Source organism: Budorcas taxicolor, chromosome 14 (assembly GCF_023091745.1).
Source record: "Budorcas taxicolor isolate Tak-1 chromosome 14, Takin1.1, whole genome shotgun sequence".
NCBI classification, from domain to species: domain Eukaryota; kingdom Metazoa; phylum Chordata; class Mammalia; order Artiodactyla; family Bovidae; genus Budorcas; species Budorcas taxicolor.
In genome coordinates, this window is record NC_068923.1 from 55,285,766 (window position 1) to 55,429,944 (window position 144,179).

At 38.0% G+C, this 144,179-nt stretch overlaps 1 protein-coding gene across 1 annotated transcript; it reads right to left on the reverse strand.

Moving 5' to 3' along the window:
* Positions 1-9,342: 9,342 nt before the first annotated feature.
* On the reverse strand, positions 9,343-68,503 carry IL7 (interleukin 7). Its single transcript, XM_052651928.1, has 6 exons — positions 68,494-68,503; positions 61,139-61,272; positions 17,185-17,265; positions 16,017-16,148; positions 12,878-12,931; positions 9,343-9,462 (listed from the first exon to the last, which is right to left on the reverse strand). Exons 1-6 carry the CDS (start codon positions 68,501-68,503, stop codon positions 9,343-9,345), a joined length of 531 nt encoding a protein of 176 aa, XP_052507888.1.
* Between the last annotated feature and the right edge of the window lie 75,676 nt (positions 68,504-144,179).

Genomic DNA, 144,179 nt, shown 5'->3' on the forward strand with positions numbered 1-144,179 from the left:
GAAACAAATATTGTGAGGAAGCAGACACTGTAGTATGCATCTGTTTTGAGGATGGTGGTGATACACTGGGCTTTGAAGGGAACTGTGACAGCGTCAAGAAGTGACACCCATTTTGCAAGATACGACCTGTTACTCTTCAACTCTGAACCAGTGACTATGCCAAGGGAAGAAGCAGGAAGAACACACTGATTCATGTGAAGAAGTCAAATGACATCAAATGGATTAAAGGTAATGGGTTACTAAAATATGAGTGTTGAATGATGCTTTTTCAAAGGTAAATGGGATTCCTTCTTACTTTTTATGTTTGTATACACAGTATCTGTGACAGCAGCCCTAGAGCCCAGAGCTTCCGATCTAAGTCCAAATGCTAAATGATTTAAAGTTGTTTTAATTTTAATTTTAAAGTCACATGTCCCCATGGTGGCTCTTTAGCTGACTGTCCTCCACTGAAGTAGTTTTTCATTATGATTTGGGCATTATTTCTGGCTGAACAACTGCCTAACTTGATTAGGTGGCTCTTGCAGAAATTTCTGTGAATTATCCAGTAACTTTTAATAAATTCCTTTTTCTTTAAACTAAGTAGGCTGGGATCTGTTATTTGAACTCAAACCGTTTTCAATGGTAAAATTTAATATGACTTTATGCTTCCCCTTTACAACGCCAATACTAATGAGAAAAGTGCTTAAAACCATGTTCTACAGCAGTAAATCTTCAATACATTGAGTTAAGACATCTTTCCTCATCCCAGTATGGTGTGAGATAATCACAAACTGAATTTTAAGAAATATACTTTAATATAATTATATTCATCAGCCAGGCCCAATTTGAGGATTACCAGTAATGTATGTAAAATCTTTGCCACAAATGTCTGACACTGAACTTTTTATATAATTTTAGATATATGTACATGTTATGTATTTCTCAAATATTTGGCTTCTATTTATGTACCAGGCATTGATCTAGGGGCAGTGAACCAACCAGTCAAAAGCCCCTGCCCTTTTGAAGTTCACAGTCTAGTGGATGAAGATTGACAATAAAGAAGATAAATCAATATATTTTACATTAGAATGTGATGAGTGTTATGGAGAAAAAGTGGGGAAGAAGTGGTTAGAATGAGATTTGTTGGAGAATGGAAGTGGGTCGCAGTTTTAAGTAGGGTTTGAGGGATAATGACATGAGAAAGTGACATTTGCGCCTACAGCATACAGAGGGCTGAGCCCTTATTGGTTATTCTTTTTGTTTACTTTGTTGAAATTGTTTACTGGGTTTAAGTGCTCTGTGTTATGAGTATTTACTGAATCATGTAGGTGGACAGCAGAGAAAAGAGATTTCATGCAGAAGATAACAAAGGACAAAGGCTGTAAGGTAGGACCCCTGTAACTGTGGAATGGTGTGAGCAAAGAACAGAAGATTAGAAACCTAAAGCTCCAGATTGTTCATGCTGTGGAGGCCACTAAAATGGTTTTGGCTTACTTACAGGAATAGGGAGTGATGTGATCTGGCTTAAACGTATAATCTGAATGTGTTCTTTGGCTCTGAGTATGTGTTCTGTGGGTTTTCCCGGTGGCTTAGTGGGTAAAGAATCCACCTGCAGTGCAGGAGACACAGGCAGATGTGAGTTCGATCCCTGGGTCGGGAACATCCCCTGAAGAAGGGCATGGCAGTCCACTCCAGTAGTCTTGCCTGGAGAATCCCAAGGACGTAAGAGCCTGGTGGGCTACAGTCCATAGAGTTGCAAAGAGTCAGACTCGACTGAAGCAACAGCATGCACACACAGCCCTTAATTAGAAATAAAAGGTAAAGTTGTTACACATTCTACCCTAAAATGTCACATAAACTTTTTTAAATTCCCTTAACATTTGACTTTCAGGAAAAGAATTACCTGATACAAGTTTCAGTTGAAACAAACAGAAACTTTCCAACCCCACCTGAGTATAACACAGAAGGAATAGTTTCCTCATTTTGCAAGACTTCCTTATAAAGTTGAAGCCTGATTTCCTTATTGACTCAACTATTTTCTCCTACTTGGGGAGGCAAAGTTTAATCATTAAGTTTCAGTGCAGTTCAGTCACTCAGCCGTGTTAGACTCTTTGTGACCCCATGGACTGCAGCACGCCAGGCTTCCTTGTCCATCACCAACTCGCCGAGCTCACTCAAACTCATGTCCATTGAGTCGGTGATGCCATCCAACCATCTTATCCTTTGTCGTCCTCATCTTGCTCCACCTTCAATCTTTCCCAGCATCAGGGTCTTTTCTAGTGAGTCAGTTCTTTGCATCAGGTGGCCAAAGTCTTGGAGTTTCAGCTTCAGCATCAGTCCCTCCAATGAATATTTAGGACTGATTTCCTTTAGGATAAACTGGTTGGATCTCCTTGCAGTCCAAGGGACTCTCAAGATTCTTCTCCAACACCACAGTTCAAAAGTATCAATTCTTTGGTGCTCAGCTTTCTTTATAGTCCGACTATCATATCCATACATGACTACTGGAAAAACCGTAGCTTTGACTAGATGAATCTTTGTTGTCAAAGTAGTATTTCTGCTTTTTCATATGCTGTCTAGATTGATCATAGCTTTTCTTCCAAGGAATAACTGTCTTTTAATTTCATGTCTGCAGTCACCATCTGCAGTGATTTTGGAGCCCAAAAAAATAGTCTGTCACTGTGTCCATTTTTTCCTCATTTATTTGCCATGAAGTGATGGGACTGGATGCTATGATCTTAGTTTTCTGAATGTTGAGTTTTAAACCAACTTTTTCACTCTCCTCTTTCACTTTCATCAAGAGGCTCTTTAGTTCTTCTTTACTTACTGCCATAAGGGTGGTGTCATCTGCATATGTCTCCCGGCAGTCTTGATTCCAGCTTGTACTTCATCTGGCCTGGCATTTCTCATGATGTACTCTGCATATAAGTTAAATAAGCAGGGTGACAATATGCAGCCTTGATGTACTCCTTTCCTGATTTGGAACCAGTCTGTTGTTCCATGTCCAGTTCTAACTGTTGCTTCTTGACCTACAGATTTCTCAGGAGGCAGGTCAGGTGCTCTGGGATTCCCATCCCCTTAAGAATTTTCCACAGTTTCTTGTGATCCACACAGTCAAAGGCTTTTGTGTAGTCAATAGAGCAGAAGTAGATGGTTTTCTGGAACTCTCTTGCTTTTTTAATGATCCAACAGATGTTGGCAATTTGATCTCTGGCTCCTCTGCTTTTTCTAAATCCAGCTTGAAATCTGGAAGTTCACGGTTCACGTACTGTTGAAGCCTGGCTTGGAGAATTTTGAGCATTACTTTGCTAGTTGTGAGATGAGTGCAATTGTGCAGCAGTTTGAGCATTCTTTGGCATTGCCTTTCTTTGGGATTGAAATGAAAACTGACCTTTTCCAGTCCTGCGGCCACTGCTGAGTTTTCCAAATTTGCTGGCATATTGAGTACAGCACTTTCACAGCATCATCTTCCAGGATTTGAAATAGCTCAACTGGAATTCCATCACCTCCACTAGCTCTATTCATAGTGATGCTTCCTAAGGCCCACTTGACTTCACATTCCAGGATATCTGGCTCTAGGTGAGTGATCACACCATCCTGATTATCTGGGTCATGAAGATCTTTTTTGTATAGTTCTTCTGTGTATTCTTGTCCCCTCTTCTTAATATCTTCTGCTTCTGTTAAGTCCATACCATTTCTGTCCATAATTGTGCCCATCTTTGCATGAAATGTTCCCTTGGTATCTCTGATTTTCTTGAAGAAATCTCTAGTCTTTCCCATTCTATTGTTTTCCTCTATATTTTTGCACTAATCACTGAGGAAAGCTTTCTTATCTCTCCTTGCTATTCTTTGGAACTCTGCATTCAGATGGGTATATCTTTCCTTTTCTCCTTTGCCTTTCGCTTCTGTTCTTTTCTCAGCTATTTGTGCGGCCTCCTCTGACGACCATTTTGCCTTTTTGCATTTCTTTTCCTTGGGGCTGGTCTTGATCACTGCCTCCTGTACAGTGTCACGACCCTCTGTCCATAGATCTCCAGGCACTCTGTCAGATCTAATCCCTTGTATCTGTTTGTTACTTCCACTGTATAATCATAAGGGATTTGATTTAGGTCCTACCTGGATGGTCTAGTCATTAAGTTTCCCTTCCTAATATAGTACCTGATATTCATAAACTTACCTTTCATTCTTATTTTCTCATTCATCCATGTAAAATCATCTCAATATAAGCTTCAAGTATAATGGACCAGATATCCTTCTAAGACACCATGAAAAGAAGGATGGACGATTAATAAAAGAAGCATGTGGATTAGAACTGGAATGTCTTTAGGTCCTGAGGAAGCTGTAAGGGTTGGTCCCTCTGCCAGGCTCTATGCTTCTCTTACTCATCTGTCCATTCTCTAATTGTGTATCTCCTTCACTCACTACTATGTACTTCTTTGTTCCCCCATTCCTTCAATTTGCCAGTTCTCAACTTAATAAAACCTTAAAACATTCTATTTCAGTCTTACTTTGGGTAAATTTATTTGAGATTGTGGCACACACTTCTGGAACATTTTCATTTTCTCAAGCTGTGTGACATTTATCACAGATCGTTAGTCTCTCAGTTAACTGTACTTCGGGCAGATGCCCTAAAGGGCCCTGTTGGTCAGGTTGAGAAGCATGACTTCACACGGCTAAGAACACTTAGCAGAAGTCATGGCTGGTACAGACTCCCTTACAGCAGGTGTGCATATGTCAGGGAATGGCTGACATATTTAGAGAACGAATTTGGTTATATTTGTAATAGCCTTCATTTAAAACATTTTTTTAAATTGGAGGATAATTGCTTTGTGTAGGTTTCTGCTGTACAACAATGTGAATCAGCCGTAAGTATACATATATCCCCTCCTTTTAAGCCTCCCTCCCAACCCACCCCCAGCACATCCTCTCTAAATCCTCACAGAGCACCAGGCTGGGCTCCCTGGGTTACACAGTAACTTACCACTAGCTAGCTATTTTACATACGAAGGTGAAAGTGAAAGTTGCCCAGTCGATTCCAATCTTTGTGACCCCATAAACTATACAGTCCATGGAATTCTCCAGGCCAGAATACTGGAGTGGGTAGCCTTTCCCTTTTCCAGGGGATCGTCCCTACCTAGGGACTGAACCCAGGTCTCCCGCATTGCGGGCAGATTCTTTACCAGCTGAGCCACAAGGGGAGCCCAGCCACAAGGAAAGCCCTCTTTACATATGGTAATGTATAAATTGCAATGTTGTTTTCTCAGTCCTTCCCACCCTCTCCTTTCCCCTCTGTTTCCTCAAGTCTTACCTCTATGTCTGTGACACTATTCCTTCCCTGCAAATGGGTTCATCAGCATTTTTCTAGATTCCATATGTATGCATTAATACACAATACTTATTTTTCTCTTTTGGACTTACTTCACTCTGTGTAACAGGGTCTAGGTTTGTCCACCTCAGTTCAACTGACTCAAATTTGTTCTATTTTATGACTGAGAAATATTCCATTGTATAGCCTTCAAAGTAGCAAATTTGAAAACTGAAGTGAAATGTTCTATGTAGAAATTTGTTGATAACTATTAGTATTAATCTAGTGCAAAGATTTTAAGTGACAGTAGAGTGACAAACCTCTTGGAAATACGTGCCCAAATTTTGTGATGATGGAAGTGGAGCAATAGATAGTTTACAAAAGCAAATACATTATACTTGTTTTTTCATAATACCTCAAAAAGTAAAGCCTGGTGGAATTTTAGCTACTGGGACTGTGCTGAAGATAAATGAAGAATTTTAAAAAGTGAGATTTTAGAAATTTTTACCTTCATGGAAAACATGATTTTTATTTACAGCTGATAGAATTTGGAAGAACTTCCTAAGGAGTAAGACCATAATGACTAAAAGCATGAAGATTTCATGGATAGAGTACCATAAAGACCATCTGAATTAGAATAGAGGATGTGTGTTTCCACAGAAAAATTTACATTAGATTTGATGAAATGTCCTTCTTAAACTGACTAAATGAAAGGATGGCCTAAAGAGAACACGTCCAGTTGTGATCAATTCAGTTCAGTTCAGTCGCTCAGTCGTGTCCGACTCTTTGCGACCCCATGAATCGAAGCATGCCAGGCCTTCCTGTCCGTCACTAACTCCTGGAGTTCACTCAGACTCACATCCATCGAGTCCGTGATGCCATCCAGCCATCTCATCCTCTGTCGTCCCCTTCTCCTCCTGCCCCCAATCCCTCCCAGCATCTTTCTTTTCATGGGGTTCTCAAGGCAAGAATAGTGAAATGGTTTGCCATTCCCTTCTCCAGTGGACCATGTTCTGTCAGACCTCTCCACCATGACCCGCCCATCTTGGGTTGCCCCGCGCGCATGGCTTAGTTTCATTGAGTTAGACAAGGCTGTGGTCCTAGTGTGATTAGATTGACTAGTTTTCTGTGAGTATGGTTTCAGTGTGTCTGCCCTCTGATGCCCTCTGGCAACACCTACCATCTTACTTGGGTTTCTCTTACCTTGGGTGTGGGGTATCTCTTCACGGCTGCTCCAGCAAAACACAGCTGTTGCTCCTTACCTTGGATGAGGGCTATCTCCTCACCGCCGCCCTTCCTGACCTTCAACGTGGGATAGCTCCTCTAGGCCCTCCTGCGCCTGTGCAGCCACCGCTCCTTGGACACTGGGTTGCTCCTCCCAGTCGCTGCCCCTGGCCTCAGGCACGGGGTGGCTCCTCCTTAATCCTGAAAGGAAAATCTCTTACTTCAGCAAATTCCTTTAGAGCTTGTTTTAAAAGACTCTTAACTGAGTCTCTTTGTATAAAGCAATATTCCTCCAAGTGTGCTAGGTTAGTGGTTTTTACATAAAAGTGTTCTGTAATCAATTTTGGAAATGCTATCTTGATGTTAAACTTTTAAAAAAACTTTGTGAGTTTACAGAGCTTTTAATATGTGAATTGTGAATCTCCAAGAGAAAATTATCTGATTTCAGAACTCAGGTTTTGTTTTTTTTTTTTTTTTAAATCTATAGAGGGTTTCTTGTGATAGTCTTTAAAAAGTGCTGATTTAAGGCATCCACATACATATCTGAAAGACAGTGTCCATTGAAATAAAACAAATCTATTTAGGTGATAGAAATAATAAAAAATGTAGTATCCAAGATCATTACTAACCAATCTGCCATGTCTTTACTTACCTTGCTAGTAGCTAGGAAACAAGAGAAATACAGTCATAAAAGCCTGGTGGTTTTTTCCATGAATTTCACACTATGCTGAATAAGAATTTTGGGATGTGAGTTTTCTCTACAATTCAATTCTATCATAAACAAATGATAAAAATGAAAGTCAGTAGTTAAAAAGGAAAATTTTAATAATTTTTAATGAAGTATTTTTAAATAATCGCTCCTTATTTTGTCACAATCTCAACCCTGTTAGGAGCATTATAGACAGCCTTCATGGAAACACTTTCAAGAACACTTTTTAAGAGTTTCCCTTTAGAAACTTAAAATGTCCTCTCTTCATAGCTGATGGTTTACCAACAGCACCAGTTCGTCAGGGTGGAGGTGTGGCACATAGTTGACCTATTTTGTGGTGGGAGGAAACATAGCCTTCTTTGAAAAGTTTGTCTGAAGGAAAAGCTTGGTGAAGAATCAGTTGCTCCCAAAAAGTGTTAGTAAACTCCCTTTTCTGGAATTAATAAAAAACGAAAGAGAAAACCTAGTTGGCTCACCGCCTCATTACTGAGATAATCAGTGAGTCTGTACAACTCTGTGTACAACTTGATACAACCGTCTGCACCAGTGAGGAGGAAACTCTGTGTGAATTGGGGACACAACAGAAAGAGAAGAGAAAGAGAAGCTGAGAGACAGACGTGAACTGAGAGGAAGGTCTTACCTCCACACATTGAGGATGGCACCTGAGCACTGTCTGTAGGTTAAATAAGTCAGTCAGCTCTGACGCAGGTGATGATGAGACCACAGTGGCTATTTTAGAAGACTTGATCCGCCTAGAATAGTGTTTTCAATTCCCTTTGTAAGTGAAGACTATTGGCAAATCTAAGCTTAGAAGGATTTGCCAATAGTCTTCACTTTTAAGAATGGAAGATGCCTGCCTCATAAGCTAGTTTTCAGGCTGTGACAAAAACAGGGAGTAAAGTAGTGTTCCTATTCTTACTTAGTTTTGGGGTCCTAGTCTCATGTACATTCTTGATAGTTAAGAGATTAAAGATTATATTTCAGTGGAAGTGAAAAATTAAATAATGGTGCAGTATTAAAAATCTTGGGCTTGAAAAATTCTTTTGAAGGACTTCCCTGGTGACCCAGTGGTTTGGACTCTGCACTTCCACTGCAGGGAGCCCAGGTTCAGTCCCTCATGGGGGAACTAAGATCCCATAAGCCACATGGGTTGACCAAAAAAAAAAATCTTGTTGGGATTAATTAAATGAATCTGACAGTGTTAATACATAGGTCATTTATTATCAAAGGAGAAATGTTATCCAAAGTAAGCAATTGTAATACTGTATGAAAATATTTTTATATACAGATATTGTGTCAAAATTAAATATACACATTCCATTAATTAAAAGGCCAACATATATTATTCTCTTAAAAATATACTTCCCAAATTGCAAACTCATGTAGACAAATTTTATTACACATAAATGACAAAAGTAACCCAGTGCTATGGTTTAGCATCCTTAGAGCAGGTGACTTTCTGCTTTGTGAAACTGTTCTTTAATTTTAAAACATCTATAATATCATTTATCAAAGGCACTGTATTATACATTCATGTCTAACTACATCTCTTAATATCTTTCAATCACCTTGGACTCCTTTATGCTATGGCTTCTTTACATGACTCATTCTCATGGGCCTTATCCATATCTCACCATTAACTCTGAAACATTTCCAGCACAGACGACAGCAATTTCCACTCTCATTGCAGTATACTGATGCATAATGGGCATAAAGCTATATATTTTGGTAATAATGAAATGTTAATTTTTAACCCTCATAACCTTTATATACTTCACAGAATTTATATATCTTTTATATATCTTCTTAAGATTTTAAACACATTTAAAAAATATTATTGCAACTAATACCTTACATGGATTGTCTTAAACTGTTCAGAATTGATACCGATTAATATATGTCCTCATACGTGTGAAATAGTTTTGTTGATTGCAGCATTTGGTTTCCATTGTTTAGGTCCATCATCTGGTACTACAGTAAGGATTTCTCAGTTGCTGTAATCTGTTTTAACCAGGATGCATTCAGTAACTTCCAGGAGGCATTCTGCCCTCAAAAATTGCATGAGCAGATAGATTCTTGGAGGATACAAATAAAGCTCAAGGTTTTATATTGCTACTCCATATTTTCAATGTTCTGTAATGCCCCTCAAAATTTTATTCCAACAAGTTTTTATCTTTTGTAGTAGTATCTTTAGGAAACACAGGTCATTCTGTTTTCTCTGTTCCTTTAAAGATTTATTCTCTTCCTAGAGAAATATATAAAAAAAAAGGTTTTAAGTTCACATTTTAGTAAAAATACACATTGCAAAACATTCAATCTGTTTCCACTATACTAGGTTATACTAACAATTTCGTAATTAAAAAGAAGAATCTTGGGACTTCCCTGGTAGTCCCAGTGGTTAAGACTTTGCCTTCTAGTATAGGGTGTACTGGTTCGATCCCTGGTTAGGGAGCTAAGATCCTATGAGCCTTGTAGGATCCTTAGCTTGTGGCCAAAAAACCAAAACATAAAAGCATTATTGTAGAAAATTTAAAAAATGGTCCACATCAAAAGAATCTTTAAAAAAGGAGAACATTGAATGACATTTTTTAAAATTATGGTTCCTAGCTGCAGTCATTGATGTGTAGGATATACAAGGTTGTTATGATTTAAAATTTAGGATTAAAGAGCTATGTCAGGTGGCCACCATTTTTACCAGTGCAACATAAGTGGACATAAGAGCACTGTTTAAACTTTTGTGAGACAAATCTGTACATTATTCAACTGAGTGTTTTTTTTTTCCAATGGAAAAATATTTTTATGGAAGAAATAATACTGAAAATATTCAGTTTATTTTGGCAAAGATGATTAGTAAGGATATATCCTTATTAATATATATATATCCCAATTAAGTTTGTTCCCTAGTCTTCACTAGAGAATGGAAGATGCCTGCCTCATAAGCTAGCTTTCCTACTCTGTCAGAAATCTTCAAATGGGCTACCTGTACAACCTACAGAAAGTGGAGAAAAAGACACCTGATGTAACAGACGTAGAAGAGAGTAGCTGTGTGTACCCTCAGTTATATTTTCATGAGTCCCAGAGATGTGAACTCTGGATGCCTGAGAAGTGAATTACTACAGGGTAATTTCTTCATTTCAATAACAACCAATTATTAGGTGTTTTCTAGGTCAGGTACTGAGCTCAGTGCTATACATATATTATTTCATCTACTTAGTAACTATAAAATTGATGATTTCACTTTTCACATTTGAGGAAACTGAGATGCAAACAGGGTAAGTAATCTGCCATGGTCACATAGTCAAGTAAATGTAATAGATTGGGTCTTGAGCTTGTTTGTCCTATTTTTAGTTTGGTCACATTCAGATTTCTTTCAATTATATATTTAGTAACACTAACACATACTCTTAATTCATTTAAAAAATTAGAGGACAGATGTCAAAGGTAAATATGAAGGAGGATTTCTAATATTCTTTGTATTGAGGATCCCAGAACTTTTTTTTTTTTTGAGGCAGGGAATATGACTTTATTTTGAAAGTCAGAAGACCAAGAAGATGGCTATGTCAAAAATCTTCAAAAGGGCTACCTGTACAACCTACAGGAAGTGGAGAAAAGACACCTCAGATGTAACAGACATAAAAGAGAGCAGCTCTGCGTATCCTCAGTTATATTTTTGTTAGTCCCTGAGATGTGGACTCTGGATGTCTGAGAAGTGAGTTAATGTCTCAGAATTAACTAATGTCTCAGGGTTTGGATGCAAGATTCCTGAACAGAACAGAGAGCGAGGGGTGGTGAGGAAGTAAAATAAAAAAGTCATATACCAAAATATCTTTAAAAAGTATAAACTGAAGTTTATGTGACTAGCAGACTTGAAATACATAGACATGAACATTTCATGACTTTTCTACGTAGACCAAGACTAAACATTCATTAAAAAGACAAATAAACATGATTTTATGTCTGTAATTTCAGGCACACAGGTGTTATCTCCTTTTTCTAAACTTTCTTTCCAAATCCCCTTAGCCAGAAGCACTCCGTATATTGATACTACTCATTTCAACTATTCCCCTTTAAGTTGGAATACCTAGGGCTTCCTGAGTGTCAGGGTGTGCAGACTCACTCTGCTTCTCTAAGAGGAGTAAGGGATTTCTATACTCCTATCCTGGGCTGAGAAGATCTCCTGGAGAAGGGAATGGCAACCCACTCCAGTATCCTTGCCTTGTAAAATTCCATGTACATAGGAGCCTAGTGGGGCTACAGTCCATCGAGACACAGAGTCAGACACGACTGATGACTAACACACACAGAGTGGTCAAATAACGTAATAATGGAAATGTGAAAAAAGAATCTGTCGCTGTCATGAACCAGGTGTGTGTATTTTTCCATGCCTCATTCTAGTTAATATATCATTGTCGCATTTAGTGAAATATTCTTTTTCATTCATAAATATTTTGCATATTGCTATAATTTTGGGTAACAATCTAATAGAATGTGTGTACATATAATATAGAGTATTCATGTCCTATTACACGTATACAGTATATAGTGTATGGGCTTCCCTGGTGGCTCAGTAGTAAAGAATCTGCCTGCCAATGAAGGAGACATGAATTCAGTTCCTGGGTCAAGAAGATCCCCTGCAGAAAGAAATGGCAACCCACTCCAGTATTCTTGCCTGGGAGATCCCATGGACAGAGGAGACTGGCAGATGACTTAGCAACAAAACAACAACACTAATATATTGTATAATCTGTACGATTAAAATAGATTTAAAAAGGGTCCTCATTTTTAATATGCATTTCTTTACTAAGGTCACCTTTTTAATTTGTATCTTGTTTTCTAGTTTATTTTTTTCTATATAGTTTGGTCATGTCCTTTGCCTATTACCTATTGAGGTTTTAATTTTCTTTTTAAAAAAATCAATGCTCTGACATTTTCCCTAGCTTCTTTAATTTTAAAATAGTGGTTTTTAAAAATGCAGTTTAAAGAGGTCCAATTTCTAAGTGGTATCTCACTTCTCCTTTACCAATATTATAATGACTATTTTCAAAACCAACCATTTATAAAAGGAAACAATTCAAAGAGAAACATTCAGAAATTGTTGAGCAAAAAGCTGATAGGAAAGATGTTTGCCTTCACATTGGCCTCTGCCAGTTTGCATGGTCTCCAGCCCACGTGTGCTCACAAGCTGTTAGTCGTGTCCAACTCTTGCGACCTCAGGGACTGTGGCCTGCCAGGCTCCGCTGTCCGTGGGATTCTTCAGGCAAGAACCTAAAGTGGGCTGCCATGCCCTCTTCCAGGGGGTCTTCCTGACCCAGGGATCGAACCCACGTCTCGTCTCCTGCGTTGGCAGGCAGGTTCTTTACCACTAACGTCACCTAAGAAGCCCCCTCATGCCTGTAGACAGTACCAAACTACTAAAATGACAACATAGAACATGGAGTTGGGAAGAGAGGTGCACACTGGCTCCAGCCCACCACCCAAAGGTTACAGAGCGCTGCTCTGAGGCCTGGCCTTACGGCCCTCCTGATTCATTTATTTTGAAGGCTTGTCATGTATGAGGACTTCTGCTTTGTTGTTTCCTTAACAGGGCTGAGCTGTATCAGGATGCTGGAGTTATTTCAAGCTGTTGAAGGCAAACATCTGGAGGGTGTGGTAACTCTTACCAAATTCTTAGTGGGTTGAGCTTCACCCAGGGAAGGTGGTTTTCTTCCTTTACCCTTAAAAACAAAGTCATATTTATAATATTGATTATTAGTCCTTAATTACTCCTTCCATTATTATAACTGCTAAATTTCATATTACCTTCAGCTCATGTAATCTACTTGAGAATCTAAATTGTTAGTATGGCAGAATACTAATTTCATTTAGAAATATTATGAAATATCAGAGAAAAGGGAGAAACAAGAAAGGTTAGTCCTCCAAATAACCTAGACTCATAATTTTGCACATGTGTCCAGCACTGTGTTAATTGCTGTGAGATCTGAAAAACAAACATGGAATGGTATACTAACAGAGACAAAACTAGAATTTCAGTCAACATGAAAATGATATTGCACTAAGTTGTTAAATCCTAACCATAAATTTTATTAAACTTTACCCATCAGAAGCAAGATGAAATATACAACAATAAAAAGCTTGTAGCATGCCTGACTCATGAAGAAAATTCAATGTAGTTAACCATCTTTAATATCTTGTCTTCTCATTACAAGAAAAAAGTAGATTGTATCAGTTAATTTTGTAACCATTTTAATATCAAGATTTAAATTTTCGTGTTATTTCTCTCTCTAAAATTAGTTGATTTTGGAACATGGTCATCCATGCAAAGTTCCTCACACAAGAGAAAGAATTGCAAACATACAGCATACCTATGACCTTTAACCCTTCCTATTCCAAGAGGTGAGATTGCTAGTTTGCTCTGCATTCTTTTCAGTTAAGCCCTGACTTGAAACTTATACTCAACATAAGGCATTACTAAGCAATTGCATTTGTAAGCAACATGAAATGAACTTCTCATTCCTGCATAAGATAGTACAGTAACTCTCCTGTATTTGTAGGGGGATTGGTTCTGGGACCGTGGTGGATACCAAAATCCAAGGACAGATGCTCAAGTTCCGTATATAAAATAGCATTGAATTTGCTTATCACCAGGCACATCCTCCTGTAGACTTTAAATCATCTCTAGATTACTTATAATACCTAATACAATGTAAATGCTGTGTAAGTAGTTGTAAACACAATGTAGGTGTTGCATAAATAGTTGTAAATGTGGCTTGACAAATTTTAAGTTTTGCTTTTTGGAAGTTTCTGGAATTTTTTTTTTTTAATATTTTTGATCCACAGTTGGTTGAATAAGAGAATGCAGAACCAATGGATATGACAGGCTGACTACTTTTTTAAATGTCATCCTCCTTATTTTTTTGTTTTTTAAGTGTAGAATAATTGCTTTACAGTGTTGTATCAGTTTCTGCCAAACAACGTGAATCAGTCATAATTTTATATATCCCCTCTCTCAGAAGCCTCCCTACCCCTTCCCATCCCACCCTTCTAGGTCATCACAGAGTGCCAGACTTGGGCTCCCTGTGTTGTATCGAAGCTTTCCACTAATTACCAGTTTTACACATGATAGTGTATATATATGTCAATATTACTTTCTCAATTAGTCCTTCCCTCTCCTTCTCCTGCTGACTGTACTTTAAATCATTTGTTATAAGTAAGGATTAAGAGCTGAAATATAAGCTCTTCATGAATCTTAAACTTTGCCTTGAAGAATGTATAGATAGAACAGGAGAGATCAAGTATATAGAAAACAGAACAGAAGAAATTCTATATAAGAAATTAACATGAGTAAGTGGACAAGATTGGAAATAAGCTTGGCAAAAACACCACCAGGAGGAGGCTGGCTTGCATGAAGTAAATAACCATGATGATAAATGACATAGTCCAACTTATTAAGGTCCAACATGTATTTTCATCACTGTCTGTAGGGCTCAAGGACAATCATGACATTTTACCTTCTGTGGGCAATTACTAGTATTAAATTTTTTTTTAAAAACGATCCTTTTTCTATCATAAAACTGTTAAATATAAGATTAATTTTTTTAATATGTATTTTGGCTTTATATGGCAGCTGGTAAAATTCCTAAAGAAAGAGTAAAGTAATAATAGTAATAATAAAAATTTATTGAAGCTTTTTAGTACAAAGCAGGCATTCCAGATGGCTCAGTGGTAAAGAATCCACCTGCAATGCAAGGGATACAGATTTGATCCCTGGGTCAGGAAGACCCCTTAGAGGAGGAAATGGCAACCCACTCCAGTGTTCTTGATGGGATAATCCCATGGATAGAGGAGCCTGGCAAGCAACAGTGCATGGGGTTGCAAAGAGTTGGACATGACTGAGCTCTCATGCATGCATGCTATATGCATTATATCGTTTAACACTTAACCTTTTCAGCATCCTATAATGCAGATACTATATTTTTCTCCACTTTGCAGGTGAAGAAATTGTTGTCTAGTCCCAAGATAATGTCTTCCAAATTTTGTTTTATTGGTTATATTTCATAACTGCTAATAGATAAGTAGAAAAAATTAGCCCTGTACTTATCAAAATTATTGAGGCAAAAAAACTGAAAATTGTTGGACATAAATACACTCAAATTTTATATAAAAAGATATTTGTTAAATGATGAATTTTTATAGGTTCTGAGTTCTTACAAATGTGTACATAAATGGATTAAAATTAAGATATTCTAGAAATAAAAATTTACCATCCTCGTCACTAGCCTCCTTGAAAGTTACTATGGCAATGTGAAGTGAAAGCTGCTCAGTTGTGTCCAATCTTTGTGACCCCATGAATTAGGCAGTCCATGGAATTCTCCAGGCCAGAATACTGGAGTGGGTAGCCTATCCCTTCTCCAGTGGATCTTCCCAGCCCAGGAATCAAACCAGGGTCTCCTGAATTGAAGGCAGATTCTTTACCAACTGAACTATGAGGGACGCCCATGGCAATACTATTTATTATTTTCTTTCATTGATTTGTTTTCCTTTTTTAATTGTAGTTGATTTACAGTGTTACCCTTCTTTATTTTTAGTCCCCTTTTATAAATGACTTCTTTGCCCTAGTCAAAAGAGGAATAGGTACTTTACAAGTTGAAATTTTCCTCTTCTAGAATTGAGTAAATGCATTTTAGTTTTCTTATAAGCACTTGGATTTCTCTGCTAATGCTTATGATCATCAGAGAATAATAGTATCCTATCACGGGAGGAGTTTATATTTTGGCTCAAAGTAAATAGTCCTCAGCTTACCTTGCTGGTGCAGTTCAGCAGTGTCAGTGTGCCCTGTGAAACTGTTGATAGGTGAAGCTTGAAATCGTCACTGATATTCATTTTAAGGAATTGCTTCAACTTTCGAGCAGCACGATTTAAAAATGAAGCTTCCTATTATAGAAAAAACATCAGAAGGGCTGTGGTTCAAATAAAATATTAAGAAATAATAAGCTTTTCTAAAGAGCCTAAAGCCAGAACTGTATTGCCAAATAATGCCCCACCTCCACCCCACTTTTCTTCTATTCCAGTTAATCACATGACTGATGAGCAATTAAACTGAACCTGTTTAGCTCCCAGGTGACAGCCTAAAGTGCCTAGAACTCAGTTTAATGATTATGTGACTTTTTAAACTCTCTTTTCTTTGTTATGTATGATCTTATCGCTTATGAGTGAGCACATAAGTTTATTCAGTTTTAAACAAGATAACTAAAGGAGAGCGCTTCTGAAAGCAGCAGTAATAAAAGGTATGTGTGATTTTTATTATTATTGTATTTGCCCCTTTGGAGATATGGATGAATAACTGGCAATAATAAAGGGCCTATTTTCCTAAAACAAGTGTTTCAAATACTTTAAGGAATTTTTTTTTAGGAATTTATGGATACACTCAAATGCCATGAGGTTAACTCAGTTATTGTGAGTTTCGAAAAGACTTGAATAGCACACTAGTTTCTGAAGAAAGAGATGACACAAACTTTTATTCAAAATTCTGTAAATTGTAACATTATACCAAATAGAGGAGGTAATGATTTGAAGATAAGAAAATATTGAAAGAAAAAATTTTAAAATGCATACAACTAAATTATGCCCATCAATTATGTGTGTATATGCAAGCAATCATTCTGACAAGCATTTTCCTGAATAAATGTTTCAGGACTGAGATGTGTATCTTTGAATTCAGCAGTTCTACTGTTTTCAAGGTGAAAAACACAATGCTAAAATTGAAAGGAATATTTATCAAATAAGTATAGGGCAATTTGTAAAATAAAAGTATGAAAGACCACAATATAACAATATATCAATGGGAATTGTCAGGTTAGAACCAAAAGACTATGTCATTAATAATCAGTATAATAAACAGATACAGGAAATATAAACTTCTATGATATCAAGCTCAAATGACATATAAACTCCAAATAATTATCATTACCTTATTATCATCACATGAATGTTTTTTAAAAAAGTTAGGTTCGTTATTCAGGCAATTGCTATCAAAGTTTATCATGTTGTCCTGTAATAAATAATATAAAATAATATGGTTAAACTGGGGACCTTTCTAGTATGTTGTAATTATAAAAATAACAATGTTATGATATTTGGTATTTATATGTGCATTTTTAGGAAAACAACCTGGCTCAGCTGACTAGGCAGGAAGAATAATTTTCTATATTTGAAGAATAAACGAGTATATACACAAACCCTTAAAAAGAGCTTCCCTAGACTCCATAGCTTAATTCAAAAAGTGAGAGAAACTGGTTCTTGGGAGGGGGTAATGAAAGTATCTATTATAGTAGTTCTACTATATAGGAGTTGCACTATATGGGAGAAGGGAATGGCAACCCACTCCAGTATTCTTGCCTGGAGGATTCCATGGACAAGGGAGCCTGGCAGACTGCAGTCCATGGGGTCAAAAGGAGTCTTTCACTATATTGGAAACACTATAAATTTTGAAATCATGAAGTTGAGATTAATTTAAGCAGTTATTTGGTCCAGTTTCCTGACACAATCAAACAGCGACAAAGGGAATTAAGAATAATTTACTTGACAGAGTGAAGTTGAAATTCATTCTACAACATTTTAATCCGGTTGGCGATGTTTGAGGTAGAATTTTGCTGTGAAAAAGTGAGATTGAATGTGTGTATTGTCATGTAGGAGTGGGAAGGCAGACTGGCACATTCTCATTTTTCTTATCTAAGGAATTTCTTATCTTTCGAAGGTGGGGATTACCTGAATCCAGAATACAGTTGACATATTAGAATTTCCTAAGGATTCAGATTCTTTTTGCACAGGATTGGACTAGCTCTGTCCAGCAAACTAGCAATTCCATCATAATCAAAGCTGCTATCAAGCAATCTTAAGCTATGTGTTGTCATCAAAGAAACAGACAAAACTTGGAGTAATGGCAGGATTTAATCATGGGCTTCTAATCTTCATCTGCCTCTCAGAAAAATATGCATTAGTCTTCTCACCTGTGAAAAGCATAAATAGTCTCTGCGTTTATCCTGACTTTAAATGTATATATTATCTATTTTGCCTGTAAGAATTATACAGCCTGAACATGTAATCATTCATTTAACCATTCAGCACTTCCTACAGGTCAGTATACAAGGTTCTCTGCCAAGCTTAATGGGAAAACAAAGATTTTTAAAAAAAAGTTGCATTTTTTTGTGCCATTTGATATAAAGGGCAGATGCTGTATTGCTTGACACTTGTACATCATTTCTTATGTTTGTAAAAGTGTGCTTATATAAACAAGATTTATTAGCACCAACCATCCTAGTCATTCTGAAAATAGCTCAAGTGCAAACAGATATATTTTTCTATAACTATCCTCATGTTGCCATTATATTAATACACATTCCTGAAAAGATAGTGGAGAATTAATGTTCTCCAACGTTCTCTCGTTTTCCTATTGACTTATATTTAACCTCAAGAAGGACAATAAATCATTCATACCTTTCTCTCTGATAAGACATGCACTTTGTTTTTGCCATGTTATTGTTTAGTTGCTAAGTCATGTCGAACTCTTTCACGACCCCATGGACTGTAGTCTGCCAGGGCCTTTTATCCATAGGATTTCCCAGGCAAGAATACTGGAGTGGGTTGCCGTCTCCTTCTCCAGGGGATCTTCTGACCTAGGGATTGAACCTATGTCTCCTGCATTGGCAGGTGGATTCTTTACCACTGAGCCACCTGGGAAAACCTTGTTTTTGCCATGCAATGCCTCCAAAAAAAAAAAAAAGGTTAAAAAATATGCAGCCAATCTGTATGACATTTTTCAATTTACCAAATATTATAATATAAAATAGTACCTATTTCTTTGAGCATTTTAATAAATTGTGAGACATGAATATTTGAAAAGCCATATTGGTTAAGCCACTGCTCCATGTATTAAACAAGACTCATTTTTGGCAGATACAGAAAGGTAATGTTGTACCAGGTGATTTGTTTGTCAAATGTTTGCAGCAGTAGATAAAACTGTTACTTAAAAGGTTGACATAAAAGGCTGACTTCTATAGAAGTCACAATTATAACTGAATGGTTAACTTTAGTTTGCATTTTATGAATAAATTTAACATAAACATAAATGAGTAACAACTACAGTTGCATTCTGCAGTTGTTTTCATTTAAGCCCTATGAAAAAGATGGTTCAGACTAAGATTTATAGAATCATAGAGTTGGAAAGAAGCTTACACATCCATCTTTCGATCTAGAAAATAGCAGAATTACTTTATCAGTAATAGTTTATTAAAGGGATCTTGACGTACTTGAATATTCATATTTATTATGAAAATGAAAAATAAGAGACAATCCAAGATCACCTTGACTATGAACTCAATATTCTTCAGTAAAAACATTATCTATGTTGTTCCTGAAACACCTTATGTCCTTTCCATTTGTAGAATTACATCTTTCATTGCAGCACAGTTTTCTTCTATCTTGGAAAGTTTTCTGTTGCATTCATATCAGTCCCTTCCTCAAAAACAATAACTACTTACAAAATTGATTTCTATTTCACTTTTTCTTTGTATATTTTCTTTGATGTTTTTTTCCCCAAGGTTCACTTTTGTGCGGTTTTTGCCAACATGCCTTCGATATGCCTATTCTAATTGGACACTCATGGTCACATGTGCTCTAAGTGAACTACTGTCTATTTACAGCCCACTGGAGAAGGGAATGGCAAGCCAATTCAGTATTCTTGCCTTGAGAACCCCATGAACAGTATGAAAAGGCAATATGACAGGATACCAAAACAGGCACTCCCCAGGTCATTAGGTGCCCAATATGCTACTGGAGATCAGAGGAGAAATAACTACAGAAAGAATGAAGGGATGGAGCCAAAGCAAAAACAATACCCAGTTGTGGATGTGACTGGTGATAGAAGCAAGATCCGATGCTGTAAAGAGCAATATTGCATAGGAACCTGGAATGTCAGGTCCATGAATCAAGGCAAATTGGAAGTGGTCAAACAGGAGATGGCAAGGGTGAATGTCGACATTCTAGGAATCAGCGAACTAAAATGGACTGGAATGGGTGAATTTAACTCAGATGACCATTACATCTACTACTGCGGGCAGGAATCCCTCAGAAGAAATGGAGTAGCCATCATGGTCAACAAGAGAGTCCAAAATACAGTACTTGGATGCAATCTCAGAAATGACAGAATGATCTCTGTTCGTCTCCAAGGCAAACCATTCAATATCACAGTTGTCCAAGTCTATGCCCCAACCAGTAATGCTGAAGAAGTTGAAGTTGAACAGTTCAATGAAGACCTACAAGACCTTGTAGAACTAACACCCAAAAAAGATGTCCTTTTCATTATAGGGGACTGGAATGCAAAAGGAGGAAGTCAAGAAACACCTGGAGTAACAGGCAAATTTGGCCTTGGAATGCGGAATGAAGCAGGGCAAAGACTAATAGAGTTTTGCCAAGAAAATGCACTGGTCATAGCAAACACCCTCTTCCAACAACACAAGAGAAGACTCTACACATGGACATCACCAGATGGTCAACACCGAAATCAGGTTGATTATATTCTATGCAGCCAAAGATGGAGAAGCTCTATACAGTCAACAAAAACAAGCCCAGCAGCTGACTGTGGCTCAGATCATGAACTCCTTATTGCCAAATTCAGACTTAAATTGAAGAAAGTAGGGAAAACTGCTAGACCATTCAGGTATGACCTAAATCAAATCCCTTATGATTATACAGTGGAAGTGAGAAATAGATTTAAGGGTCTAGATCTGGTAGATAGAGTGCCTGATGAACTATAGAATGAGGTTCGTGACATTGTGCAGGAGACAGGGATCAAGACAATCCCCATGGAAAAGAAATGCAAAAAAGTAAAATGGCTGTCTGGGGAGGCCTTACAAATAGCTGTGAAGAGAAGAGAGGCGAAAAGCAAAGGAGAAAAGGAAAGATATAAGCATCTGAATGCAGAGTTCCAAAGAATAGCAGGAAGAGATAAGAAAGCCTTCTTCAGTGATCAATGCAAAGAAATAGAGGAAAAGAACAGAATGGGAAAGACTAGAGATCTCTTCAAGAAAATTAGAGATACCAAGGGAACATTTCATCCAAAGATGGGCTCGATAAAGGACAGAAATGGTATGGACCTAACAGAAGCAGAAGATATTAAGAAGAGGTGGCAAGAATACATGGAAGAACTGTACAAAAAAGATCTTCACGACCCAGATAATCATGATGATGTGATCACTAATCTAGAACCAGACATCTTGTGATATGAAGTCAAGTGGGCCTTAGAAAGCATCACTACGAACAAAGCTAGTGGAGGTGATGGAATTCCAATTGAGCTGTTTCAAATCCTGAAAGATGATGCTGTGAAAGTGCTGCACTCAATATGCCAGCAAATTGGAAAACTCAGCAGTGGCCACAGGACTGGAAAAGGTCAGTTTTCATTCCAATTCCAAAGCAAGGCAATGCCAAAGAATGCTCAAAGTACCGCACAATTGCACTCATCTCACATGCTAGTAAAGTAATGCTCAAAATTCTCCAAGCCAGCCTTCAGCAATACATGAACCGTGAACTCTGACGTTCAAGCTGGTTTTAGAAAAGGCAGAGGAACCAGAGATCAAATTGCCAACATCCGCTGGATCATGGAAAAAGCAAGAGAGTTCCAGAAACACATCTATTTCTGCTTTATTGACTATGCCAAAGCCTTTGACTGTGTGGATCACAATAAACTGTGGAAAATTCTGAAAGAGATGGGAATACCAGATCACCTGACCTGCCTCTTGAGAAATCTGTATGCAGGTCAGGAAGCAACAGTTAGAACTGGACATGGAACAACAGACTGGTTCCAAATAGGAAAAGGAGTACGTCAACGCTGTATATTGTCACCCTGCTTATTTAACTTCTATGCAGAGTACATCATGAGAAACGCTGGACTGGAAGACACACAAGCTGGAATCAAGATTGCCAGGAGAAATATCAATCACCTCAGATATGCAGATGACACCACCCTTATGGCAGAAAGTGAAGAGGAACTAAAAAGCCTCTTGATGAAAGTGAAAGAGGAGAGTCAAAAAGTTGGCCTACAGCTCAACATCCAGAAAATGAAGATCATGGCATCCGGTCCCATGACTTCATGGGAAATAGATGGGGAAACAGTGGAAATGGTGTCAGACTTTATTTTCTGGGGGCTCCAGAATCACTGCAGATGGTGACTGCAGCCATGAAATTAAGACGCTTACTCCTTGGAAGAAAGTTATGACCAACCTAGATAGCATATTCCAAAGCAGAGACATTACTTTGCCGACTAAGGTCCGTCTAGTCAAGGCTATGGTTTTACTTGTGGTCATGTATGGATGTGAGAGTTGGACTGTGAAGAAGGCTGAGCGCCGAAGAAGTGATACTTTTGAACTGTGGTGTTGGAGAAAACTCTTGAGAGTCCCTTGGACTGCAAGGAGATCCAACCAGTCCATTCTGAAGGAGATCAGCCCCTGGGATTTCTTCGGAAGGAATGATGCTAAAGCTGAAACTCCAGTACTTTGGCCACCTCATGCAAAGAGTTGACTCATTGGAAAAGACTGATGCTGGGAGGGATTGGGGGCAGGAGGAGAAGTGGTTGACTGGGGATGAGATGGCTGGATGGCATCAAGGACTCGATGGACGTGAGTCTGAGTGAACTCCAGGAGATGGTGATGGACAGGGAGGTCTGGTGTGTTGCGATTCATGGTGTCGCAAAGAGTCGGACACGACTGAGCGACTGATCTGAACTGAAATGATTCTCATTGGCAGCTACATAACTGATGGCTCCCTCCTTTCTATTCTTCTTCTATTTTGTTGATATGGGATTAAGGATTGGGGTTTTGACATAGAAAAGCAAGAATTAGTCTCATGGCTTACTACTCTGCTCATGAACTTGGTCCCTACAGAATATTCTTCCATTTCTGATTATCACTATTACAACCCACTCATGCCCCCAAATCTTATGACATAAAAAGATTCATTTGGAGGACCCTTTGAAAAGTGAAACTTCTTTTTAATGAAATTTGTAATCTGTATGAAATTTGTAAAGGTCTGTATTGTTCTTGTAATCCTATATCAAATGTTACCAATTTTACCATTAGTCAGGTAGCTTGTCAAATTATAGTAAGAATTGGTAGTTAATTCCTAGCTTAAATGAAACATCATCCATTTATTCTTCAATCAACACTTGTTGAACATCTACCATGTGCCTTATAGTAACTGGGAATAGAACTGTGATCAAGATTACGGATGGTTCCTTCCTTTAAGAAATTTACCTTCTGGTATTAAAGACAGACATCAATCCAATAAATGCAATAAAATCTCGAGTTGATAATTGTCATAAAAAGTATATGCTACCATGAAAGCCTATAGAGAATTTTATTTAGGAACTTCAGTGAAGACTTCCCTCAGAAAGGAACACATCACCTGAGATCTGAAGCATGAGTAAACTAGAGAAAAAGAAAATAGAGGAGGTGAAAAGATATAGAAAACAGCATTTATGGCTTCAGGTAAGTGAGACGGAACAATGGCAAATATGCTGCTGAATGAAAGAGTAAGAAAGCTAGTATATAGCTGAGAAAGCAAGAGAAATCACTGGTTCCATATGAAACAGTAAATCTAGAGGATACCAGATTATGCAGGGTCTTAAGAACATGTTAAGGAGCCTTGCCTTGATCCTCAAATTAATAACTAATGGATAAATACTTTTTTGAAGGATCATGTTAATACCCGCATGATAAATGGTTTGGGAGGATTCAAGAAAGTAAAGGGAGGCTATTATAGTCAGTGCTTGAAATAATAGTTTATTGGACTCAGTGGTAGGAAAGAATGTAGCGATAGTTAAGTTGACTTGAGAAATACATATAAAGCAAATTAAAACATGATTTGAGAATTAAAGTTAATGAATACTGACAGACCAGGGATGATTCCTTGGTCTCTGGTGTGTGCAACAGAATATACTGTGTTGCCGTTCACTGAGATAAGGCATAGTAGGAGAGATGGTGTGAATAAAATGTTTGCTTTTAAATAAGTTGACATTCAGAGATCCAAGAGCATACACAGAGAAGCCAAAAAGTTGGGAAAATAGGGGAATAGATAGTTTTAAGAAGGTGGTGATCCATAATGTACAATGCCAACCAAGACGTCAAGTAAGTTGTCTTGTACAAAATCTATGCCCATAAAAAAAGCAAAATGAAATTAGAAAAACAAAACCTAAACTGCTGTGATTTTTATCAGTCTAACCTATCTGGGGTAAGAGAAATACTCAATATCAGTCCTTGCTGATCAGTCCATCCTTTCTCACATAAGTTGGTAGGCACTAAGAAGCACTAGTAAAGTTTACAGTCCAGGAGCACAGACACATCAAAAGACTGAGACTTAATTGACGGACTAAAAAATGCTTCCCTCCCCATCTCCCCACTTTAAAGCTGGCTTGAAACTAAACATTAAAAAAATGAAGATCCTGGCATCTGGTCCCATCCTTCAGGGCAATTAGATGGGAAAAATTTGGAAACTCACTATTTTCTTGGGCTCCAAAATCACTAGAGATGGTGACTGCAGCCATGAAATTAAAAGATACTTGCTTCTTGAAGAAAAGCTATTGACAAACCTAGACAATGTATTAAAAAACAGATATCACCTTGCTGACAAAGGTCCATATATGGTTTTTCCAGTAGTCCTGTATGGATGTGAGAATTGGACCATAAAGAAGGCTGAGCACTGAAGAATTGATGTTTTTGAACTGTGGTTCTAGAGAAGACTTGAGAGTCCCTTGAACTGGAAGGAGATCAAATCCTAAAGGAAATCAACCCTGAATATTAATTGGAAAGACTGATGCTGAGGCTGAAACTCCAAATCTTGGGCCACCTGATACAAAGAGCCGACTCATTGGAAAAGACCCTGATGTTGGGAAAGATTGAGGGCAATAGGAGAAGGGGCGAGCAGAGGATGAGGTGGTTGGATGGCATAGTTGACTGAATGGACATGAGTTTGAGCAAACTCTGGGAGAAAGTGAAGAACAAGGGAGCCTGGTGTGCTGCAGTCCATGGGGTCACAAAGAGGTGGACACAGCTGAGTGACAGAACAGCAATAACAAAGCAGTTCAACCATCAATAACCTTACAAAACTAAAGCACCAGGCCCAGATGGGTTTGCTGATTATTTCTATCAAACATTTAAGGAGGAAATCAGCTATTCTCTATAATGTCTTCCAGAAGACAGAAGCAGAGTGAATACTTCTTATTTTGTTCTATGAGACCAGGCTTGCCCTAATACCAAACTGAAATGAAGATAAGACAAGAATAGTAAATCACATATCAATATATCTTATGAAAATAGATGCAAAAATCCTCAACAAAATATAGGAAATTAAATCTGACAATGTATAAAATAATTATACACCATAACCAAGTGATATTTACCCATACATGCACGACTGGTTCAACAGTCAAAAAAAATCAATGTAATCCATCCCTTTAACAGGGTAAAAAAAAAAAAAATGATCAAATTATAAATAGCAGGAAAAAATAATTGAAAAACTCAACACCCATTCATTTATAAAAACCTCAGTAAGGACTATGGGGAAGCTTCCTTAACTTGATATAAAAGCATCTACAAAATCCTATTGCTAATATATACTTAATGGTGAGAAACTCCGAACTTTCCTGTAATTAGGAACAAGGAAAAGATGTCCCTCTCATCATTGCTTATCAACACTATATCAAAAATCTTAGATGATTTGATAAGAAACAAAAAGGAAATAAAAGATTTACAAAGTAGGAAGGATGAAATATAACTGTCCTTTTTACTATATGACATCATAATTTACTTAGACAATCCTAAGGAATCAACAGAAAAAAGAAACAACAACCCTCCTGGAACTAATAAATGATTATGTGAGGTTGCAGTATACAAAGTAAGACAAAAGTTAATAGTTTTCCTCCATACCAGCAATGAACAAATGTAATTTGAAGTTAAAAACACAACAGTGTTTACAGTACTTAGGTATAAATCTAACAAAATATATACAAGATCTTTATGAAGAAAACCACAACTCTGGTGAAAGATCAAAGGAGACTTAAACGGAAAGATCATCCGTGTTCGTGGATTGGAAGACAACCTTATCAAGATGTTTGTTATTCCAACTTGTCCTATGGATTTATCATAAACTCAATCTCAGCAAGTTATTATGTGAATATCAACAAACTGATTCTAAAACTTATATGGAGGCAAAAGATCTAGAATAGCCAACTCAATTTGGAAAGAGATGATTAAGTCTTAGAACTGACTCAAAAACTATAGCAATCAAGATTGTGTGACAGTGGCAAAAGAATAGACAGATCTATTTGCAACACAACAGAAAGCCCAAAATAAACCCACAAACTCAGTCAGCTGATCTTTGATAAAGGAGTAGAGAAAATACAATGGAACAAAGTCCCTTCAACAGTGCTGGAACTGGATATCCACATGCAAAACAATTTAAACAGACCTTATACTCTTCACAGAATAACTCAAAGTGGATCACAGTCCTAAATCCAAAATACGTAACAATAAAGCCTAGAAGATAACATAGGGGAAAATCTAGGTTATCTTGGGTAAAGCTTTGACTTTTTATATAAAATTCCAAATGCATGATTCTTGAAGGATATAACTGATAATCTACTTCACTAAAATTAAAACTTCAAAACACATACACATATTATATATATATACATATGTATACTTCCCCTGATTATAATAATTATAGTAGCACTATTCATATCCACATATATGGGTAGGTGTCTGATAAAGTATATATTATATATATGGAGTATATAAAATAGTACATATATAAAATATATACATGATAGCAGCACTATCCATATCCATACCATAATATATTTTTTATATAGTACAAACACATGCACACACAAACACTTCTCTTTGAAAACAAAATTGGCAAAATAAACTTTTTATAGGGACTTGTTTACATAGACAAGTGGGGCACCAACAAAGTTAACATGCTGTCATTTAATAGCTGCATCTGTGATTAGTCTTGCATGCACAGTATCTGATTTCTTAAGAATTTAAATGTTTTAAAGTGTCATTTAATATCAGCATTCCAGCCAGAGGTTATTTTAGCCAGACAAGGTGAATACCAAGACAGGAGTGTAACATTCTCTTGCCACCTAGGATCCCATTAAGTGGCCCAGTATACACTGAAACCATAGATTCTTGCCTTAGCTCTATTAAACCACAGACATTTAAAAAACTGAGTCATAACTGACATATAACGTTAGGTTTAAGCATTCAATAATTAGATATTTGTGTATACTGCAAAACGATCACCACTATAAGTCTAGTTCAGTAAGCTTAACATCTATCACTGCTGCTGCTGCTGCTGCTAAGTCGCTTCAGTCGTGTCGGACTCTGTGCGACCCCATAGACGGCCGCCCACCAGGCTCCCCTGTCCCTGGGATTCTCCAGGCAAGAACACTGGAATGGGTTGCCATTTCCTTCTCCAATGCATGAAAGTGAAAAGTGAAGGTGAAGTCGCTTGGTCATGTCCGACTCTTCGCGACCCCATGGACTGCAGCCTATCAGGCTCCTCCATCCATGGGATTTTCCAGGCAAGAGTACTGGAGTGGGTTGCCATTGCCTTCTCTGAACATCCATCACTACATATAATTAAAATGTTTTCTCCTATGATGAGAACTCTTGAGATTTACTCTGTTAGCAATTTTCAAAATATATATACAGTATTAATAACTATAGTCACTATGCTGTAGACTACATTCCCAAGATTGAATTCCAGTTTTATGGGTCATTCCGCTTTATACCAGAATGACAGCTTGTTTGGTTAGCTCTCCCTTGCATTCTTAAAAGTCTTCCAGTTTGGGCAATAAAGTATTTTCTCACCCTACTTGTATTATGGTATTTTGATTTTGGTTGGCATGATGTAGCTTTTCCATCTGTTGACTTTTTAAATTGTTTTGAACATAAAAATATTTTTGTGTCATCTATATTGCTTACATGTCATTATTCAAACAATACTAAAGTGTATAATGAAAAACTTTCCAATTTTTCTCCACTGCCCCCACTAGAATCACCTCCTCAAGATGATTCAAATTAGCAGTTTGATAAGAATATTTTTTAATTACTTTTAATTGGAAGATAACTGTTTTATAATATTATGCTATTTTCTGCCATATATCGACATGAATAGGCAACATGAATAGGTTTATGTATGTCCCCTCACTCCTGAACCTCTCTCCCACCTCCTACCCCCTCCCACTCATCTAAGTTATCACAGGGCACTGGATTTGAGCCCCCTGTATCATACGGCCAGTTTCCACTGGCTATCTATTTTTACATACGATAATATATATGTTTCAATGCTTCTTGCTTAAAAAAAATAAAAACTATGCATGTGTGTAATGTGCATTCAAAATTCACACATATAAATGATACATAGGGTTTATGAAAGCATGTTCCTCTACCAGTTAAAATATAGGATCATAAAATGTATATTACTCTTCAATCTGTTACGTATTATTTTCACTTTATATTATGATCTTTATGATTATCATTCTAAGTTAAATATATCTTTTTTGAATAACTGCATAATCTACATTAAGTGTATTCTGAGGTTTATTCAACACTTCTCTCATTGATGAAAAAAGTCAATATTTGTTCCAACAAACAGTGCTACAACTGACATCTTTGTATGTGTATTTGTATGTGTATATTGTTGTTATTTAGTTGCTAAGTTGTGTCCAACTCTTTTGCCACCCCATGCACTGCAGCCTGCCAGGCTCCTCTGTCCATGGGATTTTCCAGACAAGAATACTGGAGTGGGTTGCCATTTCCTTCTCCAGGGGATCTTCCCAACCCAGGGATTGAACCTGCATCTCCTGCGTTGGCAGGAAGATTCTTTACTGCTAAGCCACTAGGGAAGCCCATATATATATATTATCTCCTTTTATATTAATTTTTGCATTTTTATAGAATTAGTTTCCATAATTGAGACTTGGTGAAGGGAATAGTATATCCATTTAAAAATCATTATGTTCAGTACAAATGATTCACACTTCCACCAGCAAATGTGTCCATTTTGCCACATCTTTGCCAGCACCAGATGTCATAAGCCTTTAACAGTTTTACCAATCCTGATATGTGAAAATTTGTGCCTCATTATAGCTAAAATTTGCATCTCTATGACTACTAGAGGATAAGCATCATTTTATGTTAATTGGCAATTTGCATCTCCTTTTCTATGAACAGCCTCTTCTTAGCCATTTTCTTAAGTTGTTTTTCTTTTAATGATCAGTTCCTACATTTTATATTAGGAATTTTTAAAAAACTTTCTGTTTTGTTTCTGGTGTGTCTTTTATATAACATACTTTTTATATAATTAGTTTAAAGTTCAGAGATTAGAATAATACAGATATTTATTACTATTTTGTGCTCCTTTTCATCTGTTTTGTAATTTTGGTATGTTGTTGGCTTTAGTGTTTATTCTTTTTTATAACTAATTAAGCTCTGATATTCAAGAAAAGGAAGATACTTAATACAGTAATTTAACAGATAAAGTGTTTTCTACTAAATTTTATGCTAAAATTCTAAGGTGAATATATAGTACTACTAATTAACAACCAAAAGTTAATTAATCAAAGCTCTAAGGTTACCAAAATATAATTATGTTCATTCCAGTCCTTCCTAAGACCAAGAGTAGCCAAAGCAAAGCAATTCTAAGGAATTTTTTGTCACTTTGCTTCTTATTTAACTTACATTCATGAAATAATGTTTCATATTGTATGTCTCTAGGAGCTTCCCTGGTGGCTCAGACAGTAGAGAATGTGCCTGCAATGCAGGACACTCAGGTTCAGTCCCTGGGTCTGGAAGATCTCCTGAAAAAGGAAGTGGCAACCCACTCCAGTATTCTTTCCTGGGAAACCCCATAGACAGAGGAGCCTCGTGGGCTATAGGCCACGGGGTTGCAAATATTTGGACATGACTGAGTGACTAGCATAGTACATAAAGGCAGAATACAGAGTTAAATGCTTTAACAATATTAACAGTCATTCTGTAGAGAACAGTCCAGGAATAAAAGCAAAAATCACCAGTCCAAAAACAATATTGAAAATGACTATATTATCAAATATGGAGTGTCAAAATAATATCATAAAACTACCCTCAATATACTTTTCATGCAGAAAAGTTAGAAAAGAGTCAAACATGACTGAGCACACACACACGCATGCATGTACACACACACATATATATATAACAAAATCACTTTGCTATACATCAGAAACTAATGCAACACTGTAAATCAACTGTACCTCAATAAAAAAACATTAAAAGTCAATCAGCCAGCAGAATTCATTAGAAACACTTATATTGTTATGTATACAGAACAAAGGAGGATACCACAAAAGGGTAATGAATAAATCTTAGTTTCAAACCCATTCTTGTGTAAAATTGTCTATGCATTGTATGCCTTTTCTAGAAGTGAATATATATGTTCTATTTATGGATGCCTTTCCAGTATTAAAACACACCTTAGATACATAACTTGATGTTTTATTCAGTTATGTTATCAAGTTATGGCTTTGTAAGCTTGGAGATAAGAAACAGTGTTCCAGGAATGGTATGATTCAGCAGTTGGCAGATTTCAGTAAATATCAATGTTCATGTCAAACAGAAATACATAACAGTTACTGAAACCTGGTGACATATTCGTCTATAGTTGGTGCAGTGCCATGAATCCAGAAGTTGTGCATATCCACTCTGGATATGTAGGAACTCTTGTTATGAGAGATATATAAAAGTTTCATACAGGGCATCCATTCTCTGTGTCTTCTAAAGAGAATGCAGTCCTACTTCAGTACCATGGAAAGAACACTGAAACTGAGACGTGGATAACTACATCTTAGTATTTCCACTATTGGCCTTAAATAATTTTCCAGCAGTAATAAACTTACAGAGATTATGTAAGCCAAATTTCTAATCTTATGAATTATAGTAGAAAAGTGAGGCAAAACAGTAGTCAACTGACTTGTCCAAGTCTCAAAGTCAAAGTGGCAGAGCTGGGACTCCAACCCTAACATTTTCATTTCAGACCAGTGGGCCTATTAATACAGCACTGTGCTGACATAAAGTAGCTTCTCCTTGAATTTCCTCATCTGTAATATGAGTTTGTTGAACTTGAGCAGTGGTTTTCACACACCATATTCTATGTGATCCTAGGGTTTCACAGGATGACTTGAGGACCACTTGGAAATAAGCATGAGATGATGCATAATAGTCAAGGCTCAGGGCCTCATTGGAGTTTTATGTAGGATTCATTTGAAAAAAAAAATTCATAGATAAATAAAAATTAATGCAGAGTCATCATGTATATGTTTAAATTTTAGTAGAATTTCTACCTTCATAAATCAAGCAATTTATAGTCTCCTCTTTTTCTCTCCAGCTGCTGGGAGTCATTTCAGTCCCACTACTCCTTTTGGAAATTTTCACCGAAGAACTCCATCCACTTAGTATTTACTACTTTTTGTTGACTTGTTTCCAGTGCAAGAGCTACAGTTAACTAGTCTTTAAGTTTTCCATTGTATCTTCATGTAATCAAAATTTACTGATTGATAATTGTATTTATCACATATTACCAAAATTTCAGAGAACATCAGTCATATGTAAATTCTGAATTCAGAAATAACTCATCTTTCTGAATGCTTATTTTATGAGCCATATGAGTTACCTTTCTAAATCCCAAACCAAATTCTACTGTTGTGCATGCTAAGTCTCCTCAGCCATCTCCAACTATTTGCAACCCAAGGACTGTAGCCCGCCAGGCTCCTCTGTCTATGGGGATTCTCCAGGAAATAATACTGGAGTGGATTGCCATGCCCTCCTCCAAGGGTTCTTCTAGACCAAGGTATTGAACCTGCATCTCTTATGTCTCCTACATTGGCAGGCAGGTTCTTTACCACTAGCGCCAGCTGGGAAGCCCAATTCTACTGTTATGGAGTTTAAAAAGTCATCAATGGCTCCTTATTACCTAGACCTAGAAAGTCAGGTTCACATTCCTCAGGTTGCCATGCAAGACCTTCCAAGATCTGATCACAGCCTAACTTCCAAACTTTATACACACATCTCAACCAATGCTCAAGCCACATAGGCCGTTGGCTGCTAAATGTGACTTCCTAGCCCCATATTTAATAAGTTACTCTCTATGTTTTTTATCTTCAATTATCAGGACTATCCTGTTGTGTTGTAACTCTTTATTTAAGAGTTTGTCTTTCAAAACTGTTAACTTATAGGACTGAAAATTAGTCTCATGGACTTTTTTTTAATGTTCAATATAAGCACAGGCGGCTGCGAGAGCCGGCACACTAGGCGCGGCTGAGAGGAGCTACCTCACGTCGGAGGTCAGGGGCAGCGGCCTAGAGTGCCAGGCTGCGACGGTGCAGGAACGGCCGAGAGGAGCTACACTGTGTCCGAGGTCAGGGGCGGCAGCCGAGAGGAGCTATCCCACGTCCGAGGTCAGGGGTGGTGGCCGGGAGGAGACAGCCCGCGTCCGAGGTCAGGGGCGGCGGCCGGGAGGAGCTATCCTACGTCCGAGGTCAGGGGCAGCCGGGAGGAGACAACCCGTGGCCGAGGTCAGGGGCGAAAGGGAGAAGCCACCTCGCGCCGGAGGCCAAGGGCTTCAGCTGGGAAGAGACACCTCAGGGCCGAGGCCAGGGGCGGTGACCCTGAGGAGCCACCCACGCCTGAGGCCAGGGCTGGAGGCCAGGAGGAGCATCCCGAGGAGCAGTGGCTACGCAGGCACAGGAGGGCCTAGAGGAGCTATCCCACGTTGAAGGTCAGGAACTGCAGCGGTAAGCAGATACCCCTCGTCGAAGGTAAGGAGCAGCAGCTGTGCTTTGCTGGAGCAGCCACGAAGAGATACCCCATGCCCAAGGTAAGAGAAACCCAAGTAAGATGGTAGGTGTTGCAAGAGGGCGTCAGAGGGCAGACACACTGAAACCATACTCACAGAAAACTAGTCAATCAAATCACACTAGGACCACAGCCTTGTATAATTCAATGAAACCAAGCCATGCCTGCGGAGCAACCCTAGACGGGCAGGTCATGGTGGAGAGGTCTGACAGAGCATGGTCCACTGGAGAAGAGAATGGCAAGCCACTTCAGTATTCTTGCCTTGAGAACCCCATGCACAGTATGAAAAGGCAAAATGATAGGATACCAAAAGAGGCACTCCCCAGGTCATTAGGTGCCCAATATGCTACTGGAGATCAGAGGAGAAATAACTACAGAAAGAATGAAGAGCTGGAGCCAAAGCAAAAATAATACCCAGTTGTGGATGTGACTGGTGATAGAAGCAAGATCCGATGCTGTAAAGAGCAATATTGCTTAGGAACCTGGAATGTCAGGTCCATGAATCAAGGCAAATTGGAAGTGGTCAAACAGGAGATGGCAAGGGTGAATGTCGACATTCTAGGAATCAGCGAACTAAAATGGACTGGAATGGGTGAATTTAACTCAGATGACCATTATATCTACTACTGTGGGCAGGAATCCCTCAGAAGAAATGGAGTAGCCAGCATAGTCAACAAAAGAGTCCAAAATGCAGTACTTGGATGCAATCTCAAAAACGACAGAATGATCTCTGTTCGTCTCCAAGGCAAACCATTCAATATCACAGTTATCCAAGTCTATGCCCGAACCAGTAATGCTGAAGAAGCTGAAGTTGAACGGTTTTATGAAGAACTACAAGACCTTGTAGAACTAACACCCAAAAAATATGTCCTTTTCATTATAGGGGACTGGAATGCAGAAGTAGGAAGTCAAGAAACACCTGGAGTAACAGGCAAATTTGGCCTTGGAATGCGGAATGAAGCAGGGCAAAGACTAATAGAGTTTTGCCAAGAAAATGCACTGGTCATAGCAAACACCCTCTTCCAACAACACAAGAGAAGACTCTACACATGGACGTCACCAGATGGTCAACATTGAAATCAGATTGATTCTATTCTATGCAGCCAAAGATGGAGAAGCTCTATACAGTCAACAAAAACAAGCCCAGGAGCTGACTGTGGCTCAGATCATGAACTCCTTATTGCCAAATTCAGGCTGAAATTGAAGAAAGTAGGGAAAACTGCTAGACCATTCAGGTATGACCTAAATCAAATCCCTTATGATTATACAGTGGAAGTGAGAAATAGATTTAAGGTCCTAGATCTGATAGAGTGCCTGATGAACTATGGAATGAGTTTTGTGACATTGTACAGGAGAGAGGGATCAAGATCATCCCGATGGAAAAGAAATGCAAAAAAGCAAAATGGCTGTCTGGGGAGGCCTTACAAATAGCTGTGAAGAGAAGAGAGGTGAAAAGCAAAGGAGAAAAGGAAAGATATAAGCATCTGAATGCAGAGTTCCAAAGAATAGCAAGGAGAGATAAGAAAGCCTTCTTCAGTGATCAATGCAAAGAAATAGAGAAAAACAACAGAATGGGAAAGACTAGAGATCTCTTCAAGAAAATGAGAGATACCAAAGGAACATTTCATGCAAAGATGGGCTCGATAAAGGACAGAAATAGTATGGACCTAACAGAAGCAGAAGATATTAAGAAGAGGTGGCAAGAATACATGGAAGAACTGTACAAAAAGGATCTTCACGACCCAGATAATCATGATGATGTGATCACTAATCTAGAGCCAGACATCTTGGAATGTGAAGTCAAGTGGGCCTTAGAAAGCATCACTAAGAACAAAGCTAGTGGAGGTGATGGAATTCCAGTTGAGCTGTTTCAAATCCTGAAAGATGATGCTGTGAAAGTGCTGCACTCAATATGCCAGCAAATTGGAAAACTCAGCAGTGGCCACAGGACTGGAAAAGGTCAGTTTTCATTCCAATTCCAAAGCAAGGCAATGCCAAAGAATGCTCAAACTACTGCACAATTGCACTCATCTCACACGCTAGTAAAGTAATGCTCAAAATTCTCCAAGCCAGGCTTCAACAATGTGTGAACTGTGAACTTCCAGATGTTCAAGCTGGTTTTAGAGAAGGCAGAGGAACCAGAGATCAAATTGCCAACATCTGCTGGATCATGGAAAAGCAAGAGAGTTCCAGAAAAACATCTATTTCTGCTTTATTGACTATGCCAAAGTCTTTGACTGTGTGGATCACAATAAACTGTGGAAAATTCTGAAAGAGATGGGAATACCAGATCACCTGACCTGTCTCTTGAGAAATCTGTATGCAGGTCAGGAAGCAACAGTTAGAACTGAACATGGAACAACAGACTGGTTCCAAATAGGAAAAGGAGTACATCAACGCTGTATATTGTCACCCTGCTTATTTAACTTCTATGCAGAGTACATCATGAGAAACGCTGGACTGGAAGAAACACAAGCTGGAATCAAGATTGCCAGGAGAAATATCAATCACCTCAGATATGCAGATGACACCACCCTTATGTAGAAAGTGAAGAGGAGCTAAAAAGCCTCTTGATGAAAGTGAAAGAGGAGAGCGAAAAAGTTGGTTTAAAGCTCAACATTCAGAGAACGAAGATCATGGCATCCGGTCCCATGACTTCATGGGAAATAGATGGGGAAACAGTGGAAACAGTATCAGACGTTATTTTTGGGGGCTCCAAAATCACTGCAGATGGTAATTGCAGCCATGAAATTAAAGGACGCTTACTCCTTGGAAGAAAAGTTATGACCAACCTAGATAGTATATTCAAAAGCAGAGACATTACTTTGCCGACTAAGGTCCGTCTAGTGAAGGCTATGGTTTTTCCTGTGGTCATGTATGGATGTGAGAGTTGGACTGTGAAGAAGTCTGAGCACCGAAGAAGTGATGCTTTTGAACTGTGGTGTTGGAGAAGACTCTTGAGAGTCCCTTGGACTGCAAGGAGATCCAACCAGTCCATTCTGAAGGAGATCAACCCTGGGATTTCTTTGGAAGGAATGATGCTAAAGATGAAACTCCAATATTTTGGCCACCTCATGAGAAGAGTTGACTCATTGGAAAAGACTCTGATGCTGGGAGGAATTGGGGGCAGGAGGAGAAGTGGACGACAGAGGATGAGATGGCTGGATGGCATCACGGACTCGATGGATGTGAGTCTGAGTGAACTCCGGGAGATGGTGATGAACAGGGAGGCCTGGCATGCTTCAATTCATGGTGTCACAAAGAGTCCGACATGACTGAGCGACTAAACTGAACTGATCTAATAGATTAACAAGAGATTAATTTCCAAAATATACAAGCAGCTTATACAGCTTAATATAAAAAAACAATAAGAAATGAGTTGCAGACCGAAATAAACATTTTCTCTAAAGAAGGCATACAAATGGCCAACAGGCACATGAAAAATGGTCAATTTCACTAATTAACATGCAAATCAAAACCTTAAGGAGGCATCACCGCGCACCAGTCAGAATGGCCATCTTTAAAAAGTCTAAAAATAATAAATGCTGAAGAGAGTGTGGAGAAAAAGGAACACTTTTACACTGTGTTGGAGAGGTAAACTGGTATAGTCACTATGCACGGCAGCATGAAAGCTTCTAGAGTTGCAGCAGGATCCAGCAATCCCACTCCTGGGCATGTATCTGGAGAAAACTCTTAATTCAAAAAGATATATGCAGCCTAGTGTTCATAGCAACATTATTCCAGGACACGGAAGCAACCCAAATGTCCATCAACAGATGAGTGGATTAAAAAGATGTGGTGCATATATACAATGAAATATCACTGAGTCATAAAAAATGAATGAAATAATGTCACTTGCAGGAACATGGATGGACCTAGAGATCATCTTAAGAAGTGAAATAAGTCAAAGACAAATAATTGATATTACTTATATGTAGAATCTAAAAAATGATACAAATCAACATTTAAAAATATGAATATATTCACAGACATAGAAAACAAACTTACAGTTACCAAAGGGTAAGGAGGGAGATGAGGAGTGATAAATTAGGAGTTTGGGATTAATATATACACACTACTATAGACAAAATAGATAACCAACAAGGACTGACTGTATAGCACAGCGACCTATACTCAGTATCTTGTACTAACCTGTAATGGAAAAGACTCTGAAAAAGAATGTATATATATATATATATATAACTGAAAAAAATAACAGGTTGCATCTAATCACCAGCAGACATTTTATAGATCATATCAAATTGTATTAAAACCCTGGACTCCAATCTTACTTCCTTAAGACCTATCCATTTTTCAAAGTACTATTAAAACTGTAATTCTCCCTTTACTAGTCACTAGAATTCTCAGAGTGTATATTATACATATTTGAATTGGCAGAATATAATAAGCAGATGCTTAATAAATATTTAACTGAACTATTAAGAAAGAGAAGTTAAGATTTTTCCAGAGATCTAGAAAACCTCATTGCAAATCTGCCAGTGTATACACAATGATCATCTTAGAAGATTTTAATTATCAGTCTTAAGGTTAATATGCAGTAACGGTTACACAGGATCTCCTAAGCATGGCAATCAGCAATTAACAAATGTGCCAAATATAAAATTCTAATTACCAGTGCTTATATACTCCATTCTCTAACTGCCTTACCACGTGCCTGAACTTTATAGTTGTCCAACTATAGGGCCGATTGGGTTTTATGAATAAGAGAATATGAGTCAAGTATTAGACTGAATATATTTAAAGATTCTGGTGAGCTGAAATGAGATGGTCACAGATAGAACAAGATAGAGATTTACTGAAGAAAAGTGTCCAGCAAAGCAATACAACCAAGCATGGTGGACCAAATTATTATGCAAAATCACAAGGGGAGTACTTTATTCTGAGAGTATCACTGTAAACACTGTCTAGTCAAGCAACAATAAGCAAGACATTATGTAAGTTAGGCGTGCTTGTATTCATAGCACATGAACCAAAAATGGTAGTCATGAGTATAGCTAATATGGTAAAAAACTATAAGTCATATAATAAATTTTGCAATATCACTCATATATATTTATATCTTTATACTAAAGTTTAAAAATGACATTTCAGGTTTTTTATATAAATATAGTAAAGTATGTAAATTCATTTATTCAGTGATTTTGAGGGACCTACTCTATGCTAGGTAATATTCTATAGATGCTGAGAATACAGTCATTAATAAAAGTGGCATGAAGATAATGAAAGTATATAATGCATTGCAGGAATAGGAGTGAATTTTATGCTCATCAATTCACCTTTCTGTTGTTTTTGGTTGGGTGGATTTTGTGGCTAGTAATTATTTTCTTCTTTTTTAAGAAAAGGCTCATGAGTGCTCTGCCCTGTTCATTTTGACAAGGATGCATAATTTTCTACCTGTGCACTTTACACTTAAAGAATATCTTTGTTGTCATTGTTGTTCAATCACTAAGTCATGTCTGACTCTTTGCAACCCCATGCACTACAGCACTCCAGGCTTTCTTGTCCTTCACTATCTCCCAGAATTTGCTCAAATTCATGTCCGTTGAGTCAGTGATGCTATCTATAGCTCAGATGGTAAAGAATCCATTTGCAATGCAGAAGACATGGGTTTGATTCCTGGGTTGAGAAAATCCCCTGGAGAAGGAAATGGTGACCCACTCCAGTATTCTTGCCTGGGAAATCACATGGACAGAGGCACCTGGCTGGCTAAAGTCCATAGATTGCAGAGTTGGATGTGACCGAGTGACTAAGCACATATGTGGGTGTATCAAATTGAGTAAAAAAATATCTTGGCTAGGTATAAGATTCTTCAAGTCACATTTTATTTCCTTCAGAATTTTGTAGCTATTATTCCAGTAGCTTTTGCCTTTAGATGAGTAAAATTTGAAGCCACTCTGATTCCCATCCTTCCCTTGGATGAGGTACCATTTATACCTGAACTCTTTATTTATTTTTTAATTTAGGATAATTGCTTTACAGAATTTTGTTGGTTTCTGCCAAATATCAACATGAATCAGCCATAGTGTACCTGAACTCTTGAATTCTTCTTTTGTCTTAAAGTTCAATCCCATTACCACGATATAATGTACTGAAAATCATTTTAAATCAGTTTCTTGTAGTATATGAAATTCTATTTTTTTCAGTCACTTGGAGGAAAACTTTCCCCTATCATAGGTTAATTTACTTTTCCATTTGCAGTTTATTTTTTATAGGAACATTTATCCATACATTGCTTTATTACTGTCTATGGTATTTCTATATGGTTGCCATGTTGTTTTTATCTGAAATTTACAGTAGCCAACTCTGTGCTGATATTTATTCAACTCCATATCTCATGATGCCCTTCTCACCTACCAGAGAATACTGTCTTTTCTTAGCACTTCTAATTGGGAGAAGACATGACATTGTCCATTTTATCTGTTCTCATGAAGCCTGAGAACCCAGGGTGGATTTATAAGGGTGTGTGGAGATGGTAGTGTGGCAGGGAAATGGAAGACAGCAAAATTATGGTCACTTGTATTGGTGAGCAAGGACTATGCTCCCTATTAACTATTTTTTGAGTCCACTGTGGGGTTTGATGATTTGCTTTTTTTAGTGAGAGAGTGGTCACTTGGTCTTCAAGATTTCTTTCCAAGTAAAAGTGAAGTGTTTTGCTTTTGACGGAGACCATAATATTCGGGGGTTATTTGCCTCTCTGCAATGTGGAGTACTGAGATCTTTTTCAAAATTCTGTCCATTTTTGTGACCATCTGTAGAAGTTTTCTATGGCTGCCATAACAAATGACCACAAACTGGATGGCTTAAGATGAGAAATGTATTCTTTCACAGTTCTGGAAGCCAAAGTTTGAAATCAAATTGTTGACAGAGTTCCATGCCTCTCCCCAAGCTTTTGGAGGCTGCTGGTGTTCCTTAGCTTGTAACTGTCTAACTTTGATTTCTGCCTCTTTGTTACATGGCATTTTCCTGTTTGTGTCTTACCCTCTTTCTTCCCTTCCAAGGATGCTTTGGATTTAGGACCCGCCTATTACATGGCTATCTCATTTAGAGAGTCTTAAATTAATTACATACATCTACACAGGCCTTTTTTCTACATCAGGTCACATTCACAGGTCCTAGCTGTGCATATCACTTGTGGTGCCACCATTCAATTCACAATACCACCAATATTATTATTTGGGGGAGGGGCTGTTGTTTTAGATGTTATTCATCATGTAGGTCCTTGAACGTTTTTTCTCATTTGCAGGCTGCCAGCTTTTAATGACTTTTTTGCATAAAGAAATGCCTTTTACTTAGTTTGATTCTCTATTTTATACTTTTGTAAGGTTTTAGGCACCCAGTTTTAGCTCATTTTAATGTGCTTCCACCTGTCATCTTACCCCACTAGTATGTTATAATTTATGGATAACAGCAATACAGATACCTTTAAACTGTATTGTGGGGCTTCCCATGTGGCGCTAGTGGTAAAGAACTCACCCACCAATGCAGGAGATGTAAGAGACATGGGTTCAATCCCTAAGTCAGGAAGATCCCCTGAAGGAAGGCACAGCAATCCACTCCAGTATTCTTGCCTGGGAAATCGCATGGACAGAGGAGCCTGGCGGGCTGCAGTCCATAGAGTCACACACAACTGAAGCGACTTAGCATGTGTAATTATTAAAATTATGGTAAAGTCCATTATGAAATTCAGTATCTATGTTATATCATTTCTTTGCTGTCATGAGATCATTGTTCAGTCACTTGGTTGTGTACTACTCTTTGTATAATGAGATCACAGTAGTTTTTAAGAGTATGATATGCCATCAAAATAGGTATGACATACTTCAGCAGATAGAGAGCACTCCTGATCTCCTATCTTTTCAGTTTTTCCAGTTAATGTAGTTTTATATCTACCTGCTAAATTTCTAGAAATCTCTTTTCAGTCTACTGAATTGTCTGAAGAGGAGAGTGAAAAAGTTGGCGTAAAGCTCAACATTCAGAAAACAAAGATCATGGCATCTGGTCCCATCACTTCATGGCAAATAGATGGGGAAACAGTGGAAACAGTGTCAGACTATTTTTTTGGGCTCCAAAATCACTGCGGATGGTAATTGCAGCCATGAAATTAAAAGACGCTTACTCCTTGGAAGAAAAGTTATGACCAACCTAGATAGTATATTCAAAAGCAGAGACATTACTTTGTCGACTAAGGTCCGTCTAGTGAAGGCTATGGTTTTTCCTGTGGTCATGTATGGATGTGAGAGTTGGACTGTGAAGAAGGCTGAGCGCCAAAGAATTGATGCGTTTGAACTGTGGTGTTGGAGAAGACTCTTGAGAGTCCCTTGGACTGCAAGGAGATCCAACCAGTCCATTCTGAAGGAGATCAACCCTGGGATTTCTTTGGAAGGAATGATGCTAAAGCTGAAACTCCAATATTTTGGCCACCTCATGAGAAGAGTTGACTCATTGGAAAAGACTCTGATGCTGGGAGGGATTGGGGGCAGAAGGAAAAGTGGACGACCGAGGATGAGATGGCTGGATGGCATCATGGACTCAATGGACGTGAGTCTGAGTGAACTCCAGGAGATGGTGATGGACAGGGAGGCCTGGCGTGCTGCTGTTCATGGGGTCGCAAAGAGTCGGACACGACTGAGCGACTGAACTGAACTGAACTGAACTGAACTGAATTGTCTGAGAATACAGTTTATTCAGGCTTCCTTGGTGGTTCAGCCAGTAAAGAATCTGCCTGCAATGTAGTAAACCCAGGTTTGATCCCTGGATTGGAAAGATCCCCTAGAGAAGGGAATGGCTACGCACTCCAGTTTTCTTGCCTGGAGAATTCCATAGAGGACCTTGGTGGGCTACAGTCCTTGGGATTGCAAAGAGTCAGATATGACTGAGTGAGTAACACACAGACACACACACAGACACACACACACACACATGAGTTTATTCAGTGTGAACAAACTAGGTTTCTTTTCAAATGCCATATAGAGAAAACAGGGTTATCTGAACCATCCACAGATTTTGGTTTGTGCATTTTTTTCTGTTTGTTTTTATTTCTGTTGCAGCTCAAAGGTATCAACAGAGAAAACCAGTGCAGCATAGTCTGATGTTCTTGCTGGTCTGGATATTTGTATAAGCTCTAGTTGCCAAGCCTGGGTCCCAAGTTTATAAATATCTAATGCAAATTTATATGCCCAGCATTATCTCCAAAGAGATCTGCAATGTCAGGGTACTTGCATCTGCAAGTGATGCCAATCCATACACTCTTTTCCAAAGTAAACTTTCCCCAACAAACATCTTGAACCTGATGTTGAGCCCAGGTGACCAGTCAGTATTCCTGACCAGTCAGTATTCCTTTTTCTCATGATGAATTCACCCTATCAGTGGATATCAGTCAAGAGAAACCTCACTCTTTGATAAAGAATATCATGAAACTTTAAAAAAAAAAGAGGTTGGGTTTAATCTCATTCTTCCCAGGAAACTATCTATGGAAATGTAATTGTTTCCTCTTTAGCAACCAGTCATGTATAAAAATACACATTGGATTTCTAGAATTTATGTCACCATAAAATAAGTGTTACTAGTCTTATTTTTAGTTATTTTATTTTGCATCTTTTGTAAAAATAAACTTCACTGTTTTAAAAAATTGTTGTTGACTTATAATGTTGTGTCAGTTTCTGGTATACAGCAAAGTGACTCATATATACATGTTTTTCATATTCTTTTCCATTATGGTTTATTACAGGATATTCAATATAGTTCTGTGTGCTATAGGACCTTGTTGTTTATCTAAAAATAAACTTTCCTTTTAAAAACAGTTTCAGGTTTTCAAGAAAACTAGAAAAAAGGACAAAGTTCACATATATCCCTCCCTCTTGATCCAGTTTCCTAATGATGTCTTGCATTCGTGGCAGCTTTGTTACAACACATGAATTGATATTGTTACATTATTATTGACTTAAGTTCATCATTTCCATTTGGGTTCACTCTTGTATGGTAAAGTTTTACGGGCCAAAACACAAAACACAAAAATGTATGTGATATATCTACCACTGAAATATCATATTGAATTTTCTCTGTTCTAAAACTATCTTGCTGCTGCTGCTAGCTGTTGCTGCTAAGTCGCTTCAGTCGTGTCCGACTCTGTGCGACCCCATAGACGGCAGCCCACTAGGCTCCCCCGTCCCTGGGATTCTCCAGGCAAGAACACTGGAGTGGGTTGCCATTTCCTTCTCCAATGCATGAAAGTGAAAGTGAAAGTGAAGTCGCTCAGTCGTGGCCAACTCTTAGCGACCCCATAGACTGCAGCGTGCACCGTCTATTCCTTCTTCTCTCCCTCCCTCCCCGATCCCTGTCTTTTTATTATCTCTATAGTTTTGTCATTTCTAGAATGTCATATATTAGTCCTTTATCACTGGATATATATATATATTTTTTGCACAATATTTATTTGAAATTCCTCCCTATCCTTTTGTGGCTTCATAGTTCATTTCTTTTTATCACTGATTATATTCCACTGAATGAATATACCACATTTGTTTGTCCATTTACCTGCTGAAGGACACTTTGGTCGGTTCATTTTTGGCACTACGAATAAACAAAACCGCTTGAACTTTAGCATGGCAGTTGGGAAGGATTAATATCTTAACAATAGTAAGTCTTCCTATTGATAAATATGGAATATCTCTCTATCTAATTCTTTTTTATTTCTTTCATCAGAGTTTTATTGTTTTTCTTATATATATATATACAGAAGAATATATATATATGTGTGTATATATATATATATATATATACACACAGTACCTATTTCATTATTGTACTTATTTTTACCTGATTACTTCATTTTCATGCTAATGTAGGTGGTGTTGTGTTTTTAATTTCAAATGCCAGTTGTTCGTTACTGGTATATAAAAAACAATAGACTTCTGTAATTAACCTTGTACCTTGTAATCTTACCTTTCATATAATTGCTTAATAGTTTCATGAATTCTTTTGTTGATTCCATTGAATTTTTTATTAATACAGTCATGTCATCTAGAAACAAAACTCCTTTTTCCTTCTGTATCTGTGTTACTTTTTTTCTTTTTATTGGATTAGGTAGATTTCTCAAATGATGTTGAATAAGAGAGGTAAACATTAACTGGTTCTTAGACTTAAAAGAAAGCATCTAGTTTCTTACAAATAAGTGTGGTGTTAGCTGTAGGATTTTTGTAAATAAACTTTATTGGTTGTATAAATTCCTCTTTATTCCTAGTTTGCTGAAAGTGTTTATAATGAATCCCTGTTAGATTTTGTGAAATCCTTTTTCTGCATTTATTGATTTGATTGTTTTTAGCCTGTTGATGTTATTGATGAAAATTAATTGATTTTCAAATATTAAACCAATCTTACATACATAGTTGAAATGAATTCCAATTAATCATGTTGCATAATTAATGCATTGTTGAAATTAATTTACTAAAATTTTGTTGAGGTTTTTTCCCCACCTATGTTCATAGAAATATTCATCTGGAGCTTTCCTATCATGTTAGGCCATCATCAGGTTTTGGTTTTAGGGTGATGATGGCCATGTAAAATAAGTTAGTAAACAGTCTCTCTATTTCTACTTTTGCAAGACTTTGTATAGAACTCGTATACTTTCTTTCTTAAGTATGTGCTAGAATTCACCAGTGAAACCATCTGGGCCTGGAATTTTGTTTTGGAAAGTTGTTAACTGTTGATTCAATTACTTTCATAGAGAAAATAGACCTATCCGTATCATCTATTTCTTCATGTGTGAGTTTTGGTTACTTATGTCTTTTAAGGTTCATTCATTTAAATTATCAAATTTATAGACATAAAATTGTTCATATTTGTATTAGGCAAGATTCTCCAGAAAAAGAGAACCAATAGGGGATGTATATATATATACACATGTATGTCTATACACATATATGTTATTATATGTATTATACATATATCACACATATATTTATACATATATTACACATATATTTATACATATATGTATATATACTTATATGTGATATTTAAATATATATTTATATATTCATATATGTGTGTATGTATATATACATTTATATGTGTGTATGTGTATATATATATTTTTTTTAAGTAATGGGCTCATGTGATTTTGGGAACTGGGAAATTCAAAATCTGCAGGATAGGTCAGTAGGCTGGTGGTCCAAGGAAACTAATGTTTCAGTCTTGAATCTGATGGCGTCTGAAAGCAGAATTCCTTCTTACATGGAGAACACGGTTTTTACCCTTACAGCTTTCAAGAGACTGACTGATGTCTTACTCTGCTCAGGTTGCTATATTAAAATACCACAGAATAGGTGGCTTAAACAACAGATATTTATTTCTCACAGTTCTGGAGGCTTTTGGTTCCCAGTGAGAACTTTTCTGGCTTTCAGAGGATAATCTCACTGTGTCCTCACATGTTGGAGAGAGAAAGCTCTGGTGTTTCTTTCCTTGTGTGTGTGTGCTCAATAGCTCAGTCTTGCCTGACTCTTTTGCAACCCCACGGACAGTAGCCCCCCAGGCTCCTTTGTCCATGGGAGTCTCCCAGGAAAGAATACTGCAGTGGGTTGCCATTTCCTTCTCCGGGGGGATCTTCCTGACTCATGGACTGAACCCACGTCTCTTGCATCTCCTGCATTGGCAGGCGGATTCTTACCACTGCGCCACCTGAGAAGCCCTCTTCTTCTTCTTCTAAGGGAACTAATCCCATCATGAGTAGTCTACTCTCATAATCTCATGTAAAATTACCTCCTGATGTCCCCACCTAGTACCATCACAGTTTAGTTTAGGGCTTCACTGTATTAATTTTGGGAATAATATAGGCATTAGGTCCATAACAAATGAGATCATCTGCACCATGAAGGTAACTTAACCTGTTTTCTTCACAGTCTTGATTTAAATGTTAATATCATCTAAACTATACCTTTACAGCAACATCTGGACTGCTGCTTGACCAAGCAGATGGGTGCCAGAGACTAGCCAATTTGACCCATAAAATTAATCAGCACAGTAATGTTCCTTTATTATTCTTTTAATAGCTATGGAATTAGTAGTAATGATCCCTCTTATTACTAACATTAGTAATTTGCATCTTCTTTCTTATTTTTTTAGTTAGCCTGACTAGAGAGTGGTTTACTAATTTTATTCATTTCAAACAGCCAGATATCAGTTTCATTGTTTTTTTCTCTATTAATTTTTTGTTTTCAATTTTTTCTCTAAATTTTAATTCTTTTCTTCTGATTATTTTTTTAATAAAAATAAATTTTTGGAGTATAGTTGATTTACAATGTTGTGTTTCAGGTATACAGCAAAGTGAATCAATTATACATATATATATATATATATATATATATATATATATATATATATATATATCTCGCTCTTTTTTAAATATTCTTTTCTCATATAGGCCATTACAGAGTATTGAGTAGAGTTCCCTGGGCTGTACCGGAGAAGGCACTGGCAACCCACTCCAGTACTCTTGCCTGGAAAATCCCATGGGTGGAGGAGCCTGGTAGGCTGCAGTCCATGGGGTCGCTAAGAGTCAGACACGACTGAGCAACTTCACTTTCATGCATTGGAGAAGGAAATGGCAACCCACTCCAGTTGTTCTTGCTTGGAGAATCCCAGGGATGGGGGAGCCTGGTGGGCTGCCGTCTGTGGGGTTGCACAGAGTCGGACACGACTGAAGTGACTTAGCAGCAGCAGCAGCCCAGTGCTATACAGCAGGTTCTTATTAGCTCTTTATTTTATATGTAGAAGTGAGCATATTTCAGTCCCAGTCTCTCAATTTACCCCCCCACCCCATCTCCTGATAGCCAGAGTTTGTTTTCTGCATCCATGATTCTATTTCTGTTTTGTAAATAAGTTCATTTGTACCCTTTTTTAAAATTCCATGTATGTGATATCATATGCTATTTGTGTTTGTTCTCTCTTTTCTATTTTCCTAATATGAAAGCTTAGAGGATTATCTTGTATCTTTCTTCTTTCTATATTAGCATTCAGTGCTCTAGGCATTGTTTTTACTGTGCCCCACACATTTCATTAATCTGTATTTTCTTTTCATTAAGATTAAAATATTTTAAAATTTCTCTTGTGATCTCTTCTTTGATTCATGTGCTATCTAAAAGTATATTTCTTAATCTCTGAATACTTGGGTACTTGCCATCTCTGTTTCTGTTATTTATTTTCAGTTTAATTACATTTTGGTTTGACGGCATAGTTTTCATCATTTTTATTTTTAAAAAACTTGTTAAGGTGTATTTTTTGACTCAAAATGTCTTCAACCCTATTGAAAATCCCATGTTAGCTTCCATTTAATGTGTATTGTGTTGTTGTTGAATGAATTATTAATATTTTACAAATATCAATTAGGTTTGGTTAGTTTTCTATGCTTTTAGTTCAATTATATTCTTACTGATTTTCTGCTTGCTGAATCTGTCAGTTAGTGCTACAGAGGTTTTGAAATCTCCAGTTATAATGGTGGATATATCTATTTCTTCTTGCATTTTATCAGTTTTTGCTCCCAAGGTTTCAATGCAGCTGTTAGGCACAATCACATTAAGAATCAATATGTTATCTTGGAGAACTGACCCCTTTATTATTATGTAATGCCGTGTTTATTCCTGAGAATATTCCTTGCTCTGAAATCTGCTTTGTCTGAAATGAATATAGCTGCTTCAGCTTTCTTTTGATTAGTGTTGACATATCATTCTCCATCTTTTCACTTTTAATCTGTGTCTTTACCCATTTAAAGTGGGTTTCTTGTAGACAATATATAGTTGGGTTTCATTTTTTTTTTCTATCTACTCAAAGAGTCTTGTAATTGATGTATTTTATTTTACTTGTATTTCATATTGGAGTATAGTTGATTAACAATAACAATGTGTTAGTTTCTGATGTACAGCAAAGTGATTCAGTTATACATATACATGTATCTATACTTCCCCTATTGCTCAGCTGGTAAAGAATCTACCTGCAATGCAGGAAACCTGGGTTCGATTCCTGGGTCAGAAAGATCTCCCGGAGAAGGAAATGGCAACCCATTCTGGTACTCTTGCCTGGAGAATTCCATGGACAGAGGAGCCTGGTGGGCTACAGTCCATGGGTTCACAGAGTTAGACACAACTAAGTGACTAACACACACATACACACACACACACACATATCTATGGTTTTCAAATTCTCTTCCCATTTAGGTTGTTACATAATATTGAGCAGAGTTCTCTGTGCTATGCTGTAGGTTCTTGCTGGTTTTGCATTTTAAATAGAGCAGTATATATATGTCAACCCCAAACTTCTAACTGTTCCTCTCTAATTGGTATATTTTTATATCATCTTTACAACTTTAAAAAGTCATTAATAAAACAAAAAATAACTTACTTCTTAAAAGTTTACTTTTCCTGTTAAATTGTAACAGATTCAGTCCTGCTGCTAAATTATATACACAGGAATTTTTTTTTATCTTCTAGAATAACTCAATTAATAAAGACCTACTTTAATTTTTACTTTAGTCAATTTAAATAGCTTCTCTGTTAATTATAGTTATTTAAACATAATGTGGGCTTCCCAGGTGGTGTTAGTGGTAAAGAACCCAACTGACAATGCAGGAGACACCAGAGATGCAAGTTGGACCCCTGGGTTGGAAGATCCCCTGGAGAAGGGAATGCCAACCCACTCCAGTATTCTTGCCAGGGGAATCCCATGAACAGAGGAGCCTGGTGGGCTACAGTCCGTGGGGCTGCAGAGAGTCACACACAACTGAAACCACTTAGCATGCAAGCAAACATAATCTATTTGGACTATTTCTAAAGTAATATTTGACTAGAATTTGATCATTTATTTTCTTAGCTACTTCTGTTAGCAAACCAATCAATTGTAGGATTGGTATTAGGGGAGTGAGACTTTAAAAAATTAAGGTTTCTGAAAAGGAGAGAGATTTGAATTTTGGAAAGATAACTCAGATGGCAGTGAAGAAGATGGAGGCACGCAAAGGGTGGTGAGATGAGCCAGGGGCCCACCTGAATGCTGCAGAAGTAGTGCAAGAACTGTGCTGTGCTTAGTCATTCAGTCCTGTCTGACTCTTTGCGACCCCATGGACTGTAGCTCCTGTCTCCTTGGGGATTCTCGAGGCCAGAATACTAGAGTGGGTTGCCATGCCCTCCTCCAGAGGATCTTCCCAACCCAGGGATTGAACCCAGGTCTCCTGTATTACAGGTGGATTCTTTCCTATCTGAGCCACCAGGGAAGCCCTGAACTAAGACTAAGATAGTGGAAATCATAGAGTGACTGACTTGACTTTTACAGGTGTTAAGGAGATATACTACTCTCTAGGAGTTAATGATGGATGAGATGAAGGAGCAAAGGTCTTAAAAGTGATTCCAGGCTTTGATGACTAAATAATTGAGCAAATGCTGTTCCCTAAGACAGAGAATGTAGAAGGGGGAGCAAGCTAAAAGTAATGATAATTAGTCTTCCACTGTGTCACAGTATATCCCGGTGGAGATTTCTATGGTGTTTGAATTGAATGATTTTAAAGTTCATGAGATAGGTGCAGACTTGAGGGTAGATTTGAGAGTTATCTATGAAATTTAAATCTGTGAGGGCCTCTGGAATAGAGACAGAGACAGTGTTAATGATATTAGAAATGATAAAAGCTTAGTCATTAGATTATATAATTTAATAATTTAAAGGACAGTCCTTTATATGGCTGCAGTTAGACTGAATCATTCCTAGAAAGTATTTGGCCATATTTAGCAGCCTTTATATTTTTAAACAGATGCTGTTCTGGTGACTAAGAGTCACATCATTCAATCATATGAGTCATGTTTAGGCAAAACAATTTTTTAATGGATAAACTAATGCTGTATAATGTAAAAAACTAGCTTATACTGGATATCAGAAAAATACTTGACATTTGATTCATAAGAAATTTTTAAACAAACAGGTGGTCAAGAAAAAAGACTTCTTAGCATATTTGAAGCAAGTTCTGAGCTTCCATTAACTTATGGTGTTGATTTACAGTTCATAAGTTATGTATTATATAAGGTTGGCCAAAAAGTTCATTTGGGTTTTTCTGTAACATCTTATGAAAAATCTGAACTTTTTGGTCAACCCAATATATTATTACAATTCATGTTATTATTTATAAGAAAAACTACAATATGAAAGATACTTTTTCTGGGCATTCTGTGCAATGCAAAGATGAATCAAACTGTCCTTAAAATATCAATACTTATAGTGTTATATGAGGAACTAAGACAAAAACTTAGTTATAAGAAGCACAGTTAAGACTCACAGACAATTTTTAAATAAAATTAAGAGAACAATCTCATTTACAATAGCATCAAAGATACATAAAGTACTGAGAAATAATTTTTAACAAAATAGGTTTAAAACTTACAGCCTCAAAACTACAAAACATTGTTAAAAGAAATTAAAGATCTAAATAAATGGGAAACATCCCATATTCATGGGTCAGAGGCATCATTATGTATTAAATTGATTTATAGGTGCAGCAAAGTCCCTAGCAGAATCCCAACTGACTACTTCTCAGAAATTAATGAGCTGATTCTAAAATTCATATGAAATTGCAAGGGACTGAACAGTCAAAACTGTCTAAAAGAAAGACAAACCAGGAGTCACACTTTCTGCTTTCAAAACTTACTCCAAAGCAACGGTAATAAAAGTCTGGTACTGGCCCAGCATAAATACGTATCTGTGAATGAAATGTAAGCCACACATGTGATCAACTGATTGGCTTTTTACAAGAGTACTAGGACTAGTCAATGGGGAAAGGATCATCTTTTCTTCTCCAATATGGTTTATTTATTGCTTTATAAATTGCTGAATACATTTCACTCCAGTCCTTGATTATATGTAGATTAGAGACAGATAGCTTATTAATTATTACTAATATTATTAATTTAGAGGTATAATGTTTGACAGAACATTCCATATAGTAGAAGATTGATACATGTTTATAAAAGGAGGAAAACAATCAATTGTTCAGGCCAGTAATAAAGGAAGGGAAGAAAAGAAAGAAGAAACTAAAATGTGGTTTTTGTTCCCTGTTTCAAAAAGTTGGGGCACTATGATGGACCCCAGAGATAATTCAGTGTTCATAGTTTGTGGGGGATTGAAAAGTACCCAAGTGGTTAAATGAGGTGTCCAAGATTGAAGTGGGGTCTCCTGAATTGCAGGCGGATTCGGTACATACTGAGCTATCAGGGAAGCCCTCCAAGATCACAATGCTTGCTAATAATAAAGCCAGTAACACATTTAGGTCTTCTGATCCTTCACTCAGTGTCCCTTGAACTGCACTGCAATGCAAATTCACTGAAAAGCAATCTACTCAAGGCTATCAATGAAAGGATATTTTTTCTTGCTGCAGAAGATTGCTTGATTTATCCATAAAATAGATGCTTAATCATGGATGCTAAAATAAAATGAGGAAGGAAGTGTTAGTTACTTAGTCATGTCTGATTCTTTGCGACCCCATGGACTGTCGCCCAAAAGGCTCCTCTGTCCATGGGATTCTCCAGGCAAGAATACTTAGAGTGGGTTGCCATTTCCTTCTGACCCCAGGAATCAAATGTATTTCTCCTGTATTGCAGGCAGATTCTTTACCATCTGAGCCACCAGGGAAGCTTAAAATAATAGCTAATTGAATTTATGATGTGGTGTTGTTTATTTACTTATTTTTGTTACTGTGGTTGAATTAAACACTGAAAAAGAAACAAACTTCATAGGAGCTGATGCCCACAGAGCGAAATATGTCTTTCAAGACCTGAGGCAATAGAATTTAAGTACCAGACTAATATCAGGGTACTATTCTAATTTTTCCTTTAAGTTTATAAATTTTTCCATACAAGGCAAGGACATAATGAAGTTATCCAGTGGAATTCGCAGATCAAAATTCCTTAAAAAGTCTCTGGGAGTAAGTCCAGCACTCTATGTTTTAACAATCCTTTCAGTTCATCTCAAGTACCTTAAAGTTATAAATCACTGTGTTGCTCCACAATCATCAACAATTTTATCTAAAGTTCTCTGAAGTTGTTCCACACTCTTTCCTTGCTTTCCATGCTAACCTGAAAATTATCTACATTGCCAGAAAAAAATTATAAGATATAAATCTGGTGATGTTATTTCATTCTCCATTCATTCATCAAGTATTTACTGAGAGTTTTAGGCCTTCAGGGAATAGCCATGAGTACAGAAGACAAAGATCTCTATTCTTGTGGTGCTTATATTCAGTGTCTTTTATTCCCCTCCAAATTCCCCAAGGACTTCAGGATGCTTAGAAAAGAGGTCCAAACTCCTTTGTATAATGAACCCAGCACTCAGTGGTCCAGGCTTTCTCTGAGGATTTGGTTCTTGTCTTACATCCTACAATCCAACAACACCATGCAATTGATTTCTTAATTATATTCATTTGCAAGGTAATCCATCCCCTCCATAGAGGAGCCCCCCAAGCATGTTCTATTCCTTTTGGTAAAACCTACACGTGTTTTAACATTCAAGAATTATTTGTGACCCTGATATTTTTAAAATGGATAACCAAAAAGGACCTATTGCATAGCACATGAAACTCTGCTCAATGTTATGTGCCAGCCGGGATGGGAGAGGAGGGGTTTGGGGATACATATATATGTGTGGCTGAGTCCCTTCGCTCTTCACCTGAAACTATCACAACATGATTGATTGGCTATACCCCAGTTCAAAATAAGAAGTTCTAAAAAATAATATAAAACAGAAAAAGAATTATGTATGACCAAAACTCACAAGAAGAAATAGATGATCTGAATATGCCTATGTCTATTGAAGAAACTGAATCAGTAATTAATAACATTCCAAGCCAGGAAACACCAAGTCCAGATGGGTTTACTGATAAATTCTAGCAAACACTTAAGAAAGAAATTAGACCAATTCTCTACAATCTCTTTTAGAGGACAGAGGAGAGGGAACACATCCTAAGTCAGTCTATGAGAATACCATTACTTTAACACCAAAACCAGAAAAAGACAAGAAAAAGGGGAAAAAAAAGAAAAGAAAACTACAGGCCAGATTCTTCCATCAACACAGATGCAAAAATCCTCTACAAAATATTAGTATATCAAATCTAGTAAAATACAAAAAGAATTATATACCACAACTAAGAGGGGTCAATTCCAAGCAGACAAGGCTGATTCAACAGTGGAAAATCAATTAATTTAATCTACCACATCAGTACAGTTTCTTCTTTTTGTTTATCACATGATCATATCGCTTGATGCAAAAAAAGCATTTGACAAAATCTAATACCCATTCATGGGAAAAAAAAACCTCTCAATATACTAGGAAAAGAGGGAACTTCCTCACCTTGATAAAGACTACACAAAAATACTACAGCTGATGGCGTGCTTGCTTCCCTGGTGGCTCAGCAGATTAAAGAATCCACCTGCAATGCAGGATATGCAGGTTTGGTCCCTTGGTGGTGAAGATCCCCTGGAAAAGGAAATGGCAACCAGCTCCAGTATCCTTGCCTGGAAAACCCCATGGCCAGAGGAATCTGGTTAGCTACAGTCCATGGGGTTGCGAGAGTCAGACACGACTTAGCGACTAAACAACAACAATGATAATGTCTTACTTAGCAGTGAGGCATTCGAAGTTTTCCCACCAAGATCAGGTAAAAAGCAAGGATGGCCCGTCTACCACTTCTTTTCAAAATTGTATTGAAAGTCCTTGCTTATTCAATAAGTCCTTGTTAATGCAATAAGGCAAGGAAATAAAAGGTATACAGATTGGGAAAGATGGCATAAAGCTCAAAATGGCAAAGCAAAGGAAACAATATAAAGATGAGTGGTTGAAAGAGGTTGGTGGGGGAGGAAGAATAAATAGGCAGTGCATAAAGGACTTTTAGAAAAGTGAAAATATTCTGTATGATATTACAGTGATGGATATATGCCATTATGCTTCCTCCACATCCATAGAATGTACCACACAAGTGTGAACCCTGGGGGAAATTGTGGACTTTGGGCAATTATGATGAGTCAGTGTAGGTGCATCCTTCATAAAAGTTGTATTTCATAAAAAGTGAATGGTGTTGATAATAAGGGAGGCTATATATATAGGTGGGAGGATTGGGTACATAAGAAAAAGGTACCTCCTTCTCAGTTTTGTTGTAAACCTAAAGCTGCTCTAAAAAGTTGTCTTTTAAAAAAAAATCAGGAGAAAAAAAGTCAAGTGTTCCATGAAGACTTGATTGTCTTCTCTCCTTAAAATGTGAGATGGCAGCTTCCACTTCGGTGCCCATATTATATCCTAATTTACAGGTAATCCTATTTTTATAGATGTGGCTACATAAAATAAAATCTGTATATCAAAAAAAAAAGATAAAAAGTAAATGTAAACTGGGAAATGTTTTCAACAAATAATGCTAGTCATAAAGTTGTCATACTTATATAATGATCTCTTACTGAATGATAGCCAGTAGGAGAATGGCAAAGGATCTTGAGGGCTATAAGGAAGAAGATATTTTTAAACCAGTCTCCATCCTGTCCATTGTCATCTCCTCTGTCCATACCACTGACATGGCCATGATTACAGGTGTGTGGAGTTATGCTGTATAATTATTGCACAGAGGGATGGCATCACCAGAGTTTTGTACTACATTTAAATTCTAAAGCTTTTAAACAACAGAATCCCTAGAAAAGTAGAATAAATATCAACGACAGACTTAAATAAGTGATGAGGATCCATAAGAGCCAAAACAGTCTCAAAAAAGAACATAGTTGGAGACTCACACTTCCAATTTTAAAACTAACTACTGTGCTACAGTCATCAAGACTGTGTGGTATTGACAGAAAGATGGGCATATAAGCAATGGGATGGAATTAGAAATTTAAAGTATACCTATACATTTTAATACAACTGATTTTCAATGAAGGTGCTAAGACAATTCAATGGGAGAAAATAGTCTTTTCAACAAAAGGTGCAGAACAACTGGAAAAAAATAAAATTGGACTCCCTAGCTCATATCATATACAAAAATTAACTAAAAACAGATCAAAGACCTAAATATGAACTAAAACTATAAAATTCTTAGAAAAAACATAAATGTGAATCTTTGTGATCTTGGATTAGGTAATAGTTTAACTATGCTACCAAAGGCATTACCAAAACAGAAAGAATAAATAAGTTGAACTTCATCAAGGTAAACTTTTGTGCTATAAAAGATACCATAAAGAAAGGAAAATAAATGCAAAGAATGGGGGAAAATATTTGCAAATTGCACATCTGATAACATCTAGTATCCAGAGTATATTTTAAAAACTCTCACAGCCAAACAAAACACAACATAATTAAAAGTGAGCAAAACATTTGAAAAAAATTTCTTCAAAGAAGATACACAAATAGCCAAGAAGCATGGTCAATACTGAAAAGATGCTTGACCTCATTAGTCATCAGTGAAATATAGATCAAAGGAACAACGAAATACCACTTCACAACCACTAGGATGACTATAATAAAAAAGTCAGACAGCAAGGAGAATTGGAATCCTCAAATACTGCCGATGTGAGTGTAAAATGGTGCAGTCACTTGAGAAATAGTTTGGCATTTCTTCAAAAAGTTAAGCACAGAGTTACCATATGACCCAGAAATTCCATTTGTAGGTGTATATCAAAGAGTATTCCACAAAAACTTGTATAACCAAGATGTGAAGAAACATTACTCACAATAACCAAACAGTGGAAAAAATTATCCATTCAACTGATGAATGGATAAACAGAAATACAGTATATCCATTTAACAGTTTATTAATCTATAAGAAGAAATGAAGTACTGATTCATGCTATACTATGGGTTAAGCTTGAAAACATTATGGTAAGTGAAGTCCAATACAAAAGGCTCCAAATTGTATGTTTCCATTTGTATGACTCATGGAGAAAATGCAGATCCATAGAAACAGAAGGTAAATTAGTAGCTACCAGAGTCTAGTGATGAGTAATGGAAAGCTATTGCTAATGGTTTTATCATTCTTTGAGGTGATGAAATGTTCTGGAAGTAGATAATGGTGAGGACTGCACAACGTGTGACTATACTTAAACTGTACACTTTAACAGTACTTTGTATTTTATCTCAATGCAAAATAAAAACATAAAGGATGAATACAGGTTAAAAAAAAACAGTCAATGTCACAAGCAATCAAAGAAATGTAAATCAAAACAAATTGTTTCTCTATTTCCCTGCTAGATATTATCAAAAATAAAAATACTCAATGCTGACAAAAATGATGACCTCATATATTGCTGTAAGAACTGTAACTTTGTGGGCCCTTTTTGGAAAAGAATTAGGTAATATGTATTAAGGAGCTTAAAGTGCTGATTCTATTTAACTTAGACATCCTAGTTTTAGGAATCTAAATTCCTTACTTAGTAGACCATATAGAAAAAGGACCTTTATTATTTATTATGAACTTTCCATTCCTTCTGAGCCAAGTAGAAAAATGAGTCTCTCACCCTTACCCTGAACCTTATATGGATTCTATGTCATGGCTTCCATCATTTCTATTTACATCCAGATGTATTCAAAATGTCTGTCCAGCTCCCCTTCACCTTTCCCTACAATACAACCAGATCAGTTATCATCTTAGTGTTCCTGACACCCTTCTTTCATTATGTTATTACCATAACTCTCTATCATGTGTTCCCCACCCCCACCAAAACAACAACAACAACAACAACAACAACAGGCCATTGCCTGCTTTGCCTCATCAAAATGAGAACTTTTTCTGGAACTAGACTGTTTGGATTTGAATTCCAGCTTTGCCACTTGCCAGCTATGTGGTTCAGGTCTCACTTTCCTCATTACATGGAATTGTCTAATTATTATATTAGAATTATATAATTATTACATGGAAAGTGGTCAGAGCAGTGCTGGCACATAGTAAACCCTGAATTTGTGTTATTCTTATTATTATAACTAACAGAGGATAAGACAATTGGGTGGCATCACCAACTCGATGGACCTGAGTTTGAGCAGGGTCCGGGAGTTGGTGATGGACAGGGAAGCCTGGCATGCTGCAGTCCATGGAGTCACAAAGAGTTGGACATGACTGAGCAACTGAACTGAACTGATTATTATTATTATCATCTCATAGAGATATTATGAAGCTCAAATAATGTGTATGAAACCACTTTGTAATGCACTACTCATTACTTTCTGTTGCAGTAACATGTGTTTACCTTATCCTCATAAATTATAGAAGAACAAGGACTATCTTATTTTCTAATGACTTATGTTGTACACAGTAAATTCTCAAAATTTGCATTGAAATTAAATGTTATTTTATGACCAAATCACTGTTGACTTTTGTTTATGTCTAAATAACATCACATCAAGATAACTCACAATCTTGTTATAGACACACTTGTGTCTTCCACTATGTTAGAGGTCTTTTCAAAGTAGAGTCTACAATGGAGAATCCACTGCAAGCATGGAAGGAAAAGTTTTAGGAATTCTATCTACATTTTTTCTTCATCTTTTGTAAATTTTTATTGTTTGGAATATATCATTACTAACATGTATACAATTACTATGTAAATACTATAACATGTAAGTAAATGTATACTGGGAGTGCAGGCTTAAGACAGTTTTACTAAATGGTGTACTGTTTAAAAGGTCTGGAGATCAGCATATTAACCCACAGTATGGTTTCTTTCCTGCTGTCAAGCTGATCTATTGAGGTCCTCCTAGCACACAGTTTGTATTTCTTTGTTTCCAAATCTGACTCACAACCAGTTTGTTTAAAATGAGAGTATGGCAGCCACTCCTTTTCAAGCTGCAACTTGCATTCTTCACACCAAGACTTAACCATCACCAAATGTAAACTCCTTAAAAGACAGGTCTGTATCTGGTCTATTTTTGCATCTACCCCCACACCCCCATCTCCCCACCACACAACAGGGTTTTCTATAGTAACTGGCATATAACAGGCTCCACATAAGTGTTGGCTGAATGCATATAATGACACAGTGATTGCTCCTGGAAGGCAGGAGAATGTGCTGGTGAACAGCAGATGCTCAGATCCTGGCTCTGCCACAAAACGGTGACCCTGAGCCTCAGAATTTTCCTTTGGGAAATGAAAGTGATTAAGTAAAGGGACTCTTCTCCACCAATGCAGGGGACATGGGTTCGATCTCTCTGATCCAGGAAGATTCCACTAAGTGCCTGCACCACAGTTATTGAAACCCCCATGCCCTAGAACCTGTGCTCAGCAACGAGAGAAGCCACTGTAATGAGAAGCCCTTGCTCATTGCAACTAGAGAAAGCCTACAGGCAGTAATGAAGACCCAGTATGACCAAAAATTAAAATGAATAAATAAATAATCTTTTTGAAAGTTAGTAAAGAGTAAAATCCATTTCTTGACTCAAAATATTAATTTAGTAGCATAATTTAATGCAGAAAATGCCCTCCATTCATGAAATGAAAAACTGGGCAATTACTATTTAGTGTGCATTTTTCGTCAGCCGTTCTATATATTGAAGTGGTACAGCATACAGTTATATAGCATCTTGAGTTTCCTGTATCCCCCCAAGAGGTGAGACACTGATTTCCCAAGGAGTTGTGCCCCTTCAGTATGAGTATGCAGAGAAAGATTGAGTCGAAGGAAGGGAAATATTAGACAATTATTTCCATCTTATGAACATGAAAGAGAGTTTGCTTTGTCATTTGGGGTTTCAAGTACTGATTACTGTTAAATCAACACATCCTATTACATTATTATAGCTCTTAAACTGTAAAAAATATAATTTTGGTCAATGAATTATTTGTCTCTGTTGAAAATCCCAAAGAATAGCAACAATACCAATACCACCTCCTGGAACTAAAAGCAGTTCTAGCAAGATTTGAGGATACAAGGTTATATACAAAAGTCAATTGCTCTCCTATATACCTGCAGTGAATAATTGGAACTTGAAATTCAAAACACAACACCATTTACAAAACTACCCAAAATACAATATCCTGTGCTTAAGTATAGTTCTAACAAAATATGAACAAGACTGGTATGAGGAAAAGCACAAAACTCTGATAAAAGAAATAATAAATAGAAGGATATTCCATCATCATGGATAGTAAGATTCAATATAGTTAGGATGTCAGGTAGGATGTGAGTTCTGATACCTCACCAATGAAGATATGCAGATGGCAATAGTATGTGAAGGATATTCGACATCATATGACATTAGGGAACTGCTAATTAAAAATACAGTGAGGTACAATGAAACATCTATTAGAATGGCTATAACTTAAAACACTGACAACAGCAAATGCTGGCAAGGATGTAAGGCAACAGGAGCTCTCATTCATTGCTGTTAAGAATGCAAAATGGTACAGTCACTTTGGAAGACAGCATGGCAGTTTAAAACAAAGCTAAACATAGTCTTACCATATGATCCAGCAATCATTCTCCTAGGAATTTATCCAAATGAGCTGAAAATGAATGTCCACACAAAACCCTGCACACGAATGTTTGTAGAAGCTTTATTCATAATTGTCAAATATTAGAAGCAACCAAGACATATCCTTCAATCAGCGAATGGAGAAACAAACTGTAGTACATCCATTCGATGGAATTTTATTCAACAATAAAATGAAATGAGCTATCAAGCCACAAAAAGGCGGGGAAGAACCTTAAATACACATTGCTAAATCAAAGAATCCAGTCTAAAAAAGCGACAAACTGCATGATTCTAACTATATGACATTTTTAAGAGGCTAACCACAGAGACCGTAAACAGAGCTGTGGTTGCCATGGGTTAAGAGGAGGGAGGGAAGTATGAATCAGTGGAGCACAGGGAATTTTTAAGGATAGTGAAACTATTTGCATGATACTGTCAGGATGGATACAGGATATTATCCATTTGTCAGAACCCATAAAACTGTGCAACACAAGAAGCAAACACTAATGTCAACTATGGGATTTAGTTAATAACAATGTATCAATATTGGTTCATCAATTGTAACTAATGTACCACAGAAATGCAAGATGTTAATTACAGGGGAAATTGTACAGAGGGAGAGTGGGTATGTGGGAATTCTCTACATTCTCCTCAACTTTTCTGTAAACCTAAAACTACCCTAAAGAATAATAGCTGTTATTCAAAAATGTCCAAAGTAAGTAAAAAATACCACAGCAAATTTTATATATATATGTATAAAATGCTTAAGTATATGCCAATACACACATTCAGATAAAATAAAATAACTATCCATCTCTTTCTCTTCATGATAATTTTTCAATTTTAGTTCCCTGACCAGGGATCAAACACATTCCCTTGTAGTGGAAGCATGGAGTCTTACCACTGGACTGCCAGGGAAATCCCTTCATGATACATTTTAAACATTATATTCTGTTATTTTCCTTCTTCTAATATAATGCTTTTATATGTACTGTCAATCGTGTCCGACTCTTGGCAACCCCATGGACTGTAGCCTACCAGGTTCCTCTGTCCATGGGATTTTCCAGGCAAGAGTACTGGAGTGGGTTACCATTTCCTTCTCCAGGGGATCTTCCCGACCCAGGGATCGAACCTGGGTCTCCAGCATTGCAGACAGATGTTTTACCATCTGAACCACCAGGGAAGCCCCCACAATATAATGCTTTTATATGGACTGTCAATGGAAGGTGAAGAGATGCAGAGAGTTATGCTAAATTATGTTCAGGAAAATTTTGGTAGTGAAGGGAACTTGGACTGACGAGTCTGGGATCTTGGAAAGAAATCTTTTCAAAGGATATAATGATGCCAACTCTAAAAAAAATACTGTTAGCCCCCATTCGTTTTATTCTTTAGTTATTTCACTGTCTTTCAAAGAATAGAAGTAAATACTAAAGTATAAAACTGCATACCAACAGTACATATAAAATTTTGCCAATGAGTTAAAATGTGAGGAAAACAAACACATACCAAGTCATCGATGCTGACCATTAGAACATTCTGATATGCTCCACCGTCTTTACCGCTAATATCACAATCAGATGATGCTACTGGCAACAGAACAAGGATCAGGGGAGGAATTCCAAAGATATACCTAAAAGAAACTGAATTCAACAGTAAGTAAGAATCAGCCAAATGTTTTAAGTCATATTATATCATATGATGGCAGTGTTTCAATTGGCCTGACCACTAATTTCTAAGAAATTTTAAAATGTATCTTGCTTCTGCAGAGTGTAGGAAAAAACTGCAAAGTTCAGTATTATGTAATAGCCAAAGTAAGACAATATTTCAGAGTCTAGGTCTCTTTCATTTTAATTCAGATATAACTCTTTGGGATAGTGCAGAACAGGTGTGATGACAGCAAAGTCTCTTTGCTCCATTGACAGAAAAACAGGTAAACTATAGGTTAAAAATTAGAAATTCTTGAAAGTTTATGATCGATGGCACGTGACTGTATGTTTATGTAAAACTTGGTGGCTGATCAAGTGTCCAGCTGTTTCCTGGAGGCAACATTGCAGGAAGTTTATCTCCATGGTACAGCACTATGATTATATTCTTTCTTTTTAATAATGGACCTTAGAAGACTTACCTTTCCTAGAACTGGCACAAAGTTGACATTTATATTATAATACTCTTTATCTTTTCAGTATCTTCTATTTCTAAATGCCCAGAGACCCACATTCTCTTCAAACACAGCCCTGTTTAGCTTCTTGACATGTTAGGAAAACAATAAATAAATTCATACCCTGTTAACTAATTATCTATATCTGTTTTTAAATGTCTTCTTAATTAGGGGCATTTTTTAATCAAAAGGGATAAAATTATAAATGACATCACTTTTGGGAATAGTAATACACTGATAGAAAGCCAGGGATTCCTTGAGGCATTAAAATCTGGTTTTATGGGGACTTATTTTATTTCTTCACAAGCTTGCCAGAGTGTCTTGTTTGAATCTTTCTGTAAACTATTGAGTGTTGATGACAATATATTTCCTGTGACTTTCACCAGTGAACTTTAACTATTCTTGTTGCGTGCAAGACATTTCACATGTATGCCTACTCCTGATTAAGATTACAAATAATGCTGCTTGGAACCCAAGGAACTAAAGACTGTCAAATATATCATAAACTTCCTGATAACGTTATAATCTATTACATATTATCTGTCATACAAAAGTGGGTAGCTCTCCTCATTAAATTATGTGCTGTTAGTGAACCATATAATGGAGAATGTCGACTGGATAGCAGATAGAGGAACAAACATGAATCTCACATCGAATCTTCATATGTCACTGACATTTAACAAGGTAAGAAAAACAAAATGAGAAGCAGGATCTACTCAAAGCTCTGACACTAAGTTTCTGTAGGTATGATGAGCAAGAATTCACTTAGGAGATTAATGATGCAGCTGCTGCTGCTGCTGCTGCTGCTGCTGCTGCTGCTGCTAAGTCGCTTCAGTCATGTCCGACTCTGTGCGACCCCATAGATGGCAGCCCATCAGGCTCCCCTGTCCCTGGGATTTTCCAGGTAAGAACACTGGAGTGGGTTGCCATTGCCTTCTCCGGATGATGATGCTAGTTACCTTTAACTGAGTACCTGTCATGTACCAAGCACTGTTCAGTGCCTTATACTTACTGTCTCTAAAGATCCAAAGGGTCCTACCAGGTAGTTTTTTTGTTAAAAAAAAGACATTGTAGACATGTCTTTTTGTTAAACATAAATAGTAGGTGCCAGGTCTGGATTCTAATCCTGATGAGCTGATTGCTTCATCAGGATTTGATCATAAACACCCATAATCTCTCTAGAAAATAATCTATTTATTTTTGGTTGTGTTGGGTTTTCCTTGGTGCATGGGCTTTTCTGTAGTTGCGGAGCATGGGTTTCTCATTGCCATGACTTCTCTTGTTGAAGAGCACCAAATCTAGGGCATACAGGTGTTAGTAGTTGTGGTCCCCAGGCTCTGGGGCACAGGTTCAATAGCTGTGGTGTACAGGCTTAGTTGCTCTGAGACATGTAGGATCTTCCCAGATCAGGGATTGAACTCATGTCTCCTGCATCAGTAGGCAGATTCTTTACCACTGAGCCACCAGGAAACCCTACCCATAATCTTTTGATAACATGTCATCATTTTGGTCTAAATGAAAACTACCTCCAGGTTCTATTATCTATCTCTACCTCTCTTTCTTCTACTATTGTCTCTCCCACCTGAAGATTCTCAAACAATGATCAATTGCTAATTATTTAGCATCCTAACTTTGTAATTAGGTTTGTATAGATAGTGCAGAGCCAAACTTTTTCTTTTCTCTGTTATCTTAAAGGTGTCTGGCAGGGATACTTCAGGATGAATAGAGGATAAGGAAAGTTTATACACCATATAACTTGAAATGAGCTTTAAAGGAATAATAACAAAATAATTAAATATTAGAATGAAAAGGAGACATTTTTACTATTGTACATAAATGTTATTTTAAAGGTCCACATTTTACACTTCAATTTAGGAGGCAGTTTTATTTTTTCTGAGCACTACTTATTGTGCCCTCTTCATTCCAAATTTCAGTAATGAGTGCTCTCAAAATTCACATTGATCCATTTGGTCATTGGATGGTATTTTATCAGTGCTTTCAAATGATGACTTAGTAGGAAATTAAGTCTTTTGTGCAATTCTAAAACAATATTTGCCTTATCTGTAGGGTGTCTTTGGTTGCCACTATTGTTGTTAAATCGGCTTCCCTGGTGGCTCAGAGGTTAAAGCGTCTGCTCGCGATGCGGGAGACCTGGGTTCGATCCCGGGGTTGGGAAGATCCCCTGGAGAAGGAAATGGCAACCCACTCCAATATTCTTGCCTGGAGAATCCCATGGATGGAGGAGCCTGGTGGGCTACACCCCATGGGGTCACAGAGAGTCAGACATGACTGAGTGACTTAAACTGTTAAATAGGTCAGCCCTGGGTTTCCCTGGTGGCTTGGCAGTAAAGAATCTGCAATGCAAGAGACATGGGTTCAATCCCTGGGTTGGGAAGATCCCCTGGAGAAGAAAATGTCAACTCATTCCGTTATGCTTGCCTGGGAAATCCCATGGACAGAGGAGCCTGGCAGACTACAGTTCACAGGGCCACAAAAGAATCAGACACAACTTCTCAGGAATTTAATCACTACCAGCAGCTCAGCTCTAGATAGCCTCGGGCAGCACAAAGTACAGAGGGAGACTTGGAGGCTTTGTCTTGGTGTGGAAATGGCTTAAAGGTAAGGGTGAAGTTGTGTCTGACTCTGCGACCCCATGGGCTGTAGCCTACCAGGCTCCTCTGTCCATGGGATTTTCCAAGCAATAGTACTGGAGTGGATTGCCATTTCCTTCTCCAGGGGATCTTCCCAACCCAGGGACTGAACCCGGGTCTCCCACATTGTAGACAGACGCTTTAACCTCTGAGCCACCAGGGAAGTCCCTGGAAATGGGTTAAGAGACCACTTAAAGGACAGAGCATCTCAAAATCTTCACTTCCCTAATTTGTAAAATGAAAACCTCAGATTAACTGATCGCTTGATGTCCCTTTCAACTTGTGAAGGTGAAGGTGAAGTCGTTCAGTCGTGTCCGACTCTTTGCGACCCCATGGACTGTAGCCTACTAGGCTCCTCCATCCAGGGGATTCTCCAGGCAAGAATACTGGAGTGGGTTGCTATTTCCTTCTCCAGGGGATCTTCCCAACCCAGGGATTGAACCCAGGTCTCCCGCATTGGAGGCAGACGCTTTAACCTCTGAGCCACCAGCCTGAATTCTAAGAATCTACTTAGCCATCCAAATGCATTAACTCTTTAAACTTGAAATCCCCTGATGGACAATGTTGCAAATACATTCCAGTGCTTCAAACCCAGGTCTCAGAGGTTCCTAGATTTCTCATTAATGACTTGCCTTCAACTGAAGTCTTTTCTCCATACCACATAGAGAGTAAAGGTAAAGGTAAAGTCGCTCAGTTGTGTCCGACTCTTTGCGACCCCATGCGCTGTAGCCTACCAGGCTCCTCTGTCCATGGGATTTTCCAAGCAATAGTACTGGAGTGGATTGCCATTTCCTTCTCCAGGGGATCTTCCCAACCCAGGGACTGAACCCGGGTCTCCCACATTGTAGACAGACGCTTAACCGTCTGAGCCACCAGGGAAGATTAACATATTAATATTGCCTAGTTTGAGCCTGCTTTTGACATTGTTGTCACAATAGGAAAGGACTCTGCTTTTATTTTTAGATTATGCATAGAATACCAACCTTATCCCCCCCACCCCCACCTCACCTTGACCTTTCCCTTAGGTTACAAAAAAAGATAAACCATAAAGAATAATGCAAAGCAAGCTTGGGCTTGTGGAATTTTCTTTAGATTTCCTGAAGGGATTGAAACTGGAGAATTTGTTTTCAGTAGGGAATTTGGTTAAACCAGAATGATAGCTGTCTAAAAAAGTCTTGTTGGTTTTTATATTAAGCCAAATAATACATTGAATCCTCAGATGCTTAAGTTATGGGGTCAAAGTGAACGTAAACAAATTAGTTTCTACAATCCTTCAAATCTAATCTTCATTACTGTTAAAGACCAATCAGTGTGCATTGACTGTCTACTGTACACATTACATAGACCTATTTTCACTGGGATTTTTAAGACACGGTCAACAGATATTCAGGATGGAATGAAAGACATTATCTGAATATATAAGATTTGTCTTTAGTATGAGCAATTGGCATAAACAAGTAAGTGAATAAATAAAAAGTTAATAAACAGTAGGAAATAACTATATATGAAAACCAGCTTTTTAAGGTTCTAAAATGAATTTTATGTTCACACAAACAATTCTAATATTTGCCACAAACATATTGATTGGATCATAAATTCTATCCATAAGTCCTATGATAAACAGCAGATAAAGACATTTCTGAAGCCATCCTATAATACTATATACAGTATTTCATTTAATCCCGTAACCATTTCTTGAGGTAAGTACTATCAATTACTAAACATTTTGGCAGATGGAGAATCTGGGGCCCAAATTTTTCACCAGATAAAACGAGTTTTGTAAGAGGCAGGATTCAAATCCAAGATTGTCAGGTTGAAAAGTCTAGAAACCAAGCTTTTAGTCACTGAGCTACATTGCTTCCTATAAAAATAACTGCATGTGTGTCCTCAAGGGAAATGTGCAAAACCCCCATCTTTCTCCACATGAAACTCACTGGTGCTTCCTTGGCCAAGCTCGGAAACATTGCACCATGTACTCCTATTTCAGGGGAAAAAAGACATTGACTGTTTGGTTTTATTACATTAGATTATGTGTCACAGGTCCAGGAAGAAAAAAAAAAAATCTCACATCACAGAGAAATCAACATGTAAGGTGGTCCTACAAAGTAACCTCTTCCATTTTTGTCTAAGGTATTTCAGCATTGTTTTGATGCCCTGTGTAATTCTCTTTAAACCTCTTCAGGCTTTCTAATCTTCCTCAGTTCTCCATTTGTACCACTATTCCATTTTTGGGTCCTCAAATAATTAAATTATCAAAACTAGAGAGCAAAATCATCAAGGACCACATAGGAGGTCCTCAACTACTTCACCTTCCAAAAGAAGTGTCAAATGAAAGGATAAAAAGTAATGAAACCTCTAATGAAATCTATTGGAACAAACTGCAGATAGCCACTCAGAGTAATTATTATTAGGAGTTTAGAATTCTAATATTTTGGTTGCTGATAACTTACGCTACATGATTAGTGTAGATATTCAGGAAACAGAGGTTCCTTGTCAGTAATGGACACCTTAGCTTCCTCCTCTTGCTTTACCTCTCTGCTCTAGATCACAGGTGATGGGAGGATCAGAACTGGGAGCCATCCAGAAAGAAGCAATTGCAGGAGCTCTCTGGGCATTGTAAGGAAAACAGGAATATACCTAATTTCTAATTATATATTAAACTTCTAGAGGAGGCCCATGAAGAATTCTCTACACCCTAAACCCTACTCCTTCATTTTGTTACTGATCAGGTACTTCTGGGCTATGTCAATTTTTGATGCTTGAATACCTGTGAGTGGGCAAAAGGCTCTTCTAATCTAAAGGTGCGGCTTCCCTGGTGGCTCAGAGGTTAAAGCGTCTGCCTCCAATGAGGGAGACCCGGGTTCGATCCCTGGGTTGGGAATTTCCCCTGGAGAAGGAAATGGCAATCCACTCCAGTATTCTTGCCTGGAGAATCCCATGGACGGAGAAGCCTAGTAGGTTACAGTCCACGGGGTCGCAAAGAGTCGGACACGACTGAGCGACTTCACCTCACCTTCACCTCACCTCAATCTAAAGGTGCAGCCAAGAAAGGCATCAAACAGGAAAACAACCTCCTGTCTATTCTGGCCCCCTCCCCATTCATCTCCTTTTGACAGAGGAAGTATTTACTGTAAAACTGCAGAATTTTCCTCAGGCGATCCCTCCCTAAGCACATTTCCCTTCCCCCCAAGCCCCCCAACACACCTCCCCCGCCCCCAGTCAACTTTCGGACTCTATACTAGCCATGTGGCTGCTAACGCCATCGCTTCAACTCTGTCCTTGCCCATTTTAAATTCGTATTCCACACAAGTAAATTCTACTCGGTCTCAGCAAGGGTCTAAAATGTAGAATTATGCCTGTTAATTCCGCCTCCGTCAAGGAGCACCCATTTAGAAAAGACAAAACAAAACAAAACCCAAAGTGGCCCTTCTCAGTGCCAGCCCGGAGCACTTGGTTTCCCAGCAAAAGACACCGGTACAGCCCCAGTCGGAAACTCCCGGCCTCAGTAAGTGGGTGAAAACGGGGTTTTCCGGAGACCTGTCCCTTTGGGGTTTAAAAGCGTGTCCCGTGGGAGCTTCGCTTTCACTTCTCTAAGGACTTGGAGCTGCAAGAGCCCACATCCTCGCAGATCCCGGGGCGCCGGTGAGTATCTCGGCGCGGCCAGGAGCCCGGGGTTGGGTGGGTTGGGCATTCGGTTGACAGCCGGCGGCGTTGGCTCGGGGAGAAGGACGGAGCTCATTGCTACCCCAGGACCTGGGCGCGGGCTGCCACCTCTGAACCGCGCGGAGGCTGCAGCGCCGGGTCTCGGGGACAGAGGGCCGGCGTCGGGGACCGAGGCTCCCACGCAGCCTGCCAGGTGCAAGTGGCAATGGGCCAGGGTACTCGGGCGCGGTCGCTGGCTGCCCCGGGGCAGAGCCCGGGCTCTCCGCAGGTCCAAAGTGCAAGGCCAGGCTGTTCCCGGACGCGCCTGGGCGCGGGGCGCCGCAGCGCGTCCCAGAGTCCCCGGGAGTGCCCGGCGCGCGAATTTCTGCGCCCGAGAGAGGAGCGCTTACCATGGAACATGGTCTGCGGGAGGCGGGCGTGGTAATGATGACCGCAACTGCAGCAGGAGCACGCTCTCACCGCCCATAGTCACTCCCAGGACCCTGGTCTTCCGCGGAGTTACCGGGAGTCCGTGCCGGGTAGGGCCGTCTCTGTCACTGGTTCCTCCTACCCACGCCGAGCCTGCTGTTTCATCCATCCCAAGGGGGGCGGCACACACCAGGGCCCGGCTCTGCGCTTTGCCTTTCCCATAACTTCCGTAGGATCAGCCGGCAGTGTACTTTCAGTTTCTACTTTGCGCTTGGTCTGCAGGTTCGATCTCCAAGTTAATCACTGGGGCGCCTTCACAGCACCCCGCCTCCCTTCTCCTAGTCACCCGCGTCCTCCCCGAGCGCTTCCTGTGCGCCTGGACCAAGACCAGAGGAGCGCGCGGATTCCCAAAGCACCGCAGGAGGAATGAGTTGGTCTTCTGATTCCGGGCGATTTGAGGCAAAAGACTTCCCAGATGACCTCTAGCCGCCTTGGCAGAATTAGGCGACTAGAATCTAAAAGCATCGGTTGCTAATGAATCCACAGAAGCCGCAAATGTGTGCGGCGGGAGCTGGGCTATTGCAAGCGGGAGCCAGGGAGGAGGCGTAGCAGCTGTTGCCGCGGATGTGGTGGTGGACGATGCCAAGTCCTCTTTTTTTTTTTTTTTTGAAAAAGGAAGTAAAGAATGATGAATGATTAAGAGGGCCATGGGCCACTCCCTCGGCCTCTCTAACCTCTCTTGGTCTCTTTCCTCTGTCTTTTGTACATGCACCTGCCCAGGTGAGATCTCAAAGGAAAATAAAACGGTGGGTCAGTCTCCTCTGGTAAGAGCTATCTTTGGACCTAGAAATTAAAGCCAAATTAGGTGGAGAAAGTGGAGACCGATAATAGCTCCTAACAATGTCTCCCACTTGTGCGTTTTTCTTTATTGGCTAATAAATCAAATTATCCATCGTGACTGTGTGTTTACAGAAGAGATCTTTTTTTTTCTAGACCTGAATTATTTAGATATTTTCTGTCTCGGTTCAGTTTCTGATATTCTGCAGAAACCCTGCTTAAATGAAGGTGGGTGATGTAAAGAAATAAGTGATAATAATATTATGGCTGTCATTTACCTAGCATTTGTTCTGTACTAGTATTGTGCTAATCCTTTTATATATGTCATCTCAGGCAAAATTTTCTCTGCGGTAGATAATTTTGTGGGAACTAAGACTTCCCTTAGTATCTGCCCAAATTCACTCCCCTGGTTAGAAACAAATGTGGAACATAAACCTACTGTAAATCAGCTCTAGAGTCTGCACTTGGAATCCTTGGGTTAGAAATCCTGTGAACAATGTAGAAATTGATGCCAGGACAGAAACAGAGTCACATGTAGTGTGAGTATGGCTTTGCCCCAGTTTGGGGACCTCAGGACAAGTTTCTGGAATTTGTGAGTTCTCAGTTGAGACTCCAGCAGGTCAATTAACTTGAGGATGTGAGCATTTCAGATTCTTTGATAGCATGAACAAAGAAAAGAGGAAAAGAAAGCACAGAGAAAAAGGAAAAAAAAAAATGAAATACAGGGTGAAGCAGTGTTGCTTAAGGCTGAAACTTGGATTTCTATTCCTCTTTTAGCCTCACTTCTCACATCCAGTCCATATGGAAGTCCTGTCAGCAATACCTCTAAAATAAATCCCGAATCTATTCTGCGAATTGCCTAAGGTTAAAGCATTAAAACCCTGCTATCTAGGGAACCTTTCAGGTTCCACTCTTGCCCACAGCCTCTTCATTCTCTTCAGAGCAGCAGGATATTGATTTACATTTGCCGTTTTCTGTGACCACCCCCTGACCACTTCCCGCTGTACACGGGGCTTTCACGGCCCTGAGTGATCTGGGCTCCTGCTGCCCTCCCTCGCTCTCTGGAACCCATGACTTTTTTCCTCCCTGTGTCCAGCCAAGCCGACTTCCACGTAGAGGAGCATCTGGGACTTCCCTGGTGGTCCACTGGTTAAGACTCCTCCCTTCCAATACAGGGGTCATGGGTTCGATCCCTGGTCCGGGAACTGAGATTCCATATGCCATGTGAAAAGAAAAAAAGGTATCTAGCACACAGCCATGCAGAAAGTAAGAGAATGAGAGAGGACAATTGAGTGAGATGCGGGAAGGAGAACACGTGTGGAAGAGACAGTATGTGAAGGCAGGAGGAAAATAGGAGGAAAGGAGAAGAGAACAAGGGAAAAGAATAGGAACAGGAGGCAGAATGTGGCAGGGGTGGGGCGGGCATGTCAAGTATTTCCATCTGACTGGAACTTAGGGTGGAGGTGGGGAGTGGAAAAACAGGAGGCTGGAGTGACAGGTAAAAATGAATTTTGAAATTAAACACGACTATGTTGGTTATTGATTTATTTAAAATCCCTGACAGCAGAATTGAGGTATGTAACTGCATATAGCCTGCAGTTTTTATTTTTTTAACTTTTCTGCTGCTGCTGCTAAGTCGCTTCAGTCGTGTCCGACTCTGTGCGACCCCATAGACGGCAGCCCACCAGGCTCCCCTGTCCCTGGGGTTCTCCAGGCAAGAACACTGGAGTGGGTTGCCATTTGCTTCTCCAATGCATGAAAGGGAAAGTGAAGTCTCTCATCATGTCCGACCCTCAGCGACCCCATGGACTGTAGCCTTCCAGGCTCCTCTGTCCATGGGATTTAACTTTTCAGGGACAGATAAAAGAGCATCCATCTGCAACTTGCTCAGCAGGAAATCTATCTTCCTTTTTCATGCAATCACTGTAAAACCTGGTTGAACAAGAGCTTGTGCATAAGTGAACTTTTGGGAAGCATGAAGGAAAATTATTCAGAGCTCCAGGAGAGGAGATGTAAATTCCTCACCAGACTCTGACCCTAAATGTGAAGAATCTCTGAAGAAAATATTCATAAAGCATTGGGCATTTTTATCATTATATGCAAATGGGCACTTTCTAACTTCATGTTATTATTTTTCTGTCTATGGCAGAATTAATACCATTTGGAAAAAAAATTCCAAAATGTAGTCTTAAATTTGTAGTTGATATTTTGATAAAATGAACATTATTTTTCATCAGACAGATAAGGATAAAAGAAATATCATGAATTTTTATATGCTAATGTTTTGTGATTAGAAAAGCTGGGTGGTTACCATCAAGTTCACTTATAGATCCAACTGGTGCAGAAAAGCCAATATGGAAACAAAATAGTATATAAAGTTTATGAATTAAAACCAATAAATATTAAGAAAGAAGACATTCTCAGAATGATTAATACAATGTACTTGAAAAAATGGAAATAAAACAATTTGAATGTCAGCTTAAAGAGAGAATCATTTGAGGTTAATGAATGTCTTTTTAAATGTTCCACAATCTGCAATCTAAATAGTTCATTATTGGTAATCTGAAAATCTTTTCTTGATAATTATCTGAACTATTTTTATGCAACATAATATGACCATTTTTTGTAGTCTGAGATCTGAATGCTAGCTATCATTCTATCAGTATTTTCTGAAGTTCCTGTAGCTTAAATTTCCAGGCATAATATTCAACATATTTCAAACACACACACACACACACACACACACACACACAAAACAGATTTATGGGCATGTGTTCGTGTGTGTTCGTGTAGAACACATGGGACCTGTGCTTAGAAGGGCTATAGATTTGGTTTAATGGTCTGCAGTCACTGTCTTGAAATTCTTAATTATTTTTGGACAAAGGCACTCTCATTTTCACTTTGCATTGGGCCCCACAAATTCTGTAACTGGTCATGCATACTCACACGTATTAAGCTACACATTGTGGACAGCAACACATGTCATCAAGGTGATTTCAGCTTAGTGGAGAAAACAGATGTTAAATGTGGAATTTCAAGGATAGTAAATATTATGAAAAGGAAAATTTGAGATGTATTTCAAACTAGAGTTTTAAGGAAGTCTAGGCCTGTTTTAAAAATTAGCGAAACTAGGATCCAAAATAGGTTAATTTACCTGGTGGCTCATATGGTAAAGAATCTGCTTGCAATCCAGGAGACCTGGGTTCAATCCCTGAGTCAGAAAGATCCCCTGGAGAAGGGAACGGCTACCCACTCCAGTATTCTTGCCTGGAGAATTCCATGGCCAGAGGGAGGAGCCTGGTGGGCTATAGTCCATGGGCTCTCAAAGAGTTGGACACGACTGAATGACAAATAACAACACACTCATTCAATGGGAAAATAGCTAAAAGTGAATAAACTTTAATTCTAAAGCAGATCTGTTTCATTTTCAAGCCTGAGCTTGACAATGTGTTTTCAATTTTATCAAATGACTACTTAGAATTTATTTACATGATCATGTTTTTTCTTGTGCTCCTGCTGCTACTGCTAAGTCACTTCAGTCGTGTCCAACTCTGTGCAGCCCCATAGATGGCAGCCCACCAGGCTTCTCTGTCCCTGGGATTCTGCAGGCAAGAATACTGGAGTGGGCTGCCATTTCTTTCTCCAATTGCTCCTGAATAAACCACAAATTTACCATAATGCTAAATTCAATTTGCTAACATTTTGCTTTTAATTTTTCAATTATAATTTATGTGTGTTTGTTCTTCATATCATATTCAACTGAGCCGGGGCTATTTTTGTCCAATTTTCTTAGCTTCATAAAGGGATTTGGGAATTCTGTTATTTTCTACAAACTGTAATGTTTAAGCACTATATGACTGATTTGAGCTCAATGATGAAACCTATTTTATTTTGTGGGATGCAACCTAGGATAAAATGAGACCACCAGTTTCAAGCATGGCAAGAATGAAAATGAAAAGGATTCGTCTGGAGGCTTAATCAAAACGGCTACTTCAAAATATCAGGAACTGCTGAAAATATGCATATCAGCATGTGAATGATTGCTTGAACCATGAAAATGAATGAAATCATCCAACCTGCAGTTTCAAAGAAAGGAAAGAGTCAGTCAGTGCCAGGAGGAAACTTGAGACGTGGGCATTAAGGAGAGGTGGAGAATGATGCCAGACGACAAACTGACGAACAATAGAGCATGAAATAAGAGAGATGTTAGCTTAGCATCCCAGAAGTCAAAGAGAGAGGCTTTTGAAACAGATTAATAATAAGTCAGTATTTCCAAATATCACAAAGAGATTGAATAAGATGAGGACTGAAAAGCATGTCCACTGAACTGGACAGAGTAGAAGAGATTTCTGTGGTCCTCATGACAACAGTTTGAGAAGAGCAGTGTAGGGAGACATAATATTCTGGTTTGTGGGATGTAAGGGAAGATGCAAATAAAGTGAGAGGGGACAATTTCTTAGGATGTCTGGTGAAGATAAAAGAAATCTGACAATGACTTGAAAGGCATGTAAAGCATAATGGACGTGCTAGTTTTCATATATGAGGGGTACTACAACATATTTATATATTAATGGTTAAAATTAGGTTTTTCTGAAGAAGTAGGAAAGAAACCCAAGATATCAGAGTAATTTTTTTCTTACACTCCCTCCTCTTTCATCTCATTCCTTAAATTCTGTAATTCTAAACAATTAGAATCTACTGTAATCCACTATGTCTAGTTTTATGTTCCTTATTGAACAGTTCCCTATGATACTCACTTGTCTTCTTCTAGACTGAGTACTGGCTAGTCTGTGGAATCTAGAAAAATGGTACAGATGAACCTGTTTCCAAGGCAGTAACAGAGATGCAGATGTACAGAACAGATCCGTGGACGCGGTGGGTAGAGGAGGAGGGGAGGGTGAAATGAATTGTGAGGTTAGGATTGATGTCTATACACTACCATGTGTAAGACAGATAGCTCCTGGGACCTTCTGTAAAGGACAGGAAGCTCAGTTCAGTGCTCCGTGGTGACCTAGATGGGTGAGATGGGGGTGGGGTGGGAGAGAGGTTCGAAAGAGAGAGGATATATGCATACTATAGCTGGTTCACTTCATTGTACAGCAGAAACTAACACAAGATTGTAAAGCAATTATATTCCAATAAAAGAATGCTGCCAAATTACCTTTCAGAAGGAGCAGCTGTAGCATATGTAGTTTGCATTAACCTATCCGTTTGCACACTAATGGATGTGGTGTTAGCAATCAGAGGTCCAGGCAATTCTGTTTACTGATATGGTATATTGTACCTATACAATGGGAAAAGCACTGAAAGAGAACTGCCAAGGAAATCTACTTGATAGAACAGATTTGCCGTTATTGATTTCCTTTGACAGTTTGCCTGTGTGCGCTAAGTCATGTGTCTGACTCTTTGCGACCCTATGGACTCTATCCTGCCAGGTTGCTCTCTTCGTGGGATTCTCCAGGCAACAGTACTGGAGTGTGTTGTTATGCCCTCCTCCAGGGCATCTTCCCAACCCAGGAATTGAACCCGAGTCTCTTACATCTTCTGGATTAGCAGGCAGGTGTTTTACCACTAGGGACACCTGGGAAGCCCCTTTAACAGTTTAATATTTGATAAATATTTAGCAAGAGAAAGAAAATAAGGAATTGTATAAAGTCAAATATAGGACAAATTTGAAACAAGTATTTCTTAAGGCCCTCAAAAGACCTGGAGGAAACTAAAATCATAAGATGGTGGATCAAGATTAATACAAAGCAACTATAGCAATAACAACACCAGCAAAGTATGAATTTGACCTACTTGCTATCTCCTAGCACTTTTCTAGATTCAACTTCCCCAAATTTCTTTGAAAATCTACTCTTTTTTTCCTTCTGATAGTGATCTTTGTGGCTATTGAAAATCTTCAGTTTTGTTTTGTTTTGATTGTTTTTGGATTTTGCTTTAAAGTCACTGATTTAAATCTGGGTGTTACTGGAGAATGCCTGCAAATACTGCTAGTTTTGGAGGTTGATTCTTAAATGAACAATGTATTAGTACAAGTAAACACAATATACATTTTTTTGTCCTATTTTTTTATTAGGTCTCATTGTAGGCCAGCCACATAAAGCACGTCCTACAAAGTGAAAATATATCTACTGAAAACTTAAAAAATAAATTGAAATAACTTAATACATTAAGAATGTGTTTGTATTTGGTAAACAGTCCTAATTTCATCAAGCTTACTTTAGAATAAAAAAGTTATAAAATGGGTTAGTTTGGAATTAGAATATAAGGAGCCTTAGTTTTATAATCTGAATAAAAGTTTAGAAAGCTCAGAGAATGAAAATGACAGAATATCATTTTGAAAGGAGGGAAATAGCAAGAAATAGAATGGATCACAATTCACTGGTAATAAAAATAATGTCTTAAGACAAATCAAATGAAAAGTGTTGGTCAAAAAAAATCTGAGGAAGATATGGTTAGAAAACCTGTTAAACGTTAGAGAGAATTAGTAACATAGTAAAACAAACAAAGAAATCAAAGCCTATAGCTACCATTTCATAGGCTATATATCTCAAGAAATACATAACACTTCATTGCACTGTTCGAAGGTATCATTATATCTTCCTAGAAATAGTGAAGGTCAGCACATAAATGTGTTGAAATCTCTCTCAACCCTAAATAACCCCAGTAAAAAAATGCAACACAATTATCAAGTAATATGCCATACACTATTCTTGATGCTTGGAATATATCAGTGCATAAAACAGACAAAAATAATTTCTGTTGAGCTTACATTCTAGTGGAGGAGATAAATAATAAAAAAGTAAAAATTATATCAAATGTTAGAAGTTTATTAAGGTCTATGGAAAAAGGGTAGGATCAAGATAGAGACTTTGTGTATGTGGAGGGGAGTGTGAGTCGGGAAGGGTGCTATGATTTTAAATGGGCTTCAGTGGGAACCTGACAGGACAAAACCTGAAAGGTGATTGAGTGCTGTACGAAGAATCTTCTGGAGAGAGGAAAGCCAACACAAAGTCCTGTGGCAGAGAGAATACCCGGGGATTTCAAGCTGAATGCTTCTAATTATTCTCCTTTCTTCTTCCTTTTTTATGTACCTGACTCATTGTGAAGAGCTTATACTCCTGGTCATTTTCTACTACTGCAACCTGACTTCTGGCTACCACATCCCAGTCATCAGTGAACTAGTTGGCTAGTCCTTGTTGATGGTGTTACTTCTTAAATTGTCTTTTAAAAAAATTATAAAAACATAGCATGCAAAGTATAAACATTTTAAAATTATTTATTTTTAATTGAAGGATAAATGCTTTACAATGTTGCCTAGGTTTCTTATGCACAACAATGCCAATCAGTCATAACTATATATAAATATATATATATTATATATATATATATATATACAGGTCCATCTTCTATGTCTGCATATTTAGTCCTTCCCTAAAAACATTTTTCTAAATTACATATTTATGTGTTAATAAATGATATTTTTCTCTTTCTTACTTCCCTGTATATAACTGGTTCTAGGTTCATCCACCTCAGTTCAAACTGATCCATACTTGTTCCTTTTTATGGCTGAGTAGTATTTCATTGTATGTATGTATGTACCACAACTTTTTTTATCTATTCATCTGTCAGTGGTCATCTAGACTGCTTCCATGTCCTGGCTATTGTGAATAGTGCTGCAGTGAACACTGGGGTGCATGTTACATGTGTCTTTTTGAACTGTGGTTTTCTCAGGATATATGCCCAGTAGTGGGATTGCTGGTTCATATGATAGATTTATTCCCAACTTTTTAAGAAATCTTCATACTGTTCTCTATAGTGAAAGAAAATGAAAGTGAAAGTTGCTCAGTCATGTCTGACTCTTTGCAACCCCACAGACTATACAGTCCATGAAATTCTCCAGGCCAGAATACTGGAGTGGGTAGCCTTTCCCTTCTCCAGGGGATCTTCCCAACCCAGGGACTGAACCCTGGTCTCCCTCATTGTGGGTGGATTCTTTACCAGCTGATTCTTTACCATTCTTCCCATAAGGGAAGCTCAAGAATACTGGAGTGGGTAGTCTATCCCTTCTCTAGCATCTTCCTGACCCAGGAATCGAACTGGGGTCTCCTGCATTGCAGGCAGATACTTTACTAAGTGAGCTATCAGGGAAGTCTGTTCTCTACAGTGGGTGTATCAGTTTACATTCCCACCAACAGGGCAAGAGGATTCCCTTTCCTCCACATCCTAATGGAGATAAGAAACATTTTAGAAAATCATAACTCCATCTACCATCACATTTGTGTCAATCCTGCTGTTTATATATATTTTTAACCAGAATGAGGTCATACATATTGTTCTACAACATGCTTTGTCTTCAGCCGTCTGTTTCTCCTTTTATATTTTAGTAATTTTAATCTAATACCTAGCTATTCAAATTTCTAAAACTGACCCCCAAACATTCACTACATTGGAGTTCTTGTTTCTTTCAGTAGGTTATATTAGGAACCACAATCTGAGCACTAGACGTGCTCGTTATTTCTAGGCCTCTTTGGTGGTCATAGCTGGAAAAGTATAAATTGGTGTTCTCTTTCTAATTAAATTTTAATAGTTCAGGTTTTTAAACTTAATTTTTAAATTTAGAATGTTATCACTTTTCCCTTCCACTGAAGAAATTGACTCTTAATATCATTAACTTAATGGCTAACTTTTAAACAATATGCACGAAATATATAGTTGCAAAATATTGAGTCTAATATTACGTTAAGTAACATAAATTCTAAGGGAATTTTAGACCACATTCAAGCTCTTTCTGTTCCTTGAATGCATCTCTCTAAGAACATATGTAACATCAAAATTCTGTATTGCAAAGTCATTTAAATCAGTCTATTTTATGCTTATTTTAATCAGTGTAGCTTACAATAGTTTCAGTTGTTTTCAAGGGTATTCTAAAATTTAGTGGTTTAGAAAGTGTAGTACAGAGTGACAAGTTCTCTTTTCCCTCTTATACCCCTTGTCTTCTTCACCTAGTGGGTAATATTTTCCCCATGTCAGAAATAAAGGGTTTATTTTTTATTTTTATTTTTTGGTTTTCAATAGATGCATTATATGTAAATGATTCATAATTCTGTCAACCAAACCTCTGCTGCTGGCTACTTTGTTTGGACAGAGTCATAAAAAAGCACGTCTGGTACTTTTCACTTCTTAGTTTACTTGACATCTCAGAAGCACTGGGCCCTTCATTACTCTTTCTTAGGTTTTTATCCTCTCCAATATTTCCACTAACATCATTCTCCTAATTCTCATCTTATAGACCTACAATCTTCCCTTCTCATTCTTTGTATTCACTTCCTCTTGTTTGTTGACAGATTTCTCTTCTTCAGGGCTTTGTTCTTGGCCCCTCTCCTCTCATTTCCTGAGTCACCTCATCCTCTTGGATGGTGGTAACCACTGTTTTATGCTCATTGGTCACCTTTTACATCTCCAGCCTAGTCCTGCATGCCTGTGTGCTAAGTTGCTTCAGTCATGTCCAATTCTTTGTGCCCCTATGGACTACAGCGTGCAGGCTCCATCTGTCCATGGGATTCTCTAGGCAAGAATACTGGAGTGGGTTGCCATGTGCTCCTCCAGGGGATCTTCCCAACCCAGAGACTGAATCTGTGTCTCTTACATCTCCTGCACCGGCAGGTGGATTCTATATGGCTTTAAAATCCAACCCTGTTATCCAATAGGCTCTGGTGCATCTCTGAGTTTCTAAAAGATAGCTCAAACTCAACATATACAAACACATACTGATTTTCTACTTCATTCCTCCCACCCTATATCCTTCTAGAAGATAGACTTTAATTTTTATCCTCCATGTTGGAGGAAAAGTAGGATTGATAAAAATTAGTTGTTAAATCCTATTTGACGCTATGTGCTTGCTTGTAACTGTCCTCTTTCATCCTTTCCTGCTGCTTTTATTTAGGCTCTTTTTCCATCTCCCCTCAATTATAAAACTCCTTGAAAGATGTTTTTGACAAAATTGCTTCAGTCAATCCATGCTTGAAGGTTTTCGGTGGCTTCCTGTTTCCTTAGAGAAGTGTTCATGGGCACTGTACACAGAACTCGAGCTCCTGCATGATTTAGTGCCACCCTCTTGCCATCCAATCACTTTGATGCCCCACCTGGCATCTTGAACCCTCAAATCATTTAGACTTACAGGCTCCCCAACCTCTGCACAAACTGTCCTTCAGCTTAAAGTGCTTCCCTACTCCACTCTTCAAGTTAAGCTCAGGTTTTATTTCCAGTGGGATGTTCTACTTAATGTCACTTGTATGGTCTAGGCCTTATTTTATCAGATGTTCATCAGCTATACTGTACTTGTTTTAATAATTTTATCCCTACCATGTGAGATCCTTGAAGGCAAAGCCTTCTCTTTTCTTATAGTGTCTTTTGCGTCCAGCACAGTGACTGTTTTGCATTAGGTGTTTGATTTAAGCTTGTTGAATGAATGCATGACTAATTCTACTGGTGCTTGTGTTACACTCTAGACTTACAATTTCCTGAAGACAGACGTCTATCTTGTTTGTGATTCTATTCTTAATGTTAGCACAGTCCCTGACCATCACATTCAGTAAACATATAGTCAATATGATCTTAGACCTAGATGCATATATCATTGTTGTTCGGTCACTAAGTCGTGTCTGACTCTTAGTGACCCCATGAACTGCAGCACGCCAGGTTCCCCTCTCCTTCACTATCTGTTAGAGTTTGCTCAGACTCATGTCCATTGAGTCATGATGCCATCCAACCATCATGCTAGATATTTACTCAACGGGGCTTCCTTGGTGGCTCAGGGATAAAGAATCCACCTGCCAGTGCAAGAAATGCAGATTCAACCCCTGGGTCAGGAAGATCCCCTGGAGAAGGAAATGGCAGCCCACTCCAGTATTCTTGCCTTGGAAATCACATGGACAGAGGAGCCTGGCAGGCTACAGTCCGTGGGATCTCAAAAGAGTTGGACATGATTTAGTGACTAAACAACAATTTACTTATCTACTGATAATTAGGGTTTAGATTAATTAGAATATCTTGCGCCTCAGAATTCTAGATACAGACTTCACCTTTTAGACACATTCAACTTAGTCATATATTTGAACAACAAATTCACTGTTATGATTTCATCATACATATCTGATATCATCCATGTTATCTAGCATATTTGGCATATTAAAAATGCAGTGCAAGGAAGAATTCTTACCCTAAGGAGTTTTAATGTACTCAAACTTCGAATAATCTTGATAGAACAGCATTATAAATATAAAATATTTCTCGTTAAAAAATGGCCTCCAGATGGGTTTAATGCCTTGTGTATTGTGTGTTATTGTGTGTGTTCTATAACTGAGAAATAGATATAAAGATATAGCAAAATGGAGGGAAGAATTGAGATAAATGTTAAATAGTTTCTTACATCAAATATTTATTTAAAGCATTCCATTTACATATATTATTAAATTGAAAATAAAATTATCCCTGAGTCACTTGTTTTTATTTGTGACGTTTGGTTTATGGGAATTATTTGATTATAGCAATGATTATGATGACTAAGGGTGGTTTCTAGGCAGCATTGTAAATAGAATTTAGTTTGCATGTGTCTTGGCAGATGACAGGTGATATTGGAAAAACTAAGTCCATGAAATATGATTTATAAACTAGTGCAGATATTGGTTTTCATGTTGATTTTAAAATGTATTTGCATTTTGAAATTGTGAATTGGAAAAAGATATCCTATCTGAATTGGATGGGCAATAATTTGATAGTAAATTCATTGATGAAAACATACTTTTATTTAATTTGGTGTAACCTCCTGCATTTTCCAATATATATTAAATACTTTCAAAGAATGAAATGCCGCTTAAATTTCATTATGTTTCAGTAATGATATGATATTATTCAGGTATGATAAAGTGATCATAAGAAGAAACTGTTCTAAAATCAAATTATGTTGAAATACTAACATATTGAACAATGAGGGTGTCTGTATAATATTATGTGCCTTGATTACTAATATAAGATACTATGAGCATTTAACACTGGAATTTTTACTTCCTTATTTTTTTCCCCTTCAAAGTGGCAACCTTATGAATTTATTCACCTATTTTATTTTATTCATGCAGTCATTCTTCAAGATGTCTTTGGGAAAGCCTCTTAGTGTCTATTGCAGAGCCTCTAGTATATTCTTCAAAAAATATTTCTGTTGTGATTATGGGTTTTGTTTTCAAAAACAGTGAAAAGATAAATCATATAAGGAATTAATGAATTATGGAATTCTTAAAAATGCAGTTATTAATTTTGGCCAGATCACAAGTTTACATGGCTACAGAGGCCAGGTGGGTTATATGCAGACAGCCTGCTTGGAAGGGTGATGATTCATTGCAGAGCTCAGGCCTTGTCCAGATGGGGCCAGAATGCAGAATCAGCATTGCCTGGTTTTCTAGTCTTGTGGCCAAGGCTGAAAATTTGCATATTTGCTGGACCCTCCCAGTTTTTAAGTGTTGGCTCAGTTCTTCTTGAGCTTCCCTGTAGCTCAGATGGTAAAGAATCTGCCTGCGATGCAGAAGACCCAGCTTTGATCCCTGGGTCGGGAAGGTCCCCTAGATAAGGGAATGGCAGCCCACTCCAGTATTCTTGCCTGGAGAATCCCATGGACAGAGGAGCCTGGTGGGCTACAGTCCACGGGGTCACAAAGAGTCGGACACGACTGAGCAACTGACACTACTACTACTACTACTACAACTCAGTTCTTTTGAAAACTTGACTTGCAATTTTGGTATATCCTATGTAAGCTCATCTTACAGTTTTCATAGATTCAGCCTTCTTCAGGCCCACTGTTTACCTCTCTTATTAATCAATAATAATATGGCAAAGAGTGAGAGCAGAGAAGAAATATGCAAAGGCCTTTTATCAATGAAGATTTCCCCCTTATAAAATGGCAATTTTGCCTATCTTATCCCCATATATTTTTCTCCATGTCATTTATCAACATTTGACAGATTGCATATTTACTTGTTTGTTCATTGTCTTTTTCTCTCCACTGTAACATAAGCTTCATAAAGATTGTATTTACTTATTTATTGGTTCACTGACATAAACTTAGTTCCTAGAACATTTCTGGAAAATAGTAGGTTCTTAATATATGTTCATTGAATATTCCACAGATAATTGTAAATAACTAAAGAATTAGGGATATTTAACCTTGACAAGAAAAGACATAATCAGGAGTACAATCAAGAATGTGCTGGCATTGGCTCTACTGGCCTGGGAAAATTGATGACATTCAGTGAAATTCAGGGATGTCCCATTGGTTGCCTGAAACCAGCTATGGTGAGAGTATTTCTGCTACAGAAGACAGCATGATAAAAATGTTAAATGTATCATTTATCAGTACACCATTTGGCATGAGTTGTGAGATAATGGTTTAGTAAAAGAAAGCACTTTTTAACATTTAGAGCTATCCAACAGTGGAATGGTCTAACTCACAGGTGGTATTAAGGTCTGTTTTAGAGATCTGCTTACTGAAGATATAATTGTAAAACTTATTCAGCACATAGAATTGCTAGGTATTAGAATATGTTGCCATTCTGAAATTCATATATCCCTTTCTTTCTGGCTCTTTAAAAATTTTTCTTATTGATATTAATTTTTATAAAGTTTTACTATGGTGCGTCTAGATATGGATTCCTTTTTATTTATCCTGTTTAAGATTTTTGGAGCTTCTTGAATGTAGTTTGCTTTTATCCATTCTAAAAATTCTCACCTATTACATCTTCAAATATTTTCTCTGCCACATTCTTTATGTTCTATTTCTGAGGTGTAATACTTTATCACTGCACTTACAAAATCTCTTACCATTTCCTCCATATTTTTCATCCCTTTGTCCTTCAGTGCTTTAAATGTTTAGTTTCCTCAAATCTTTCTTCTAGGTTACTAGTTCTTTAATGATATGTAAACAAATGAAAAATCCCATAGAAACTTTTTTCATTATGTTCTTCTGTTCTTGAATTTATATTTGGCTCTTTTTAAATGTGCTGTGTCACTTTTGATAGTTTATAGTGCCTGCTGAAATAATCAAGCTTGATCTTTTATTTTTTATTGAATAACATAAGCATATATGCCTTGTAGTCTTCTTATACCTCCAGCTACTGACCATAAGGGTAGTATGTCAAGTATTTGTGGCTATGTTTCTATCTCCTATTTTTCTGTTTGTTTTCACTCACGGGGTCTTGTTTCTTTGTGTGTCTGGTGATGGCACATTACTTTGTGTGCTAGACATTGTTTTAGAAACTTCATTTGTAAGAATAATTTGAAGTCTAGAATGATGGATGTCATCCTCTAGAAAGGATTTTTGTTTCTTTTGTCAGGTAACTGAAGGCACTTCCAGTCTGCAATCATCTTAATCTGAGTTCAAAGTCTGAGATTTCTCAGACCATCCAAATGACAAAAAAGCTTGTCTATCTAAGTCTATCAAATGTTGTGTTACTTACAGTGCCTGTTAAGGGTATGCCTATTTGGTGTCATATTTTAAAGCAGTGAGTGGTTAATTAGAGCACCCAGTTTTGAGTTCTTATTCTCTGATTCTTCCCTTTTTTGTATAGAAGCCAATTTTTGATTTGTGGTTACAATATTTTCTTTTATGTTGCAAGACAGAGAGAGATTACAATGTCCATTTTTTACTTGCTTTATTTCCACTTGAGTTTTTGTTTTTGTTTTTGTTTTTTTTTTTTCCTATTCACTGTGTATCTTCCTAAAGCTGAGAAGTCTTCATTATCTCTTAGAAGAGGGTAATTGGCATAAAGCTATCTACCAATGTCAGGGCAGAAAGGAGGGGTCTGGATATCTTTAGCATGCAGATTTCACCTTAACCTCCTTATCTCTTCTCTTTACCATAGTTCCTCCTTCTCCTTGCTTACTCTTCCAAAGTTTAGTCCCTATGGTCCTGTTTTCCAAGAAAATTATCTTCACACTCCTATGAAGGGGCTGTGGGGGTGGGTGGAAGAAGTAGTAGTCTGTCTTTGTTTGGTACAGCTGTGGGACTGAATCAGGCTAAGCTGCTTCAGTTCAGTTCAGTTCAGTTCAGTCGCTCAGTCAAGTCTGACTCTTTGAAACCCCATAAATTGCAGCACGCCAGGCCTCCTTGTCCATCACCAACTCCTGGAGTTCACTCAAGCTCACGTCCATCGAGTCAGTGATGCCATCCAGCCATCTCATCCTCTGTGGTCCCCTTCTCCTCCTGCCCCCAATCCCTCCCAGTATCAGAGTCTTTTCCAATGAGTCAACTCTTCGCATGAGGTGGCCAGAGTTCTGGAGTTTCAGCTTTAGCATCATTCCTTCCAAAGAACACCCAGGACTGATCTTTAGAATGGACTGGCTGGATCTCCTTGCAGTCCAAGGGACTCTCAAGAGTCTTCTCCAATACCACAGTTCAAAACCATCAATTCTTCGGCGCTCAGCTTTCTTCACAGTCCGACTCACATCCATACATGACCACAGGAAAAACCATAGCCTTGACTAGATGGACCTTTGTTGGCAAAGTAATGTCTCTGCTTTTGAATATGCTATCTAGGTTGGTAATAACTTTTCTTCCAAGGAGTAAGCGTCTTTTAATTTCATGGCTGCAATCACCATCTCCAGTGATTTTGGAGCCCAAAAAATAAAGTCTGACACAGTTTCCACTGTTTCCCCATCTATTTCCCATGAAATGATGGGACTGGATGCCATGATCTTAGTTTTCTGAATGTTGAGCTTTAAGCCAACTTTTTTGCTCTCCTCTTTCACTTTCATCAAGAGGCTTTTTAGCTCCTCTTCACTTTCTGCCATAAGGGTGGTGTCATCTGCATATCTGAGGTTATTGATATTTCTCCTGGCAATCTTGATTCCAGCTTGTGCTTCATCCAGCCCAGCGTTTCTCATGATGTACTCTGCATATAAGTTAAATAAGCATGGTGACAATATACAGCCTTGACACACTCCTTTCTCTTTTGGAACCAGTCTGTTGTTCCATGTCCAGTTCTAACTGTTGCATTCTGACCTGCATATAGGTTTCTCAAGAGTCAGGTCAGGTGGTCTGGGATTCCCATCTCTCTCAGAATTTTTCACAGTTTATTGTGATCCACACAGTCAAAGGCTTTGGCACAGTCAATAAAGCAGAAATAGATGTCTTTCTGGAACTCTCTTGCTTTTTCCATGATCCAGTGGATGTTGGCAATTTGGTCTCTGGTTCCTCTACCTTTTCTAAAACCAGCTAGAACATCTGGAAGTTCACGGTTCACGTATTGCTGAAGCCTGGCTTGGATAATTTTGAGCATTACTTTACTAGCATGTGAGATGGTTGCAATTGTTCAGTAATTTGAGCATTCCTTGGCATTGCCTTTCCTTGGGATTGGAATGAAAACTGGCCTTTTCCAGTCTTGTGGCCACTGCTGAGTTTTCCAATTTGCTGGCATATTGAGTGCAGCACTTTCACAGCATCATCTTCCAGGATTTTGAAATAGCTCAACAGGAATTCCATCACCTCCACTAGCTTTGTTTGTAATGATGCTTTCTAAGGCCCACTTGACTTCACATTCCAAGATGTCTGGCTCTAGGTGAATGATCACACCATCATGATTATCTTGGTCATGAAGATCTTTTTACAGTTCTTCTGTGTGTTCTTGCCACCTCTTCTTAATATTTTCTGCTTCTTTCAGGTCCATACCATTTCTGTCCTTTATTGAGCCCATCTTTGCATGAAATGTTCCCTTGGTATCTCTAATTTCCCTGAAGAGGTATCTAGTCTTTCCCATTCTGTTGTTTTCCTTTATTTCTTTGCATGATTGCTGAGGAAGTCTTTCTTATCTCTCCTTGCTAGTCTTTGAAACTCTGCATTCAGATGCTTATATCTTTCCTTTTCTCCTTTGCGTTTCACTTTCTCTTCTTTTCACAGCTATTTGTAAGGCCTCTCCAGATAGCCATTTTGCTTTTTTGCATTTCTTTTCCATGGGGATGGTCTTGTTCCCTTTCTCCTGTACAATGTCACGAACCTCTGTCCATAGTTCATCAGGCACTCTATCTATCAGATCTAGTCCCTTAAATCTATTTCTCACTTCCACTGTATAATCATAAGGGATTTGATTTAGGTCATACCTGAATGGTCTCGTGGTTTCCCCACTTTGTTCAATTTAAGTCTTAATTTGGTAATAAGGAGTTCATGATCTGAGCCACAGTCAGGTCTCAGTCTTGGTTTTGCTGACTGTATAGAGCTTCTCACAATGCCTCATTGTCAGTCACACTTCTTACTACTGCCTTCCGTGCATAGTATGTGATGAATGGATTTTTGCTAAGGAGAACCTCTTCTCTTCTAATTGATGTAATTTTTTTCAACTGCTAACCTTTTGTTCTCATTGTCTTTATGTAATTTTATAGTTTTTTAATTTTAATTTTTGGAATGCTTCTAGACATAGCAAAATAAATGTACTTTTCAATCTGCCAAGTTTTAAAATGCAAATTAAATTAGGTTTTTAAATGCTTTCTGTTAGCCTCATCTGTTGTCATGTTATCTGTAGCCACTTTCATTATTGTTTTTAGTTCTGTATTTCCAATCCAAATCCTGATTCTCTACTACTACTGTCACTAAAGAAAGAAAGAAAGAAAGTGAAGTAGCTCAGTCATGTTCAATTCTTTGCGACCCCCCCCACCAGCGTCCTCTGTCCATGGGATTTTCCAGCAAGAATACTGGAGTGGGTTGCCATTCCCTTCTCCAGGGTATCTTCCCAAGCCAAGGATCGAACCTGGGTCCCTTGCATTACAGGCAGATGCTTTACCATCTGAGCTACAGGGAAGCCCAAACTACAACAAATAATAATAAAATCAAAATTTATAAAACACTTACTAAATGTTAATCATTGTTTTAGGTACTTGACATGTTTTAACTCATTTAAACCTCAATGCTATGATAACTGTATCAGTTATCTATTGCAACAATAATGCTATATGACAAAATGACAAACGACTCAAAATGGCTTAAAAAATGTAAAACAATTTACAACAATATCCATGTGTAATTTTTCATAAGTCTCTGTTTCTGCTGATCTTCAGTCAGTTCAGTTCAGTCGCTCAGTCATGTCCAACTGTTTGCGACCCCATGGATTGCGCACACCAGGCCTCCCTGTCCATCACCAACTCCCAGAGTTCACTCAAATTCATGTCCATTGAGTCAGTGATGCCATCCAACCATCTCATCCTCTGTCATCCCCTTCTCCTCTTAACTTCAATCTTTCCCAGCATCAGGGTCTTTTCAAATGTCAGTTCTTTGCATCAGGTGGCCAAAGTATTGGAGTTTCAGCTTCAGCATCAGTCCTTCCAATGAATATTCACGACTGACTTTCTTTAGGATGGACTGGTTGGATCTCCTTGCAGTCCAAGGGACTCTCAAGAGTCTTCTCCAACACCACAGTTCAAAAGCATCAATTCTTCAGCTCTCAGCTTTCTTTATAGTCCAACTCTCACGTCCATACATGACTACTGGAAAAACCATAGCTTTGACTAGACAGACCTTTGTTGGCAAAGTATTGTCTGCTTTTTAATATGCTGTCTCGGTTGGTCATAACTTTTCTTCCAAGGAGCAAGCATCTTTTAATTTCATGGCTGCAGTCACCATCTGCAGTAATTTTGGAGCCCCCAAAATAAAGTCTGACACTGTTTCCACTGATTCCCCATCTATTTGCCATGGAGTGATCATGGCTTTGGTCGCTCACTTGTTTGCAGTCAACTGTCAGGTTGAATGGAATTGTGGGTCTAAGATGGCCTTGAATAAGACAACCTGATTTTTTCTATGTGGTTGCTGATTTTTCTAAAAGCTGTTATTGTTCAGTCACTGGGTCATGTCTGACTCTTTGTGAGGCCATGGACTGTGGCACGCCAGGCTTACCTGTCCTCCACTATGTAGCAGAGTTTGCTCAAATTTATGTCCATTGAGTCAGCGATGTTATCTAACCATCACATCATCTGCCCTCCCCATCTCCTTTTGCCTTCAATCTTTCCCAGGATCAAGGTCTTTTCCAATAAGCTGGCTCTTTGCAGCTTTGGCTTCAGCAACAGTCCTTCCAGTGGATATTCAGGGTTGATTTCCTTTAGAATTGACTGATTTAATCCCCTTGCTGTTAAAGGGACTCTCAAGAGTCTTCTCCAACACCACAGTTCAAAAGCATCAATTCTTTGGTGCTCAGCCTTGTCATGGTCCATCTCTCACATTTGTACGTGACTACTGGAAAGACCATAGCTTTGACTATAGGAATCAAAAGGCTACCCTGGGAGTATTCCCATGGTCACACCAAGATTTCCAGGGAAAGAGTGAAAGCACCTAATCTTTCCTGAAATCTAAGCTTACGCTTCATGCAATTGCTTTCTATCATTCTATTGATAAAGGAAATCAAAACACTGGTCCAGGCTCAAAAGGTGGGGACAAGCTCTGCCTCTTCATGGGAAGAACTACAAAGTCAAAGTGTTAAGTGTATGAATCTGGTGAAGAACTGGAGCCATTCATGCAACTTTTTCCCACAAATCGACATTATTATTATTATCTTCATTCTAAAAGAAACTGAGCTACCAAGTAACCAGCTCAAGGTCATAGATTAATTAGATGGTGGCACTACTATTTGAATTCCAGCCATCTGGCTTCAATCTGTCTGTGCTCTTCACTCCTATGATTTACTCTCAAGTGACAATATTGAATCAGTTGAAGAGATGATAGAGAAAGAAAGGCAAAAGATATCAAAGGGGCTTTGAAGTAACTCTATAAAGAGAAAGACTGAACAAGCTACACAGAAGGGGAAAAAAGGTTACTGCAAGAAGAAGACACTAAAAATCTTCCTCCCTTTGTGAAATTAAAAGAGAGAGAGAGAGAGAGAGAGAGAGAGAGAGAGAGAGAGAGAAAAGGTTTGCTTGTAGCCTCTGGGTTTTGGAAAGAGAAAAAAACATACTGTCGAAGGTAGCTAGCTTACTGGAGTCTGCAGCTTGTTAGAACCCATCTCATTTCCGCAACTGGAAAGAGAGCACAGGATTCAAAAATGTCACAAGGATAAGATCTTGGTGGTATGAATAGCTGGGGAAAGGGTTTTGCAGCTTCTTGTACCAGCTGCAGTAAGAGCTTTAAATCCTGTAGTTTGGTTATTTAAGTTGGTTTATAATGCTTAGGTTCTGTATGAAATTGACATGGGAATATGAGTTAAGCTGATAGACATCCTCAAATATGTTAGAGTGGCTGTTCTTAATTTATACTTTTATTAGTCCTGCTAGCGTGTCTTCCTTGATCTCAATCTCCAGTTTTCCACCTCCATTTTTCTTGCAGCAACCAGAGAAATTTTTCAAAATGTGTATTTGATCATAGCACTTTCTGCTTAAAAATCTTCAGTAATCCTAATTATCTTCAGAGTGAAGTTGAAATTCTGTAAGGTCCTTTATTAGGCAGCCTCTCTTTACCTCCCAATCTGTTCCTTACTGTTTTTTCTCTCTCAGCTAAAGACCTTGCAGAATTCCAAGTATGCCATACACTTTCATGTCTAGTTCCCCTTTCTCACACTGCTCTTTGACAAGAAATATCTTGATCAACACAGATCGTTTCTTTCTTTTCTGTTCCTTCCTCCCTCCTTCCCTCCTTCCCTACCTCCCTACCTCCTTCCTTCCTTCCTTCCTTCTTCCCTTCCTTCCTTCTGTTTCTTTTAAAAATTTCTGCCAAATTGAGAGGAATTGGAAAGGTATATGACTTGTACCAGGTCAGGAAGTTGGGAACAGAAGTGACCTGTTTTACTTCTGGGTCAAAGCAGAGAAGAGGTTACATGTGATTCTCTTCCCTCTTCTCACACTTCTTCATTAGCTAAGAAAGGCATGGTTTCAAATGAAACAGCTGTAAATTGGTGGACATTCCTCAGGCTAGATTCCTAAATGATGGTGTGAAACAGAGTTCCCCTCCAATCTGTGATAAACTTGTCCCAAGAATGAGAAATCAGCTTTTTGTGCTAAGTGTCAGAGATTTGGGGCTTAGTAAAGTACCATATCATAACCTAGTATTTATTAGTTCTTCTTTGGTGAAATTCCTCTCCATGTCCATTGCCTATTTAGGCTCTTCACACAGATTGGCTACTCTGTGGCTCAGACGGTAAAGCGTTTGCCGGCAACGCAGGAGACCCAGGTTCGATTCCTGGGTTGGGAAGATCCCCTGGAGAAGGAAATGGCAATCCACTCCGGCACTCTTGCCTAGAAAATCCCATGGACGGAGGAGCCTGATAGGCTACATTCCATGGGGTCGCAAAGAGTTGAACATTACTGAGCGACTTCACTTCACTTTCACTTATATTTAACATAGACATCGACCTTTTTATGTCATGTGTGCTGAAATAATTTTCCAGGTTATTACTTGCCTTTTGACTTTATGATGTATTTTCATGTTCCAAAGTTTTAAAGTAATATGTAATCTACAAATCTTTGAAAAAAATTTCCCCATTTTAGGATAAGAAAGGCTATCTGAAATTTGATGGGTTGATTTTCTCCAGTTTTATTTATTTTTAATTGAGATATAATTGGCATATAATAGTTTATTAGTTTTAGGTGAACTGATTTGTAAAGTAATTATCACAATAAATTTAGCTAATGTTCATCATCACATGTAGTTTCAAATTGTTTTCTTGTGGTAAGAACATTTTTTTTTATTGAAGGATGGTTGATTTGTAATATTGTGTTAGTTTCAGGTGTACAGCAAAGTGATTCTGTTTATATATATATGTATACACATACTATTTATATTATTTTTCAGATTCCTTTCTATCATAGGTATTACAAGATATCAGATATAGTTTCCTATGCTATGCAGTGCATATTTTTTATTTATGTATTTTATATATAGTAGTTCATATCTGTTAAGTTTCAGACTCCTAATTTACTCCTCTCATACGTTTCCCCTTTGGTAGTCATAAGCTTGTTTTCTATGTCTGTGAGTCTCTTTTTGCATTGTACATAAGTCCCTTTGTATCACTGTTTTAGATTCCACATGTAAGTGATATCACGTGATATATTTGTCTTTCTTTGTCTGACTTTCTTCACTTAGTGTGATAATCTCTAGGCCCAGTCATGTGCTGCAAGTGGCGTCATTTCACTTTCTTTTATGGCTGAGTAATATTCCATTGTGTATGACATCTTCTTTATTCATCTGCTGATGGACACCTAGGTTGCTTCCATGTCTTGGCTACTGTAAATAGAACTGAAGTAAACATTGGAATGTGTGTATTTTTCAAATTTTAGTTTTCATCTCTTAATGAGAACTTTTAAGTTCTACTCTCTTGGAAACCTTTGAATATACAAAACAGTACTGTTAGTCTGTTTTTCTATAGTCACCAAGCTGTACGTTACATCCCCAGGAATTACTTATTTTATAAACGAACCTTCTGACCACATTTACCCATTTCTCTAGTTTACTTCTTCCCTATTTTTAAAACATGAATTTTATCATTTACTGTGATTTATGTTGATGCACAGCATTGGGTAGGGGTATAGCTTTGAATAAATACAACCATCTTGAAACTTACTTCGCTCTTTTTTTCTGAATCAAAAAGACAGTTTGGTGGTGTGCTTTTGAATTATTTCACAAACAACATCCTCATGACATCGAATGCCCATTCAGCAAATTCAGGATGAGTTGGCCCTTTAGCACTTTGCTGAAGGCCTGTCCACTGCAGGGGTGCAGAGCACATCAGAGGATGGGCAGGAAGCAGAGATGTTTCCAGTCATGAGGGGAAATGCCTGATCCAGTGATGCAAGCACTCTGGAACTAGAACAGGAAGCAGCTCTTTCCCTCGGTGCTTCTATAGTGAGCACTTGATTTTTTCATTTATTGATTCAGCCTTTTACGTCATAGTAAAATATAAATTGAGCACTGTGAAGCATTTTGCCAGACTAACGGGAAACACCCTTTTTTTTTCTCTCAGTTGTATAAGTGAAGCAGTCTGGTAATTTACAATCATGGGGACTTTCACTATGCTTAGAGATAAGCACGGTATAGATAGTGAAAAATTATCTACTTTTTTTTCAGCTACATGTCACATGTTCTAAGATTTAGACTAGGATGGAGTAATACCCAGTTCTCTAACCAAGTACATGTAGATGTTCCTCCCTTAACACAAAGATCTGATAGGGACCATGAAATCTAGAAGAGCTTACAAGACTGAGACTCTACAAACTGTAATCAGAAATGTGTCTTATTGATGGTGGTAGGATAAAGGTGGTGTGTGTGTGTGTGTGTGTGTGTGTGTGTGTGAGAAAGAGAGAGAGAACCTAATCAGATGTAGCCAAGCCAGAGGCAAGTTATTTCCTGGTTGGTCTCAAGTCTTTTGCTTTAGTAGTTGGCCTTCATATTTCATAAGATGGATTCCCTACCATGTCTTAGCCTGACTTATTGCAAAGACTTTTTGGTGGCTCTGGTCTACAATGGCTCTAGGAAGAGGAAGGCAAAGCTTTTTAGTACCACCAACACAGAGAGCTCGTGATAGCAGCCACATTACCAGTTTTCTGCATTTGTAGAAACATCAGGTCCCACAGTGCCACGTTAACATACTCCTGTCCATTATAATTCCCCAGGAAACTGCAATTGAAAGTCTCCATAGAACTGGTATTTTGGTAGCCTTTCCCTTCTCCAGGGAATCTTCCCAACCCAGGGAGCAAATTCAGGTCTCCCACATTGTGGGCAGATTCTCAACCAGCTGAGCCACAAGGGAAGCCCAGGAATATTGGAGTGGGTAGCCTATCCCTTCTCCAGTGGATCTTCCCAACTCATGAATCAAACCAGGGTCTCCTGCATTGCAGGCAAATTCTTTATCAACTGAGGTATCAGGGAAGCCCGGGTTTAATATTAGAAAGAACTCAAAAAATATTGGCATTTGTTTTATGTTGCTTGATTATTTAGTTGCTCAGTCATGTGCAACTCTTTTGTGTCTCCATGAACTGCCAGACTCCTCTGTCCATGGGGTTTCCCAGGCAAGGATACTGGAGTGGATTGCCATTTCCTTCCTCATGGGATCTTCCCAACCAAGGGACTGAACTCACTTCTCCTGCTTGGCAGGTTGATTTTTTACTTCTGAGCCACCTGGGAAGTCCCCTTTTGTTTTAATAGTTATTATTTTTTTAATCTCTTGCATTTTAACTGGTCAAAAAGGTGAAAACAAAGCTAAACATATGCATCAGTGATGTTCTTGTGCAGTTAACAACATAGGTCTTCCATATCTTGGCAGATCACATTTCTAAGCTTCTCAAGATACAGGTCAATTCTTCCAATAACGTGGTCTACCTTCTCCAGTGTGATGTCTCTGAAGGCAGGTTTGTGTATTCCACAAATCAGAAAGGATCATCATCCTTTCTCACAAACTGATACTTGTTTTAACATAAAAATTTAGTTGCAACATGTCTCTCCAGGTCAGCAGATGGTCTAAATACTTCCAGTGTTGTGATAAGTCAACTTGGGACAATTTATACTTGCCATCTCCAAGTGCATCACCAGGCAAGTTATCTATACCAGGGGTCACAGAGCAGATGGGCTGACAGACTGAATTATAATACCTTGAACTACATGTTTTATTAAATAAATTTAATTTAATTTAAATGTAAATAAATATACCATGAGAATCAAAAGGAAGGAATGGAGTCAGTTAACAATCTGAGAATATGGGGCAATCAGGATGGAACTATCACAGCTCCTGAATCATGAGATATTACAAACCAAACTTGGGTTTCAGCTATTTGGAAATATCAAATTGATTATATCAGCCTTAAATTAGGTATCAATGCTTTTTGGAAAAAAATTTTGCCAACTGTAAGAGTAGAAAGACCTATGGAATAAAGCTTTATGTAAACAGTAAATGAAATGCCAAGCAAATGTAAAATGTTATTTTTTAATATATTAGTAACAGAGTATTCTGACAGCACAAATCCTTCTTGTAAATTCCATCCTGGTAATGAGCTACTAAATTAGATTCATTCACTCATTTAATTGTTTATTGATTTGTTGTTAGTCATGCAGTCATGTCCAACTCTTTTGGACCCCATGGAATGTAGCCCACCAGGCTCTTCAGTCCATGGGATTTTCTAGGCAAGAATACTGGAGTGAGTTGCCATTTCCTTCTCTAGGGGATCTTCCCAACCCAGGGATTGAACCAGGTCGCCCACAGTGAAGCAGACTGTTTACCACCTGATCCACCAGGGAACATCGGGGAAGTTTATTGGTTTACTAAGCGTCAGATGTAGTTCTGACTCTGTGTCTGAGGTAGTTCTGAACAGTAGGGAAACAGTAATAGGGATAAAGCAATAAGCAAAACTATATATCCTGCCCTTACTGAACTTCCATTCTGGAAAGGGGGAATAGACAATAAAATATAATAAATAATTGCATGGGCATGGTAAGAACACTCTAAGCACAATGAAAATGATAAAAGAAAATAGAGTTAGGGAATATCTAAAGGACTAGGGGTTGCAATAAAGGTAGATCTGATTCTGAGCAGACTGCGTCCTATTTGGGGGGGGGGGGCAATGTGAGAACATTCTTGTGTTAAGATCAGATTCTAGAGTTAATCTGAAGGTAGAGTTATCAGGATTTGTTAACAGGTTGTATATGTCTATTGTGAGAACAGCAAGTGCAAAGGCCCTAAAGTGAAAGTGTTCCTCATTTCTTCCAGGAACACCATGAACCCATTTTAGCTAAAGCAGAAGGAGCAAGGTGAAGCAATGAGGAAGTCAGAGAGGCAATGATGGAACCAGAGGTGTAGGGCTTTGTAGGCAATATTAAGAACCTAGCTTTTGCTGATATGACTGACATTTTAAAACAGTACTCTGCTGTCTTATCGCAAAACAGACTGAAATGGGTTAAGACGAAAGCAGGAGAACCAGTTTGGAAGATGTTGTAACAATCCAGGTGCAAGAAGTTAGTGATAGTCCAGGATGACAATAGTGAGAGTATTAGGGAGAGGTTACCTCCTATATATAACCTGAAGTTTGAGTCATCAATTTGTTAACAAATTGGATATAGGGTGTGAAGCAAAGAGAAGATAAACCTAAAGATTTTGATATGAGTACCTGAATAAGTGGTAATTCCATTCTAAGATGGGAAGAAGGAGCAGCATTTAGAAAAGAAGAACGGCTCTGTTTTGGATATGCTAATCTAAATTGTAAAGGTCAGACTTATGAACACGTAGTTCAGGGGGAAATTGTGAGCTTCAGATACAAATTTGTGTGCCATCCATGACAGAATAATATTGAAGTCTGTGAGTGAAGATAAAGTCCCCAAGGCAATGAGGTTAAAGGACTGAGTGTGAGACTCTTACAACTTAAAAGGGCTAGGAGATGAGGAAAGGCTGTGAAGGAAACAGAGCAGGAATAACCGTTGAGGGGGAAGAAAATCAGAAGAAAATCAGAGCAGTTTTTTTTTTTACGTTTAGGTGATTTGCAATGTTGTGTTTAGTCTCTGATGTACAGCAAAACGATTCAATTACATATATATATGTATATACATATGAATGTATATTCTTTCCATGATGGCTTATTATAGGATATTAAATATAGCTCCCTGTGCTACACAGTAGGACTTTGTTTATCCACTCTCTATATAATAGTTTGCATCTGTTAGTCCCAAATTCCCAATCTTACATTGCCCCAAACCCCTCTTTTGGTTACAAGTTTGTCCTCTATGTCTGTCTGTTTCTGTTTGGTACATAACTTCATTTGTGTCATATTTTAGATTTCACACATGAGTGACATACTATTGTATTGTCTTTCTCTTTCTTACTTGGCTTAGTATGGTAATCTCTAGGTCATCCATGTAGTTGCAAAATGGCATTATTTCTTTTCTTTTTTATCGCTGAGTAGTGTATCACATCTTCTTTATCCATTAACCTATTGATGGACAGTTTGCTTCCATATATTGACTATTGTAAGTAGTGATGCTATGAACATAGGAGTGCATGAATGTTTTCAAATTACAATGTTGCCTGGAGATATGCCCAGGAGTGAGAGGTGCCTGCTTTATATGGCAACTCTATGTGTAATTTTTTGAGGAACCTCCATGCTGTTCTCCGCAGTGGGTGCAACAATTTACAGTCCCACCAACAGTGTACAAGAGTATCTTTTTCAAGAACGTCTTGAAAGTAAAGAACTATTTTAAATGTTTCTAGTTAATCAAATAAGGTGAAATTTGAGACTTGATCGAGGATTGAGTAACATGAAGGTCAGTGAAGACCCTGCTTTGAATGTGATTCAGTGGAGTGGGAAAGGTTGGAGAAGGAAAGGAACAGAGACTGGATAGCAATACACCGGGAGCAGAGCAGTGTTGTGGCATCTGAACAGAGAGATGAGGTCAAGAGAGACGTGTGTGTGTGTGTGTGTGTGTGTGTGTGTGTGCGTGTGTTTTAACTTGGTACAGAAGAAATAACAAAGTGCTTGAACACTAATGGAAATGGCGTTGAGTAGGAAATTGATGATGCAGGCGAAGAGATATTTGAGGAGCTGTAGCCTTCAATAGCTTCTCAAATATCTCACTACCTGCATCATCAATTTCCTACTCAACGCCATTTCCACAGAGACACAGAAGCCTAGTGGGCTGCTGTCTATGGGGTCGCACAGAGTCAGACACAACTGAAGTGACTTAGCAGCAGCAGCAGCCTTGAATAGCTAGGTTGAATGTGAGCTAGCGCCTAACTAAGAGGGCTTCCTTGATAGCTCAGTTGGTAAGGAATCCACCTGCAATGCAGGATACCTCAGTTCAATTCCTGGGTTGGGAAGATCCACTGGAGAAGGGCTAGGCTACCCACTCCAGTATTCTTGGGCTTCCCCTGTGACTCAGCTGGTAAAGAATCCACCCACAATGCAGGAGACCTGGGTTCAGTCCCTGGGTAGGGGAGATTCCCTGGAGAAAGGGAAAGGCTGCCCACTCCAGTATTCTGGCCTGGAGAATTTCATGGGCTGTATAGTCCATGGGGTTGCAAAGAGTCACACGACTGAGCAACTTTCATTTTTACTATGGGCAGATATAGCTGGAGGCTGTGAGGGTGCATTCTGATGGTTTCAGTCTTTACAGCAAAGAAGGAAGCACAGCTGTAAGTTGAGAGTGATGACAGAGAGGTGTCTGGGGTGTATACAAAGGGAGACATTTATGAAAGAAGTCATGTAGAAGAGTGGATTAGATAATCAGAGTGCACAAGTACAGGTGGGTGGGAGATGTCCTTGCCATTATTGCAAAGGGTGATTCAGGACTGTAAAGTTAGTCAAAGCTTGCTTGACCCCTAGCGTCTCTCCTCTTCTGCCTCTGCTTCCTGATGAGTTGTCATTGTTCAGACACTCAGTCGTGTCTGACTTTGCGATCCAATGGACCACAGCATACAGGCTTCCCTGTTCTTCACCATCTCCCAGAGGTTCCTCAAACTCTTGTCCGTTGAGTCAGTGATGCCATCCAACCATCTCCTCCTGCCTTTAATCTTTCCCAGCATTGGGGTCTTTTTCGATGAGCTGGCTCTTTGAATCAATAGTGAAAGAAAGTGAAAGTGCTACTTGTTCATTCATGTCTGACTCTTTGCAACCCCATGGACTGCAGCAGCCCATTAGGCTCCTCTCTCCATGGCAAGAATACTGGAGTGGGTAGCCATTTCCTTCTCCAGGGGATCTTCTCCACCCAGAATTGAACCCGGGTCCCCTGAATTACAGGCAGATTTTTTTTTTACCGTCTTCACCACCAGGGAAGCCTCACCTCAGTAGAGATATAATTAATCTTCCTTTCCTAGTCTAAACCATACCGTTCACACTTTTGTGACTGACTTATGGTCCTAGGGGCAAACTGTTTGCAACTTGTAACTTTTTCCACTGTTTTATGAATAATTAATATTGACCGTATTTGGTTAAGCTAGGATTTAAGACTAGATTCCCAAGAAGGATCTGTTTCTGAATCAAGTTTGTAGATCAGTATAACCATGTTGTTACTAAGACAATATCTGACCACAAATCCTTTCATTCTGTTTAAAGAGTTTCACAAGTGGTCAAAGAAGACATGCATTTTTGTGAATGGATATGTTACCTTTATCTGTTTCTGTTCTTAGATGAGTGTAAAGAAGAACAAAGGGCAGAGAAGCCACTGGAAGAGGGAATATTTTCCCATCTTTAGATTTTATAAACAGCAGAAAATAAATATCTTATGGCTGTTGCAGAATGGTCAGTGTCAAATGGGAAAACATACCTGCAAGGATTTTTTTATATCAAGCTAGACTGAATCCTAAATCGCCATTGATAAATTTTGGCTCCAAGCTTAAAGTATCAGTGTGAATTGATAGAAGTGTTTTATTAATATTTGAAAATGTAATCAAATTCCACAAAGACCATTAATAGCTAAGACTTTATTCTTAATATGATGTGAGTGAAATGAATATGAGAAATTAGGCAAAAGAAAAGGAAATATGGACTTGAAACCAGAAGCCTTGGATTTTAATCCTATCTTTGTCATTGACTAGCAACCTGAAACAAACCTTGTAAACTATGAGGCCCTAAGTTTCCTATTTGAAAATGAGAACTTGAGTTGGATACTTTCTAAAAACTCTTCTAGTACTAAAAACCAATTCTACACAGTGAGTGTTTAATAAAGACTCCTTTTAAATATATCACCTATTAAAATACAATTGCAGAATTTGTTAATGTATTCTATTTTTCCACTTAAAAAATTTATTTTTATTTTCTTTAACATCAAAAACATTTTGTACTGGGGTATAGCCAATTCAGGTGAATGGTGAACTTTCAGGTGAATGGTGAAGAGACTCAGCCATACATATACATGTATCCATTCTTGCCCAAACCCCCCTATTTATTTTTAAAGAAAATGGATCTTTATTTTTTCAGTAGTAAAACTAATACATGTCATTTTAAAAAGCAGTACAAAAAACTAACAAAGTTGTAAAATAAAAGCACAGGCAATCCCATCTCTCACTATTAACATTTGATGTCTGTAAGGCTTTCGAAATCAGTCCTGAATATTCATTGGAAGGACTGATGCTGAAGCTGAAACTCCAATACTTTGGCCACCTGATGCAAAGAGCTGACTCATTTGAAAGACCCTGATGTTGGGAAAGATTGAAGGCGGGAGGAGAAGGGGACGACAGAGGATGAGATGGTTGGATGGCATTGCAGACTCAATCGGTGTGAGTTTGAATAAGCTCTGGGAATTGGTGATGGACAGGGAAGCCTGGCATGCTGCAGTCCATGGTGTCACAAAGAGTTGGACACGACTGAGTGACTGAACTGAATTAAACCGAAGGCTTTCAAATAACAATAGCTATTGTGATTGGAATATACTTATTCTCTTTAAAGTAGTTACTAATATAGGAAAGATACTTTTAAAAATATTAATTTTGTAACTGGATACCTTTATGAAACTTTCTTATTGTAAGTTATTTTTAGTTAATATTTTCTTTCCTTCATGTAGAATTATTTTTATCTGAACACAAAACTATTTAACAAATTTTGAGCCCTTACTATGTAAGGTCTTCTTTCAGTTGTTTATATTTCATATTCTTAGAAGGCACTTTTAACAATTCCTTTGTTATTTTTAAAACAATATTAGGGTAATGTTGAGAGTAAAAAGTTGTGTTAGGTTTTCTCGCTGTTGTTGTTGTTCACTCAGTCATGTCCGACTCTTTGCAACCCATGGACTGCAGAACGCTGGGCCTCCCTGTCCGTCACCATCTCCCGGAGCTTGCGCAAACTCATGTCCGCTGAGTCAGTGATGCCATCCAGCCATCTTGTCCTCTGTCATCCCCTTCTCCTCTTGCCTTCTATCTTTTAAAAATCACATTAAAGATCTTTATGTAGAAGTTTAAAAATGTAAAACATTTGTTTAATGACTTGGGTACCTATTATGATTACAGAGCATTTTTTCCTTCATTTATTTTTTTTGAGAGAAATTGTATTAATAAACCTTCTAGTATTAAACCATTTTTTTTTATTCTGGGAATGAGTATCAGTTGGTCATATAATAGTAGAATTACAATCAGTAATGTTACAAATATTAACATTTTATTAACAATTTTTGCTGTTAAATTTTTATTGACATGTGTCTATATTTTTATTGGGCTTCCCTGATGGTGCAGTGGGCACAGAATCTGCCTGCTAAAGCAGAGACAAGGGTTCAATCCCTGGCTCAGGAAGATCCACTGGAGGAGGAAATGGCAACCCATTCCAGTATTCTTGCCTGGGAAATCCCATGGACAGAAGAGCCTGATGGGCTACAGTCTAGAGGGTTGCAAAGAGTCTGACACCACTGAGCATTCGTGTTGTTTGTAATTATGATTTTATCATCGCTGTTTTTAATAGATTTTGTTTCAGGGTGAAATTAACTTTACATAAAATAATGTGAAACTTTCTTTCTTTGTGCTCCTAGAAGTAAACTCTTCCTTGAACTCTGAAAGAATTTTATTGTAACACATTCTTTGTTGTTGTGTAACAGCTTCGTCAGTGCCTTATTTAGCTGTTGACTTATTTTCAGACAATTTACTTATTTTCCAGGAAAAATTTCTTTCAAATAGATTTTCAAACTTATAATCATAGTGTTGAATACTTTATATAAATTTAATACCATCTCTGGGAACTTGAAAAGGAGAGGAATTACTGTAAGTAATAGTTTATATTATTTCCTATGTTTAAAATTCTCTTAATGCCATAGTTCCTCTTTAAAAATTCTTCTCCTTTCTGCAGTAATTCTGTTGGCAAAGAACATACTTCATTTATGTTTCGCATGCAGTGCTTTCTGCTACATTTAAAAAATATTTTCTTGTAAAATAAACCACAAAGAAAGCAAAAAAAAGGAATTTAGAGATTAATGAATTATTAAAAGCTGAATAATTTTAAAAACCACTTTATTAAGGTATTGTTGACATATAAAAATCTGTACATAATTAATGTGTACAATTTACTGAGTTTGGGGATAGGTAGGCATCCATGAAACTATCATCGCCTTCAAGGCCATAAACATATGCACGACCTCTCAAAGCTTCTTCCTACTTCCTTTTTTATTATGTTTATTTATTTATCTGTGATAAGAGTACTTGATGTAAGATCTACTCTCTTAGCAAGGTTTAAGTAAAACAATAGGATAGTGGCTATTGGCATTGTGCAATATAGATCTCAATAACTTATCTTACATATCTGAAAAAATTAATAGTCTTATAACCATTACTTAGATCAAAAAATAGAATTTTAGTGTCCATTCCAGAAAGCCCTTCATTTTCTTATCTTTTTTTGTTGTTTTTGAATTTTATTTTTTGTTGAGATATAACTGATGTATCATATTAGTTTTAAGTAAAAAAAAAATTGATTTGATATAGTGCATTGAAGTATATACTGCAAAATAACTACCATGAATTTAGCTAACATCCATCACTTCACAAAGTTGCATATTTTAAATTCTTGTGATAACTTTTAAGATCTACTCTTGGTAATTTTTAAATATATTGTACAGTATTATTACCTATAATCACCATCCTGTACATTATATTCCAGGACTTATCTTATTTTCCCATCTTACTCATGGCTCTTCTCCTTTCAAATTACCCACTATTCTGACTTTTATAGTTAGTACTTTCTTGCTTTTCTTTATGATTTTATCACCCAATAATGCATCCCTACTTTTTAAAACTTTATTTTACTTTCAAGTATTTTCTTTTTTAATCTACACATTCTCTCTCCTTCCCATTCATTCCATCATAATAAATACCTTGAATATCCCAGGGAATTGGACTTGAATGGTTTTTTACAAATCATCATATTTTTTAATTTATCTTGTGCATTTTCTGTAAGTTGGCAACTGGATTCAGATGCTTGATAAGACTGTTCTGATTTCGGTGGCAAGACTGTGCTCTTTTGTTAGAAAACTTTATTTCTGAATGTTTTGCTCTCTATATGTGACGGGGTAAAAAAGCAGAAGACTTCATTTCTAGTGTGTTGTGTGTGTTCCAGTGTATGTAGATAGGTGGCGGTGGGTTTGGATGGATTTTGTGTATGTTTTGCATTAAGGGTATGAAGAAGTACTTTTTTGACATTTGACTGATCACCTGTGTTTACTAGGCAAGTGTTATGGACTGAATGATTGTATTACCTCAGAATTCATATGTTGACGTCTCAATGTGGTGGTATTTGGAGGTGGGTTTGGGGAAGGTGATTAGGTTTCCATGTGGTCCTGAGGGGAGGACCCTGGAGAAGAAATTCATGCCCTTAGGAGGAGAAAAGAAGGAGAAAGCATACACACCAAGAAAAGGTCATACGCACACACAGTGAGAAGGTGACCATCCGTGACCAGGAACATTTGTGACACCCACTCTGCCAGCACCCCAATCTTGGATTTCCAGCTTTCAGACTCTGAGAAAATAAATGTGTGTTATTGAAGCTACTCAGTCTATAGTATTTTGTTCCAGCAGCCCAAGAAAACTAAGCCAGAGAACTAAATCAGCTGGGAGAAAAGTTGCATGGCCTAAGGGCTTTTAGTTACATGGCCAAACTAAATCAGCTTGGAGAAAAGTTACATGGCCTGAGGGCTTTTAGTTACACGGCCAAACTAAATCAGCTTGGAGAAAAGTTGCATGGCCTGAGGGCTTTTAGTTTGGTGAGGTCACATTTTTTTTAGTATTCTTTTGCATAACCACATTTCCATCTGTAAAAATCATTCACCCTTGCTTCTAGAGTCTCTGGACGATGAGAATTCTTTCCCCACTGCCTTGCTGGAGAAATATGTTACTTTTAAGAAAAGCGTCTCTTCAAAGAGACGACTCATTGGAAAAGTCCCTGATGCTGGGAAAGATCGAGGGCAGAAAGAGAAGAGGGAGTCAGAGGATGAGATGGGGCTAGAGAGCATCACCGATGCAGTGATCATGAACTCAGGGAAGCTCCGGAAGATGGTGAAGGACAGGGAAGCCTCTCGTGCTGCAGTTCATGGGATCGCCGAGTCGGCCACGCTGGGCGGCTGAACAAAAAAAGATCATCGTTCCATCAATCATGCAACATGCTATGCTAAAGAGTGGCTGTTCATTTTTCTGAATTTGCTTAGCCTCGGGGCAGGGGCATTCTAGGGCAGAAAGCTGCTTCTTTCAAGGTCTCCTCTGGTTCCAGCCCTGTTCTCCATTTACTTTCTATTAGTGAGAACTGGCAGAATATATAGTGATTTCTCTGGAAACCGCATTTTCAGGAAGGGAAGTTGTTCATCAGCCTTTGATGCTTTTCTTCACACTGATTAAAATTTACTGTATTTGCTGGTAATTCCTGCCAAAAATTTGTGAAACTCTGTCATTGGCAGTATTTACTAGTTTCGGAACTGATAAGCATTTTCTTTCTCATGTTTTATTTCTTTTTAGTTATCTTTGTCAGTTTCCAAGTAGAGGCCTTTATAAGGGGGCTCCATCAGACACTGTCATTTCTTTCAAATAATTGTGAGTAAAGCATCTCTAAGGCACTTGATTATTTGAACTATGAGACAGTTAACTCCTTATTGCAGCAGTTCCAAAAGTATGTTCCTCAAAACCCAGTTCTACACATGTTAATAGGAGTTACAGGAGAATAGGTTTTCATGATCAAATAAATGTTAATAACACAAGTGAAACAAAAATAAAGAGGATTCTTTACTAAGGAAATTTTAGTCCCTTTAACATGTGAAAAGAAAATTGTGAGCATATAAGACAGGCATAATATACGATGTTTTCCTAGAACTTATTTAAATTCAGTTCTTTTTTCCATAAATCATCACAAAGGAAAAACAAATTTGTAGAACAGAATGTGTAAAATATTGGTATAGCAACATCATTTCCTAATTGTAAGTGAAGAAGTTAAGAATGGAGGAAGTGTCCTTTGCATCTGAGCCTTGCAAATTGAATCATAAAATATTCTTCATTCTCCCTCCCTCACTGCTCCCTCCTTCCCTCTGTTCATGCAGTAAATACTTAAATGCCCCCGATAGGCAACACAGAACTGCTTACTTGGCTCAGGCTCTCATATGTATAAATATATACATATATATATATATATATTTATATACCACAATTTTGCTTGAGTGAAGTAGGAATATTTTAGGATAATTTTTATATACCATATATATATGGAAGTTTTAATATGAAGGAAATATATGTTCATCTCCCACTTTACAGAAATATTGTGAAAACTGAGTGAAGCAATGCATGTAAAGTGCTATAAAAATCTGATTGTCCAACAATGAAGTCATGCTGTTGTAATGTGTTGTAAAGTTGTAATGTGTTGAGCTTCACTGTGAAATATGTTGCTAGTTCTTAATATTTCCAAGTTTGTAATATTATGCAGTTTCCTTTATAAAGACAAAATATACTGTGTTCCAGGTTATACTTAAAATGACATCAGTGTCATTCATTTGATTTATGACATAATTTATTAAGTGGGAGAAAAAGGGAAAGTGTCTAGCTCATCTTTGGGAAATTGCTTTGGGGATGGATTGTCTCTGTTCTTGCTATGTGGCACATGGGGATAGGACATAAAGATTGCTAACTGAAGCAGAAGAACCCCGTCCTGGGAATAGTGGACATTCATCATTTTGGTAAATTAAGAACATTCCCAAAATGCATGATGCAGTGGCTTGAAATGTTGCTGAGACATAATCACATGAGGCTGGGTAGTAGAGGATGAATCACATGGTAGTGACTGAGTTTAAGAGCTCTTGAAATAAGCATGTTCCAAGAGAAAGTTCAAAGCTTATGCAAATATTCTTATGAACAACCTGGGATGAGGGCACTTGTGTGGCTACCACAGTTTTGCTGTGAGTGAAGTAGGAATATTTTAAGGAGAATTTTTATGTGCCTAAAATGATCTTAACAGAAACCACATCACTTTGCCATCCTAAATTTTTCTTCTGGGGCTAAAGAGTTTCCTAGAGGGGAGGCATTATAAGATGACTAGAACTAATGGTTAGAGCAGATGAAATCAAAACTTATTGGAAAATAGATACTGAACACACATGTTCACTGAAGATAAGTCAGCCTTAGCATTTAAAGGGAAAGGGCACAGTGACTTTCCTACTTGGTTGCAATGCAGCAGATTTTATGATTAAGGGCAGACTGGTTCTGCCCTTCTGCTAACTTAAGGGCATCCAACATCAAGAAAAATTCATTGTACCTGCATATCGGTGCTGCAGTATATAAAACTGTGACATAGCACAGCCCCTTTGGGGCAGATTTCATGAGGGCACACCCTCTTGTAGACAGAGCCAGAAACACAGAGCCATATAGACCTTTACATGCCAGGTCTCCACACTGAATTGCCCATTATTATCTTGATCGGCGCATATTCTTTTAGATACAGTAAAAAAAAAAATAAATAAATAAAGAGATCTTATTATTCAAGATTCCTTTTGGTAACCACGTTGCCAACAAAGCACATTTTACCTGTATCTACCAAGAGATACTGATTTTGTAGTTTAACTAGATATCTGGGGAACCAAATATGCCAATGGGTGCTTTAGAATTCAATGCATGTTGTTCATAGAAACAACTCTCTTCATGATATTCATGAGGAAGACTCACAGATCCTAATTAATACACAATGTATCTGATGTTGTTGTTCAGTTGCTAAGTTGTCTGACTCTTTGTGACCCCTTGGACTGTATGTAGCCCCCAGGCTTCTCTGTCCATGGGATTTCCCAGGCAAGAATACTGGAATGGGGTGCCATTTCCTTCTCCAGGGGATCTTCCCAGATCAGGGATTGAACTGGCATCTCCTGCATGGGCAAGTGGATTCTTTACCACTGAGCCACCAGGAAGGCCTTGCTCTATTAATGGAAATGTAAGCTAATTGATGTGAAGGCATAATGTGCGTGGGGTTTTGTATTGCAGAATGTTTTGTTATCGATGCTTTTGTGGTGGAGAAATTAAAGTTATAAGCTTGGATACAAGTAAGTCCTAAAAGGAATTTGGCCTCCTGAGGTTTAGCTGGAAGCTGCAAAGTGAGTCAGAACCAGGTTTGGGGACACTCACCTTGCTATTGGGGCTGATTCTTGGAAGGCAGTCAGATAGTGACGAATCTCTCCCAGTTCTAACTCTGCAGGTGTGCATACCAAGCTCTGCAGTCCTAAGGGTGGGGCATGGCAACTGTGATTCACATTGTGGATGGAAAGTTTGAGCCCAGGTGGCATGTGCCTCACCTCAAGAGTCAAGCCTTGGTTCAGGCACAAAAAAAGAAGGGCTTGAAAAGAACTGCACAAGGTCCCATGACTCAGGAATGGCCAGAGGTCTAGGAAAGACTTCAAGTCCTAGAGGGAAAGCAAGAGAATTAGGTAGAAGAGCAAGCCACACTAGAGAAGGAATCAGCATTTCAGCAGACAGTTGGGTGCTGTGATTGGGGAGATCAAACACCAAGGCTATGCCCTGGAAAATGCTTCCTGGCATCACTGTTTACAATCCACAACCCAGAAGTCATGATGGGGCTCCTATAGAAAAGTATATTGAAGAACAAGACCTAGTCACATTGAAGGGCAGAGTATGTACCTGTGTACATTAGGCTCTTTCCAGGATATTTCAGGGTGAAGAAACAGATCACTGGTATACCTGATTCTGCTTACTTTCAAGACTGATCAAGAAACTGAGGTTCCATTTAAGAATTATAGGAGGACTCCCCTGTAGGCTTAGAACCTTGACAGTTGTGTGGAGGAGGTTAGTCCAGAAGGGCACTGTGTTCCTCCTTTTTCTCCTTGTTTTTATTTCTCTTGTCACCACTACTCTTAACCTTTGGAATCAGGTCTTAGTGAAGGAGAGAAATGGTGATGCTTCCTCAATAACAAAAAGTTGGAAAAGAAAAGAAAAGATGGGAAGAAAACCAAGGAGCCGTAACCAAGAGGAAACGAGGTGTCCTTTGACTGGTAACACTGGGTTTACAACTTGACTATCTGCGTACTTCTGTTATGTGTTAGTCACCTTAGAACATATTAGTTGGATCACCCAGTATTCTGGGGGTAAGACCAGACTGTTTTTAAAGCTCCTGGAGTGATTATAAGATGTAGCCAAGGTTAAGATCTAGTGACTCTTCTATCAAGAGGGCATTTTGAAGGCATGTAAGAATTATAAATTGGGCACAAGAACCTGAATCATAAAACTTTGGGGGAAATCTTTATACATACACATCAATCCTCTTATTAGTTTTTCACTTAGCTATGACATTTTGGGGGCTTTCCTACGTGGCATTAGTGGTAAAGAACCAGCCTGCCAGTGCAGGAGACATAAGAGCCATGGGTTTGGTCCCTGGGTTAGGAAGATACCCTGGAGAAGGGAATGGCAACCCAATCCATTATTCTTGCTTGGAGAATACCAAGGACAGACAAGCCTGGTGGTCTACAGTCCATAGGGTTGCACAGAGTCAGACATGATTAAAGTGACTTAGCACACACGCATGACATTTTTATGAATTCTGCTGTAAAGCTTCCCCCAAAGTACGGTCTGTAGGATGCTAGTTCATGCGATGTTTATAGGTTGGTGTTAACAGTGGGGAACACCATGATTTCATACTCTGGTCATGATACTTCCTGTGTCTACTCACTTCAACCACAGTCATATATAGGCAAATATGTTGTATTTCTCCTAGACTTTTTTCCTCCCTTTTGTTCTCTCTCTCACTCTTTTTTTTCAGATTCATTAAAAAAAATGACTTCTATTATATAAATTTTACTTACTGAACATTTCTTACTCCCCTTTCCTTCCTTCCTCATCTTCATTCCAATCATACGATATGGAACGTTTTCTAACTCAGGTGATTTTGAATGTATTTTTCCTCCCTTAGAACATTGCTCTACCAGCATCCTGGGGCATCATACTTGGGAATGTAACACTATAGTTAGAGGCTGAGAGAAGGGATGAAAATGTCCATTGAGAGGGTAGTCCTTGCTACCTGTGGCTGCCTCCTTATAAGTTTGCAACTTTCCATCTTAGGAGTGGTTCTCAGTCTCTCTTTAGCTCAAATTTATGAATATCTCTTAAGATTCTTCTCAAATTGCTCATTTATATTAAATAGCTTAGTAGATTTATCCAGGGGAGGAGGAATCTGGGGTAGTATGACCTGGTGAGACAGATTTTCCTTATTTTCCTTTCGCTGTTTTGCCCTAGAAATGACCTGGGCCACACAAAGTTGGATGTGTAAATAGATATTCTTCAGTTCAGTTCAGTCACTCAGTCATGTCCAACTCTTTGCGACCCTATGGACTGCAATATTCTAGGCTCCCCTGTCCATAACCAACTCCCGGAGCTTGCTCAAACTCATATCCATCGAGTTGGTGATGCCATCCAACCGTATCATCCTCTGTCATCCCCTTCTCCTCCTGCCTTCAATCTTTCCCAGCATCAGGGTCTTTTCCAAGGAGTTAGTTCTTTGCATCAGGTGGCCAAAGTATTGGAGCTTCAGCTTCAGTATCAGTCCTTCCAATGAGTATTAAGGACTGATTTCCTTTAGGATGGACTGGTTTCATCTCCTTGCAGTCCAAGGGACTCTCAAAAGTCTTCTCCAACACCACAGTTCAAAAACATTAATTCTTCAGCACTAGCTTTCTTTATGGTCCAACTCTCACATCCATACATGACTAGTGGAAAAACCATAGCTTTGAATATACTTATATGACTATATATGAATTCAGGATGAGGGGCAAATAAGCTTTACTCAGATAAGAGTGTTTGCTTGATGGTTTCTAAAAAAGCTCAATTTTTTAAAGCTGATCTTATAAACTGGAAGAAAATCAGTTTATTTGTCTATATTTGAGATAATTTCTTTCTGAAAAAAATTTTAGTTCCTAAAGTACAATAATAAAAATTCATTTCAGTCAGGTACAGAAGAGGAGGAGATTGATCTAATTTGTTCTCTTTATGGTGTCCCTTAAGGTGCCACTGGAAAAAAATAAGCATGAAGAATTTGGTGAAGACTGAGATGATTGGGAAGAGGTAGGGTTCTTCACATTCCTGGAAGATCTTCCAGAAGTAAGACCCACTGTCTCACTTTCATTTTTCACTTCTAGAACACCCACATGCAACCATGTTAAGTGCTATTTATGTCATTATCCAAGAAAATGTATTTGATAAAGAACCTTGACAATGGCAGAAATTTGGTGCTCCCTATAACTTCAGCCAGAGAAGGCAATGGCACACCACTCCAGTACTCTTGCCTGGAAAATCCCGTGGATGGAGGAGACTGGTGGGCTGCAGTCCATGGGGTCACTAAAGAGTCAGACACAACTGAGTGACTTCACTTTCACTTTTCACTTTCATGCATTGGAGAAGGAAATGGCAACCCACTCCAGCGTTCTTGCCTGGAGAATCCCAGGGATGGGGGAGCCTGGTGGGCTGCCATCTATGGGGTAGCACAGAGTCGGACACGACTGAAGCGACTTAGCAGCAGCAGCAGCATAACTTCAGCAGAAGGGAGTTTTTAGCTGAGCTACCACATTTCAGTTCAGTTCAGTTGCTCAGTCGTGTCTGACTCTTTGCGACCCCATGAATTGCAGCACGCCAGGCCTCCCTGTCCATCACCAACTCCCGGAGTTCACTCAGACTCACGTCCATTGAGTCTGTGATGCCATCCAGCCATCTCATCCTCTGTCGTCCCCTTCTTCTCCTGCCCCCAATCCCTCAAAGTCTTTTCCAATGAGTCAGCTCTTCACATGAGGTGGCCAAAGTACTGGAGTTTCAGCTTTAGCATCATTCCTTCCAAAGAAATCCCAGGGTTGATCTTCAGAATGAACTGGTTGGATCTCCTTGCAGTCCAAGGGACTCTCAAGAGTCTTCTCCATCACCACAGTTCAAAAGCATCAATTCTTTGGCCACATTATACTACAAGAAGTTAGGGTGCTCTTTCACATTCACTAAAGGAGATTGATAACAGTAATAGTCCTCTGTCCCAAATCAGTGGAAAGGAGAAAGGAGCCAAGGAAAAGCAGATAAACAAATCCTGTTCTTTTATGAGGACTGGTAAAGAAGGAGGGAGAAATAAATCCATCTATCAAATAGACTTTCAAATGATGACTTCATTAGTAAAGCAATTATAATTTTGCTCTGGGTGAATAAACAGAAAAAAAATTGGACAAAATAATAAAGTCATAGTGACAATATTTTGGCTATAGCAGTGAAAGTGTTATTTGTTTTTGTATTGTTGTTGATCTGCATTAGTGATATTGAAGCACTTTGGAATTTGGGGTGTTTGTGAACCTCAAGATGTTTTATTGTTTTTTTCTGTTTCTGTATTGTTTTCAAGAATTTTGGTCATTTGTGGATTACATGTATTTAAAAAATTTTATAATTTGCTTTGCCTTTTCTGCTTGTTTTTGCCAGATTGTTTTTATCTATGATTGTGGCAATCAACCCAAGTCAGAATTGAGTAAAATCATTCATTGTCATCATCATCATCATCGTCACCATAGCTTGATGGGTGTCATATTTTAAAAAATCAAAGAATTTTCATATTCTCCAGAAAGTTATTTTACATAGATGTTACCTTTTTTCTTTTTGTTTGTTTAACTTTATTGATATAAAAATGATATTTTATTTAACCACCAGAGGGAGTCCCCAAATCTATGGATTCTAAAAGGCAATGAGATTAAAATAAATAAGCAGCAAATTTTATGGATTTTATGGTTGAAAATAAACAATTCAAACAGCTATTTTTTATGGCATGTGGGCTCACTTATTCAGTCTTTGGTTCATTAAAAGCCTAAAACCTCATTCTGCTAGAGATTCCACATTAGTTTAATTAATAGTTATTCAATAAGAGGCTATGGATAATTTCCCTAGAAGAATCAAGTTTTATAAGTATCCGCCTCCCCCCCCCTCCGCCCCCGCCCCAAATACTATGCGTGTGTGGAATGGGAGAGGGAATTATCCAAAAGTTTCCTGCAGGCAGACCAAACCTACCACACTGGCTCTTCAGAGATGAAGGGTCTTGGATCTCCCAGAAAAACCTCCCTTTCAAATATCAAGCCTCTGAGTCACATTTTCCTGCTGCTTTCCAAGTGTCTTAGAGTAGGACGATTCTTAGGAGGGACACTTCCTGGGAGCACCCTGGCATTTATCTGTTGCCTCTGTTCAGTTCAGTTCAGTTCAGTCACTCAGTCATGTCCGACTCTCTGCGACCCCATGAATCACAGCATGCCAGGCCTCCCTGTCCATCACCATCTCCCAGAGTTCACTCAGACTCACGTCTGTTGAGTCCGTGATGCCATCCAGCCATCTCATCCTCTGTCGTCCCCTTCTTCTCCTGCCCCTAATCCTTCCCAGCATCAGAGTCTTTTCCAATGAGTCAACTCTTCACATGAGGTGGCCAAAGTACTGGAGTTTCATCTTTAGCATCATTCCCTCCAAAGAAATCCCAGGGTTGATCTCTTTCAGAATGGACTGGTTAGATCTCCTTGCAGTCCAAGCGACTCTCAAGAGTCTTCTCCAACACCACAGTTCAAAAGCATCAATTCTTAGGCGCTCAGCCTTCTTCACAGACTTTAAAACTTCTCCAAGTTTTCACACACAGTAACTCCATCAGCCCTATTACATGACCACTGCAATTGCACAGAAATTAAGCAACTTACCTCAAGCCATGCAGCAGATGAGTGAGAGACCTGGGGTTGCATCCAGGACTCTTAGCTGCATTGGTTGGTATATTGCCTTTCACTTCTTCACAAGGCTGCAAGCTGGCCTGCTTCTGCCAATGATGCTTAATTAGAATCAAATATTTTTTATTTTTAATTTATTATTTTTTATTGAAGGATAATTGCTTTACAGAATTCTGCTGTTTTCTGTCAAACCTCAACATGAATCAGCTATAGGTATACATATATCCCCTCTCCTTTGAACCTCCCTCCCATCTCCCTCCCCATCCCAACCCTCTAGGTTGATACAGAGCCCTTGTTTGAGTTTCCTAAGCCATACAGCAAATTCCTGTGGGCTATCTCTTTTACACATGGTAATGTAAGTTTCCATGTTACTCTTTTCCCACACATCTTACCCTCTCCTCCACTCTCCCCATATACATGTCTATTCTCTATGTCTGTTTCTCCATTTCTGCCCTGTAAATAAGTTCTTCAGTATCATTCTTCTAGATTCCATACATATGTGTTAGAATATATTTTTCTTTCTCTTTCTGACTTACTTCACTCTGTATAATAGGTTCCAGGTTCATCCACCTCATCAGAACTGACTCAAATGTGTTCCTTTTTATGGCTGAGTAATATTCCATTGTGTGTATGTACCACAACTTTTTTATCCATCCATTTGTGGATGGACATATAGGTTGCTTCCATATTCTAGCTATTGTAAATAGTGCTGCAGTGAACAATGGGATACATGTGTTTTTTTCAATTTTGGTTTCCTCAGGGTAAACCAATTTTTTTCAAAATTGGTTTCCTCAATTTTGGTGCCTAGGAGTGGGATTTCTGGGTCATATGGTTGTTTTAAGGAATCTCCATACCATCTTCCATAGTGGCTGTATCAATTTACACTCCCACCAACAGTGCAAGAGTGTTCCTTTTTCTCCACACCCTTTCCAGCATTCATTGTTTGTAGATTTTTTGATGACGGCCATTCTGACAGGTGTGAGGTAATATCTCATTGTAGTTTTGATTTGTATGTTGAGCATCTTTTCATGTGTTTGTTAGCCATATGTATGTCTTCTTTGGAGAAATGTCTGTTTTGGTCTTTTCCCCACTTTTTGATTGAGTTGCTTATTTTTCTAGCATTGAGTTGTATGCTGATGCTGCTAAGTCGCTTCAGTCGTGTCTGACTCCACGTGATCCCGTAGACAGCAGCCCACGAGTCTCCCCTGTCCCTGGGATTCTCCAGGCAAGAACACTGGAGTGGGTTGCCATTTTGCTGCCTGTATATTTTGGAAATTAATCCTTTGTCAGTTGTTTCATTTGCTATTGTTTTCTCCCATTCTGAGGGTTGTCTTTTCACCTTGCTTATGGTTTCCTTTGCTGTGCCAAAGCTTTTAAGTTTAATCAGATTCCACTTGTTTACTTTTGTTATTATTTCTGTTATTCCAAGAGGTGAGTCGTAAAGGATCTTGTCATTGAGTGTTTTGCCTATGTTTTCCTTTAAGAGTTTGATAGTTTCTTGTCTTACATTTAGGTCTTTAATCCATTTTGAGTTTATCTTTGTGTATAGTGTTAGGAAGTACTCTAATTTCATTCTTTCACATGTAGCTGTCCAGTTCTGCCAGCACCATTCATTGAAGAGGCTGTCTTTGCCCCATTGTATATTCTTGCCTCCTTTGTCAAAAATAAGGTACCCATAGGTGCATGGATTTATTTCTTGGCTTTCTATCTTGGTCCTTTGGTCTATATTTCTGTTTTTGTGCCAGTACCATACTGTCTTGATGACTGTAGCTCTGTAGTATAATCTGAAGTCAGGAAGGGTGATTCTTCCAACTCCATTCTCAAGACTGCTTTGGATATTTGTGTTTTTTTGGTGTTTCCATATGAATTGTGAAATGTTTTGTTCTAGTCCTGTGAAAAATGCCATTGGTAATTTGATAGGGATCACATTGAATCGGTAGATTGCCTTTGGTAGTAATCATTTTCACAATATTGATTCTTCCTGCATAGGAACATGAAATAGCTCTCCATTTGTTTATGTCATCTTTGATTTCTTTCATTAGTGTCTTATAATTATCTGTGTACAGTTCTTTTGTACACAAATATCTATTCCTAGATATTTAATTCTTTTTGTTGCAATGGTGAGTGGGATTGATTCCTTAATTTCTCTTTCTGATTTTTCATTGTTAGTATATAGAAATGCAAGTGACTTCTGTGCATTGATTTTATATCCTTCAACTTTGCTAAATTCACTGATTAGCTCTAGTAATTTTCTGATATTTTAGGGTTTTCTATGTACAGTATCACATCATCTGCAAACAGTGAGAGTTTTACTCCTTCTTTTCCTATCTGGATTCTTTTTACTTCTTTTTCTTCTCTGATTGCTGTAGCTAGGACTTCCAGAACTATGTTGAATAATAGTGGTGAAAGGGGACACCCTGGTCTTGTTCCTGATCTTATGGGGAATACTTTCAGTTTTTCACCATTGTGAATAATGCTTGCTGTAGGCTTATCATATATGGCCTCTACTATGTTGAGGTAGGTTCCTTCTATGCCCATTTTTTGAAGAGTTTTACTCATAAATGGGTGCTGAATTTTGTCAAAGGTTTTTCTGCATCTATTGAGATGATCATATGGTTTTTATCTTTCAATTTGTTAATATGGTGTATCACATTGATTGATTTGCATATATTAAAGAATCCTTGCATCCCTTGAATAGACCCAACATGATCATGGTGTATGAGCTTTTTGATGTGTTGCTGAATTCTGTTTGCTAAAATTTTATTGAGGATTTTTGCATCTATGTTCATCAGTGATATTGGCCTGTAGTTTTCTTTTTTTGTGTGTTGTCTTTGTCTGGTTTGGTATCAGAGTGATGGGGGCCTTGTAGAATGAGTTTGGAAGTGTTCCTTCCTCTGAAGTGTTTTGAAAGAGCTTTAGAAGGATAGGCATTAGCTTTTCTCTGAACGTTTGACAGAATTCTCCTGTGGAGCCATCTGGTCCTGGGTTTTTGTTTTTTGGGAGATTTTCGATCACAGCTTCAATTTCACTGCTTGTAATTGGATTGTTCATAATTTCTATTTCTTCCTGGCTCAGTCTTGAAAGATTGAACTTTTCTAGGAATCTGTCCATTTCTTTCAGCTTATCAATCTTATTGCCATATAGTTGTTCATCAGTTCAGTTCCGTTCAGTCACTCAGTCGTGTCTGACTCTTTGCGACTCCATTAACTGCAGCATGCTAGGCCTCCTTGTCCATCACCAACTCCCGGAGTCCACTCAAACCTATGTCCATCAAGTCGATGATGCCATCCAACCATCTCATCCCCTGTTATCCCCTTCTCCTCCTGCCCCCAATCCTTCCCAGCATCAGGGTCTTTTCAAATGAGTGAGCTCTTCGCATCAGGTGGCCAAAGTATTGGAGTTTCAGCTTCAACATCAGTTCTTCCAATGAATACCCAGGACTGATCTCCTTTAGGATGGACTGGTTGGATCTCCTTGCAGTCCAAGGAACTCTCAAGAGTCTTCTCCAACACCACAGTTCAAAAGCATCAATTCTTCGGTGCTCAGCTTTCTTCACAGTCCAACTCTCACATCCATACATGACCACTGGAAAAACCATAGCCTTGACTAGACAGACCTTAGGTGGCAAAGTAATGTCTCTGCTTTTGAATATGCTATCTAGGTTGGTCATAACTTTCCTTCCAAGGAGTAAGCATCTTTTAATTTCATGGCTGCAATCACCATCTGCAGTGATTTTGGAGCCCCCAAAAATAAAGTCTGACACTGTTTCCACTGTTTCCCCATCTATTTCCCATCAAGTGATGGGACTGGATGCCATGATCTTAGTTTTCATAGTTGTTCATAATAGTCTCTTATAATCCTTTGTATTTCTGCATTGTCTGTTGTAATCTTTCCTTTTTCATTTCTAATTTTGTTGGTTTGATTCTTCTGTTTTTTTTTCTTTGAGGAGTCTGGATAAAGGTTTGTCAGAATTTTGTTTATCATCTCAAAGAACTAGTTTTTAGTTTTATTAATCTTTACCATTGTTTCTTTCATTTCTTTTTCATTTATTTCTGCTCAGATCTTTATGATTTCTTTCCTTCTATTAATTTTTTCCTTTGTTCATCTTTTTCCAGTTGTTTTAGGTGTAAAGTTGTTTTGTCTATTCAATGTTTTTCTTGTTTCTTGAGGTAGAATTGTAAACTTCCCTTTTAGAACTACTTTTGCTGCATCCCATAGGTTTTGATTTGTTGTGTTTTTATTGTCATTTGTTTCCAGAAAGTTTTTTATTTCCCTCTTGATTTCTTCAGTAACCTGTTGGTTATGTAGAAATGTGTTGTTTAATTTCCATGTGTTTGTGTTTCTTACAGTTTTTTTCATCTAATTGGTATCTAGTCTCATAGCATTGTTGTTGGAGAAGATGCTTGATAAGATTTCAATTTTCTTAAATTTACTGAGGCTTGATTTGTGACCCAAGATGTGCTTCTATCCTGGAGAATGTTCCAGGTACACTTGAGAAAAAGGTGTATTCTTCTGCATTTGGATCGAGTGTCCTGAAGATATCAATGAGATCCGTCTCATCTCATCCATCATTTAAGACTTGTGTTTCCTTAATTTTCTCTTCTGATGATCTGTCTATTGGTGTGAGTGGGGTGTTGAAGTCTCCTACTATGATTGCATTATTGTCAATTTCTCCTTTTATGTCTGCTAGTGTTTGTCTTATGTATTGAGGTGCTCCTTTGTTGGGCGCATAGATATTTACAATTGTGATGTCTTCCTCTTGGATTGATCCCTTGATCAATGTAGTTATGTAATGTCCTTCCTTATCTCTTGTAATCTTCTTTATTTTAAGGTCAACTTTATCTGATATGAGGATTGCTACTCAAGCTTTCTTTTGCTTCCCATTTGCATGGAATATATTTTTCCATCCTCTCACTTTCATTCTATATGTGTCTTTAGGTCTGAAGTGGGTTTCTTGTAGACAGCATATATATCAGTCTTGCTTTTGTATCCATTCAGCCAGTCTGTATCTTTTGGTTGAAGCATTTAATCCATGTACACTTAAAGTAAGTATTGATATATATGTTCCTATTGCCATTTTCTTGATTGTTTGGGGTTGATTTTGTAGATCTTCTCTTGCATTTCTTGTCTATATACGTCCCTTTAACATTTGTTGTAAGGCTGGTTTGGTGGTACTGAAGTCTCTTAACATTTGCTTGTCTGAAAAGCTTTTTATTTCTCCATCAATTTTGAGTGATTTCCTTGCCACATACAGCAATCTTAGCTGTAGATTTTTCCCTTTCAGTACTTTAAATATATCCTGCCATTCCCTTCTGGCCTGTGGAGTTTCTGCTGAAGGATCAACTGGTTAACATATGCGCTTTCCCTTGTATGCTGCTTGTCGCTTCTCCCTTGCTGCTTTTAACATTCTTACTTTGTGTTTAGTCTTTGTTAGTTTGATTAGTATGTGTCTTGGTGTGTTTCTCCTTGGGTTTATCCTGTATGGGACTCTTTGTGCCTCTTGCACTTGATTGTTTCCTTTTCCACACTGGGGAAATTTTCAACTATAATCTCTTCAAAAATTTCCTCATACCGTTTGTTTTTCTCTTCTTCTGGAACCCCTATAATTCAAATATCGGTGTATCCTCAGTTCTTTTCATTCTTTTTACTTTATTTTGATCTTCAGAAGTTATTTCCACCATTTTATCTTCCAGCTCACTGATTCATTCTTCTGCTTCAGATATTCTGCTATTGATTCTTTCTAGAGTCCTTTTAATTTCAGTAATTGTGTTGTTTGTCTCTGTAAGTTTATTCTTTAATTCTTCTTTTGCTGCTAAGTCGCTTCAGTCGTGTCCAACTCTGTGTGACCCTATAGACGGCAGCCCATCAGGCTCCCCCATCCCTGGGATTCTCCAGGCAAGAACACTGGAGTGGGTTGCCATTTCCTTCTACAATGCATGAAAGTGAAAAGTGCAAGTGAAGTCACTCAGTCATGTCTGGCTCTTAGCGACCCCATGGACTGCAGCCTACCAGGGTCCTCCGCCCATGGGATTTTCTAGGCAAGAGTACTGGGTGCCATTGCCTTCTCCGAGGTCTTTGTTAATTGCTTCTTGCATTTTCTCCATTTTTTTTTAAGGTTTTTGATCATTACTATCATTATTCTGAATTCTTTTTTAGGTAGTTTGCCTGTTTCCTCTTTATTTATTTGGACTTCTGTGTTTCTAGTTTGTTCCTTCATTTGTGTAGCATTTCTCTGCCTTTTCATTATTTTTTTAAAACTTATTGTGTTTGAGGTCTCCTTTTTTCAGGCTTCAAGGTTGAATTCTTTTTTTCCTTTTGATTTCTGCCCTCCTAAGGTTGGTCCAGTGGTTTGTGTAAGCTTCATATAAGGTGAGATTTGTGCTGAGTTTTTGTTTGTTTTTCCTCTGATTGGTAAGGCTGAGTGGGATGGTAATCCTGTCTGCTGATGATTGGGTTTGTATGTTTATTTTCCTTGTTGTTTAGATGGGTTGTCCTGCACAGGGTGCTACTGGTGGTTGGGTGATGCCGGGTCTTGTATCAAGTGGTTTCCTTTGTGTGAGTTCTCACTATTTGATACTCCCTAGGGTTAGTTCTCTGGTCGTCTAGGGTCTTGGAGTCAGTGCTCCCACTCCAAAGGCTCAGGGCTTGATCTCTGGTCAGGAATGAAGATTCCACAAGCAGTTTTTTATGGCATTAAGTGAGATTAATAGAAATATCCAAAAATGAGAAACCAAAGATGAACTCCAGAAAAATGACAGTTACAAAATCAGGCAATTAATAATTAAAATAATGGGATACACACATATACATATACAACCATGAGCAAAGTCAAAACAGCCCAACAAAAATACAGTATATTGATGCAGCAAACAAAGGAAATAAAAAATTATATTTATCAGTTAAGAACAAAACTAACTAAAGCACAAACTGGAAAACAAAACTAAAGCAAGGAGCTAAGTGGGGAATAAAGCAATGAAAACAAATCTAACATATATGTTAAGAGGGAAAGAAAGAAAGCATAGATATGCAAAGTTAAATAGAGGTATATGAAGAAGATTTATATACATTAAAGATTAACTGCAAGAGGAAAAGAACAGTAGGAAAGGCAAACAAAGAATAAATGTAGAAAAAATATAATATGCCTAAAAAGTTAAAAATTAAAATTATAAAAAAGAGAAAAGAAGAAAAAAATGGAAAAGGAAAGAAAAATTGGAAAAAAAGGAAAACTCCACAGAACTGCAAAACCCCAATGTAGTAGCAGTTTTATAACAACAATAAAAAAGTGTGACTAAATACACACATACATATACACCCATAAGCAAAATCAAAACAGTCCAACAAAAATAAGGTGCAAGAGATTGACATGGCAAACAAACGAAACCAAAACCTGTATCTCCCAGAACAAAACTAACTAAAGCACAAACAGGAAAACAAAACTAAAGCAAGGTGCCAATTGGGAAATAAAACAATGAAAATAAAACTGACAAATATGTTAAGAGGAAAGGAAAGAAAGAAAAGAAATAAAGAATAGATATGGAAAGTTAAATAGAGGTAGGTAAAGAAGATGTATATACAGTAAAGATTAACTGCAAGGGGAAAAGAACAGTAGGACAAGCAAACAAAGGAATAAATGTAGAAAAAGTAATAATAGGTTAAAAAAATTAAAATTAAAAAAAGAGGAAAGAAAAAAAAGGAAAACTCCATAGAACTGCAAAGGCCCAATGTAAAGGCAGAGATTTTTAACAACAATAAAAAATGTGATTGAGGGGGAAAAATGCTCAAAAGCTTAATTATATTTCATAGTGCCAATAAAATTGACAACTACAGCAGAGAGGGGGGAAAAGTAAAGAAAAAAAAGAGAGAGAGAAACAAAAAATCTATAGAACAAGTCAAAACATAAGAATAATAAATGTTTTTCTTGAGTCACAGCTGTCAGAGTCCTTTCTCACTGGAGTCACAGTCCACCTCACCTCCCTCGGATGTCCTCCAACACTGTGCTGATCTCTGGACCCGCTGTGGGTGCAGCTCAGAGTCTAATCTGGACCTACTCCTGTGTGTTCTTGCTTCCAATGTCCACAGCTATCAGAACTAGTGCTTTTTCTTTTGTGGAAGCTCTCAGCGACCTTTTATATATTCCATAAGCAGAGAGTCTGCCTAATTGATTGTGTGTATTTAATCTGCAGCTTGTACAGCCTGTGGGAAAGTTTTGGGTCTTCTTCTTTAGCCACACTGACCCTGGGTTTCACGTGTGGTTTTACTTCCACCTCTGCATGTGGGTCATCCACTGGGGTTTGCTCCTGAGGCTGCCCTGGAGGACTTGGGTTTGCCCCTGTGAGGGCCAGGTGTGGAGGTGGTGCAGCTGCTTGGGTTGCAGGGATTCTGTTAGCACCAGGTACTCAGGGGAGTTGGTGGCTAGGGCAGCAGAAAATATAGTGCTCCAGAAGGGTATGGCAACCAGTATTGGCCAATATGCTCCAGTATTCATGCTTGGAGATTCCCTGTCCCTGACAGAGAAGTCTGGCAGGCCGCAGTCTACGGGGCCGCAAAGAGTAGGACAAGACCAAAGCGACCCTGTGCGCTTAGGCACAAGACTTTTTTCACCTGTGGCAGCTCTTCCCCAGTGAGAGTTTTGAGTGTGTAGGTGGCACAGCTGCTTGGCTTGTGGAGATCCTGAAGGTGCCAAATGTGCAGGGACATGGACTGTCTCTGCCGTAGGAGTTATGGCCCTATCAGAGTCTTTTTTTCGAACCTCTTGTAGCTGGCATTCAGAAGGCCTCTTTGGTTAGTCTTTCTCTGTAGCTCTGCCTGTTTAGGCACTTAGGGGGCTCCCTTGCCTGGGGTCCTTCTCTGTCCCACATGTTAGGCACATAGAGGGTACCCCTGGTTGGGGTCCTGCTCTGTAGATCAGAGCGTCGGGCACTTAAAGGGGCACCCTGGGTGGGGCCATACCCTGTAGTTCAGTGCGTCAGAGGTTTGGTGGGCCAGCCTCTCTATTGTTTAGCTCCCGATGCTGGCCTGTGGAAAGAAAGGCTTTGGGGATGGCTCCACCCACTCTGCGTGACTCAGCAGTATCGCCTTGCTTCCATAGCTGCTTGGCTTTCCTCCACAGGCATTTCCCACCACAATCTCCTCCCTCACATCACCTCAGTCTGTCTCTCCACAGTCAACAGCAGGCCTCGCTCTGGGATTGCTCCACAATCCCTAAACTCCAGCTCCCAGCCGCTGTGCCTTCCAGAGGACCTGCATCCCTGCTCAGGGTATGTATGGGCTGTGGCAAGGACTGTCTGATTCTCATTCCATTTAGCTGTCACAGATCAGTTGTTTCACTCTCAGCCTTAAATGTTCTTCCTCTGACTCAGACCATTGCCCCGATGTGGCGATTGGACCCCTGCTTCAGTTCCCCCACTCACTGAGGGCAGGTCCAGTCCTACCAACACTTCTGTTTTTCCCTCTAGTTCCTTCCTCCTACTGAGTTTTGCATGGTTCTATATATTCTGTTCCACTGGTCAGTTACTCCTGTCCGCTCTCAGATGGTGTTCTGCATGCACTTCTGCGTCTGAAGATGTGTTCCTGATGTATCCGTGGAGAGAAATGTACTCCATGTCCACCTACTCCTCTGCCATCTTGTTCTCCCTGAGAATCAAATATTTTAATTCACATTTCTGAGTGGAAGTCAATGGTGTTTCACCACCATAACTAGCATATTTTCTCTATAAAAAAATTAATTCCTGCTGTATTTAAAACGGATAACCAACAAGGACCTGCTGTATAGCATAGGGAACTCTGTTCCATATTACCTAATTAATTACCTAATATTACCTAACAACATAAATGGGAAAAGAATTTGAAAAATAATAGATAGATCTACATGTATAGCTGAATCACTTTGCTATACAACTGAAACTAACACAACATTACTAATCAAATATACTTCAATATAAAATAAAAAGTTAAAAAAATAAATTACAAACCCAGAATAGTGGTGAAATATATTCATTCAGATTCAGCATTGATATATTCTTCCTTACTCACCTCCTTTAACCTCTTACTCTCTCCAGTGAAGTGACAGTCACTCAGTCGTGTCCGACTCTTTGTGGTCATACAGTCCATAGAATTCTCCAGGCCAGAATACTGGAGTAGGTAGCCTTTCCCTTCTCCAGGGGATCTTCCCAACCCAGGGATCTAAGCCAGGTCTCCCGCATTGCAGGTGGTTTCTTTACCAGCTGAGCCACAAGGAAAGTCCAAGAAGACTGGAGTGGGTAGCCTATCCCTTCTCCAGTGGATCTTCCTGACCAAGGAATTGAACCAGGGTCTCCTGTATTGCAGGCAGATTCTTCAAGGATGCTTGCAAATACATTCACTATATCAATAACAAGATTTAACAATGGCACTGCCTCAATGTTAGCATTTTGGACAAAAAAATATATATTGTATTTGATTTCAGGGTAGCTCTGCAACTGAACTATATAGTTGGAAAGGTGTTTGTGAAAATCAAGTGAAATATTAAATACATAAGTTCTCCCAGGTGCCCAAGAAAGTACTAAGCTCTGAGGCCCATGATGATTATCCCATAATTCTGGACCAGCATTTATACAGCCAGAGTCACTGATGCCTAGGAAATCTGTCACCATCAGACCCTACAATATTCTAGCTCCTTCAGAAGCTTGGGGCATCCTGAGTGCTATGTTCCCCTCCCCTCATCCTCCACTGGCATTGCCCCACCTTACAAAGCCCAAAGTGTCAGGATTGATTTTATGCTGAAATACTGGGGTCCCCAATGATACATACTCTGTAACCTGAACTGAAATACACATAACCCATGTATTATGGCTGCTGCCTCCTTAGCTTACCACAGGGGGCAGACACCAACCAATAAAGCATTTAAAGAAACAAATTCCCAAGGAGAAGCAAGGAGTTACAACAATGTAGAAAGATGAAAATGATAAATTTCAAAATGTGTATTCTGGTGCCACCTTACTAGTGCATCACATGAAATGGAGTTTATTTTACTTCTTTAAAAATGAAGAGCTCTTCACTAATGCTAAATATGCATGAGCTGAAGGTTTGAAGCTAGGGTGATAAAACTTTTCTGCAGAAAAATACTTCTGGATAGTATTCTCTTTTTTACACCTCATATTTCAAATTTAACAATTCTATGAATATGTTTTGCTCAGATGTTATAATCCCCCACAATGAATAATACATTTTTAGAAAATATCTTTCCCAAGGGAGAAATCCCATGAACATTCATTTTAACTCCCATTGCCAGTCATTGGTTTTCATCCTTTTCTTTCTAAAAACCTGAGCAAAGACACATAAAGCATTGTTATTTTCAATGAAATAAGCTATATGCCAAAGTCAAAAATCTCAAATGTATGGAAAGCATTATGAAGTATTACATTACTGGTTATTGCTCTATACAGACTTGCCTATGCTGTCTTGTCTTTAATTTTAGCAGAATGGTGATGTACAGGAACAGCGAAGCCTGACTGCTAGGATCTGAAATTTTGCTTCACCACTTACTGAGTTATCTTGAACATGCTATAATTTCTTTTTGTCTCAGTTTTTCCATCTGTAAAATGGAGATAATAATAGTATTTATCATATTGTTCTGAGGGTTGAGTTGATACTTGTTAATTATGGGTATTTATTTAATAATAGAAAAGTGTCTGGCAGTTGCATTTGCTTAAATAAAACACATATGTATTTTTTCATAGCATCACTATGCACTAGGTCAACATTATTATACTAATGATTTGGTCTCCTTTTCCTTTTCCATCCAGAATGTTTGTATTAGAAGTTCATTTGACGTAAGATGCCTTTGGGAGCTGTGTGTTTTAATGTTCTCATCTATGAAATGGTGATGATGATCTTGTCTCAGAGATCTGATAAGAGATGGAGTGAGGCAGTACATGTGAAATGCTTGGGAAAAGTTATGGCTATAATAGGCATGCAGTAAATTCTCATGAAAAATAGAAATAACTATGTGCAAAGTCATCAGCAAAACTCAAAAACTTGTGTAAAGATTCAAGGAGATAAAATGAGTATCACAGAAATGAAATACTCATTTATTAAAATATTTAGATTGCTTTGTTCTTTGATTTATCAGATTCAAATTAGAACTATTTATTCTATATTTTCAAAAGAGAGTGGGTGATTCATGTTAGTTCAATTCAGTTCAGTCACTCAGTCGTGTCCAACTCTTTGCAACCCAATGGACTGCAGCACTGCCAGGCTTCCCTTTCCATCACCAACTCCTGGAGCTTGCTCAAACTCATGTCCACCGAGTCAGTGATGCCATCCAACTATCTCATCCTCTGTTGCCCACTTTTCTTCCTGCCTTCAGTCTTTCCCAGCATGAGGGTCTTTTCCAAGGAGTCAGTTCTTCGCATCAGGTGGCCAAATGATTGGAGCTTCAGCTTCAGCATCAGCCCTTCCAATGAATATTCAGGACTGATTTCATTTAGGATCGACTGCTTTGATCTCCTTGCAGTCCAAGGGACTCTCAGAGTCTTCTCCAGCACCGCAGTTCAAAAGCATCAGTTCTTTAGCACTCAGATTTCTTTACAGTCCAACTCTCACATCCATACATGACTACTGGAAAAACCACAGCTTTGATTAGACGTTCCTTTGTCAGTAAAGTAATGTCTCTGCTTTTTAATAGGCTGTCTAGGTTTTTCACAGCTTTTCTTCCAAGGAGCAAATGTCTTTTAATTTCATGGCTGCAGTCACCATCTACAGTGATCTTGGAGCCCAGGAAAATAAAGTTTGTCACTGTTTCCATTGTTTCCCCATCTATTTTCCATTAAGTGATGGGACTGAATGTCACAATCTTGGTTTTTTGAATGTTGAGTTTTAAGCTAGCTTTTCCACTCTCCTCTTTCCCTTTCATCAAGAGACTCCTTGGTTCCTCTTCACTTTCTGCCATAAGGGTGGTGTCATCTGCATATCTGAGTTTATTGATATTTCTCCTGGCAATCTTGATTCTAGCTTGTGCTTCATCCAGCCTGGCATTTTGCATAATGTACTCTGCATAGAAGTTAAATGAGCAAGGTGACAATATAAAACTTTGATATACTCCTTTCCCAATTTGGAACCAATCCATTGTTCCATGTTGGGTTCTAACTGTTGCTTCTTGACCTGCATACAAATTTCTCAGAAGGCAGGTAAGGTGGATGTATGGCAAAAACCACCACAATATTGTAAAGAAACTACCCTCCAATTAAAATAAATAAATAAACTTTAAAAAAAGAAAAAAATCAGAACAAACTATGTGCCTAACAAATGGTAGCTTCTGCTCTTTGGGGTTAAAAGAAAAAGATATTTGGATAGAATTTTTGAAAAAAATTTCTTCCTGTGCATATTTTCTTCTTTTCATTTAGTTTTCATATTTCAGCACCAAAACATTTTCCAGGAAAAAGAAGTATTGTGCTAGAACTGTGGGCTTGTGGAATGGTAGGACAGATTGAATTTAGGAACGTAGGTTCTTAGGGTCACATCGGCCCACTGATGTGTGGAGATTTTTTTGGAAAGCCTCTAAAGTATGTGATTGGAAGGAAATTAGAAGGCTCTGAAGAAGGTGTGGCAATGGCCAAGAAATGCAAAGAGGATACTAGACTGAGAACTCTTGTGTAGGAAGAGTCTATCTCAGAGCAGTTTAGCTAATGCCAGATAGACCTTGTTCAATCACAAGGACTAGAGCTTGGGGCAGCACTCTAATAACTAGGCAAGGCAGCACAAAGACTTAATAGAAAAGATACAGCTTTACTAGGGCAGAATGCAGTTACTGAAACTGAGCTACAAGACAATAGCCTTAGTTTAGAGATGAAGAAATACCTTGAGAACAAAATGAGAAATGTTCCATCTTAGGGAAAACTTAGGTTAAGGCTAAACTTATAGATGACAGCCTTACTGTACCATGTAATGTACACTTTTTTACCAAAAGCACTTATGAGTGTCAAGATGAGTTCCTTTAATAACCTTCACAAAAGCAGAAGGCATAGGTAATCAAGTTCAGCTCAGCAAAAGTCAAAGCAGGGTCATTTAGTATGTATTTCATGGATATGTACAATCTACTTTTATGCCAAGAAGTTTTTGTTTTGTGTTGATATTGAGAATTAAGAGGCTGTGGGCCTTATACATCTTCTTATGAAAATCAACGATTGGATTGGGAAATATACATGAATATAGAAAAATGAGGCTAGGAAATAAAATAATTTTTACTACCTAAATCAGCAGGTGAATGATGGAGGTGAAGTAGACTTGTAGCAATTATACTTGAATTGCTTTTCTCCTTTTCAAACATGTGGTTTTGGGCTCCATCAGTAGAATTAGAGATTTGTAGAATTTGTTCCTGGAATGAATAGTTTCAACCGACCAGAGAGTTTACAACATGGAGGTTGGCTCCTGCATCAATGGACCTCAATGTGGCCGAGCCATCTGTCTGGTGTGAGAAGCTGGGCAAATAATAAGTCGTATCCTGTCAGGGCTTGTTTCTGCTCCAGACAAAGACAACGGGAAAACTGTTGAAGAGAAGCAGAGGCTCTGTTTGATTTATGCAGGGAGTTGATAACCTCACTTTTTCTCCAAGGACAACTGGATCTCTGACCTAATATATATTTTTAAAAGATCAGTAAAAACCAAAACACCCACATCAGGATATAAGAATTAATCCTCCATTGCTAAATGCCTAGGGAAAAAATGGAGTAATAGTGTTTTTTAGAGGGGTAGTGTTTGCAATGAAAAATCCTATACTCAGCCAGATTATTGGTCATGTGCTTTGTCAACAGAAAGTTCTTTTCTCATATGCAAACTCTCAGAAAATAGGCTGCCAACATTCACTTCAAGAAAAAAAGAAAGAAATTCACCAGTCAAACAAGAGATTAATTCAAACAGAGATCACAAAAATGAGGAAGTTGCGGTATAAAATGTCAACCAGTAAGCACTGAAACTATTTGAACATTGCTTCTTTTTATCAACAGCTGTAAAATTTCAAGTAAATATAAAAAAATTAAGGGAAGATACATAGCAAAATTAACAACAAATCAAACCACTGAATCCAGATTATCTTTTATTAAACCTAGGTAATGGAATGATGTTGATGGCAAGAGGCGTGGAAGTAAAAAGCCTGCTAGGTTTCTTATCTTTCCTAGAGGAAGTCAGTGAATGACACTTCTGCACTGATGTAGAAAATTTAACTATATATATTACAGTACACTTTTTAAATGTTAAATTTTGAGTAATCAGTAGAAAAATAAAAACAGAGTGGCTTCTAAATTATTATAGAAACTAAGCAAAGAAAATATCTGTATGGAGAAAGACCAGTGAAAAGGAAACAGAAAGAAAGTACAAAATAAACAGAGCATGAAACACAGTGATACTCATGTGACTAAATATTTCATACACAATCGTAAATGAAAAAAAGGCTAAGGTCACCATTAAAACACATTCCAAAATATCTAAACATGTACATACAAGAAAGAACCCAAAACAAAATATGAAGAAAAATAAACAATAAAAAGATAGGTAAAGGCATATTCAGCAAACAAATTCTATTATATATTAGGCATGAGATTATGAATATCCACTGAGGCATAATTACAAAACAAAACCAGTAAATGGAAGAAAGATAAAAGCTACTATTCACACTGAAGATACAGAAGAATCAAAATCTATGCAGAAAATAACAGTATATTAACATATACAGAGTAGAAACTGCTAGAGGAAATGGGAAGGAAATAAGACAGTGCAATGGTTTTGAACATGACTACTTTCAATTTTTGACAAGTGATATGGCATAAAGTAAAGACATTAAACAGTCTATTTAGTGGATTTAATTATTAAATTGATAATTGACATTTCTTCCTTTAAAAATATTTCAACATTTTCATTTTCCTTACATTTATCAAATCAATGATATACTAGACCACACAGGAAACATCAGTAAATTCCTCAGTTGGGTCATATTTTCTAATAACCCTTCAATAAATCTCAAAATTAAGCAAAAATATTCACAAGTGCTAGAAATTAAAAATTATTTTTAAGGAGGCTTCAGATCAAAGATGAAGTTTTAAAATGAAAATTTCAGGATTTGTAATTTTGGCAATAATGCATAATACATACCCTGAAAAGTTTCACTAGAGACATGCATTTCTATGTGGATAAAATATAGCAAATCAGTTTTAATGTATTCACTGTAGTGGAAGTGAATCCCTTGAGGTTAAAAAAAGAAGAGAGAGAAAACTGATTAGAAAATAAAACTGACATCCACAACTTTCCTGCAGAAGAGTTCCAGAAAAGCTAGAAGCTCCCCTAGGAGACCAGGCCTTGGACCTATATATGGAGAAGGAGCTTGGAAGTGAAGCTCCTGAAGAAAACTGAGAATCAAAAGGGCTAAAGTAATTATTAGTAAAAGATTAGATGGAAAAAATAAAAACAACTATCTAGAAACATTTCTTATGAACAAAGAAAGAAGACAAACCATGAACAAAAGGTCTCCATTGCAAATGTGCAGCCACATTGGAGTTTAAATTTACGCTTCTCATCTGTCTAAGGGAACCACAAGCTGAAAACTGAATTTAAGTTGATTCAAAAGCAGCAAAACATAATGTGCATAGCAAAAGACAAATAATAAACATGTATACATGCTCAGTCATGTCCAGCTTTTTGCAACCTCATAGAATGTAACTCACCAGGCTCCTCTGTCCATGGAATTTTCCCGGCGAGAATGCTGGAGTGGGTTGTTATTTCCTTCTCCAGGGCATCTTCCTGATCCAGGGATTGAACTCATATCTTTTGTGTCTCCTGCTTTCATCGGCAGGTGGGTTCTTTACCAGCTGAGTCACTTGGGAAACCCAAATAAAACATAAAAAGGGACAAAATAAACGGCATGAAATAAGATGGTTTACATATGCTGTAAGAAAAGATATCTGTCTTCCAAAGAGGGATGACTTATCCCAGGCAAGATGAAAATTCCACAGAAAAAGTCCACTGAATATAAATTTGCAATTAAAAGTAATACACAAGGAAATTAGGCAGAGTGAATGAGAACAACTGCAACGTAGAAAATATGAGAAAGAAGCACAAATAATAAAAAGAATAAACATTTTAGAAGGAAACAAAATATTTGCAATGAAAAATATAATCAAACATACTTGTCATGAAATGTTTATTCACACTATTAAGAATTTTAGAAGAGAATTGAACCAATGAAGGAAAAAAATCTATTTAAAGAGATAAAGCTTAAGATTTTCTGTAATTGACTACATGAATCTCTGTATTCAAGAAGCAAACCTGAATCTTAGGCAGGTAAAAGGAAGATGATATCAATACCTAAATGCATCAGTTTCATAAGAGATCACCAAAGGTAAAGGAATCTTTACAAATAAATAGAGAACTTATTGAATGGGAGAAAACATTTGCAAATGATGTGACCAATAAAGGGTTAATAGCCAACTTATATAAATAGCTGATAGAAATCAACATAAAAAAAATAAACAACACAATTAAAAAACAGGCAGAAGAACAAAATAGACATTTTTCCAAAGCGGAAATGCAGATGGCTACCAGGCACTTGAAAAGATGTTCAATATTGTCAATCATTAGCAAAATTCAAATAAAAACCATAATGAGATATCACCTTACACCTGCCAGAATGCCTATCATCATAAAGAACACAGATAATAAGTGTTGGTGAGGAAGTGGAGAAAAGGGAAAATAAATGCATCCCAATGTTCTTAGCAGAATTGTTTACAATCATCAAGATATGGAAGCAATCTAAGTGTACATCGACAAATGAATAGATGGAGATGTGGCGCGCGCGCGCACACACACACACACACACACACACTCTCACACATACTGGAATACTACTCAGCTACAAATGAGAATGAAATTTTGCCCTTCACAACATGGATGGACTTGGAGGATATTATTATGGTAAGTGAAATAAGTCAAAGAAAGAAAGACAAATAGTGTATGATATAACTTATATGTGGAATCTTAAAAATTACCTAGTGAATATATGATTCACTAGCTTGTTGTATTTTTTAGATTCCCTGGTGGCTCAGTGGTAAAGAATCTGCCTGCCAATACAGGAGACATGGGTTTGATCACTGGATTGGGAAGTTTCCCGTGGAGAAGGAAATTGGCAATCCACTCCAGTATTCTTACCTAGAAAATTCCATGGACAGAGGAGTCTGGCAGGCTACAATACACGAGATGCAAAAGAGTCAGACATGACTTAGTGACTAAACAGCAACAATAGCAAAAAGAGAATAAAACAGAAATGAAGCAAATTAACAGACATAGAGAAAAAACCAGTGATACCATCGTGGACAGGGAAGGAAGGAGGTACAATACTGGGGTAGGCGATTGCGAAGTACCAACCATCACCTGTAAAGTAAGCTGTAAGGATATATTGTAGAACATGGGAATATAGTCAATATTTGAAAGGGCCTATAAATAGAGTACAATCTTTAAAAATTGTGAATCATTATATTGTATACCTGTAACATATAATATTGTACATCAACTATACTTCAGGAAAAAAGGAAGTACATGTTTGGAAAATGGAAGTAGCCATATCTAACTGTTATGACTCTGATGATGACCAAATACATGTGGAGTGAGATGACTGCTCCTCAGGGCAATGAGACTTTCAGAATGAAAATGATATCTCAGATCCTTAAACTCTCTTGAATTATGTGACTCTCAGCCAACTCACATTCAGAGAGTCACAGAACTTCTATGATGATTCTAAACAACATCTCTCATTCCTAAAGTTCTACGATAATCTCTCTGGAAAATCAAAAACAAAACTTAATTGTATGGGTTACAGAAAATAAATTTAGAGCCTCATCAAATCTCTCATATGAAGTCAGGGCATCACTTGGGGAGGAAAAGTTGCTGAGATTTGGAATAGAGCATTTGGGAAGACTTGGATAATGTTAAGAATGTTGAATATCTGAACACTCAGAAGTTTCTTTTCTAGTGGAAGAAGCCTTCCCTCCTGTGTTTTTGATTAGTCTTCTTTTATTAAGGTTCTTTAATTACTTTTCCTGGTACAGTTATCTTCTAAGAAATACATCTTTTCTCTTCAAGATTCGCCTCAAGTGTATTATAACTAGGGTCAGTTCTTAGCATGCTCCAAGCAGTTATGCTCACAGTAACCTGGGAGAAAATATCTCGTACTTCAAAATGAATTGCAAGATATTTGTGCATGGAAAAAGTCAAATTTATTGATATGGCTGCACCTACCAGTGAATCCGAATGTAATGTGTTGGCTGCAGCAGATGGAAAGGTCTCTAGCATTTTACCCTGGTTGGTTGAGTAAAAATTTTTGACTCAGTGGTCACTCAGTGGTTACTCAATGAGGTTGAGATATCAGAACTTCCTTGGTATAATATAGAGGAAAGAATCCAAGGGCTTAAGGAAATAGGCAAGTTGGAATGGATTTATCATGTGCAACGGGTCCTTCCCATATTGCTTTTTCTAAAAGGGCACTCCCTTCACTAGATTACTGAGAAATTACATAGGTGAGAGGAACATTTATATCTTTAAAATACAGGAATATCTTTGATGGACCAGGTATAATGTTGGAAGATGCTGTCATTGAACTGAGCTCCTCATGAGAATAATGCAATATTTATCTGCCAGAGACTAAGTGTACGTTTAAACTGAAGTTTTAATCCACAGAAATATTTTGCAGGTGACAATAAATCTCATCTTCCTAAAAATAAGATAAATGTGCAGACTAGCAAAACATTACTTGATGTAGAACAATAAAAATTCCGAAGTGAAAGTGTTAGTTGCTCTGTCATATCCGACTCTGCGACTCCATGGACTGTAGTGCACCAGCTCCATGGAATTCTCTAGGCAAGAATATTGGAGCGGTTTGCCATTCCATTAATCAGGGGATTTTTCAGGGAAACATGTCAAGCAGTGTGCCAAATTCATGATTTGAGTAACTGCAAAGGAAAATCATGTCTTCTTTCTTAATTCCTGACTAAAGGCAGTTCACAGACCAAGATTGAAAAAGTCTTTGGGGTCCACTGAAACCCTGCCATTGGGATCTACCATTTATCTTTCCTTCAGTCTTGTCAAAAGAGATCTGAGGCCAATTACTAGAGTCATTGTGCACTGGAAATAATGAAATATCTAAACTCTGAATCCCCAAGGCTTAGTCAATCCCCAAGAGTTTAGATATTTCGTATGGAACTTATGATAATCAGGTAATAATTGAAGTTATGCTCCAAGTTTGAATCACCAAGTACCCAAAAGGTCCATGGCCTCATCCTGCAGTTATTTCTCCAGTTCCTAAATGTGTAATTGACCTCTGGCAGACACACTTGGCACTTGACAGGATCTCTGCAGTGGTCCTCTGATTCAGGAAGTGAGGGCTGTTATGGCAGGAAGGGCAAGTGGAAGCCTCTGAACTTTCCCTCCCCACCAGGATATTTAACTGAAAGCAACACTGCATCCCTGCAGAGAATTGCAGACATGAGTGCCACCATGAAATGTTTGAAAGATGCACTGTGGTGATATGTTCATACTCCCATTTATCTCTTCCTGTTGGCTTGTACAGAAGGTGATGGGTCTTTGGAAATGACTGCATTATTTTAACTTAATCAGGCATAACTGGGATTATAGCCACTGTTCCAGATATGGATTTTCCCCCTAAGTTCATTTTCCTCAGAAATTCCAGCCATCATTTTGAAGAATCTATTATAGGATAGACTGAACTGAATTGTGTGGTGGGAGTAGATCAGAGAAGTGCAATGCTGGGGCCAAAGCGAACCATTTGGTGCTTTGCCAAGATCTTTCCAGATCACTTTTTACTGTTTTATGTGCCATAGTCTTACACTTTTTTGTTTCAAAAAACCAGCAATTATGGTCCTTATTTTTGTATAACTGCCTTAAGGCTATTTGTGCCTTACGTTGCTTGAGTGAACATCAAGGAATGTCAGGGAATTTATATTTCCTTGCATGTGCTCAGTAACCGTACTCTGACATGTTCGGGCATATGAAAGCCATTAGCTTCTGTGCCTTGGGTTTTAGTTTACACATCACTGCTCCCTGTGGGATCAACTTGAAGTTACTTTATGCAGAATTTGATCTGAGACTGTATCCTTGCTGGGCTTTTACCCTTTCCCTTTCCCTATCCTCCTTCTTTTCACTATCTTGCTAGTTTTCCATGGAAACACTCAAAAGTTAATTGCATGTGAATCCTTCACTTAGCATCTGCTTTTGGGGAAATAAACCTAAGATATCAGCAATTACCTGTTGGAAAATATAATGGAAAAATATAATTCCATTCATAATAAATCAGAACAAAAATATAAAATGCCTATAAGTAACAATATGAATTAAACTGCAAAATACTAGTGAGTATCATTTAAAGCAAGGCTTGAAAATGGAGATACAGGCTATGAACTGGTATAGAAAGATTAAATATATAAATATTTTCTCCTAAATTTATATAAAGATTAAAGCTGTTTCAAAATTATTCTAAAAGTTTTGGAAAAATTAACTCATAGTAATACTATTCATCATACTGAGATTACTATGTCAAAATTGTTATTGTAATGGTTATATCAAGTTTATTTCTAATAAATCTTACAGTATTTTGAAAATATACTTGGCATGGTTAAAGGCATTATTTACAAAGTGAAAGATAAATAACTTCAAAGAAAACTTCTTACCAAAAAAATAAAAAGAAGGGTATTCTCTAATTATATAATAATACTAATAGAACTACTTACTTAGTCTGTCATATATACATACCTATGATATATACATATATCCAGACATATATGTTCAATCAATTCATAAACTCTCAATAAATTATGTGTAGAGTTAGAGAAAAGGAAATCTATGTGTAGATGGGTTAAGTAACTTGTTCAAGATCTTACAGGTAGAAATTGGTTGGACTGGGATTTAACTCCAAGCATTTTTAATTCAGATTCCATGCTGTTAACCATTTTGCTATGTATTTATATATGCTAATAATCCATTTACCAAACACAATGAAAAAATTAGGAGCCATCACAAGCAAGTCATTCTGTCATATGGAAAATACATATCTCTACCAAAAGAGATATTTCAAAACAATTTTGAAAAAGAGCAATGAAGGAGAATATTGTAAACATGTTCAAAGTGATTATCCTGAGGACCAGCAGTCAATGGATGTGGGAACAGGGCTCAATTACATTATGTTTCTAAAGTTTATTAAAGCCATTTGTCTCATGTGCCAGTTATCTCTGTATCTTCAACAACCATTCTTGTATAATCAGTCCTCAAAATGCATTTAAAAATTGAAATGGCAGTTATTATTTGCTGTTCTTCATCTTCTACTTTATCATCTATATTATTTACTAGCACTGAACAGAGATTTATTGATTTATTCAGACTTAGGGTAATGATTACAGATGTCTGGCTGGAAAATCTCTCTGATAGTTTCATCTGGCTACAGAAGCAGAATCACCATAAAATATCTCCATCTGTTCTGTCAAGCTATATGACTCACTGTGTCTGTAGGTAGTTGAATGACCTACAGAAAGATCATGGACATTTGACCTGTACCTAACATTCAGACCATCAGTTGACAAAATGAAGCAGATCTTGGTCCCAATCCAGGATTAGATTTGGTAATAAAGATTTAACTCATTTTTGATAGCTCTTTCAATCACATATTCTAAAAGGCAGTACTGAAAAAAGCATACTCTTATTGAAGAGACATGCACTATGGTTGTAGTCTTAAGTTATTTTTCTTTTAAAATTATTTTCATGTCAGATATTATATTTTTGCCATTATTTCCTTTAGTATTCACTTTTTCTTAAGTATTTAAAAATTTATCTTTAAGTGCATATTTAAAACATATAAACAATAACAGTTTTATTTCTATCAATTATCTATAAATATTATACTCATTAACACCTATTGTTTCTTAGGCATAGTGTTCAAATCATTTAAGTTTATTGAGATCAAATGTATTTCAATATCAATACATTTTTTCCATATAATTAGTGAAAAATGAATTGGCAGTTAACAGCTAATTATTCTAGCCTTTCTGAAGATGATGCTGTTATAATCAGTGAATAATAATAAGACCAGAGAATAAGCATTCTATATCTATTCTCTTAGTCTTGTCATCATAATCTTAAAGCCAGTTAACTGAAAAGTGAAAAGAGATGGGGTTAAATACAGGAACAAAAATAAATACGTTTTTCATTTGGTACAGTGAGAGGATTACCAATGAGGGCGATGATTTTGTACTTCCACTGATGAAAAACGGCTAACTGGTGAGGAGTGAACACTCTAGCAGGAAACAGAAAGCAGACACATAATTCACGAACCAGACAGTGGAGAGAAGCCTCAGAATAAAGATAAGGGTAGATAGACGCGTGTGTGGATGGCAGAGTGCACCGACAGAGGCTGTCGCCCTCATGGGAAGGCGGAGGTATCAAGGCTCAGAGCACATTTCATTTGCAGATGGTAAAAAGCAACCTAAAATGTGAAAGAATGTTAGGTTATAGAAAAGTGATGGAATTGTTTTCAGGAAGAAATAATTAAGAGGCATTTAAAAATAGAGAAACAGTAGCTTCTGTTTCTCCTCATGCAGTCTTAATAAAATTTGGACTTAGTTTGGTATTCAGTAGGGATGAATTTTGAAAACGTATTACCTATGTGCCCATTCACAGCATTATACACAGAAGGAAACTGAGGTACAGGGAAGTGATGTAGCTTTCCAAGGTCCTGAAGCTAGATGGTGGCAAAGCTGAAACGAAGGGCAACACTTTTCAGATGTGAGATTATATTCAAGGGTTTATATTTTGGATACTAATAGCCCACCTATACTTTTTTTAAAAATACAAATTGTAAGGGTTTCAGTTTGGAGAAACATTTATAATAATTACTCTATTTTGATGATTCTTAATTCAGTTCAACTCAGAACATTTTCCCCATACCCAATATACATAAGCACTATGCTAAGGAGCAAAGTTTAAAAGAAGCACTGTCCTTGCATTGAAAGGGAGATTATAAACAATTAAGAGAGTCTAATATAGAAGTACATCTAATATACCAATAGCTTGTTTCCCTACCTGCCTGATAACGAGATTAACCTGTGACATGTTAGAAATACAGAATCCTGTGTCTCTGTCTTAGAGATTCAGATTCTTAGATCTGGAGTGAAGGTTCTTCTAATTTTTAATTAATATTCCAGATCATTTTTATGACTGGGCAGATTGGGTAGACATTACTGCCATATTTCCCAAGTTTGTCTGCATATTGGAATCGCCTAGTGAACTTGAAAAGTTAATAATTCTTCTTTCCCGCCCCCAGAGATCATCCTTTGATTAATTATTCTGAGGCATAGCCAGCAATTTAGAGTTTTAAAAATCACCCAGGTGATTCTGAGGAACAAACAATTGTGGGAACTACTTCACTATGCTATTGGGATGTGGTGCTTAAGAAAAGTATCATGAAGGAAATGCCCCAAACCTTTTTAAGCTCATACTATCAAAAATTTACCACATGATAGGCATTTTTCATATATTAGATTTTTTCAATTTTTAAATAAACCTATCAGATTAATACAATTATTATCTATATTTCATAGCTTAAATTGTGTAGAAAACATGCTCAAGCCCATAGCCTGTAAAAGTGACTGAGCAGATATTGAGAACTAGATTTTTCTGAATCCTTAGCCTGGGTGTTTGTCACTTTGCCAGACCAACTTTCAGATGCAGCTTGAAGGATGGTAAGGTTTGAACTGACAGAAATTGTGATGGAAGGCATTCCAAGGAAGGCACCAATGTCAACAGAGGGAGGAGGGAGTGTGACAAGTCAAGTCCGGAAGTTGGTCTCCAGATAATGGAGGGTCCTCAGTCTCAGGCGGTAAAGTGTCTGTCTACAATAAGGGAGACCTGGGTTCGATCCCTGGGTCAGGAAGATCCCCTGGAGGAGGAAATGGCAAACCACTCCAGTACTGTTGCCTGGAAAATTCCATGGACAGAGGAGCCTGGTAGTGTAAAGTCCATGAGGTCGCAAAGAGTCGGACACGACTGAGTACACTTCCACTTTCAGTTCATTGATTGTTTGGTTAATCGTAAGGACATTGGTTGGTCCATTGATTGGATGATTCATTTATTCAGCTAGCTTATTGTCATTTTTAAATGACATTGCAAGCATTACACTTGGGGTGGTGACTGCAGTCATGAAATTAAAAGATGCTTATTCCTTGAAAAGAAAGCTATGACAAACCCAGAAAGCTACTAAAAAGCAAAGACATCACTTTGCCGACAAAGGTCCAGATAGACAAAGCTATGGTTTTTCCAGTAGTGATGTACAAATGTGAGAGTTAGATACTGAGGAATTGATGCTTTTGGAATGTGGTGCTGGGGAAAACTCTTGAGAATCCCTTGGACAGCAAGGGAATCAAACCAGTCAATCCTAAAGGAAATGAACTCTGAATATTCATTGGAAGGATTGCTGCTAAAGCAGAAGCTCCAATCTTTTGGCCACCTGATGTGAAGAGTTGACTCATTGGAAAAGACTATGATTCTGGGAAAGACTGAAAGCAAAGGGAAAGGGGATGACAGAGGATGAGATCGTTAGATAGTATCCCTGACTCAATGGACATGAATTTGAATAAACTCCAGGAGATAGTGGAGAAAAGAGGAGCCTGGTGTGCTGCAGACCACATGGTTGCAAAGATTCAGACATGATTTAGTGACTTAAAAACAATTATTACACTGTAAAATTTTTTCAAAAAGCACTTTTAGATTGAACACATGAGTTAAACATTCACATAGACTTTTGACAATGAACTTGTTTCAATTTCTATTTCTGTTAACATGTTATAAAAACTTATAGTAAACATTTTGAGAACCAAGACATCATGGCAGACAGAGTACTGAAGGGTGCTGAAAGTTCACTTTTGCTGGGCTTTTAAAAGATCATATGAGACACATGTACCCCAATGTTCATCGCAGCACTGTTTATAATAGCCAGGACATGGAAACAACCTAGATGTCCATCAGCAAATGAATGGATAAGAAAGCTGTGGTACATATACACAATGGAGTATTACTCAGCCGTTAAAAAGAATTCATTTGAATCAGTTCTGATGAGATGGATGAAACTGGAGCCTATTATACAGAGTGAAGTAAGCCAGAAAGAAAAACACCAATACAGTATACTAACACATATATATGGAATTTAGAAAGATGGCAATGATGACCCTGTATGCAAGACAGCAAAAAAGACACAGATGTGTATAACAGACTTTTGGACTCAGAAGGAGAGGGAGAGGGTGGGATGATTTGGGAGAATGGCATTCTAACATGTATACTATCATGTAAGAATCGAATCGCCAGTCTATGTCTGAGGCAGGATACAACATGCTTGGGGCTGGTGCATGGGGATGACCCAGAGAGATGTTATGGGGAGGGAGGTGGGAGGGGTGTTCATGTTTGGGAACGCATGTAAGAATTAAAGATTTTAAAATTAAAAAAATAAAAAAATAAAAGATCAAATAAGCAGGAGTAGGAGGAAACCCTCGTGGTTCAGATGGCAAAGAAACCACTTGCAATGTGGGAGACCGGGGTTCAATTCCTAGGTTGGGAAGATCCCCTAGAAGAGGTATGGCAACCCATACCTACAGTATTCTGGGCTGGAGAATCCCCATGGACTGAGGAGCCTGATGGGCTGAAGTTCATGGAGTCACGAAGACTCAGACATGACTGAGTAACTAAGCAATCTTACCCCAAAAATTATTATACTGAAATTAATAGAAGTAGGGCTATGTATCAGTTCAGTTCAGTTCAGTTGCTCAGTCGTGTCTGACTCTTTGCGACCCTATGAATCGCAGCACGCCAGGCCTCCCTGTCCGTCACCATCTCCCGGAGTTCACTCAGACTCACGTCCATCGAGTCCGTGATGCCATCCAGCCATCTCATCCTCAGCTGTCCCCTTCTCCTCCTGCCCCTAGTGCCTCCCAGAATCAGAGATTTTTCCAATGAGTCAACTCTTCCCATGAGGTGGCCAAAGTACTGGAGTTTCAGCTTTAGCATCATTCCTTCCAAAGAAATCCCAGGGTTGATCTCCTTCAAAATGGACTGGTTGGATCTCCTTGCAGTCCAAGGGACTCTCAAGAGTCTTCTCCAACACCACAGTTCAACAGCATCAATTCTTCGGCACTCAGCCTTCTTCACAGTCCAACTCTCACATCCATACATGACCACTGGAAAAACCATAGCCTTGGCTAGACAGACCTTTGTTGACAAAGTAGTGTCTCTGCTTTTGAATATGCTATCTAGGTTGGTCATAACTTTTCTTCCAAGGAGTAAGCATCTTTTAATTTCATGGCTGCAGTCACCATCTGCAGTGATTTTGGAGCCCAAAAAAATAAAGTCTGACACTGTTTCCACTGTTTCCCCATCTATTTGCCATGAAGTGATGGGACCGGATGCCATGATCTACATTTTCTGAATGTTGAGCTTTAGGCCAACTTTTTCGCTCTCCTCTTTGACTTTCATCAAGAGGCTTTTTAGCTCCTCTTCACTTTCTGCCATAAGGGTGGTGTCATCTGCATATCTGAGGTTATTGATATTTCTCCTGGCAATCTTGATTCCAGCTTGTGCTTCATCCAACCCAGTATTTCTCATGATTGGCTCAGATGGTAAAGCATCTGTCTACAACATGGGAGACCTGGGTTTGATCCCTGGGTCAGGAAGATCCCCTGGAGGAGGAAATGGCAATCCACTCCAGTACTGTTGCCTGGAAAATCCCATGGACAGAGGAGTCTGGTAGGCTATAGTCCATGGGGTCGCAAAGAGTGGGACACAACTGAGCAACTTCACTTTCACTTTCATCCTGCATATAAGTTAAATAAGCAGGGTGACAATATACAGCCTTGATGTACTCCTTTTCCTATTTGGAACCAGTCTGTTATTCCATGTCCAGTTCGAACTGTTGCTTCTTTGACCTTCAAACAAATTTCTCAGGAGGCAGGTCAGGAGGTATGGTATCCCATCTCCTGAACCATTTTCCAGTTTGTTATGATCCACACAGTCAGAGGCTTTAGCACAGTCAATAAAGCAAAAGTAGATGTTTTTCTGGAACTCTCTTGCTTTTTTGATGATCCAGCATATGTTGGCAATTTGATCTGTGGTTCCTCTGCCTTTTCTAAAACTGGCTTGAACTTCTGGAAGTTCACGGTTCACATACTGTTGAAGCCTGGTTTCGAGAATTTTGAACATTACTTTGCTAGCGTGTGAGATGAGTACAATTGTGCAGTAGTTTGAACTTTCTTTGGCATTACCTTTCTTTGGGATTGGAAGGAAAACTGACCCTTTCCAGTCTGTGGCCACTGCTGAGTTTTCCAGATTTGCTGACATATTGAGTGCAGCACTTTCACAGCAACATCTCTTAGGATTTGAAATAGCTCAACTGGAATTCCATCACCTCCACTAGCTTTGTTCATAGTGACACTTCCTAAGGCCCCTTGACTTTGCACTCCAGAATGTCTGGTTCTGGGTGAGTGATCACACCGTCATGGTTACCTGAGTCATGAATTTTTTTTGTACAGTTCTTCCGTGTATTCTTGCCACCTCTTCTTAATGTCTTCTGCTTCTGTTAGATCCATACCATTTCTGTCCTTTATTTTGCTCATCTTTGCATGAAATATTCCCTTGGTATCTCTAATTTTCTTGAAGAGATCTCTAATTTTTCCCATTCTATTGTTTTCCTCTATTTCTTGCATTGATCGCTGAGGAAGTCTTTCTTATCTCTCCTTGCTATTATTTGGAACTCTGAATTCAAATGGGTATATCTTTTCTTTTCTCCTTTGCCTTTAGCTTCTCTTCTTTTCTCAGCTATTTGTAAGGCCCATTTTTAAATTTTAAAAATATATGAAAATGATAAATTCAGAATTCATAGTAGGGATGCTGTGGCTGATTTTATTTTCCAGTTATGGCCACAGTAATATTCTCATCCAAAACATTCTTATGATGTGATCTGTCTTTTTCTTTTTTCATTTGGTATTAGGTTTATGCTCATTTACCATGAACTTGACTGGACCCGTGTGACTATCGCAAACAGTGAACAAGCCTTCAGATGATTTCAGCTTCTCATAGTCACCCCCAGGCTTGAAGTCTTCCCAGCTGATACTCCAGACATCACAGAACAGAGTTAAGGCTTCCTTACTGAGCCCTTTCCCAATTTCTGATACACAAAATCCATAAACAATATAAAACAATTATTTTTTAAAAGACTAGTGATATATGACTTAAAAAATACATGAGTAACTTTTGTTTTTTTTAGGAACTAGGTCTCTGGAGATTTCTAGATTACACAAGTGGCACTAACATCTATCCCTAAACAAAACACTTCCTGTATGACACTACTTTCTATTGAGTGCTTTTTTATTTCAGTACAGTTTGAGTTCTTCAGATTATCAGAGAAAATGCAGCTGGGTGTTGTTTGTCTAAAGACAGCTGATTTCCCTTTTTACAAGAATGTTTTTTCTGTAGGCCATGGAGAAAGTAGAGAATGTTTGGTAGCAAGAGGAAGGGGATTTTGGAGACTCTGAGTATTGAATAATTCTGGGAGAAGAGTTTCCTGGGTACAGAATTGTATTTTCTCTGTTGATTATAAAATTACTGACAATTTCATCAGTTGTGAGTATATGCATGGTCGTATGATGTACACTGTATCAGTACCAACAAACCAGCACTAAGATAGATAATACAACAAAGTGACTCTATCAAATTATTTTGGTCAATTAGCTTTTCCATGTGAAGGAACTAAATGTCAATGGGATGATGATACTAATGTTACGTATTACATTTACAACTTAGGCATGTGCATGTGAATTTAATTATTGTTTATTTATCAAATATGTTTTTAAGTATTTGCAATGTGTCAAGCAGTGCATTGCACAGTGACATTATAGAGTGAGCAAAAAGGAACATTTCCTGTTCTCCATGATCTTGCAATCTAGTGGGGAAGGCAATCAAATAGCTATACAAATGTACAATGGATATATGTTGAATGTTATTTATTCAGTTCAGTTCAGTTCAGTTGCTCAGTCATGTCTGACTCTTTGCGACCCCATGAATTGCAATATGCTAGGCCTCCCTGTCTATCACCAGCTCCCAGAGTTTACCCAACCAAACTCATGTCCATTGAGTTGGTGATGCCATCCAACCATCTCATACTCTGTCATCCCCTTCTCCTGCCCTCAATCTTTCCCAGCATCAGGGTCTTTTCAAGTGAGTCAGCTCTTTGCATCAGGTGGCCAAAGTATTGGAGTTTCAGCTTCAACATCAGTCCTTACCATATATTGTCTAATAAATACAAGGTATGTGTGTTCATCATTCAGTCATATCTGGCTCTTTGTGACTCCGTGGACTGTAGCCTGCCAGACTCCTCTGTCCATAGAATTCTCCAGGCAAGAATAACTGGAGTGGGTAGCATTCCCTTCTCTAGGGATCTTCTTGGCTCAGGGGTTGAACTGGAGTTTCCTGCATTATAGGCATATTCGTTACCATCTGAGCCACAAAAGAAGCCCAGCAAATACAATAGTACATGCAGATTAAGAAACACCCAATTTAGTGAAGATATATTGGTTATAATATAACATATTATTATATTTATAATATAAAGTTAAGAGTATGTATGAGGGAAATCAAATTACCTGTTTACATAAGGAAAAATGAAGGTTAACTTTTCAGCACATTGTCTAGCATAGCGGTTGTGTGGAGGGTCCAAAAGTATGCAGAAAGCTATGACAGAACAGCCATCTGTCAAGTCTGTCAGCATCTCTATTAGGTATTTGGTTCAACTGCCTAGTAGAGAAGAATAATAAGGAGAAAATACAAGAAGAGCTGTTTTATGATCCTGGATATAGATCATTTTAAAAATGAATTTAATACTAAATGGATTTATTATTTGTAAAAAACTGAAAATAGTTTGATCATCCTAAGGATGTATGTTAGATTTATAGTTTGTTTTTAAATTAATTGAAAAATGAAATTGAACTTATTTCTTTAACTAAAAAAGGCCAGTGAACATAGTCATGATTAAAAAAAAAAAAAAACTCAGCAAAGGCCATATTTGAACAATGCTTGGAATCCTGTTGCATTGAACTTATAGACCAGTGAAACTGGATCTTATTTATCTGAAGCTTGCAAAGACGCAGCAGAAGCCCTCTTTCCAAGCTCAGGTTTCACTGTGGATTTCAAGAGAGTTGTCACAAAGCAATCTTCTACAAAAATCTCTTATCCAAATTCCTCAAAGTCAAGTGTAACAGACTCAGTAATTGAATCTTTATCCAGCATGGAGATGAGATGCCTTCTGATCTAGTATTACACCAGTAAAAGCATGTCACTGGTTATCAAGAGCAGTAACCTTAGATCATGATTCGAAAGAGAGCAAGCGTGTGTACATGCATCCATTTTATGAAGCTGAAATCCAATCTATGGCATTCATAGTTTCTCAGAGTTATCATAAAAAGCACCAAGCTAGAGGTAACATGGAATGGTATTTTTATCTTGAACGTGTTATAATGCATTTACTTCCCAGTTCTTTAAATATTAAAAAGATTCTTATTAATCACTGGATTATTCAACTCTCACTAGATAAAATGGAAAAGTTTTAGGAAATAAGGGGGACAGTAATTCTAACATATCAAAAGAAAATAAACTTTAAAGTACATGGTATCATGAACTTAGGTTTTCTTGCCATTGTGAAGACTTCACACACTTCCTTCCACCTTTGAAATGTACAATTGTGAAGGTAATAATGCTTAAAATGACTCTACTGTAAATTTTCCCATTGTCCGATTAACACTCTTGTATCAGATGGCTAGAAGTAAAATAGATGCAACTTTGTCTATTTTTTTTTTAAAGCAGAAAAAGTATTCTTGTCAGATTGCTTCACATTCTTTAAAGAACTCTCAAATACAAAGTCTTCATTCATCCTCCAAACTTCAAGCAAGCTGTAGATAGTTGAGGTATCAGGGCTCTTCTGAACATGAAGAATTCGATGCCCTGAAAATTCAAGTGGCTTTCCTGAAATCATATAGTAATCTAAGTGGCCTGACTCTTCAAACTATTCCTTTCTCTGGGATGAATTTATGGAGAAAGAGAGACCATCTCTTAAAATGACTTTATTAGGTTGCTAGG

What these genes read in the sequence shown, in the direction of transcription:
- IL7 (XM_052651928.1), bottom strand. An exon ending in TGGTCAGCATCGATGACTTG is followed by an intron (nt 17,266 to 61,138) that starts GTATGTGTTTGT and finishes TATTTATTACAG; the next exon opens with GACAACATGATAAACTTTGA. An exon ending in CTCAACCCACTAAGAATTTG is followed by an intron (nt 9,463 to 12,877) that starts GTAAGAGTTACC and finishes ATATTTCTCTAG; the next exon opens with GAAGAGAATAAATCTTTAAA.